General features: G+C 49.8%; 3 protein-coding genes, 1 long non-coding RNA gene and 1 pseudogene across 8 annotated transcripts; 3 read left to right on the forward strand and 2 right to left on the reverse strand.

Annotated features, from left to right (window-relative positions):
- Positions 1-24,632: 24,632 nt before the first annotated feature.
- Positions 24,633-30,864, reverse strand: LOC308605311. Its single transcript, XR_014013679.1, has 4 exons — positions 30,720-30,864; positions 29,099-29,209; positions 26,086-26,162; positions 24,633-25,013 (listed from the first exon to the last, which is right to left on the reverse strand). It is a non-coding gene; the product is annotated as an uncharacterized lncRNA (long non-coding RNA).
- Positions 30,865-33,756: 2,892 nt separating this feature from the next.
- Positions 33,757-34,123, forward strand: LOC308605679 (ribosomal protein eL39-like 2; annotated as a pseudogene). The gene is made up of 2 exons: positions 33,757-33,861; positions 34,075-34,123. The product of its transcript is annotated as a ribosomal protein eL39-like 2 (transcript).
- Positions 34,124-38,251: 4,128 nt separating this feature from the next.
- On the forward strand, positions 38,252-45,368 carry LOC308605733 (histone-lysine N-methyltransferase PRDM7-like; the record flags this gene model as incomplete). Its single annotated transcript, XM_081216015.1, has 6 exons — positions 38,252-38,324; positions 38,534-38,805; positions 39,217-39,284; positions 40,422-40,703; positions 44,203-44,396; positions 45,205-45,368. 6 exons carry the CDS (start codon positions 38,252-38,254, stop codon positions 45,366-45,368), a joined length of 1,053 nt encoding a protein of 350 aa, XP_081072141.1.
- Positions 40,567-111,271, reverse strand: LOC308606359 (dynein regulatory complex subunit 4-like). Its single transcript, XM_081217129.1, has 19 exons — positions 110,632-111,271; positions 86,864-87,065; positions 71,746-71,832; positions 69,552-69,749; positions 68,699-68,905; positions 67,103-67,157; positions 66,284-66,489; positions 65,627-65,794; positions 65,265-65,351; positions 63,252-63,461; positions 61,614-61,679; positions 59,101-59,293; positions 48,765-48,938; positions 47,973-48,141; positions 47,286-47,441; positions 45,985-46,687; positions 42,275-42,508; positions 40,889-41,029; positions 40,567-40,705 (listed from the first exon to the last, which is right to left on the reverse strand). Exons 2-12 carry the CDS (start codon positions 86,963-86,965, stop codon positions 59,144-59,146), a joined length of 1,536 nt encoding a protein of 511 aa, XP_081073255.1. The 5' UTR covers positions 86,966-87,065; positions 110,632-111,271; the 3' UTR covers positions 40,567-40,705; positions 40,889-41,029; positions 42,275-42,508; positions 45,985-46,687; positions 47,286-47,441; positions 47,973-48,141; positions 48,765-48,938; positions 59,101-59,143.
- On the forward strand, positions 55,979-58,712 carry LOC308606360 (5-hydroxyisourate hydrolase-like; the record flags this gene model as incomplete). Of its 4 annotated transcripts, none has more annotated exons than XR_014013806.1 (5): positions 55,979-56,257; positions 56,627-56,766; positions 57,010-57,135; positions 57,507-57,618; positions 58,033-58,095. XR_014013806.1 is itself a non-coding variant. In XM_081217130.1 (5 exons), exons 1-5 carry the CDS (start codon positions 56,006-56,008, stop codon positions 58,710-58,712), a joined length of 744 nt encoding a protein of 247 aa, XP_081073256.1. In that variant the 5' UTR covers positions 55,979-56,005. The 4 variants fall into 4 exon arrangements, 3 of the variants coding, with proteins under 3 accessions (XP_081073256.1, XP_081073257.1, XP_081073258.1); XM_081217130.1 differs by lacking the exon at positions 57,507-57,618 and adding an exon at positions 58,623-58,712 and having other exon boundaries at positions 58,033-58,168; XM_081217131.1 differs by lacking the exons at positions 57,010-57,135; positions 57,507-57,618 and adding an exon at positions 58,623-58,712 and having other exon boundaries at positions 58,033-58,168.
- Positions 111,272-142,982: the final 31,711 nt, after the last annotated feature.

Below are 142,982 nucleotides of genomic sequence, written 5' to 3' on the forward strand. Positions count from 1 at the left end.
GCAAACAAACAAATAAGGCCTATGAAGAACAGTGAAGCGGGGGGTGGCGGGGGGGCTCCTTTATATATACTTGTCAGGAAAGGCCTCTCCAATAAGATAATATTTGAGAAAAGACCTGAAATAATGAGGAAGGGAGTGTTCCATGGCAGAGAGAGCTGCCAAGTAATTGTACAAAAAGAGTATAACTAAGAGCTTGATGCTGGGGAAGGAGGGGGTACTTTGGAAACAACAGATCAAGGTCACTCATTTAAAGTATGCAGATCATATTTCACACACTCCTGCTGTTTTAATCTACGATAGTTTCTGGCCTTAAATCATTAAATGTCCCCTTATGTTGGTTTATCTTTATATTCAGCAGTATTTTGGCAAAGGGCACATAGATTTTCATTTTAAAGTCTGAGAAAATAGGGATAAAAAAACTTTTAAAATACTACTGTAATAGACCCTGAGTGCCAAAGACCATTTAAATCTTGCTAGAGTTGTCTTATTTTCAGCTTATCCTAAAACCTACTCTATTTTTAAAGGAGAACAGCAGAATATCACCTCTTATTTAACTGGAATTTGTATTTCTCTCATCATATCACCTGTTTTTGCACAGTTATTATTTGAAATTCTTATTTATATTGTGTTTGTTTTCTGTGGCCTTCAATGGAATGCCAGCAAACTAGTATGCTTTTTCACCTTGGTGTTTCAAGAGCTTAGAATAGATTTTGGACAATTTTAGCATACTCACTGATGTTGAATGTGTGTGTGTGTGTGTGTGTGTGTCTATGAAGGGTGTGCACCAAAAAAGTTTATGGTAGTCTTCTCTGTGCCATAAGATTATGGGTTATTTACTTATCTACATTTTTCTAATTGTGCTACAATAAACATGCATTATATATTACTTATGTAAAGGCAAAAAATATCAACCAAAAAAAAAAAAAACTACCATTCAAAGAGAGGAACTATACAGTCTGCTGAGCCTACTAGAGCAAGAAGGGAGGGTTCTTACAAACCATGCAAATTGTCCTCAATAGAGACCCAAAGAGGGAGCCACACAGCTGATTAAAAGCAGAGCTGAGATGCAAGCCAGGGCATCCTGAGTCAGTGCTCCCCATTCCATCACAGAGCCCTGGCAGGCTTTTTCATTCCTTTCATGAAGCTCTGGATCCAAAGAATGATGGTGAGTCCTCCACTTACTTGGGGCAGCCAAGAAAGAGGCAAAAAATCCTGAGAACTCTGAACCCAGAGTTGGAATCCAGGGTTCCCAGTCAATGTCTGGACCCCATATCTCTCTTGACTCTATATTTAAAGAGCAATTACAGCAGATGTCATCAGTGCTCACCATTTCTGTGTACTCTGCTCAGACTCTCAACAGCTAAGACTTGCGTTCTTCTGCCTGAAGACTTTGTCTGGCTGCCAGAACCATACCAGGTTCAAAGTGTTAGGCAATCAATTAGGAGCGGTCCAAAAATGATTAACAGGGGTTGTTGGATGAATATCTCAGCTCCCTCACCCCTGGGGTGGGATAACTCTGAGTGTGTTCAACACTGTCCCCCAGTGTCCCCCAGTGGGATTCAGCTCCGTTGCCCGTGGTGGTCCCTGACTTGATAACACACCTCTTACTGCTGCCTTCCCTTCCCTGTCTTACTTATTTCATCAAAATAAACTACTTGTATTCAAATCCTTGTCTCAAGCTGTACTTTGGGGAAAATTTAAACCAAGACCACCTTTGATCCACAAGGAAGATGGAGGCCCCTAAATGTGTTTCTTTCTGCTGTCTTCTCATGGTGGTTGTTTGAATCATGAAGAAAATTTGAGTTAACTTAATAAACAGACATTTATTTAGCTTCTGGCACTTATTGGTCACTTTATCAAATGCAGAATGAGACAAAAAGGAAAAAAATAATGACACATGGTTGCTGCCTTAAGGAAAATACAGTCAACCTGGGAACATGTGGCTTCTGCACTTGGAGAAACTACTGCCCAACACAAGAGATATTGCAAAGCATTACTCATGTTAATATTCACTTATTTATTAATTATATTGTATATTTATTGAGAGTTCAACTGGGCACCAGAGGTTCAAAAATGAATGACAAGGCCCCAGATCTTTCAGGGATCCCAGAGGATGTGAGAATCATGCACACAAAGCTAGTGTCAGAGTTGGAGGGTTTAGGAAAAGGCAAGTTCAAGCCAAGTTTGTGGGAGCCCAGAGAGGACAAGATGGATTTCTCATATTTGGTTGGAGGGATGAGGAGTAATGGTTCTTTTTTTTCCTCTATGTTATTTTTTTGCTGCATGATTTAGGATAAATCTTTACAATGTCTCCTCATAGACCTCTACAATCCTGTGAAAGTAGCCCAGCATGGTTATGAAGCTTCACTAAAAAATCAGAAACACACAAAATCAATTTTAAATTGTTAAAAATGAGGATTAATGGGATAATATGTGTGAAATGCAAATTTATATAAGTTTTATAAATTCAAGGATTATTACTGTCATTTCTAATGCATTCCTTCATGTGTTCCTAATTGCTCAATTCTTCAGCATTCATCAGGGCTTTTAATTTTTAATTTTTAATTTTTTAAGTATCACACTCTCCCTTTCCCATCCCAGTGTGAAACTAGCAGACTCGTTTTACAATCTTGTCTTGATCAAGGGTGCCCAGGAACCTGGCCTCTTTCCTAAACACTTAAACAGGCCCCAGTTTGGGAAATTTGCCTAAAGCTCATGATTTGAGTGGCCTATGCTGAGTCCTGGGAATTGAGCAGCCCTGACCCACCCTAGCCAGAAGGCCAGCCCCAGCCTGCTGGTTTCCCTGCCCTGCGCTTTGGGGCCATAATTACCTCCAGAATGACTTGGCTGTTACCACTTTTCTGGCTGCTCTAAACAAAAAGTCCTTGCGCAAGCATGGTCCCCCAAGAAGGGCAGATACCTTACTTCACAGCAAGCGAATTTGTATACATTTCTTTTTGGGGGGCCGTGTCACAGGGCATGCTAGATCTTAGTCCTCCAAACCCATGCCCCCTGCAGTGGAAGCACGGAGTCTTAACCACTGGACCATCAGGCAAGTCCCCTGTATGTTTTTGTTAAATCCCACAATAATTTTGACACCCTGTGTTTGGAAGGGCAACTTTATTTGCCAGTTTCCAGTCTTCTGAAGGCCTTTAGAGGCACCATTCCCTTTGTTTAACACTATGTGAGGTTGATGGTGATCTACAGGGACCATGTGGCAAATGTTATGAACAGTGAATTTTCCTTTTTATTTCAGTTACTTTGTGTGTTGGGATTTCTAAATTTGGAATCCCTTTGCATTGCTGTCTACTTGCATTTTTAATCAACAGATTTTATTGGGCATCTATTATGCCCTCAGCTCTGGGTACTCATGCAAAGATGTATAAGCTGGGTGTTTGCTTTGAGGAGCTGATAATCTGACAGGGAAGCCCATGGGATGTATCTGGCCTCTCTCTCCTTATAGCAGAGTCTCTTTCCTACTGCCTTGATTTTACTTAAATGTATCCTCCTCTGTGAGTGCCCTAAGATAAGGGCTGCACCATTCTGGTCCTCAGACCCTGTTTCTAGCACAGTGCCAGGCACAGAGCCCACACTCAGGAGATACTGGTTGAATGGGTAGGGAGAGGTGCACATGGCTGCCTCTTCCCAGGACACAGCACCACACACTGGGTGTGCTGGTTCAGGTGGAGTCTGGTCTGGCAGATGGGAATTGGTGGCAATGATCACAGACACACCACTGCCCCCTCCCCTGTATCCCATGTTGCCCCAAACTGTTAGGTAAGCAGCAGGGTCATGGCCCTCCCCAGAATGCTATGAGGGAGGAAACATGTCTTTGCATAATCCTCTCATTTCAAAATTAGCTATATTCAAGTCAGCATTCTGTGTCAACTGCTAGAAATTGGGCAGAAGTGCTTATTTTTCAGACTGAAGGACACATACAAATAGCACTGTCAGAGCTGGCAGTGCACTGTTATAGGAACCACTCTGTCAGGTGCTTCCTGACACTTACCATGGCTGACCAAGGTCAGCCCCTGTCTCTGAGGCAGTAAACTTGGAGTCGCCCAAAGGCCTGGGAATGCCCTTTGTGTGTTCTCATCTGTGTGCCGGGCACCATGTCAAGTGGCCTATCTCAAGTATTCCATGCAGTACTCACAAGCCTGAGAAAGTTGTCATAAACCCTCATTCTCACTTGCAGATAACAGATTCCCCAAAGATCTTCTCACCAATATATAACACCTAACAATCATGAAGTGTTTCCTCTGAGCTTAGCCCTCTACTTCACTACTTCCTTCAGAGCTAGATGAAGGTGAGGCAAGAGTGCCACCTACGGGGAAAAATTTGAGACATTCATTCTCAGAGTCCTGAAAGTGCCTAGTTGACCTCCTTCCATTCTGCACTTCAGGCATCTTTTCTGTCTCACCTTAGCTTCTTCCCTTTCATGTAAAACAATCCTGCAATGTAAAGATTATTTTACTCCTTTATTGAGGAGGAGTTTCAGAGAGGTGACTTAGCTTATTCGAGGGGCACAAAGAAAGCAGAAACTAGAGTTAGACCCTTAGTTCTGTGTTCCTACCACCATACAGCTCAAGGTCATACTGCTGGTGCATGATGGAGCTAATGACAACTGCAGCGCTCCCCCACTGCGTGCCTTACTGTAACACCACCGATGCCAGGTACATGGGCACTGTTCCACCTCAGCCCCTAAGGAGGCCTGAATGTCCAGAGTGAATCTGCCCTCTTTCCATGAGATTCTCCTGGCTCAGCCCCAGTTAGCCATGTTTGGTCTTCAAGCTAACTTCCCAGGCAAGGTGATAGGGGCCTAGAGAGGTATCAGAGCTCCATTACAGGGCAAAACAGGCATGAGGCACTCTAGGCAGTAGAGTCCATGCTTGACCTACAGACAGCATTTGGCTTTTGAGCACACAGCTTGGCTTCAGATCCCAGTGCCTCAGTTACTTACTAGCTGGTTTTAGACAAGTTACATAATCTCTCTGCACTTCAGTTTTCTTATCAAGAAAATGGGAGTAAAATGGTGCTTAATGGGGTTGTTAAAAATTACCTAAGTTAGTATATATGGAAGTGCTTGCAAGAGCACCTGGTACTTTGTAATTGCTTTGTGAGTGTTTGCTATTATTATATAACTAATAGACATATTTGACCCTCACAGTGTTAAAATGTGAATCAGTTATAAATATTTACAAATTAAAGGATGTAATAATATGGATTTCTAGCTTTTTGCAAAAAATCAGGTATTTTTGCCAGTGCTGGAATTGTTATGTCCAAATGGCCAGCAGCTGACTCCTACTGCCAGGATCTCCCCTCCCAGACTTTGTAGGTCCTGCCTGGGACTCTTTACCCACCTGTACCACTCACCTGGCCTTGCACAGGCCTTTGAGTCTGCACCTTTTTATTCAGGGTATGCTCACTGTGCACCTGTCATAGGAGCTGACAAGATACTGTCCCCACTTTTGAGGCAAAACAATAGGAGAAAAAACAGGTTAGGGTTTGAATCTGGAGAGTGTGACCCAGGATGAGGGGCCATAGCGGGAGAGTGGGGAGAGGCTGGGACAGAGGCCCTCTGTATGGTATGTCTCCTGATAGTGGAAGCCATAGGTCTCAGTGTAAAGCTCCAGCCAAGAGAATGTTGCCAGCTTGAAAATAGTGGTCCAGTCTCTGACATGCCCTCACCTGCTAATTTACAGAACTTGAAACTATTCAGAATACATGGACACACATTCCAGTCATCTCCTAAGGGAACACAATAAGGAGGCCCCAGCAAAGGCATCTGGCACAGGTCCTCATTGTCCAGCTGAATGAAATGCAAGCTGCCCCTCATGGCCACAAGGTCCCACCAGTCTGGCCCCTGCCCACCTTCCTGACCCTATTTCCTATCAGCTTCCACCTGGCCCAACATGTGCCAGCTCTACTGGCCTTCTCCCTATTTCAGGCACTTTCTCAGCTCAGTTGCTTCCCCTACCTCCCATGGTTGGCTCCTTCTCAGTCAAAATGTCCCACCCTCAAACTGCCCTGAACTCTCCATCCCCACTTCTTATCACATCACTTTGATTCATTTCCTTTGTGGCTCTTATCACTATCAGGAATTATTTACTGACTTTTTTCCCTCAATAGACTGCAGCTCCCCAGACAGGGTCTTGTTCACCTCTGATCACCCTGTGCTTAGAAGAGTATGGATACATAGTAGGTGCTCAATAAACAGGGTAGCATGCATAGATGAACAGTATGCATATTGAAGGTGCTTAGTAACTATGTAGTGAATGTATGATCGAATTGAAAAGAGTTTCATTTGAGAGACACGTGTCCATCCTGTTAATGTAAGGAAAGAAATGCCACAAGAAAAGTACAGATAAGGATGGGAGGGGACATGGCATGGGAATCATTTGTTTTACCCGAGGAGAAAATGGCATGCAGTCTGGGTCAAGGAAAAACAACAGAGAGAAGGCAGCAAACCAAACCTCTTTGGATTAATGTCACTAAAGTAGCCTTAAGTCTGCCCAAAGATACCTGTCAAAAATCTTTGAAAGAAGGCCCTCCAAATTCCATGAGTCTAAAAGAGTGTTCCTTCTGCCTTATGACAATGAAAACAAAGTAGAAGTTAAGACATTAAGCAACTTTGCACATTTCTCTGCCATTTTGAAACACAAGCAATACAATTTTATGCCATTAGTCTGCTCAATTAATTTATATTCCACTTTAGGAGGTTCTGCATTCTATTTCCTATGTAGTTGAGCCCTTTCTATTTAGTTAATGGCTGACTACATGTGGCATTTGTGGCCAGTTGTGGAAATTCAGGCAAGTCATTCATGCACAGAAGAACAGAATCCTTATGGCAATACTGCTTCCATGAGACAATCGGATATTATCTTGGTTCTTTTTTCAGGGGTATCACAGCCTGCTAAAATGGAAAAGAGTCTTTAATATTCTGTACACACACATATACATATGAACATGTATGCACATGACAATTGATAAACAAATCTTGGTGTAAAATGTCTCTGCCCTTCAAACTGAAGCTAGATAAAAATTTTTCTTGGCCTGTGACATGATCAATTTGCCTCCTCAGCTCTTTTTCCCTATCTTAGGTGTGCTTTTCCTCATTTACTGAGTCACAGATATGTATGCAAGGGATTTACTAAGAAAGTACACTCTGGAGAGCCCCATAGGAATTAGGGGAAGAAGGAACTGGAAGGAGAAGATGCAGAAAAGGTCTTTAGAATATAGGTAACACCTGAGAGTTTGTGTTCCTTCCTTCCTTCCTTGTCTTCCTTGTCTTCCTTCCTTCTCTTGAAGGTCAAGTGGCTTTAGCCTGAGACAGCATTCAGGCTGTTGGAAGCTAAAGAAATTGGAACCTGGAGGAGGGATCCAAGGGGATGCAGGCAAAGCACCATCAGTATCCCTTACACTCCTCATTCTGTTCTCCTCTTCTCCCCTTTTCTTTTTCTTTCTTTCTTTCTTTTTCTCTCTTTCTTTCTTTCTTTCTCTTTCTTTCTTTCTTTCTTTCTTTCTCTCTTTCTTTCTTTCTTTCTCTCTTTCTCTCTTTCTCTTTCTTTCTTTCTTTCTTTCTTTCTCTCTTTCTTTCTTTCTTTCTTTCTCTCTTTCTTTCTTTCTTTCTCTCTTTCTTTCTTTCTTTCTCTTTCTTTCTTTCTTTCTTTCTTTCTTTTTCTCTCTTTCTTTCTTTCTTTCTCTCTTTCTTTCTTTCTTTCTCTCTTTCTTTCTTTCTTTCTCTTTCTTTCTTTCTTTCTTTCTTTCTTTCTTTCTTTTTCTCTCTTTCTTTCTTTCTTTCTCTCTTTCTTTCTTTCTTTCTTTCTTTCTTTCTTTCTTTCTTTCTTTCTTTCTTTCTTTCTTTTTTTCTTTCTTTCTCTAATTTCCAGGGGCAGGGAGGTTAATGCCAATAATCCTGGCTGAGTTTGTACTGCTTTTTATTTCTCTCCAAGAAGACTATAAGTGACATGATCCCCGTTTCACTGATGCAGAATCTACAGTCCAGGAAGCAAAATAACAGATTTAACTAAGGCCATGGGACAAGTTGGTGGCAATGCTGGGTCTACAGTCAGCTCACAGTCCACAGTCCCATGTGGTCTCTGAGGGGCACTGAGCACAGTGGCTCCACTAACTCAGGTGCTGCCAGTGGTAAAACCATTCCAGTCACCCAATCATATGTGACATTTATGTACACAATATGCACATTGTAATGTACATCCAATTATGACCATCTTAATGAAGTCATACACCTGCATGCAGCCTCTGGGACCTTCCTTGCCCTGACCCAAGTGGTAGATCCTGTGATCTGACAGCTTCACTTTAACACATCTAATAAAATTAAATGGCATCATATAAAAATTAAAGCCATAATTAAAAAATGATTAGCATGTACTGTCTGCTGACCTCAGTATCTACTGTAGTATCTAAAACACTAGCTATATAGCTTTATTGATTGGAAAAAGATAAAGTGAAAAATAAAACTAGCCAGTTAGCTGTCCACAGATGAAAGTAACCAGACTGTCAAATCACAAACGCTACACAAAGTGTCAGATCTGATGTTTTAGAAGCGTGTTCTGGCAAGGGGAAGTCAGGGAAGGACATACTGACCTGGACAGCAAAATGCCTCTGGGAGTCCTTCACAGAAGGGCAAATGCTTGCTTTTAGACAGGCGACGTTGGTGGAATTTTAGTCACTTGGGGAGTTAGCAATTGCATTAAAAGTCCAACTGTAAGTATCAAACACAAAAACATTTTTTCCTTTCAATGAAATGTGGGGAAATCAATATTCAGAACTCACTTGGTCATCTCTTTCCATGTATTTTTTCAGTCATGGGGAACTGCAGAAGGGCAACACTTTTTTTTTTTTTTTTTGGTATGCGGGTCTCTCACTGTTGTGGCCTCTCCCGTTGCGGAGTACAGGCTCCGGATGCACAGGCTCAGCGGCCATGGTTCACGGGCCCAGCTGCTCCACGGCATGTGGGATCTTCCCGGACCGGGGCACGAACCCGTGTCCCCTGCCTCGGCAGGCGGACTCTCAACCACTATGCCACCAGGGAAGCCCAGGGCAACACATTTTAACTTCAGACAAATGAAAATAACATCATACTCTGTTTCCAGAGAGCTTATTTCTTTTCTATGTTTGTAAATTTCCTGTAGTGTTGTTTTTAATGTTTTGATTATTTTTTCTGGGTTAATATATAAATAAAGCTGTTTTTTAACTTGCTATGATCAATTCTACCAAAGTAGAAATAAAAGGAACCATTTTGTGTCTGCTTTTCCTCCGCCAAAAAAAATCCTTAAATTCAGTTTGTGCAAATAGGGAGCTAGGGAATGCTGGCCATCTAGAGGATGTGGGACCTTGGATTTCCTTAGGGAAGCTGAGCTCAGACAGGATGGAAAGACTAGCAAACAGAAATGTGGAAACAAAGCTAGACCTTGATCAATTGAGTCGAAGTCACTGGATTCCTTAGCTACCTGATAACTGCCATTTGCTGACTGCTGTCTGTACTAGCCATGGTGAAAGCACTGCATATAAATGGTCTGGTGAAATTGGCACTGATACTGTCCCATGAAATATATGATGAGATCAAGACTCAGAACACGGTGATTTTTCCCATCACCACGATGTTAGTAAAGCCAGAGTAGGCGTGCAAACCTTTTTGGCCCAATTCTGGCTCTCATATGTTGCTTATTCCTCAATTTCTACTTTTTCTTCAATTCAGGGCCTGAAAACTGATATTCTTAGCAGCTCTAAGGTCCTGGTGTTAGAGAAAGGATCAGCAATATTCTGTAGGCTACACCAACTCAGGCAGGGAAGGTGGCAACCTTTAAATCAATCAACATTAGATGTTGCCTTACTGAAGACAAAATACTAGAGGTTTTTACTTGGTATTTTGTATTATTTTAGAGCTTTCAAAGTAATTTTATATCATGCAACTCTGTGTTTGACAGTAGAGGAAACTAAGGCTCAGAGAAGCACAACCACAGGACCACATGTCTACTCACAGAGAAGTCCAAGGTTTGATCTGTGGACTTCTGATGTCAAATATGAAGGTTCACATCTGGCGTTTCCCAAAGAAGATTGCAAAGACACGGAAAAACTGTGACTGTATGCTCTAAACCTAAATTATGTCTCATGTCTGATTGCCATATGGAAAACCTGGGTATAGATGACAGGAATTTGAAAATTATCTCTACTCTTAGGGAGCTTTTGATCACCTATACAACCATCCATTCATACACATGTTGTCTTATTGTGTGCAAGGCATGGTGCAAAACTCCCCTAGGATGCGGTAAAGAAAGTCATATAGTTCCTGCTTCACAGAGCTAATGATCTGGTAAAGAAGTGAGAGATACAAGTCAGTAGAAGTGTGATGAGCATCACAAACAAATCACCTGGTGTTGATAAATGACTATGTTTTTAAAACGGTTAAAGAAAAAATTAAAAAAATAGTTTTCTATCTGGAGAGAGTTCAAATGCCAATACTACTATTTCTTAATATCCATAAAAGAAGGATTCCAGGATGAAAAAGCCCACCTATTTTCCTTTATAGTTAATGTAACCCCTCAAACCAAAGGTAGATTTGAAGTTATGCAGTTAAAAACTAAATACTGACTTTTCTGGAAGGATATTAAATGCCCTGAGCTTCATTCATACATTAGTAATTTTTTCACATGTGAATGAAGTAATCAGATGTATGAGAACAGGAAAATGTATGGATCACACCCTGACCTATGGTAACCATCTAATAGCTGCTACCAGATCCCAAACCTTCTTTCAATTTTACCCCAAGAAGAGAGAGGTTACCAATGTTCATGTAAAAATAATTACAAATTGTGGCTTTGTCCTCTCTGGCCCCCATTCTTATTCTTGTTTTTGTTTTGTTTTGTTTGTTTGTTTTTTTAACTTGGTGGAAAGAGTAGTTTTTGAACCCTGGCAAAATGGAATCAATTCCATGCTTTGCCATTTACTATCTGTTTGTCCTTGGACCAGTTTCCTAAACTCTGTCTCAATTTCCTCAACTGTAAAATGGAAATTAAACACTACTTCATAGTCACTATGGTGATTAAGGGAGGTGTCTCATGTAAAACCCTCCTTCTCAAAGCATGATCCATGGACTGGCATCTTCAGCACTGCTGGGGTGTTTGTTAGAACTGCAGAATCCTAGGAGATTGGCCAAGATGGCAGAGTAAAAAGACCCTGAGCTCACCTCCTCTCATGAGTACACCAAAATCACAACTATCTGCAGAATAACCATTGATGAAAAAGACCAGAACCTACCAAAAAGATCTACAACTAAAGACATAAGAAGGAACTGCAAAAATATGGGTAGGGGTGGTGGACTCAGGATATAATAAAGTCCCATCCCCCTGGATGGGTGACCAAAAAACTGGGAGAATAATTATAATGCAGAGGTTCTCCCACAAGAGTGAGAGTTCTGAGTCGCACATTGGGCTCCCTTGCACCAGGAAGATAAGCCTCCAGAGCGTCTGGCCTTGAAGACCAGTGGGACTTCATTTCAGGAGCCCCATAAGACTGGGAGAAATAGAGACTTCACTCTTAAAGGGTGCACACAAAATTTCATGTGCATCCAGGGCAAAAGCAGTAATTTGATAAGAGCCAGGGCTAGACCTACCTGCTGGTCTTAGAGAGTTTCCTGGTGAGGCAGAGGGGGTGGCTGTGGCTTACCTGTAGGACACAGACATTGGTGGCAGCCACATTTGGGAATATTCTACCACAAGAACACTCCTGCTGGTGATTGCCATCTTGAGATCTTAGCTCATTAGCACCAAGACCTAACCCCACCTAATAGTCTGTAGGTGCCAGAGCTGGGACATCTCAGGCCAAACTAACTGGGTGAGGCACAGGCTCACCTATCAGCAGGCAGGCTGCCTAAAGACTTCCTGAGCCCACAGTTACCTCTAGACACACCCCTAGACATGGGACTGCCCTCCAGGAAGCTGCACTAACCTCTAGACCAGCCTACCCACTAGTGGGCAGACATCAGATGCAAGAAAACCACCATCCTAGAGCCTGAAGACACAGCCTGCCCACAACAGACCAGACTCTACCCTGGGACCGGCCGAGCCTTAGCACTGTACACTAGCAGGCCAACACAAGATTTTGGACATCCCAGACCCCATACACAACTGTGTAGGAACTGATCCTCCCTCCACCAATAATCTTAAATGACCTCTGGGATCCCTGGGCCTTGCAACAAGACTCCAGGAACCATCTCTGCCTTCCAGTACTCCAGCACTAACGCCAGGATCTGGCTTCACACACTGGTGGGCAGGCAACAGTCCCAGAGTATTTGAGACCCTGACTCTGCCCATGGTCAGCCAGCACTAGCCCCAGGACCCCCTAAGATTCTACAGCCAGCTGTCTCATGACCAGACCCTGCCAAACAGCAGCCAGCAGCATCCACAGAAGGAAGGGTCTGACAACTAACCCAGGCTAGGGGCCAACAGAGCCTACTAGACCAGTCACACAGTCAGCCCACCACAAAAGAAGGACACTTGCAGCCCTCTTAGGGGAAATCCCTAGAGCGCGTAGCTTGGGTAAAAAGATGGGTGTGCACTGCTGGATGCATAGGACATCTCCTACAGAAGACTACTTCTCCATGGTTGAGGCAGTTTAACAAACCTCTGGGACAGCATCAAACACACTAATATTTGCATTTTAGGGGTTCTGCATGGAGAAGAGAGAGAGAAAGGGCCTGAGAAAATATTTGAAGACATAATAGCTGAAAACTTTCTTATCCTGGGAAAGTAAACATGACCCAAGTCCAAGAAGGAGAGTCCCATACAGGATTAACTCAGAAAAGAACACACTAAGACACATCATAATTAAAATGACAAAAATTGATAAAGAGAGAATGTTAAAAGCAGCAAGGGAAAAGAGACAAAAAAAAAAAATACAACGGAAATCCCATAAAGCTATGAGCTGATTTTTCAGCAAAAACTCTGCTGGCCAGGAGTGACACAATATATTTAAAATGATGAAAGGGAAAACCCTACAACCAAGAATACCCTACCCAACAATGTTCTTGCTCAGATTTTATGGAGAAAGCAAAAAATTTACAGACAAGCAAAAACTAAAAGTTCAGCAACTGCCAAACAAGCTTTACAACAAATGTTGTAAAGGAACTCCTCTAGGAGAAAAAATAAAGGCCATGACTAGAAACAAGAAATTTACAAAATGAAAAAGCTCACCAGTAAAAGCAAATGTATAGTAAAGATAGAAAATCGTCCACACACAGAGCTATTAGGGAGGTTAAAAGATAAAATTTAAAAGATAAAAGTAGAAAAATCAACTATAGCCACAATAAGAAATTAAGGGATACATAAAACAATTAGATATAAAATATGATTTCAAAAACAGTAATTATGACAGGAAAAGAGTACAAATGCAGGGTTCTTTTAAATGAATTTGAAATTAAGAGATCAGCAACTTAAGTTATATATATATATATATATATATACTGCTGTACAAAAACCTCATGGCCATGGTAAACACAAAACAAAAATATATAATAGACATATACACAAAAAAGAAAAAGGAACCGAAACATAACACTAAAGTTACTCATCAAACACAGAGACGAGAACAAAAGAGGAAGAGAAGAAAAAAGACCTACGGAAAAACATCCAAAACAATTAAAGAAAATGGCAATAAGAACATGCATACCTATAATTATCTTAAATGTGAAAGGACTAAATGCTACAACCAAAGATATTAGACTGGCTGAATGGATACAAAAAAAAAAAAACCCCATATATATGCTGCCTACAAGAGACTCACTTCAGACATAGGGACACATAGAGACTGAAAGTGAGGGGATGGAAAAAGTTATTCCATGCAAATGGAAATCAAAAGAAATCTAGAATAGCAATATTTATGTCAGACAAATTTAACTTTAAAATAAAGACTGTTACAAGAGACAAAGCATGGGACACATGATGATCAAGGGATGAAACTAAGAAGAAGATATAGCAATTGTAAATATATATGCACCCAACGTAGAGGTACCTCAACATATCGGGATAATCTTAAACAGATATAAAAGGAGAAATTGACAATAATAGCAAGCGACCAATGCAACAGAAACCGCTGGTTTCTCGGTGGAAGGAGCCAAAAAGTCTGCCGTCTTAAGGTCTCCTTTAGAGCTGCCAGACACTCTGCTGTCATAGGCCTATGAAGTGGGCATGGTGACGGCAAGGAAACACTTGGAATCCTAAGACACAGTGGAAGTGCGACTCGCAAGCTGGGTGGAAGGAACCTTCAAAGCACAGTGTTGTTTCATGTACGAAAGAGAACCCAAGTGTCTGAGGCTGGTAGCCTTTTGCTTGAGAGAATTGGTATCCTCATGGCCCGGTCGGCTACTTCCCTTTATCCGACACTCTCAGGAAACTCTTCAGAAGAAACTTTGCAACCCGCTTAGAGAGACCAGCTGCGAGGTGGATGCACAGCAAATTAAACTAGATACCAGCCCAGTGTCCCAAGCCATGATCCTTCCCTAGAGGTTACATAACCCACCCAGGGATTCAAGCAGGGAGTTTGCCTTGTACAACTTACACAGTACAATGGGAAGAGATGTAGGGCTAATCTACTTGCGCTCATACTATGTGGCCCGGAGAAGTTCTCATGGAGCAGAATTCAACCCCCTTCCTCAACCACGGGTGTACACCAAAGGTGCACTGGGTAGTGGGTGTTCTCAGGCCAAGAGAGAAGTCCTTGTTCTGTGCTGTACCTGCTCTGTGGTTGAGAGGTTCTCTAACTCTCCTCCTTTGGAAGCTTTTCAGAGCAGAGGCTACCACTGGTCCACGAAAGCACAGAGACATCGAGGCCTTTCACATTGAAGTCGTGGGCTTGTTTCCATGGAGAAAGTGTACATCGCACCCCAGCTGGATGTGTTCCGCTTGACACCATTTCTTCTCCCCATGGAAAATACAAAGAGTCATACTCGATTTGGGCTGCCTGGTGAAATAATTTTGAATCTGCAGCACCCTGAGAACATTTCCTGAAGTTTGCTTCCTAGCTGGATAAACTCGGGGTTTACAGGCTACATGAGAACAAACATGCTCAGCGTGTGGGGAAGAGCCTTGGTGCCCTGCCCTCAGTGTCTGTTTCTAGCGAGCGTCACGCAAGTACTCAGACACATAGGGTTCTTACCTTTACTGTGAACTCTCCCTGTTGGCTGAAGCAGTCGGCGTGTCTGTATCGCAGCCTGGGAGGCAGGGCGTGAGGGGAGTCTGCCAAATGACCGGACTCCATTATAGCTAACTGAGAAAGTGTGGCAAGGCTCTCGGAACACACTTATAGGGAAAGGTTTCAATTCGGAATAGGAGATTTTGCTACCCAACGTCAGCAGCTCCTCTCCCACAGAGTGCTCTCGGTGGGTCCACTACTAACTGCCACAAAGGTCTGCAGCTTGTGAACGGGTCCATGGAGAGCCGGTATCATCCGTGAAAGATCCACGTGGGGCTGATCTCCAGCAATCGGGCTCCACAGCTTGAGCCTTTGGGGTAGGGCAATTCTGAGCCGATATGCCCCCCAAGGGATGCAACCAAAGTTTTCTTACCCCAGGAAAGTTCATCAAGGCCTCGTGTTCTCTCCATGAAATGAACGTGAGCTTGAAGCGTGATGCGTAATAGTATATTGTGGAACAGCTCACTGGTACACCTGTCTTTCTGCCTCTCACGGTCTCATGCACACGGGGTCAGTTCCGTGCAGGAACGCTGAGTGGGAGCGACAGCCTCTGTTCTGGAGACTGAAACCTTCCTCCACAAATGACATGTCTGTGTGGCTCTTACGTGGGGGAGGAATGAGGTTGCCCACAGAGGTTCTGAAATGAAAGAACTAACGACACATGGTGCTGAGGAGCTGGTGCCTCATGGAGGGAGCCAAAATGCCAGAATGCTGGAGGCCTCTTTGAAAGCGGCCGGACGCTGTGCCGTCCTAAGCTTGAGATACGGATCTTGTGACGGCATGGAAACCCTGCGAGGTTTAGGAGACATTGCAAGTGCAACTGGCAAGCTGGAAGGAAGAACCTTCAAAGCTGAGTGTGCTTTCCCGTACAAAATTGAGCCCACGTGGCTGAGGCAGGTAGCGTTTTACTTCACAGAACTGGTATCCTCGTATTCCTGTCAGTTACTCTAACGAGACGACACTGTCAGCTACCTCTTCCAGAAAGCCTTCGGAAACAGCTTCGAGAGAAGAGCAGCGCAGTGGAGGCACAGACCATTATCCTAGATACCAGCACAGTGTCTCTAGCAGCGATCGCTCCCTGGAGGATACTTAGGCCACACCGAGATTCCAGCAGGGATTTTTGCCTTGTAGTAGTACAACTTACTCAGGAAACAGGGATGAGGTGGAGGGCTAATCTACGTGTGCTCACTCTGAGTGTCCCGGAAAAGGTTTCACGGAGCAGAATTCATCACCGACCACTACCACGTGTGTTCACCGAAGAAGCCCTGGGCGGTGGGTGTCGTCAGGCCGACAGCGAAAAACCAGTTGTGTGCTGTGCCTGCTTAGTGCTCCACACGTTCTGTGACACTGTGCCTTTGGAAGATTTTCAGAACTGGTGACACCTCTGTGCTGCCAGCGCCAAGAGGCCCAGAGGCCTTTCACACTGAAAGAAGGGCTTGTATCTCATGGAGAAAATATGTACTTCGCCCACCAGATGGAGGCGCACGGTTGACACCCTTTGTTCTGCGAGTTTAAAATCCAAGTAGGTGTACTCGATTGGGGCTGCCTGGTGAAATAATGTGCAGTCCGCATCAACCTGAGTAGACTTCCTGAAGTTTGACTTGTAGCTGGGTAAACTCGGGCTTCAGAGGCTAGATGAGACCAAACGTGTTAGCTTTTGACCAAAGGCTCTGACCAAAGGCCAATATGCTTGTGCTGGTTGTGGCGAGGGTTAGGCAAGAACTTTTACACACTGGGTTTTTACTTTAGGGGAAGCTGTCCCATTTGGCTGAAGCAGGCGGCGTGTCGGTATCACAGCCAGTGAAGCAGGCCGTTGGGGGAGTGGCCCACCTGACAGGCCCCCACTATCGCTAACAGAGAAAATGCATCAAGGTCTTTGAAACCCACTTAAAATTAAAGATTTCTCCTCGGATTAGAAGACTTTGTTACCGGACTTCATCCGCTCCTCTCCTTCAGAGTGCTCCAGCTGTGAAGACTAGTGAAAACCACCACTGTCCCCAGCTTTTGAACGGCTCTTTTCCGAGTCGGTTTCATCCGTGGTAGTGCCAAGAGGGCTGATCTCAACCAATCAGGATGCACACAGTGAGTCTTTGAAGTAGGGCAATCCTGAGCCGGTGTGCCACCTAAGGAATGAAAGCAAAGTTTCCTTACCACAAGAAAGCACACCGAGGCCTGGTGTTTTCTCTGGGAAATTTACGTGGGCTTCAAGGGTGATGCCTATACTACCTTGTGGAAAAGCTCAGAGTTACGGTTGTCTTTCTCCCTCTCTCGGTCTCATACCCTGGGCTTAGCTGTGTGGGAATGCTGAGTGGGAGAGACTGCCTCTGTGCTGGACTCACAAGGCTTCTTCCCTTTATGGCAATTCTGTTTGTCTCATACATCGAGGAGGAATGAGTGTGCCCACAGGTATTCTGAAATGAAATAAACAACGACAGAGGATCCGGGGGAGCTGGTTTCTCGGCGAAAGGAGACAAATAGCCTGCCTTTTTTTTTTTTCTTTTCCTTTCTTTTTTTTTTTTTTTTGTGGTACTTGGGCCTCTCACTGTTGTGGCCTCTCCCGTTGCGGAGCATAGTCTCCGGATGCGCAGGCTCAGCGGCCATGGCTCATGGGCCCAGCCGCTCCACGGCATGTGGGATCTTCCCGGACCGGGACACGAACCCGTGTCCCCTGCATCGGCAGGCAGACTCTCAACCACTGCGCCACCAGGGAAGCCCAAGCCCGCCTTCTTAAGGTCTCCTTTAGAGCTGCCAGACACGCTGCCATCCTAGGCCTAAGAAGTGGGCATGGTGAAGGCACGGAAACACTTGGAATCCTAAGACACTGTGGAAGTGCGACTCACAAGCTGGGTGGAAGGAACCTTCAAAGCACCGTGTTGTTTCATGTACAAAAGAGAACCCAAGTGTCTGAGGCTTGTAACCTTTTGCTTGAGAGAACTGGTATCCTCGTGGTCCTGCCAGCTACTTCCCTGTTTCCGACACTCTCAGGAAACTCTTCAGAAGGACCTTCGGAACCCGCTTACAGAGACCAGCTGCGAGGTGCATGCACAGAACATTAACCTAGATACCAGCCCTGTGTCCCAAGCAACGATTCTTCCCTGGAGGTTACTTAACCCACCCAGGGATTCAAGCAGGGAGTTTGTCTTGTACAACTTACACAGGAAGCTGGGATGAGATGTAGGGCTAATTTACTTGTGCTCACACTATGGGGCCCAGAGAAGTTCTCACGGAACAGAATTCAACCCCCTTCCTCTACCACGTGAGTACACCAAAGGAGCTCTGGGTAGTGGGTGTTGTCAGGCCAATAGAGAAGTCCTTGTTCAGTGCTGCACCTGCTCTGTGGTTCAAAGGTTCTCTGACTCTCCTCCTTTGGAAGCTTTTCAGAGCTGAGGCTACCCATGGGCTGCGAAACAAAGAGACGTAGAGGCCTTTCACACCGAAGTCATGGGCTTCTTTTCCATGGAGAAAGTGTACGTCGCCCCCCAGCTGGAGGCTTGCCGCTTGACACCATTTGTTCTGCCTGTGGAACATACAAAGTGGTATACTGTATTTGGGCTGCCTGGAGAAATAAGTTTGTATCGGCAGCACCCTGAGTACCTTTCCTGAAGTTTGCTTCCTAGGTGGATTAACTCGGGGTTCAGAGGCTACATGAGAACAAATTTGCTCAGTGAGAGGGGAAGAGCCTTGGTGCCCTGCCCTCAGTGTTTGTGCTTCTGGCGAGCGTCATGCAAGTACTTTGACACATAGGGTTCTTATCTTTACTGTGAGCTGTCCCTGTTGGCTGAAGCAGTCGGCCTGTCTGTTTTGCTGTCGGGTGGCACGGCGTTAGGGGAGTCTGCCAACTGACTGGCCTCCATTATAGCTAACTGAGAAACTGTGTCAAGGCTTTCGGAACACACTTCCAGGGAAAGGATTCAATTCGGAAGAGGGGAATTTGCTACGAAACATCAGCAGCTCCTCTCCCTCAGAGTGCTCTCGGTGGGTCGACTACTAACAGGCAGCTTGTGAACGGTTCCATGGCGAGCCGGTTTCACCCCCACAAACGTTTCCCCACTTCTGCTGGGCTGTCTGGTGGGAGAGGCGTCCATCATGGCTCTGAGATTACCCGTCATCCCCACTAGGCTGCCGGCTCCTTGGTTCCCTGACAATGAGCACCTCAGCAGGCCAGGCGACACGGCAGGAAACCCTGGAACTGCTCACCTCAGTACGGGGCTAGCAACACACTGCCACTGCCTGATCACAGAGAGCAGAGAAGGGCTCCCCAGCTGGGACACAAACTCTTCACAAACACTTCCTGAGCCATCGCATGATCCCTGTGGGACTTGAGGGAAGGAGGGACCGAGGCACATATTGTTTCCTAAGCAGGATGGTGTGGGCTCAGCCATGTCCCCCACAAATTCACATGCTGAATCTCTACTACCCAGGACCCCAGGATGTGGCTGTATGGGAGACAGGGTTTTTAAAGAGGAGATCAAGGTAAAAACGAGGTCACTAGTGTGGATCCTAATCCAATAGAACTGATGTCCTACAAGAAGGGATTAAGACACAGATAGGCAGAGGGCTAGACCATGTGAGGACATGGGGAGAAGATGGCTGTCTACATGCCAAGGAGAGAGGCCTCAAAGAAACACCTTGATCTCAGACAGTGTCCAGGACTGGGAGATGTCTGTTTTTCAAGCTGCCGTGTCTGTGGTATTTGTTACAGCGGCCCTGAACAGACTCACACACAGGGTAACTCAGGGCTCAGACTGAACAGAGCCCACGCTCCATTCCCCTGTACATGAGTTACAGGAGCCTCAGGAAGTGAGGAGGGGGTCCCTGAGGGGAGGCACAAGATAGAAGATGCTAGGCATTAACATGACTGCACTCACGTTAAACGTGCCTGAAGGCCATTCACACGAGATGGTTTTGTCCTGTAGGTACATTGGCACCTTCAGTCTGAACTGCAGATCTTTGGCTTCACCACCTCCACTGAGGGCATTAGCTTCACCTGCTGTGGATCGTCTCCTATAGCATCTCCAGAACCACAAAGCATCGAAGCTTCACAGGCCCCAGAGTCTGTGCGCTACCATCCAGGTGACCCTCACAGCAGAGCCGCACAGCTGCCCATCAGAACCCATTTCCCTTTTTCCTGTTCACGGCTACCCTGCACCTCCCAGCCTTCCCATTCCTTGCAGCTGGGACCCAGTGTCTCGTGTTACCAAGGGGAAGGGGTGGAGGTGGTGAGGGGCTTGGCCAGCCTGCATCCTAGGATGGAGGGCATCATGCCCCTGTGGTCACCCCACCCTGCTGGCTAGAGCCCTCACCTGGAAGCAGAGAGGAGAAACAATGGTGACAGAGACTGGGCCCCAACACCCAACTGCCCTGGACTCTTACAAGAAGGGGACAGAGACATCTTCAGCTTCAGCCCATTTTTGGGAGACACTTTGCTCCAGCAACAAACCTTTGCTCTAAAAGCCAAGGTGCTTTACAAACCCCTCCCCGGCTGTCACAGAAAGTCAGGCTTAATCTGTTCACACTCTGCAAACCCCAGCTCACACTGAGACCACCACTCAGGTGACGGTGCTTCAGAGCAGCCCCTTTAAAAGATCCCTGGAGTTCAGCTCTCCCAGCCCTGCCTTCAGTTTAAGAGAGAAGTTTCTCGGACAACCTTGAAAAACCTGCTGTTTCCTTGACAACCAAGCTTCGCAATCTCCCAAACTCTTCTCCTTCAAACATCCCTATTCTAGGCTTGCTGTGTCTAAAGTGCCAGTGCTGTCATCACGTACCAGAAAGCGATTCCTCCAAGCCCGTAGTTATTGGTTACATGATGCTATTGATGATGAAATCCCAGAGGAGCCAGCTTTGCAAGGTAGCCACTTCTGGACTTGGCACAGGGTCCCTTTCCATGGACAGAGTGGAGTGGCTGTTTCCACGGGCCCTATGGTGGAAGAGCTCACTTTCTGATGAAGCCAGGCCTTGATCCTTTCCTGGTGATTCTAGGGTCCTCATCGTCACCAGACCCCCACCCACATGGCTGTTGTCTGTGCCAGTCTATATGAGACCTTGATAATCTCCTAAAATTAGGGTTATTTTATACACAGATAATGGGTTGAATGGTGGCTCCAAAAGATGTGTCCCCCCAGAACACGTAAACAGGACCATATCTGGGAAAAGAGTCTTCGTACATGTAGTTAAGGATCTCGAGGTGAGGTCATCTTGGGTTAGGGTGGCCCCCAATCTAATGACAGCATCCTTGTAAGAGACAAGAGGAGAGATCCAGACACAGGAGAAGCCACGTGAAGACAGAGACAGGAGGGATACAGCCGCAAGCCTGGGGAAGCCTGGGGAAGCCTGGAGCCCCCAGAATCTGGAAAAGGCAGGGAGAACCATATCCTGGAGCCTCTGGAGGGACTTCAGTCATACAACACCCTGATCTCAGATGTCTGATCTCCAGGACTGGGGGAGGATGAATTCCTGTGGTTTTAAACCATGCAGCTTGTAGTCATTTGTTAGAGAAGCCACAGAACGGTCACACAGACCCTGCTCTGTAGGATACTGGAGATGTGGATCTCACTAAAGGCAGACAGAGGCTGGATTATGGAACACTTAGAGCCAGCATTGGCCCCCAGAAATCCTAAAGCAGTGGCTGGACACCAGACTGTTGAGGGGTCAAGTCAGAAGCCCTAAGGGTGCTGTCTGCACATGGCTTCTCCAGGTTCTTAAACCTGTCCATGTGGGGAGTAAGTATTTCAATCCCGATTCAGGACCTTTAACATTACCATTCACGGGGCTTCCCTGGTGGCGCAGTGGTTGAGGGTCCGCCTGCCGATGCAGGGGACACGGGTTCGTGCCCCGGTCCGGGAGGATCCCACGTGCCGCAGAGCGGCTGGGTCCGTGAGCCATGGCCGCTGAGCCTGTGCGTCCGGAGCCTGTGCTCCACGATGGGAGAGGCCACAACAGTGAGAGGCCCGCGTACCGCAAAAAAAAAAAAAAGAAAACATTACCATTCACATTGCTAATTAAGAGCCCACCAGTGGAGATTGGTTCAAGATGACAGTGTAGAAGGACGTTCGCTCACTCCCTCTTGCGAGAACACCAGAATCACAACTAACTGCTGAACAATCATTGACAGGAAGACACTGGAACCCACCAGAAAAGATACCCCACATCCAAAGACAAAGGAGAAGCTGCAATGAGACGGTAGGAGGGGCACAATCACAATCAAATCAAATCCCATAACTGCTGGGTGGGTGACTCACAAACTGGAGAACACTTATACCACAGAAGTCCACCCACTGGAGTGAAGGTTCTGAGCCCCACGTCAGGTTTCCCAACCTGGGGGTCCAGCAATGGGAGGAGGAATTCCTAGAGAATCAGACTTTGAAGCCTAGTGGGATTTGACTGCAGGACTTCGACAGGACTGGGGTAGATAGAGACTCCACTCTTAGAGGGCACATACAAAGTAGAGTGAGCACTGGTACCCAGGGGAAGGAGCAGTGACCACAGGGGAGACTGAACCAGACCTACCTGCTAGTGTTGGAGGGTCTCCTGCAGAGGCGGGGGTGGCTGTGGCTCACCACGGGGACAAGGACACTGGCAGCAGAAGTTCTGGGAAGTACTCCTTGGCGTGAGCCCTCCCAGAGTCCGCCATTAGCCCCACCAAAGAGCCAGGTAGGCTCCAGTGCTGGGTTGCCTCAGGTCAAACTAACAACAGGGAGGGAACCCAGCCCCACACAGCAGCAGACAAGTGGATTAAAGTTTTACTAAGCTCTGCCCACCTGAGCAACACCCAGCTCTACCCACCACCAGTCCCTCTCATCAGGAAGCTTGCACAAGCCTCTTAGATAGCCTCATCCACCAGAGGGCAGACAGCAGAAGCAAGAAGAACTACAATTCTGCAGCCTGTGGAATGAAAACCACATTCACAGAAAGATACACAAAATGAAAAGGCACCGGATTTTGTACCAGATGAAGGGACAAGATAAAACGCCAGAAAAACAACTATATGAGGTGCAGATAAGCAACCTTCCAGAAAAAGAATACAGAATTATGATAGTGAAGATGATCCAGGACCTTGGAAAAAGAATGAGGGCAAAGAAATGCAAGAAATGTTTAACAAAGACCTAGAAGAATTAAAGAACAAGCACCTAGAAGAATTAAAGAACAAACAAACAGAGATGAACAATACAATAACTGAAATGAAAACTACACTAGAAGGAATCAATAGCAGAATAACTGAGGCAGGAGAACAGATAAGTGACCTGGAAAACAGAATGGTGGAATTCACTGCCACAGAACAGAATAAAGAAAAAAGAATGAAAAGAAATGAAGACAGCCTAAGAGACCTCTGGGACTACATTAAACACAACAACATTCGCATTATAGGGGTCCCAGAAGGAGAAGAGAGGGAGAAAGGACCAGAGAAAATACGTGAAGAGATTACAGTCGAAAACTTCCCTAACATGGGAAAGGAAATAGCCACCCAAGTCCAGGAAGCACAGACAGTCCCATACAGGATAAACCCAAGGAGAAACACGCCGAGACATATAGTAATCAAATTGGCAAAAATTAAAGACAAAGAAAAATTATTGAAAGCAGCAAGGGAAAAACGACAAATAACATACAAGGGAACTCCCATAAGGTTAACAGCTGATTTCTCAGCAGAAACTCTACAAGCCAGAGGGAGTGCCACGATGTATTTAAAGTGATGAAAGGGAAGAACCTACAACTAAGAGTGCTGTACCCGGCAAGGATCTCATTCAGATTCAATAGAGAAATCAAAAGCTTTATAGACAAGGAAAAGCTAAGAGAATTCAGCACCACCAAACCAGCTCTACAACAAATGCTAAAGGAACTTCTCTAAGTGGGAAACACAAGAGAAGAAAAGGACCTACAAAAACAAACCCATAACAATTAAGAAAATGGTAATAGGAATATGCATATTGATAATTACCTTAAACATGAATGGATTAAATGCTCCAACCAAAAGACGCAGGCTCACTGAATGGATACAAAAACAAGACCCATATATATGCTGTCTACAAGAGACCCACTTCACACCTAGGGACACATACAGACTGAAAATGAGGAGATGGAAAAGGATATTCCATGCAAATGAAAATCAAAAGAAAGCTGGAGTAGCAATACTCATATCAGATAAAAGAGACTTTAGAGTAAAGAATGTTACAAGAGACAAGGAAGGACACTACATAATGATCAAGGGATCAATCCAAGAAGAAGACATAACAATTATAAATATATATGCACCCAACATAGGAGCACCTCAATACATAAGGCAACTGCTAACAGCTATAAAAGGGGAAATCGACAGTAACACAATAATAGCGGGGGACTTTAACGCCTCATTTACACCAATAGAGACCATCCAGACAGAAAATTAGTAAGGAAACACAAGCTTTAAATGACACAATAGACCAGAGAGATTTAATTGATATTTATAGGACATTCCATCCAAAACCAGCAGATTAGACTTTCTTCTCAAGTGCTCATGGAACATTCTCCAGGATAGATCACATCTTGGGTCACAAATCAAGCCTCAGTAAATTTAAGAAAATTGAAATCATATCAAGCATCTTTTCTGACCACAACGCTATGAGATTAGAAATCAATTGCAGGGGGCTTCCCTGGTGGCAGAGTGGTTGAGAGTCCACCTGCCGATGCAGGGGACGCGGGTCCGTGTCCTGGTCCAGGAGGATCCCACATGCCGCAAAGCGGCTAGGCCCGTGAGCCATGGCTGCTGAGCCTGCGCGTCCAGAGCCTGTGCTCTGCAATGGGAGAGGCCACAACAGTGAGAGGCCCGCGTACTGCAAAAAAAAAAAAAAAAAAAAGACACATTCACCACAATGTTCACTGCAGCACTATTTACAATAGCCAGGTCATGGAAGCAACCTAAATGCCCACAGGCGAATGGATAAAGATGTGGTACATATATGCAATGGAATATTACTCAGCCATAAAAAGAAACCAAATTGGGTCATTTGTAGAGACATGGATGGATCCAGAGACTGTCATACAGAATTAAGTAAGTCAAAGAGAAAACCAAATATGGTATATTAACGCATATATGTGGAACCTAGAAATGTGGTACAAATGAACCGGTGTGCAGGGCAGAAGTTGAGACACAGATGTAGAGAACAAACGTATAGACACCAAGGGGGGAAAGTGGTGGGGGAGGAGGGTTGGGATGAATTGGGAGATTGGGATTGACATGTATACACTAATATGTATAAAATAGATAACTAATAAGAACCTGCTGTATAAAAAAATTGAATTTAATTAAAAATTTTTTTAAATAAATAACATTTTTAAAAAAACATAGAAAAAAAAGTTCTTCCCTTCCCATAGGCATATTTATATGAATGAATTATTTCCATGCTTATATCTATAAATACAAAAAAGAGGAATAAAACCTACCTTGAACCAAAAAAGAAAAAAAAACACCCCAGAACTTACCAGTTATACAGAGGAAAACCCTATCAGGGCACTTGCTCCAGTGGTAAACAATTCTGAAGTTGGTCAGAGGTGGTGAACCGTCTCCCATGCAGCCAGCAGCGCCCCCCACCCTGCAAGGAGCGTCCTCATTGCAAAGCTGGGGGACCGTGCCGAGGCGTCTGTGAGTAAACGTGAGCTGAGCCCCAGGCCAGCTGCTGCTGAACTGTTCCCACCCTTCCCAGGTAAAACACCTGAATATGTACAAGGACTTGAAAGCCTAGAGGAAGGGCTGTGGAGCCACACCAGTGACAGCACGCAGGCCGACTTGGTGCCTGCAGGCCAGCCAGGATGGTCCTGGCCCCAGACGCTCTTCTGGAAGCTTTCCATTTCCCTGCCTGAGATACCCCTCCTGTCCCGGCCCCCACTGCTTTTTTCCTTCCTCACCTCTGCCCGGGGAGAAATTCCAGCGGCAGGTATGGGTGACACATCCTCTTCTTTAGCAGGTGGCAGCCTGGCAACTCCTGCAGAAAGTCCAGCAGAGCCCCACTCACACCGGGCCACCCACAAAGCCATGGCCCCTCACTCCCTCCCACCAGCCCAGCCCTGACACTGCTGACGGGGCAGAGAATATGGCGTCAGGCACAGCTGCAGGGGCTCTTGCTGCCTGGAGTGGTGTTTAGATTGACCTCAACCCAGGCACACCTGGGGAGAGCTGGCAGGCAGGGTCAGGCTGCCCAGGTCAGCCAATCCTCGTCCTTCAGGGGCTCATAGTTGCAGAAAACGGGCCTTGCTGCACCAGCCAGGTCCAAGGAACAGGTGTGGGCTCCTGAGAGTCAGCACAGACAAGGGGCTGCAGCCCTGGCTTGTTTTCTAAACATTTTATCTGGTCCATGAGTGGGAGACAACTTCAAGAAGACCCTCTCCTAATGAGAAGAACCCAGGAGTCAGGGAGAGGAGGGGTGGTGGGTGGAGACAGAGGCCTGGTGCCCCGGCTGCAGTGGAAGCCTCTGGAAGACCAGGTGGAGGGAGGCCGCGCAGAGTGAAGCCCAGGGTCACAGACCTGTTGGAGCTGCTGTTTGTTAGTTCAAGTCCTTCTCTGAGGTGCTCTGGGTCAGCTCTGAGCGACAGGTGAGCTGGGGGTGCTCTGCAATGAGGGCTATGTGCACGGTTCCTGTGTGCCCAGCCCTGCCGGGGGTGCCTGCCCAGGTGAGCTCCAAATCCTGGGAGGGGCCTGACCACGAGAGCCCCGTGGGCTGCTGGGTACCTGCCCAGGTGAGCTCCATATCCTGGGAGGGGCCTGACCACGAAAGCCCCGTGGGCTGCTGGGTACCTGGTAAAGGACCTCAGGACAGTCAGTGAAGCCACTGAGGATATACATCCAGTAGTCCCTAATTCCTACACCCTGCTGGTCATTCTACCATCCACCAGGACATGGTATTCTGTATTAGACTTCAATGATGCCTTCTTCTGTATTCCATTAGTCCCAGAGTCACAAGAAATTTTGGCTTGTGAGTGGCAGGACACAACATACAACAAAATCAATACTGCTGGGCCGTCCTGCCCCAAGGGTTCAAAAATTCCCACACCATCTTTGGGGAGACGTTAGCTAAAGACCTAAAAGTTCTACCTCTGGAAAAGGGAACCCTCCTTCAATATGCAGACGACATTCTGATCGCCAGCCCTACTAAGGAGGCCTCTGAACTACCTAGTCAAGAAAGGATAGAAGGTGTCCAAGAAAAAGGCTCAAATATCACAGACTAAGGTGACCTGCCTGGGCTTCATTCTCACAGAAGGTCAGAGAAGCCCATCCCAGGAAAGGGAAGAAGCCATTTGCAGCCTTACCCCTTCTAAAACTAGAAGACAGCTTAGGGGTTCCTGGGGAGGCCGGGGTTTGCTGCATCTGGATCCCTAACTACAGTCTAATAGCTGGGCCTCTATATGACATGCTGAAAGGAAAAGATGATGATCCTTTTGAATAGAATCCAGAAGTGGCCTTTCAAGATCTAAAAGAGCAGTTAATTCAGGCCCTTGCCCTGGAACTCCCTAATTTAGCTAAACCCTTTGACCTTTACATTCCCGGCAGAAGGTGAATCGCCCTTGGAGTATTAGTGCAAAAACTGGGACCACTTGAAATGGAACAACTCAAGTATGCCCTCCAGGTAGAAGAAACCACAGTAACCAAGGGCTGGACCCGCCACCCCATCTGGCCAGGATATTGGGAGTATCTAAAAACCTGGAAATCAGCAGCCTGCAAGGCCAGCTCCCTCCTAAGGGAAAAGGACCCCACGTGGTGATCCTAACCACCCACCATGCCCTGAAGTTGCAGGGGTCGCTCCGTGGACACACTGACCTCGAGTGAGGAGGCCCTCCAACTCCAACCTCCAGAGAGACAACCGGGGGCAACGGGCCCCCATGACGACTCGTGTGACCATCACTTGAACTGGAGTTTCTCTCAGAAAACAACAAGAGTGTGCCCCGAAAGAGCAGACTACTGCTTGCAGGACTTACTGCACCCAGAGGGGAGCTAATAAGCTTGGCGGGGGAACCTTATATCACGCTGTCACCATAGAAAAGCCTACAGACACCACGGTGACGGCGGCCAATGAGACCGGCTGGACTCCTGGCTACTTCAAAAGGCCGTTGAATCAGTGGCCGTCATGGTCCTGGATCACCACCGGCCTTGGACTGTCTGGGAGTTGACCAGGCAGGGCTCTGACACCTGGTGCTGTTTGTACGTTAATTCAGGGGCCTAATTAAAGAAAGCGCAGACTACTGGTCAGAGCATCTAGGCTGGCAGAAACCGTCAGCCTAAGGTCGCCGAGCAAATGTGGGACGGGGTAAAACCTGCCCCCCCAGCGTCTCTGCGCATCTCTTTCCTGGACCCTTAAAGGTCATTAGAATCTATAACACTTCCAATGCTGGTGCTCAGGCGGACGAGCAGTGAGGCAGGAGGCCTGGGGACAATCAACCTCACCTGGAGGCTGCTGGGGAGAAGTTCTGCCCCTCCCCCCGGGTATGAGGACTCCCAACTCAGCACGAAGCAGTTACAGAAGAGGGGTCTGCACCCTCAGCACCCCAAGAATGAGGAACGGGACAAAAGGCAGAGGAGGGGTTTGTCACCGGCAAAGCCCATGAAAAATTCCTGGCAGATAAAAATAGAATCTGGGCAACAAAATAAAGTCTAACCTTTTTTTCCTTTGTGCTTTGTCTAATTTCACGTGCTCCTAGGGTTCCGCTTGCAGAGGTCCCACACCCGGCACTTCAGACCAGATTTCCTAGTGCAGAGTGGCTGGGTCGACACCTCAGCTCACCGGGCCCCGTGCAGACTCCGCGACATAGAGCCTGAGCTGCAGCCAACCCGGCCCTCGAGAGCTCCGCCCCCTCCCTCCCGCTGAGGCTGCCAGGATCCCTACACAGCAGCCCCGCCCACAGCCCGCGGGGGAGTGCACGCTCTCACCTGTCCATTCTCTGATCAAAACATAAAGTTTTCCTTTGCTTCTGAACCAAACTCAGTCTCGTTCTGTTGGCTCCAATGACACTGGGCAGTGGACCCTCGTTGGGGCCCATTCTGGAGGATCAGTAACAGAATTTGAGAACATTGTAACTTCAGTGAACAGATGTGTGAACCAAACTGTAATGAACGTAGAGCAGTGTATAACGCTTGTGTAAAATAAGATGTTTCTAACACTTCCATTTGATATTTCCATCACTTGATTATAAGCAAGTTCAGTGGAGGGTTTTTGTCTTATTTGTCAGGTCAAGTTTAGAGAAATTAAGTGATTTTTTTCCAAGGATGTACAACTAATAATCTTGGCTGAAGCTTCAATCTTCTTTTGAATGCTTTTCCATTGAAAATGATACCTCTCTTTCAGCTCCCCCATTTCTGAGGAATATAAAATCTTATAACTTATTGTTACCAAAGGGGAAAGGCAGGGGGAGGGATAAATTAAGAGTTTGGGATTAACACATACACACTGCTATGTATAAAATAGATCATCAACGAGGACCTACTGTATAGCACAGGGAACTACACTCAATATTTTGTAATAACCTACGAGGCAAAAGAATCTGAAAAAGAATAGATATCTATATCTACATCATCTATCAACGCCAGATAAAATGTAACCTAAGGGAGGCCGATGGTGACCGCTTCTGACCCTCAAGACTTCAATCATCTAAAGCTTGGACTCTGCCTACTGCCCAAGGCCCTCCATGAACATGCGTATACCCATAGCTTAAAACTTCCCCAGTTTGGGAGTTTGGGGAGACACTGTTTTGACAAGATCCCTGGTGTTCTCCTTACTTGCTGCAAGTAATAAATCCCTCCTTCTCCCAATCTCTGGCTGGGTTGTGTCTTTTGGCTCGACACCCACCAAGAGGCAAACCCAGTTTTCTGGTAACATCTCTCCATCCAGACCCCCAACCAGCACTCGTGGTCCCACCTTGACAATAATTCTACAGTCAGTTGTCTTGCTTCCAGTACATGGAAATCATGTTATGTTTCTGTGACCAAAGCTAGGTAAGGGGCAGAAACACTCTCCCCATTTTATCTTGTGAAGCCCCCTCTGCAGATCCATTGTCCTCGAATTTGATGCCTCTTTTTTTTTTTTTTTTTTTGCGGTACGCGGGCCTCTCACTGTTGTGGCCTCTCCCGTTGTGGAGCACAGGCTCCGGATGCGCAGGCTCAGCGGCCATGGCTCACGGGCCCAGCCGCTCCGCGGCATATGGGATCCTCCCAGACTGGGGCACGAACCCGTACCCCCTGCATCGGCAGGCGGACTCTCAACCACTGCGCCACCAGGGAGGCCCGATGCCTCATTTTAATGGAAAACACTTGCAGGGCTTTTTGGTTTTATTTATATCTCATTTCTGAAGCCTTTTTAGACCTACACTGCTTAAACATACAGATTACTCCTAAATGCCCCTTCTACTTTGAGATTTAAAATTCTCCCAGTGTTTTTTCTAATATACTTATTATTCCATTTGTTGCGTTTAAATCTTTGACCGTATGTTGTTTATTTTGTCTCATCAGATTTTAGTTAATTACCTAGTTTTCCCCTGAATAAAGTAATACTCACCCCAAACAGTTCTTGCCCAAACTGCATTTTACAAGGAAGGGAACAGGTGGGCCTAGGAGAAAGTTCGGGAGCACGACTACAATCCGGTGGAGCAAAGATTCTTGTTCAGGGCACTGGATGGCCACATCCACCCTAAAGACCCACCGCCCACTTGAGGCTCCAGGATTAAGACGGGCTGCCTGACGGCGGGCGGAAAAGACAATCATTGAAAACCGCCAAGCTGCGCCTGCGCGCTGGAGGCTTCCTTTCAGGCATGCGCGGGACCCAGAGCAGCCAATCCCCGAGCGGTGGGGCGGGACCTTCTGCGCGCTCCGCACCCTCCCGGCCGCCTATTGGCGGGACCGCTTCAGTCGCAGCACCGATTGGTGGCTTGTGCCTGACGGGGCTTTACCAACCGCCTCCGCACCCTTCGCTTCGCCTCACCTCAGGAGGACGCGAAGCTGTTGGAGGTGGAACGCGCGCCGGGACGGGGTGGGCTACGCGAGGGGACAGCGGGGAGACTGACAGGAACACGCCCTGCGAAACCCTTATAAACCCTCAGCCCGAGGCCTTCAAATTCCAGGCTAGGAGGCCCCAGATTCCCTCACCCTGAGGGGCTCCAAATCCCATCAGCTCGGAGGGACCCCGGGTCCTAACCTGAGGGACCTCACATCTCCTCAGCTTCAGGGACCCAAAGTCCCTTCACCCACAGAAATACAAAATCCCCTAATGCTTTGACCCCCCCAAATACCTGGAGTAACCCCTAGAGGTTAGGCGCCCTAAAAATAGCACCCGCGGGGCTTCCCTGGTGGCGTAGTGGTTGAGAGTCCGCCTGCCGATGCAGGGGACACGGGTTCGTGCCCCGGTCTGGGAGGATCCCACATGCCGCGGAGCGGCTGGGCCCGTGAGCCATGGCTGCTGAGCCTGCGCGTCCGGAGCCTGTGCTCTGCAGGGGGAGAGGCCACAACAGTGAGAGGCCCGCCTACCGCAAAAAAAAAAAAAAAAAAAAAAAAAAAATAGCACCCGCAGAGAGACCACATTTCCCTAACCTCAGAGGCACCGACTACCCTCAGCGCGGGAACTCTTAACCGCTTCAGCCTCAAAGACCCCAGCTGCCCTCAGTGTGGGAGAACCTAAAGCCCCTTAACGAGAGACCCCCGATTTCCTCAGGCTCAAAGGTGCCAAGTTCTCTCAGCCTGCGCCTCCTACATCCCTTTAGCCAAAAGACGCCAAATACCATCAGCCTAAGGGACCCCGAATCCCCTCGGGTCTGAGGAGCCCCAATTCCCTCAGCCGGAGTGACCCAAATCTCCTCAGGCTGAGCGATCTGTCCCTTAGACATAGAAGGCATGTTATGCCCAGATTTTTCTGGAGTCCCCAGGTGGAGATCCCCAAAACCCTTCTTGGAGAAATAGTCCCTGTCCCTCGCTGGAACAGAGCCCTTCTTGTCAAGCTGACCCCAGTCCAGCAGTCCGGGGCTCCCAGGTCTCCTTGGGACTCCCTCAGACACCCACAGACTCAGCCCTCCCAGCGCCTTTCCTCCGAGGGGCCGAGTTGCAGGGGGACCAAAGAAACCGAATCTAGTTCACATTAGGCTGGGCTGTCGTGGCTGCTGAGGATCCGTCCACCCCTTCAATACCCTCCACATCCTCTACTCCTTGCTGGGGTCCTCACACCTTCCTGCTCGGGATGCCCCAGCCGAGGAACACAGACCTGGCTCTGGGCAGGGGCCTGGGCTACCTCAGCACCTTCTCCTTCCACAGGCACCTTGGCCTTGAGGTGGTCCCAGGACCATGAGCACCGACAGGTGGCCGGAGGAGAGCACTGAGGGAGATGCTGGGAGAACAGAGTGGAAGCCCACGGTGAGCGGTGGAGGAGGCAAAGCCGGGCTCTAAGCCGGCTCTACAGGAGGGACAGGGAGCTGGTCCCTGGAGGACCACAGACTCCTGGCCTGCACCGCTGGGTGACCTTCTCTGTGAAGGTACACAGGATGGGGGTGCCTGGTCCTGTCTAAGATGGTGGGGCGGGGCGGGGGGTGGGGACAGGACACTGTAGCATCGTCAACTGCTCTGTGTCCAGGGAGAGTTAGGAAAATGTTCAGTGTTTGCTCAGTTAAGCAGGACACAGTCAGGAAGGAAAGTCTTCGTCCTTGTCTCTCACAGAGACCACCCAGCGGCATCAGGCTACACCCTGCACAAGGTGAAGGAGAGGGCCCAGCTCTAAGTTCTGACTTAGATTAGTAAGTCACTGATGAAATCTATTATTTTCTCTAGGCCAAAGATGCTTTCAAAGACATTTCCACATACTTCTCCAAGGAAGAATGGACAGAGATGGGAGAATGGGAAAAAATCCGATATAGGAATGTGAAAAAGAACTATGAAGCACTGATTACTATAGGTAACAGGAAATGCTGGGTGCCTGTGAGCCTGGGAAATGGGAACCAGGTCTTCGGTCTCAGTGTTAGCTTGGCTCTCTCTTAGGTGGCTTCATCTGCTCACAGTTCCCTTCTGTGTGGAGACTAACCTGCAGGAAATTTGTGTTCTTTTGTATTCAGTGTGGGCCTGGCCCTGGCAATGCAGAGCTCACCTCTTGCCTTGTTCTAGACTCTCCCAGCCCATCCTACCGAGTCACACTGACTTGGTGGCACTTTCCATTGCCTCTGGGCTTTGTTCCTCCTTCCAGCTCTTCCCTTTTGGAACAAAGATTTTGCTTCTTTCCAGGTCTCAGAGCCCCTTGGCCAGCTTTCATGTGTCACTGCAGGCAGGCCATCAAACCCCAGGTGGATGACCCTGAGGATTCTGATGAAGAATGGATTCCAAGGCAGCAAGGTGAGGGGCCAGGAAGATTTAGAGGTGTCTTCCTGAAACCAACCTGGGTTTAGGTCTCAGCTGCATCTCAGGCATTAGCAAAAAAAACCCCATAATTTTTCACCAAACAAGCAAGATGCAAAACAGAATATTATACAGTAAAAGACTATCCATATAAAGTTTTTAAATATGTAAAATAATTAGCCTCCCCTTCTCTGCCATCCGATGTGCGGTTGACTCTGCCCCTCACCATGTCTTCTCACAAGACTCACGATCAAGCGATTCCTGGGCAAGAAACAAAAGGAGAATCGTCCCATTCCCCAGTGGACTCAAATGAAAACTGGTGGGCTTCCCTGGTAGCGCAGTGGTTGAGAGTCCGCCTGCCGATGCAGGGGACGCGGGTTCATGCCCCGGTCCGGGAAGTTCCCACGTGCCGCGGAGCAGCTGGGCCCGTGAGCCATGGCCGCTGAGCCTGCGCGTCCGGAGCCTGTGCTCCACAACGGGAGAGCCCACAACAGTGAGAGGCCCGCGTACCGCAAAAAAAAAAAAGAAACTGGTAATAAAACCAGGTACAACTCCAAGAGAAGACACTGGAGAAGAAGCAAGCTGGGTCTATAAGGAGCCACACATGAGGTGGCACATGTATTTATGCTGTGGAACGTCACTTGCATCTTACCATATCACTCTGAAAACATCACTACTATCTGGAGAAATGCATCCATTTGTTTCATTGGGAAAAAAATGATTTTTCTCCTTGTGTCAGTGTTTCTGCATTAGTGCTTTGGTTCAGTAATAAATATGAGAACTTTTGTTGGAAAAATATATATATATATATTGTTTATAGGTACATTGAAAGGCCGTAAATGTATAAAAATTTGAATGTGAATAAGAAGTACCAAGTTCATCACCAAAGGAGTAAGTGCTGGCAGGTGGCTTCACTGTGTCTTGGTTAGTTTTTTGTTTGTTTTTATTTTGTTTTTGAATTTTGAAATAGAAATTAAAAGACCCGCAGTGGTTGTGGCAGAATGGTGACATAATACTGAATGGAGGTGGATGTGTAGGTTTTCCAGTATAATTCTCAATCGTTTTCTTTTTTTTTTTTTTTGGCTGTGTTGGGTCTTCGTTGTTGCATGTGGGGTTTCTCTAATTGCGGCGAGCAGGGGCTACTCTTCTTTGCAGTGCATGGGCTCCTCGTTGCAGTGGCTTCTCTCTTGTTGTGGAACACGGGCTCTAGGTGCGCAGGCTTTGGTAGTTTCAGCACGCGGGCTCAGTAGTTGCAGCATGCGGGCTCAGTAGTTGTGGCGCACGGGCTTAGTTGCTGCACGGTATGTGGGATCTTCCCGGACCAGGGCTCGAACCCATGTCCCCTGAATTGGCAGGTGGATTCTTAACCACTGCGCCACCAGGGAAGTCCCGAGTGCATAGGAAGATTTTTGAGTGTTGACTTTGTATCCTGCAACTTTGCTAAATTCTTTTATTAGTTCTAACAGTGTTTTCTGTGTAATTTTAAAGATTTTCTACGCATAAAATCATGTCATCTGTGAACAAACCTAATTTTACTTCTTTCTTTCCAAATTGGAAGCCTTTTGATTCCTTTTCTTATCTAATACCCTGGCTAGAACTTCTAGTACTATGTTGAATAGAAGTGGTGAGAGTGGGCATCCTTGCCTTTTTTCTTGATCTTAGAAGAGATCACTTTTTCCACCAATGAGTATGATGTTAGAGGTGGACTCTTCATATATGACCTTTATTATATTGAGGTAATTTCCTTCTATTCCTACTTTGTTGAGTATTTTTGTCATGAAGTAAATTTATTAGATACTTTATGAACATAGGATGAAGCACAGATGAGGTTTTGTCTATTTTTTTTTTAATTTTAAGAAAACTATGTGATGCTCCCAGTGGAAGCATAGGCGTTGATGATACAGAAATCATTTTCCATCCCCCCTTTGGTAATCCTTGTACTTGTCACTCTCTGGTTCAGAATTCTGTGTCCTTAATTCAGATGCCCAGAGTTTGGAAACATTTACCAACCAAAACACTGATTTCTCATCATCTTTTAGTTAAACCTTCTTGGGTGGCCTTCAGAGTGGAGCACAGTAAACACCAGAAGGTAAGTATTTCCCAAATCCTGTTGACAAGAAAACCTTCCTCATGGATCCAATCAAAGGTAAGAATAGGAGAATACACAGAGTATCCTAGAAACTGCTGCTTCCTTTCATGGTTCTTTAGCACAATGTCTGATATCATCATCATTTTTATAGTTAATAAGAATAGCAACAATAGTAGGTTGTTCTATTTTCACATTATTTTCATAATATTTCAGACTCTATTTTAAGCATTTTACATGAATAAACTCACTTTAAACCTTAAAACAATCCTGTAGTACCTATAGGTAGTGTAACTATCACCATTTATATTGAATAGATCAAGAAACTGAGGTAAAGAAATGTTTGATTATATGCCTGAGATCACAGTATCACTGGTAGTGCCATCTCATCCAAAGCTCCTTCTCTAAAACACTTACAAGCTGAGTAGAACTTCCATAGTTTTATAAAGTTTACAGTGTCTTATTCATACATCTTTATATCATTCATCTGATGGATGATTTCAACCTCAGTTCTTTTCTGCTACGCCAAAGTGAGTGACATGCTAAGACCATCTGACTAAGGGAACCTTACAGATCTGTAGGCAATTTGTAGAGTGGATTGTCCGAGACGAAGAAGGAGATGGATCCCCAACCTCAGAGCCTCCTCCTACTCTAATAAGAGGAAGCATCTCCCAGCCCTGACTAGCTTCAAGTTTGATAATTGAAAAATGACAAATAAGAAAATAACTTAAGGACTTCATATAGGTTACCCACGTTTCAACAGAAACTCATCCCTCTGGAACTGATTTCAAATGCTCATTCTTGCAGGAGGAAGTAACAGCTCCTTCCTCTGAGCTCTAATTAGGCAACTCTCATGTTTGGAATCATTTGTTTAGCCTGCCCCTGCGTTGCAAGCTTTGAGAGCCTGGTCCATACCCGTTTCTTCACAGAAGTCCCAGGCCCAGCTCAAGGCCCCTGAGGGCCCCCTGGATGTTTTCTGAATGAGTGACTCCACATTTAAACATTCACCTAGAAGTAAGAGGGTCAGGGAGTGCTGAAGATAGTATCTGTGAGCTAGATTTCAAATAGGCAGACAGTTGAGGGGGTGAATTGATAGCAGGGCTGGACTCTCACATTCACACTGTATTAAATATCAATAGCTCACAAAACAACTTGGTGAACGTTATTAAATTTCATGTCATGAATTAGCATGTATACAAATTTATGGATCAGGAAACTGAGGAGAACTAGCTAGTCGTACAGCCTCATTCAAGCAGAATCGATGGGAACCAGCTACTCTCATTCCAAACATTCTCTCTAGGATATGGCCACCTGCAGCTTTCAGCATCATTTTCTTTGGTGTCTAGATATGTTTCTGCCATACCATTTCTTTCTTCTCTTCCCAGTCTCACTGCTCTGTCACCTCATTTTCCAGAAGTGTTTTGTCCCCTCTGTACTTTTCCACATTTCCTCGTCCATCAGAGGTCCACTAATTAATAGAAGACCCCCCTTTTTTTTTCTATAAGCCCTTACCCCTCGGCTTCTTTCCCAGACTTTGTTGATTCTTCCCAATTATTCTCCCTGCCTCGCTCTCACTTTTACCGAGAAATTTGAAAGTTGAAGGGAAGGAACCTTAAGATATGGGTTCTAGTCTTGATTCACTACCCACTTAGGCCCTTTATTTACGCTCTAGTGTTCAGACTCCACCCGCCCCGGGTATTTCCAAGGGTTGTTGAAGTATTAACTAAAGTCATGCATGTGAAAACACGTCATAAGCCCTAAAGAACTAAAGAAATGCATGTTGTCTTTTACTGTGTGACTCTCCCGTTGAAGGCAGTGCCCCCGGTGCCATTAAGTAATGAATCTAGTTTGAAGAAATTGCCCGGAGCAGCGCAACTGCAGAAGGCAAGTGGCCCTGCGCAGGCCCAGGGACCAGCGCCCCCTCCCGGAGCAGCAAGCACCTCTGCACGGCACACTAGACAAAAGCTGGGTAAGAGAAAATAACTTGGGGTTTTAGTCCCTCTAATTTTTCTAGAAAGGCTGATTAGTATGGCCTAGGTGTGTGGGGTGGACTTGGGGTAGGCGTGAGTTTAGGCTGGACTGATCTGAGACCTGAAGTTAGCACTGGGGCCTTGGGAAAATCTTACATGTTTTCTGAGGTCCTGATTGCTAATCTCTAAAGTGAACATAAGGATACATAACTCGTATAGTGTTTGAAAGCATTAAATTGAATATAAAAGTACTGACACATACACGTTGTTCAAAAATCCATCTGTGATAATAGGGGCCATGCTTTCTTAGTTAAGGCCTCTGCTCAATGCCTAACATGTAATGTGCCTTAACAAATATTTTCTGAATGAGTAAATGTGTCAATGAACCATTTTCTAAGTAGAAAGGTTGGGAAGTTAAACCTAATAACGGGAAGAACAGGAAGCTAACATTGAACTGGGCGTCTGTAGTCAGTGTGGAGCCTCGGTCCCTCTGAACCAGTAGTTAAAGGGGGAAAAACCAAAGTGTACAGAAGGACAGGCAATCATCTGATGGGAGGGTATTTCACATTTTCTGATAAAACAGGGACCAACACTCCAGACCCCACCAACCTTGCTTACCTACTCTTCTCCAACTTAGAACGCAGAACAAAGCAGATTGAAGTGAAGATGTATAGCCTACGAGAAAGAAAGGTCCACGTGAACCAAGAGGTCAGCGAGCCCCAGGACGAGGACTACCTCTGTGAGTGACCCCACTGGCCCAGTACAGAGAAGGCTGTTATGTCTTGCTACAATAATCTCACCTTAGCATTTGGTCCCCAAATCATCCCCTTTGTCTAGTGACTTGGGGTACAGGATTGAGGCCAAATGACATGAGCGCCCTGGTTCTCTCTGAAGGTCTTTACGACCAGGAACACGCACTTCCCTAATCCCTGCTGCTCTCGCCTCCAGATTGTGAGAAGTGTCAGAACTTCTTCATTGACAGCTGTGCTGCTCACGGGGCCCCTACATTTGTAAAGGACAGTGCAGTGGAGAAGGGGCATCCCAACCGCTCAGCCCTCGCTCTGCCCCCTGGATTAAGTATCAGACCATCAGGCATCCCTGAGGCTGGGCTTGGAGTATGGAACGAGGCATCCGATCTGCCGTTGGGTCTGCACTTTGGCCCCTATGAGGGCCGGATCACAGAAGATGAAGAGGCCGCCAACAGTGGATACTCCTGGCTGGTGAGAAACACCCACCTCTTCCCCTGTCCTCTGGCCTCCACATCCCTTCTGTGGGTGGGGGGGCCTCACCTTCAACACGCTAGGATGTGGATGGGGACCACACGGTTAGCTCTGTGTACTGACTGCGCTTTGCATGAACACGGAACTTCAACTTAAAGATCAGAGGCCAGGTGGGAGCACGGTGGTACAGGCACAAAGAAGCAGCTCCTCCCGTGCGGGGCCCTCGACCTGAGCAGACAAATAGACTCAGACGTGAGGATGGTGATTAAGGAGCTTATTGTGTGCTCACGATTGGCAGTTGCATCCATGCGGCTGAAGAGCACTGATGACAGCAGAGTGAAATAATTCTTCTATTACCTCCCACCAAAAAAAAAAAAAAAAAAGCCTTTAATTTCTTTGTCTGACACTCAGATCACCAAAGGGAGAAATTGCTACGAGTATGTGGATGGAAAGGACAAGTCCTGGGCCAACTGGATGAGGTAGGTCCAGTAGGTTTCCAGGTTCCAGAGAGGACACTCATCTCTCTCAAGCCCATGTCCCTTTCCTTCTCAGACTGCCCCCCTCAATGGTTTTTACATCTTCTGTCCCTCTTTTTTCTCCATACAATGCTCTTTCATTTCAAGAGATGTCAGAAAATAGGAAATAAAAATATAGTATGTGTCCTCAAAATACGTCTCTGTGCTCAAGAAAATTGGGGTACTTGAAAACAACTTGAGGAGTCTAGATTCACCAGGAACACTTCTTTACCTAATTAATACTTATCAAACACTCACTATTATGCTCCAGTTTAGAAAACGGAGTCCATTACTTAAACAGATCACATAACCCATGTCCTTACGGAGGACACACTGCAGACAGACATTAAGCAATTGACTTTAGGAATATTTAATCATAATTTTCCTATTTTTCAAGAAGTGCACAGCACCAGCATAACCTGACGTGAGGGACCTTTAGTCTGTGAGGGCGGCCACCTTCCCAGCCTTGGTTCCAATGAGAACTGGGTTCTGAAGCCAGGGAACAAATGGACTGCAGGATGGTTGTGAGCAGCCCCTTTCTCTAAGGTCTCCTCCTTTCATCAGGGGAGGCAGAAAATGAATAAACTACTATTGTTCTGTGTTTCGAGCTAAGTCAGAGAGCTCTCTCCAAGTTTCTACAGGGGGAGGCAAGTGAATGGGGGGCCCTGGATACACGTGGGGAGACTGGAGACAGGCCTCTCGAGAGAACGTAGGCTGGGGCTGAGTGCTGAGGGATGTGTGCTAAACTAGAAGCACCAAGTCCTGCGGAATAAAAACAGAACTTCATTGAGAGTTTAGAGAAGCCAGAGGTCACCAGTTTTATGGCCAGTCCAGGTGGAGACAGGTCTGGAATTGGGCTTTGGAAAACAGATAATTACATAAGGAGAGAAAAGCAATCCGGCCTGGATGAGCACGGGCAACAGCATCTGGAGATAGGGATTCACAGGACAAGGTCGAAGGTGTGAACAGCAGGTTCCCGAGCAGGAGCAGCGGCCGCTGGGGACAGCACCAGGCCGCGAAGGCAAGGAGCTGGCTCGGGTCTGACAGGTGGAGGGAACTCATCGGCTGCGCTTTCTTTCCCTTTCTTGGCCCCAACCCCAGGTATGTGAACTGTGCCCGGGATGAGGAGGAGCAGAACCTGGTGGCCTTCCAGTATCACAGGCAGATCTTCTACCGAACCTGCCGGGTGGTCAGGCCGGGCTGTGAACTGCTGGTCTTGTACAGGGACGAGTACAGCCAGGAGCTCGGCATCCAGTGGGGCAGCGGGTGGAAGAGCCAGCTCGCGACGGCGGGCAGAGGTGGGCGCCACCACTCTTCCAACGCAAAGCAAGAAGCACTCCTGGGGAGCTTTCATGGTCTGGCTGTTGATCAGAGTAAACTCCAGTCTGGAGTCAGTAAAATTTCAATTAAGATGCTTCAGAAATTGATCCATAAGCCTTTGACTCTTACGGAAATTTTTTATATTAAAATTTTTTCTTCTAATTTTTTTAATCCCTCATGCAAAAAATATATAACATCATATAGGGCTGAAAGGCTTAGAGGAAAAAAACAAGTTTTCGAGCACCTACCAGCTCTGTCACCTTTAGCCGTTTCTTCTTAATCTCCTCCATGTTTCTAGATGATATGTGTACACGTTGATTTGCATTCAGTCACCATTTCGGTTCGTTGTCACACGAGTTCATACACTGTGTCAGACAGGGCTCCACGAACTGGAAATAGAGATTGAACAGGACGGTCAGAATCACTGCCCTAGAGCAGCACGTGCCTCATACCTGACAGCAATTAGTGCTTTGAGGAAAAGTAGCCCAGAAAAAGTGCCTTGGATCAATGTGAGCGGAGGGGTGGGGTGTGGCACTCTCCAGAGACAGCATTTGTGGGCAAAGTGTTCCAGGCAGGGGAACGGCCAGTGCCGCAGCACCAGGGCAGGAAAGAGAGGCCATGCAGGTGGTCAGAGAAGGAAGCACAGAGGGAGAGGAAGCAGGCTGGACAGAACACGGAGGCCTTAGGGCCTGTGCTCCACGCACAGACAGGGGGGTCCCCCTGGGTGACGTGAAACAACCGTGCGGTTTTCAGCTGCAGGCGGCATGTTCTCTGCTCTAAGGTGATGCTTTGGCCCATTTTTTGGAAAGAGACAGCAGTGGGGAATCCGCTCAGAGGTCAGTTCATCTCCAGGTGAGAGGGGAGAGTGGACTGGCTGAAGAAGGGCAGGAGCTGGGGTGTATTTTTAAACAGGACTTCCTACTGCATTTTAAACGGACTAAGCCTGACTGAAATCGATGAGGTGTGAATATTCGTGAGGCTTTCTGAGGAAGGGCGTACTTTCATTTTCCACTTTATGGAAAACTGAGAGAGAAGCAATTCATGACCTAATTGGGGCATCAGGAGCCAGAGTCCTTTAGTCAGTGGGACCTGGACCACTCGGTCTTGTCCAATCTGAATCCCACGTACTCACAGAGATTCAGACACAATGGCTGCTCAACTAATATGTCTCTGTGAATGAGGAGCTCTAACCACTACCCCACCCTGCCTTCCACATCTGGAGATCTCCAGGATGAGTGCCCCTAACTTAATAAATTCCTTCCCCTTGTAGGAAGTCACTTGGGGTGATTCTACCTGTCATCAAGAGTGTTCTCTCCCAACAGGATAAAATACCTGTGGCCCCTCTGTCACAAAGTGATATAGGACTTTTCAGATACTCGTATGTGGGCAAAGGTCACTGCAGTTCCACCTCCTATAAGGAGTGACGCTGCCTCTGATGCTACTTGAAGGTCCCTAGTCAGGGCCACAGGTAGAAATGGCCCTTGATACGGGCTTTCTGGATTTCTGAAGAAGACAGTGAGTAAAAATGGAATGGAAAAGTAGACTGTAAAGGCACACTTGCTGGGAGACAGAGCTTGCGCTGTCAACACTGAGATGATTAGTGGTTCAGGCCTTACCGGAGACAAACCATCTACCTGACCACAAGCTTCCTCTTTCAGCAGACCCAAAGCCCAAGATCCATCCGTGTGGCTCCTGCTCTCTGGCCTTCTCCAGTCAGAAAATCCTCAGCCAACACGTGGAACACAGTCACCCGTCTCAGGTCCTCCCAAGAACATCTGCAAGAGACCGCGTCCAACCACAGGATCCCTGCCCAGACTATCAAAATCGGCAGCAGCAATATTCTGATCCACACAGCTGGAGTGACAAACCTGAAGGTCAAGAGGTCAAGGAAAGGTCCAAACCTTTGCTGAAAAGGATAAGGCTGAGGAGGATTTCAAGGGCCTTTTCCTACTCTCCCAAAGGACAAATGGGGAGCTCTAGGGCACATGAGAGAATGATGGAGGCAGGGCCCAGCACAGGCCAGAAAGTGAATCCAGAGAACACAGGCAAATTACTTATGGGGGCAGGAGTATCAAGAGTTGTAAAAGTCAAGTACAGAGGCTGTGGGCAAGGCTCCAAGGATAGGTCTAGTCTCACCCAGCACCAGAGGACACACACAGGGGAGAAGCCCTATGTTTGCGGGGAGTGTGGGCGACACTTCAGTCAAAAGTCAAATCTCATCAGACACCAGAGGACACACACAGGGGAGAAGCCCTATGTTTGCGGGGAGTGTGGGCGACACTTCAGTCAAAAGTCAAATCTCATCGGACACCATAGGACACACACGGGGGAGAAGCCCTATGTTTGTGGGGAGTGTGGGCAAGACTTCAGTCGTAAGTCACATCTCATCGGACACCAGAGGACACACACAGGGGAGAAGCCCTATGTTTGCGGGGAGTGTGGGCGAGACTTCAGTCGTAAGTCACATCTCATCAGACACCAGAGGACACACACAGGGGAGAAGCCCTATGTTTGCGGGGAGTGTGGGCGACACTTCAGTCAAAAGTCACATCTCATCGGACACCAGAGGACACACACAGGGGAGAAGCCCTATGTTTGCAGGGAGTGTGGGCGAGACTTCAGTCGTAAGTCACATCTCATCAGACACCAGAGGACACACACAGGGGAGAAGCCCTATGTTTGTGGGGAGGGTGAGGGAGTCATTACCAATAAACCACATCTTAACCACGGGAGGATAAATGTAGCCACCGCATACCTCAGTTCTGAGGGAGCTTCAAAGGAAGTCTATGACCCCTTACATTCCCTAAGAGTGTGATGAGCACAGAAATAACTGGTTAAATAGATCCTCTGCTTTCATTATAAGAGAGAAGGTAGATAAACAGCAGAGAGTTTCTTAATTGCCCTGGAGATGTTCATACCAATCCCCTTCATGGTTTTTTGGACTCCTGTTTTAATAAATTTTGTCTCCATACAAATCTGAAGCCCAGACTGTGTACCTCATTCCCCCCTTATCACTGAAAGCAGTGGGGTCCAAGAGGGCCACAGAGAGCTCATACTCGCAGCCCCAGTCTCCATAGGAACTGAACCCCTGGAAGGGCATTCTACCTTGGCCTCTCCTCGTTCCTCTCTGGTTTCCTCTGACTTCTGTAGCCTCAAAGGTGAAGGCCTCGTACATGAATGTGTGCATGCCTGTGTGCCTGGCTCAATCTGGGGTATCTGGTCTCCCTCGCTCTCTCTTTGCTGTCCCCTCAGGGTCAGCACAGCATGTGGACTCCAGATCCAACCATAGTGGGTCAATTCTCAGCTCTGCCCTCACCAGCTGTGTGACCTAGGGCAAAGTGCTCAACCTCTCTGTGCCTCTTTTCTAATCTATAAAATGGGATGGGAGCGCCAGTCTTTTGGTGTGATAGATAAGCACAGGTAGAATCTGGCACAGAGGCTGGCTGAGAGTGCAAGCCCCGCCCTTTGTTATTCTCTCCCTGCCCACGTCTTCCAGGTCTTTAGGGCTGGACAAAGAAGGGGCCACTCAGGCACTGGTCAGACACAGCTGCTTCACCTGCAGACTCGGCTGCCCTGATGAGGAGGTGAGAGGTCAGGATGCTCAGTGCGGGCAACCTCCCTTCCCACTGCTGCCCTTCCTGCTGAGCCTGGGCAGCCCCAGAGGCCCTGCACACACAGTCACCTGGGAAAGGCGGCCTTCGCCCACACCTTCTGAGAACGGAGTATGGAGCTGCGCCTGCAGGAACCGGGCCACCCGTGAGTCTCGGAACCTCTCCTGCCCCCCTGCACACAGTGTACTCGAAGCCCACACCGCAGCTTCTCTAACGCACGTGCCGTGTACCTGGGCCTGTGTGCTTCAGTGCAACGGTGTCGCCACCTTGAAATTCTTAACTGTTGAATATTTTATCCTTCAACTCACTTTTTCTAAGAGAAGTCTGGTGGAGAATGGGGCACGCTGTGAGCAGAGCCGAAGGGGGGAGCCCAGACCCCATGACTGCGAACAACGGCCCTTAGTCCCCCTCCCCATGCAGGCTTGTGAAGCATCTCTACGTGAACCATGTGCATGTCAATAACAAACATCCACTATTATTGTCTCCTTTCTTTCATGCTTTTTTAAGGGAACATGTGTGTCTGTGGCTTTGTTTCCCTATGGGAAGAGAAGCACCATAAACTTTCCATCTTCTGCGGCTCTCAGCAGGGGCCACGGCAGGGACGGAGTTGGGGGTGATGCCGGCAGAGGGGCTTCGACTGAAATACTGTGGGGGAGGGGCCCCAGAAACTTCCAGGGGCTTCTCACCTGCACCTCCCACCAGAGGTGGCCCTAGAATCCCCTGCAAGGCTGAGCAGTTCAAGGCCTGCCCCCTCCCCTCCCCTCCCCTCTGGCAACAAACCTCACTCCTGGTGAGGCCGCCAGCCCTCAAGACGCCCCGAGTCCCTGGCCCCCATCATCCGCGGCCTGCACAGAAGATGGATGACCTGTGTGGTGGCGGCGATGGTGTGCGACCTCACAGTTCAGGCACAAAAAGGCACTCCGGCCTCTCACCCAGTCTCGGCTCACCTCTAGCAAGGGGGCTGGCGGTTTATACACCCTGCCGCCACCGGCAGCTGCTGGCAGCCACGATCCGCGTGCTGAAGGGGGGCTCGGAGGAATGTGCGTCGCCTGACACGCGCTGGACTCAGCTGAGGCGCCTGTCCTGTCCCCGGGATGCCTGCAGGGGCTCCACCTGACACTGCGGGTGCCCTGGACGGGCACACAGGACACCAGCAGCCTCCACCACACGTGCCGCTCTGACTGCAGTGGCCCCATGGCTGTGCCAGCCCCACCTGCCTGCTGCTCTACCGGGACCGTAGCTGAGCAGGTGAGAGCGGAGCACAGAGGGTAAACTGGTCTTCGGCTGCCAGACTCAGCCTGGTCGGCCACTGGCCCAGCCAGTACCTGAGGCAGAGCTGCCTGTGGGGAGGGTGTCACCCGCAGACGCTGTCCTCAAAGCTCAGACCCCTGAAAACTTACCAAAGAGGTTTTTTTAAGTTCGTTTTTAAAAGTAGGAGGCCGTTCATCTATCACCCAGAGAAAACTCCTGTAACATTCTGAAATATGTACTTTAAGATCTTATTTTGCAAGCTCTCGTGCTCGATGTCAACAGCTTTTTTTTTTTTCTCATAATATGCAGGTGTTTAGAAAAAAAAGAAATTTAGAAAATACAGAAAATAAAAGCCACTCATAATTGTATAGGGAACACCAATTAATACAGCATCTGGTCACCACACACAGACACATGTGCACACACACAGGAACACACGTGCATGTTTTTCTTCTAAGAAATCTTTTGAGCCCCCATCTTACCTTGTCACCGGCCTCTGTTTTTGCTCACCAAGACGAGCCCGCTTTGGCCTCGTGACCGGTAGGTTTCCATGCAACTCAGAAGCAGGCGGGCAGCAGGGGCTGTGAGGGGTGGGCACCGCCTGGCCCTAAGTGAGGAGACAAGAGCGAGCGCTTCTCCTCCGGGTGCAGTACCTTCAGGGGCCACTGGGGGAGACACCGAGGAAGAAGCTGCTCAAACGCCTTCCCTTCAGTTTCCATGGTTACAACGTGCCCCACGTCCCGGGGTCGGAGCGGGGCTTAACAGACCTTCTCTTGTTGGACATGAAGTGTTTCCAGAGGGGAATCTGTCCAGATCTTGGCCTGGCTTGCTGCAGGTTTACCCATGTGGTGCATTCGGGGCTCAAGGAAGTTCTGCAGCTTTACGGGTTTAGGGCTAAAGCACACCCCGCCCTCACCCCTCCCGCGGTCACTGCGTCTTCCCCTCCAGAGGAAGGTGTCTGGGACTACTGACTTCAAAGACACTACCGAAGAGGACAAAGGCCATGGCTGGCCCAGGGCTGGGGTGCTCCCTGGGGAGCAGAGGGGACATAGGACACTCAGTGCTGGTCTCACCTGTCCTGCGTGCTTATCCTCCTTCTCGGTGGTTGTGCGGCTTTCTGCCCCCGGGGGGCCTGCCAGCGAGGGGCTCCCAAGACGCTGAAGGCTGGGGTTGGCGGAGGGAGTGCTGGATGACAGGAAACCCAAGACCCTCCAGCAGGTCAGTGCGGTGAGGACGAGACCTGGCCTCACTGGACGGCTCGGCCCTGTCCTTTCGGGACACCCTCTCTGGACCCCCGTCGGAGGTGTGGCTGTTTCCCCGATGCCCACCTTGGTCTCAGGAGGCAGAAGAGAGACTGGGTTATCCCTCCCACCTGCTGCCCGGGGAGTCACAAGGGCCCCTTCCCAAACAGTCGGAGCAGGCTTAGCAGAGGGAGTGCTTGGGTCTCACAGGGTCACTATGGAGAGGGACTGACTCCTGACCAGGACCCTTCTTTGCTGGTTCTGTTTCTGTGTTGTCTTCACACCAAATCTCACGAGTGCAAGGCCGGGTTTTCACAGCATCACTGGCCCAGGGGCCAGCGAGCCTCCTTACGGTGAGTTTGTTACAGGCAGGGAGACAGGGCGGCTGGTGTGACGCTCCCCCGGGTGAGAGAAGGGACCACACTAGGTTGTGTCTCCTGCGGGGTTTCAGGGGTGCCAGCAATAGGGGCGGCCACTCCTTTTCTAAATATGTCAGACAACCACTGAGTCCTGAAGTTATTCATGAAACATTTTTTGAGCACCTGTTATATTGCAGGTACCACACGTGAGGGTTGCAGAGGTGGAGGTGGGCAGAGCTGGGTGTCAGGAACCAGCCCTACGGTCGTGGAAGAGGCTGAGGATTCCATGAGATGCCGGCTTCTGATGGCGGAGTAGACATTTTCTACCGCAAATATTAGCTGCAAAGATACAAAATAAAGAGAGAGGCATGACTCTTGCAGCAAAAATAAGGGTGTGGGGTGGAGGAGAAGGTGGCAAGAAGAGCTGAGCAGAGCGAACAAGCAGGTCCTGTCACTCCAGTGTTAAGCGTGCAGGATCCAAGCCACCAGCTCAGCTCGGTCAAGTCCCTGCTCTGCACTTAGTTACCGTGAAGCCCTGGAGCCTCCACTTACCCTGCTGTTGGGTTGGTACAGGAAGTTCTTAGCACAGTCACTGCTGTCATCAATATGAGGCTGAGGGCCCTCTACATGTGGTGTCCTGTCCAGCAGACCCTCGGCCATACCCTCCGAGCCCAACCGAGGCCCAGACGAAGCCTCACTTCGCTGGGTAGCCTCACTGGGGACCCAGGTCCCCCTCCCTGCTCGCACTCCAGGACGCCCTCACCCACAGTCAAAGCGAGTTCGTGGCCAGGCCCACACTCTACCCCCGAGTGGGGAGAAGGAAGGGGCTGGAGGGCAAAGTGCCTTCAGGCAAGTGGTGCAGGAGCTCACCCATCAGCCCTCATGGTCCGTCCCTGGGAGCACGGTCACGGGTCACGTGCAGCTGCAGGGACGCGTGTGCCCAGCTGAAGTGCCTCCTGTGAGGACGCGAGCTCTCTGCCGTGAGCACTGAAGCAGGACACCCTGAGGGCTCTTTCCGAGGCTGGAAGACTCCCCGGTCCTTGGGACGAGAGATAAAGCCAGAAAGTGGGTTCTCGCTGGGACAGGGCTTCTCTAGACCCAGCTTGGGGACAGCAAGAGTGGGACAAGGGGCCCCGTGGAGACTGTGCAGCCGAGTGACAAGCCCACGTTCACCCGGCGGGAGGCCTTTGAGGGGTCTGTGACGGAGAAAGCCCACCCCGTGAGACAACAGAGGGTTTCAGGGACACACGGCAGCAAAATCAGGGAAAATGTGAAGACTCTGGGAAACTAAAGTACGAATATCAAAGAAACTCTTACTGCCCTGAAGGTTCCCCCTGACATGAGCAGGGGCAGCTCTAGGACTGCAAAGGTTTTTGTGATTTCAAGCAGCAGAGACCCTGCTCCACAGCAATAGGGCTGGGGGGCTCGGGGGGCCACAGGCAGAATCTCACAGAGATGGGTCGACAGGGGCCACAAAGCACGGGGGCCCTTCGGGGATCGTGGGGCTGCTGTTGTCCAGGGTCGCCCACTGTCCGGGGTCGCCCGCTGGCGGCCGCACCCCTGCCGTGTCCCTCCTGCTCACAGACCCTCCCCCGTGGCTGCTCTGGCCTCATTCCCTTCATGCCCCCAATTCGTGCCCCTGAAAGCAGCAACGTGACTGACTGCTCCTGATTCCGGGGCCAGCAGGACTCCCTCCGGCTCTCCCTCCCCAGGCGCCAGCCTGCTCGCAGCCTCGGCGGCGCCCCAGCAGCTGCTTGTCCGGAAGCTTCTGTTGGTCTCGCGAGGCACCATGGGCAGCGCTGCCGTGTCCATATACCCATCGTTTCCGACCGACACCTGGGGATGGACACTGAGGTTCACGGGAGGTACCGAGCATTTCGTAGCAAAGGGAGCTGTGAGAGGATGTGCTCTGTCTCTTCCTCGCCTGCGACCTCGCCTGCCACTAACGCTTCCTCCTGGGCCTCCACGCCACTCACCAGGCAGCACAGGCTGTGTTTGGATCACCCTCCCGAGGCGCAAAGCCATTTCGGGTCCTCTCTGTGGACCAGACACCAGAGGCTTGGTTCTAGCAACCGGGACACACTGCCCCCAACCCCTCGGCCCAGCCTCACCACTTCTCTCCCTCTGGTTTGTGTGCTCGGCCCCAGCTCCCGCAGCGTGGCCAGGGTCCAGACAGAACTCCCCTGACAACGGCAGGGGAAAAGGGAGGACAGAAGGGACCCGAGAGCAGTGGGACAGATGGAAAGATGGGGTATGGAAGACCGCCCTCCCCTCAGCCGCCTAACAGTTTCTCAGCCCCTGAAGTTAATGGTGCACAGCGTTCCTATAGTGACAGTCACATCAAAGGATGACGTGAAGATTTCTGAGAAAGTAAACAAATCATTTGGAAATAATTATACGACTTCGGTGAAGTATTTGAGCTGGCACTTACATCACTTGATGCAGTTTTGTTATCTGCATAGTGAGGAGACTAAAAAGCGAAGACATTTAATTTTAGAGTTTTTTAAAATACATTTATTTACTATTTATTTATTTATTTTTGGCTGCCCTGGGTCTTTGTTGCTGTGCGCGGCCTTTCCCTAGCTGCAGCGAGCGGGGGCCGCTCTTTGTTGCGGTGCTTGGGCTCTAGGCGCGCAAGCTTCAGTAGTTGTGGCCCGCGGGCTCAGTAGTTGTGGCTTGCGGGCTGTAGAGCACAGGCTCAGTAGTTGTGGCGCACGGGCTTAGTTGCTCCGCGGCGTGTGGGATCTTCCTGGACCAGGGCTCGAACCCGTGTCCCCTGCGCTGGCAGGCGGATTCTTAAGTACTGCACCACCAGGGAAGTCCTTAATTTTAGATTTTATATTAATTTGTTTGGTCGTGCTGCTTGTTAGCTGTTGACACCATCAACTTTTCTCCCCTTTGTCCCCACAGGAACCTCTGCAGATGGCGATAAGGATACGAACAGCGTGGCCACTGCCTACACCCTCAGGCAAAGCCCTTCAGGGCTGCATCACAACACGTTCACCATCAACCAGCACAGGGGAACCATCGGTGTGCCCACTGCTGGGCTGGAGTGACAGGTCAGGGGTCAGGAGGGGGGGCCACCCAGTGATGCAATCAAATCTACATTTGTCCCAGCTGGTGAGGCACAGACACCACCCAATCAGAATAGGCACCAGCGGTAAAGACGTAAACATAAGACACGACACCATAAAACTCCTAGAAGAGAACGTAGGCAAAACATTCTCTGACACAAATCGTACCAATGTTTTCTTAGGTTAGTCTCCCAAGGCAAAAGAAACACACATACAAAAAACCCAAATAGGACCTAATCAAACTCACAAGCTTTTGCACAGCAAAGGAAACCATAAAACAAAAAGACAACCTACACAATGGGAGAAAATATTTGCAAACGATGCTACCTACAAGGGCTCAACTTCCAAAATATACCAACAGCTCATACAACTCAGCAACAAAAAAACAAAACAAATAACCCAATCAAAAAATGGGCAGACCTAAACAGACATTCCTCCAAAGAAGACATACAGGGCACTTCCCTGGTGGTCCAATGGTTAAGACTCTGAGCTCCCAATGCGTGGGGTCGGGGTTTGATCCCTGGTCAGGGAACTAGATCTTGCATACCATAACCTAAGATCCTGCACGCTGCAACAAAGATCCCACACGTGGCAACAAGGATCCCGCGTGTGGCCAAATAAATAAATAAATAAATATTTTTAAAAAAGAAAAGGAAGAAGAAGAATACATGAAAAGATGCTCAACATTGCTAGTTATTAGAGAAATGCATATCAAAATTGCAATGAGGTACCACCTCACACCAGTCAGAATGGCCATCCTTAAAAACTCTACAAATAATAAATGCTGGAGAGGGTGTGGAGAGAAGGGAACCCTCCTACACTGTTGGTGGGAATGTAAATTGGTGCAGCCCCTATGGAGAACAGTATGGAGGTTCCTCAGAAAACTAAAATAGAACTACCACATGATCCAGCAATCCCACTCCTGGGCATATGTCCAGACAAAACTATAATTCAAAAAGATACATGCACCCCTATGTTCATAGCAGCACTACACACAATAGCCAACACATGGAAGCAACCTAAATGTTCACCAACAGATGAAGGGATAAAGAAGATGTGGTACATATATACAATGGAATATTACTCAGCCATAAAAAAGAATGAAATAAGGTCATCTGTGGCAACATGGATGGACCTGGAGATGATCATACTAAGTGAAGTAAGTCATACAGAGAAACACAAATACTGCATGGGATCATTTATATGTGGAATCTATACATGACACAAATGAACCTATCTATGAAACAGAAACAGACTCACAGACATAGAGAACAGACTGGTGTTTGCCAAGGGGATGGGGGCTGGGGGAGGGATGGAGTGGGAGGTTGGGGTGAGCAGATGTAAGCTTTTATATACAGAATGGATAAACAACGTGGTCCTACTGTACAGCACAGAGAACTACATTCAATATCCTATGGTAAAGCATAATGGAAAAGATTATTTTTAAAAAAGAATGTATACATATGTATAATTGAATCACTTTGCTGTGCAGCAGAAGTTAACACAACATTGTAAATCAACTATATGTCAATAAAAAAATATATCGATTAAATAAAGAAGAAGACACCAGCCACTCAGAGCAGACACTCAACCCATAAGAACAGGGCTTCCCTGGTGGCGCAGTGGTTGAGAGTCCGCCTGCCGATGCAGGGGACACGGGTTCGTGCCCCGGTCCGGGAAGATCCCACATGCCGCGGAGCGGCTAGGCCCGTGAGCCATGGCCGCTGAGCCTGCGCGTCCGGAGCCTGTGCTCCGCAACAGGAGAGGCCACAACAGCGAGAGGCCCGCATACCGCAAAAAAAAAAAAAAACAAAAACAAAACAAAACCCATAAGAACAGACCCCAGACCAACTGGCACACAGACCAACCAGTCAGAAGAGGTGGCTGCTGCAGGCGGGGTCCCGCTGGCGCACACAGGCTGACGGTGAGCCCCGGGCACAGTGAGCCCTGAGGGATCACTGGAGGAAATCAGAACTGTACCCACAAGACCCCTCCTCTAACTGGCAAAACGAAGTGGCTCTGCCTGACACAAAATTAGACCACATCCCCTGGTGAAACCGGAAAACGTTCCTGGCATCCTGACCCCGTAAGTGTTGACCACATAACTGAAGGGGTCCCAGGACCCCCCAGTTTAGTGCTGGGACTAGGAATATGTTGATCAGGTCTCAATCCAGGAGAAGTCTCCTCCTGGGTCAGTTTTGGAAGGGGGTGGTCTGAATTTATCCAAGTCTGCTTCTCTGCTGAGTGGTGGGCCAAGCTGAGCCCTGAGGTGTGCCTGCCAAGACAGCGCCCCGGAAGCCAGTCACTTAGTGGAGGGAAGGCCCCCCACGTTTGGTGCATCTGCTCTCTGGCGGCACCTCTGGTCCCCGCGCTGACCACCACGTACCTGTGTGCCGGCAACCCCCAAGGTGAAGGCTTGTGACCGCAGCCGCATCACAGGCACCAGCAGCACCACCCCTCCCATCCTCGGCCCGACCTCGAAGTCCAGCTGAGGCCAGCGGATGTCTCGTGAACTATGTTCTACGGTGGCCCATGTGTCACTGCTGAGCAGCAGTGTCATGATGCAGGCCAGGGGTCCTCAGCCTGGTGGAACATTAGAACCCCCTGGGATGCACTGACCCACAAATGCTCCCTGTCCCAGGGCAAGGGCAGCCAATCCTGGACCAGGCAGTGACCCGAATGGGCACACAGGTGCAGAAAGCAGAGTCCCCGACACAGACAAGATGCTGTTATCCCAGGGCAGGGAAGGGGCCTCACCTCCGGCCAGAGCTCTCTGATGCCCCAGCTTAAGACTAAGGAGGCTTCGGGCACAGGTGGTGTGGTGGGAACAGACTCGGAGCTGCTCCGGAGACGTGCAGCGCAGGACACACGGGTGAGTGAAGGCCAGAGGGAGCTTCCCGTAAAGAAACAGAGTGCAGACAGGCTTGGGGTGCAGGAGAGCCCGATGTGGGCTGGGAAGCAGTGCCTGGAAACCGTGCCTCTCTCTCTCCCACGCTCTCTTCTTTCATCTCTGCCTTCTTCATCTACTTAACTCCCGCTCTGCAGCCTGACGTCTCTGCCCTTGCGTATCTGCACACTCACTGTCCCTCTGTGCACATATGCACACTCCTTCTCTCCATTCATTCAAGGGATATTGATGTAGCACCTACCTCTGGCCAGGTCCTATCCAGGCATGGGAACAGCCTTGACGAAACAGACAATAACCCAGGTCCTTGGGGAGCTGAAATGCTACCGGGGGCCAAATGCGCCCCTCCTGTGACCCTCACCCCTGGCTTCGCCTTCCTCAGCCTGCCGGCAGGCCCCCTGACCTCCAGCACCTGTCACCCTCTGGCACTGCCCATCGTGTGGCCTTCTCAGCTCATAGCACCATGTGAAATGGCCTTCCCCTTGTCACCTGTCACCTCAGTGTACCTGGCGATGTTCAATATTTCCTCAGTGCAGGAAGGTCCCAGCTGCCCTCATGTCCCTTCCGTTGAGTTCTGACCACAAATTCCCACCACAGCGGCCTGGAAGGACTCCCGGGGTGGGGCGTGGAGTAGGGGCAGGGGCTCGGGCACCCTTGGTGTCATAGCGCAGCTGCAGTGCCTCAGGGGAGCCCCAGAGGCTGGTCCCACGTGGGCCTCTCCAGGGGCTCAGGGTAAGGCGGGGACCTCCCAGTGCCAGCACGGACCCAGACGGCAGCCCGACCAGCTGACTTCTCACTGGGACAGGAGGACGGGCAACCCTCGTCGCTGCTCAGCGTCTCAGCCACCTGGGAAGAACGGTCAGTTCCAAGGTACTGAGCACCCTGTGTGTAGTTATACGTTTTACCTGCGTGATCTCAACTCCCTGAAGCAGAAACGCTTTGGGCTACCCACCTGGAAAAATCAACACGAGTGGTTTAAAATCACTGCACGTAACACAATCCAGACACGAAAGGTCCCACCCACCTGCCAGGCAGCCCAGCGGCAACACCAAGGATGCAGCTTCTTTCCTCCTCAGCGTGTGTCTTCCTTAGGGCCTGTGTCTGTCCTCCTGGTGCCGGGGAGGGGGCGGGGCGGGGGGTGTGGAACGCTGCAACTCCAGCATCACACTCACCTTGTCAGAAAGGAGTGGGGAGGAGGGAGGATTCAAGGCCTGTGTCTGGTCTCTTTTTACAAGAGGCCCAGCAGGTAGACGCGCACTTTGCTCCCCTGAGTGCGGCCGCTCCTGGCTGGAATGTGTAAGGCAGCAGGGTCACAGCTCGGGGGTCACGCGGCGAGCACGGCATGGCTGGCACTGGGCCTATTAGGCTGGACCCCCATGCCTACTCTTCATCAACCCACTGCCCTCCCAGAGGCACAGGGAAGGTTCCAGGTGAAGCCTGCAGGCTGGGGAGGGGGCCCTAGCGAGGCCCCAGAAGGAGCTGTGACAACGCCCTGCCCTGCCCCGCACTCTCCCAGAACTAGGTTTTCTCTCGGGGCAGAGAAGGACGAAGGGGGTGAAAGGGCACCCTCCAAAAAAAGGTTTGATTGTTGTTTTTGTCAGCTTGCTTACGACATTTGAGACTTTTACTGTACAAAGAAAGCTTACAGAAAGAAAATAATTAACGCTTGTCCACACTGCTTGTCCCAGAGGTGGACCTGGTATCATCAGTCTTTTGTGTACCACACTAGAAAATACTCCCGTACATGGCCCCTCTGTGCCTCAGTTTCCTCCTCTGTAAAAAGGGGATTCTAATAGCTGCACCCTGAGCTTGTGATGGTGATAAGTGAGCTTGCCCTTGTAACGGGCTGAAAGCTACTGTGGATTTAAAACCACAAAGCTATACACGCCTCCCGCCCCGAGACCATCCACCTTACACACAAATGGGCCTCACTCTTTTCACTGGGCTGCACAGTTGCTGTGTGTGGCAGAGTTCATGTATTTAACTGTCCCCTGTGAGGACAGTCTGGTTGTTTCTGGTCCCGTCCCCATGGGCGTTTACCAAAACAGCTGTGTGCCTCTTTGGGGCCACCTCCTAAAAACGTGAGCCCTGCCAAATGTCACATGCATTTAACTCTCAGACAGACATTTCCTGATTGCCTGCAAAGCACTGTAACCAACACCCAAGTGTCGCTAGAAAGGTCCCCTTCCCCACCTCAGAGGGGTCTGATCCTTAACGTACAAATTGGCCACACTCACTATCCAAATAATTAGAAAAGCCTCTTTAGCGACAAGAAAAATGACTCCACATCCAGAGCAATCCAACCCGCCAGGCAACGTCACCCAGATTTTAAACACAGAATGCCCTTATCTTTATTTATACATTAGATACAGTCTGTTCCGTGTGTACATCACAGACTACTGCGAAACAATCATGGACTCGTGCCCGTCGGCTCAGCCTTGTCTCTTGTTTCCTCATTTCTGAATAGCCCAGACACTACCCTGTCAGTGTGCAGGGCCCCTGCTCCTTGGGGGTCGAGGGCCAGAGTGGGTAGGAGGAGGGGCGGGCAGTGCGACCACACGAGCCATGGGTCCCGCCTGAGGCACCACCACGTGGCCTGTCGGGGCTTCCATCAAATCCCGACCTTCCCAGGGAAGAAAACAAGCTACACCGGTTCAGGGACTCCCGGGGGTCGTCAGGCTCGCCCTGCGCCGCCCAGCTGCCGAAGTGGACCTTGGCTGGACATACTCGCCCCGCCAGAGCCCCACCCCCTCCCCGTGCCCCTTCCCGTCCGGTCCCGCCCAGCACTCCACCCCAACGTCCCGGAGCCCTGCCCCTCGGGCCCCCTCCCGCCCCCCAGGGCCACTCCACTTCCGGGCCGGGAGGAGCCTCCACGGCCCCGCAGGTCTGTGCACCGTGATCGCCCACCCCTCCCGACCGCCCCCATGAAGCCCCCTGGGCCCCTCCAGGTGGGCACCAAGGTGAAGCCCCTGCGAACCAGACCAGCCTCACCCCTCCCTGTGGCTCCGCCCCGAGTTTGGTCAAACACGTGGCCCCGGGGCCTGGGAGGGGCCCGGGGAGGTTATGGGGGTGGCAGCGTGGTGTCGCCACCTCGCCAGCCCCCAGGCCGGCCTGGCATGAGCTCCGGGGTCGCCCTGCGGCTGCGGACACTCCAGCGACACCTGGGCTCCCCGGAGGTAGGGGGACAGGCCCGGACTCGGAACCCCTGAACTCTCCTTCACCTGGGGCTAAGGGGACAGAGCTGGGTGCCGGGAGAAGAACCCCGTGTGGCCACCCACAGCCGGCACTGACTGAGGGAGAGGCCCCTGGGTGTGGAGACCCCTTCAGTGCTGGGGGGAGGGGGCTGCTGGGGGAGGAGGGGGACAGGTCAGCGACCTGCATGGCAGTGTGTCACCGCAGCCTGCTCGGGCTGCTCGGCAACTCCACCACCCAGGGCCCAGGGGCAGTTTGGGACTTTGTCCCCGGGGGCTGTTTACACCAACTCCGCTGCCTCATACCGGCGGGTGTGGACACAAGGCAGCTTCCCTGCCCCTCTCGTGGCCCAGGGCAGAGGCATGGAGCCGGGCAGCAGCCCGCTGACCACACACGTACTGGACACTGCCTCAGGGCTTCCGGCCGAGGTCCTCTGCCTCCATCTGTCCAGGCTCGAGGACCATGGCCAGCAGTGGACCGAGCTGAGGAAAAGGTAAGAGGGCAGTCTGGGGCAGGATTCGAGTCCAGACCACCTCCCTGCCCCACACCAGGGCAAGGGGTGCATGCCTGGAGGGCAGGGACCAGGGCTCACCACAGCCGGACGGTCCCCTGCAGACTCTCAGGGCCGCTCTTTCAACAGGCTGTGTAGGCCTGGTCAGGGCCACAGAACGTGCTGGGACAGCTCCCAGCCCAAGTGCCCACTGCAGGGGGAAGAGGGGTCTGTCTCTTCCTGCAGGCTGGGCCGGCCGAGGCCTGAGGTGGGACCTGAAAGCCCTCGTTGTCACTGCCGGACGGGTGGCCTGTGCAGGGCAGCAGGTGAGCACTGGATGTTCTCTACATTCTCACTACACCCTGTGTGCAGGTACCACAGGCACCCCTTTCCTAGACTGGGGGGCGAGGGGGGACGGCTGGGACAGCAGGAGGTGTCCGCTGCCTGGCAGTACTACCCCTGCCCCAGGCCCAGGCTCTGCTGGGGGACACCCAGCCCAGACTGGCAGGTGTCATGGGTCAGCCTGTGAGCAGTTTCCCCCGACCCTCCCGCTGGTGTGGGCTGGTAGGCTGGACCCCAAAGGTTCCAGGCCTGAGGGTATGGAGCCCTTCAGAAAAGCCGGGGGTCCAGGTCCCGTCTGAGCTTGGAGGAACACACAGAGTCCAGGGCGGGGGGCCGTACAGACCCACTCCCAACCACACCCCCTAAACTGTGCTGGTAAATGCCACCCTTTCTGATCACAGCACAGACACTTGCGAGCACGGCTGCAGGTGACGGGGGTGCCTAGTGAGCAGAGGCCCTCAGAGCCTCCACTGGTGAAGCTGCAAACAGGCCACCACACGGACAGCGATTTGGGTACAGTTACTGAACCAGAAAGCCACACGCAGTATATTAAACAAAAAGTACACGTTATAAAACAGTGTGACTAGTACAACCCGTTTTTAAAGTTTGTAAATGAGCATATTTATGCATAGAGAAAACCTGAAAAGTATACATGCCAGATATAAAGCGATGATTGCTCATGGGGTAGATTGTGGGAATTTTCTGCCTTCTGCTTCTCTGTGATTTCTTAAACAGTGCGCAGTGTCCCTGGGGTGCCCCAGAGCCCCAGGTCCTGGAGGCTGTCCTGCTCCACAGCCGCCCAGGCCCGCTCACCCGAGTCCCAGTCAGGCTGCGGGGACATCGGAGGCCGGTGGGCATGCAGCCCCAGGGGCCCCAGGCCGGGGGCCCCTCAGCCCCCTCTGCAGTGCCCCCGCTTCCTCTCCCCAGCTACACGGACCATGACGGCCACTGCCCTGGGCTCCTGCTGCCAGGCCAGATGAAGGCGGGCACCTACAAGCTGGCCTTTGACACTGAGGGCTACTGGCAGAAGCGGGGCCAGGAGAGCTTCTACCCGTACGTGGAGGTGAGGGCCAGACGGGTGGAGGCCCACGACTCACTGTGACCGGCAGGCTGGCCCTGCGCCTCCACCACCTCGCACCTGCTTTGGGCTCCCAGAAGAAAGGGGTGCCGGACTTGACCACATCACACCTGTCCCTGCCCTGCTCCGGGGTCAGGCTGACTCAGCCCCTGCAGACAGAGGCTCACCCGAGCCCCATCCAGCTCACTGTCCCCCTTCAGTTGACCTGTTCGGGCGGGACACCTTGGGAACCTGCAGACCCAGGGCCCCTCAGATCGAGTGCTTTCTCTGGGGAGGACACAGCCACACCCACCGCCCCCCCAGCTGGCCCTGGGGCTCCTGACCCCAACTGCAGCCCCAGGCCAGCCGTCTGGGCTGCTGAGTCCATGGCAGCACTGGGGCCAGGCTGAGTGCACTCCGTGCTGGCCCCTGGCTCTCCCGGTGTCCCCTCTGCCATCAGGTCGTTTTCACCATCACAAACGAGACCCACAAGTTGCACGTGCCGCTGCTGCTGAGCCCGTGGTCTTATACCACGTACCGAGGGAGCTAGCGGCTGACCGGCAGCTGGCCTACGAGCCCGGACCCATCACCACGGCAGGCTGAGCCGCCCCCAGCCCCCAACCAGCAGGGCAGGCTTGTTGCTCGCGGGCACCAGGGTCACACTTTCCGGGGACGTTCTGGCCCCGATTTCCCAGTGGCAGAGCTTCAATAAAGCTGTTGGCATCTGCGAGGCGGCTGTGGTCACTAGGCACACTTGGCTGGAGCTGTCCAGCCCCAGGTGGGATGGGGGCGGGTGTGCGCACAGAGCTGGTGGGCTTGGGGAAGGGGCCGGACGGCACCGTGGGCCCTGGGAGCCTCTCCACACAGCCACGCAACAGGACAGGCAGCACTTGTGAAAACCTTCACTTGCTGACAACGCATGTCTTCAGAACAAATACCTGCTGTCCTCGGTGCGTGAGGTGGGTGTCGTCCGGGCAGGGGCTATGTTGGGGTGCTCACGAGTCCTGCGGGGCCCTGGCCCAGCGTCTGCCCGATCACGGCCGTCTCCAGGGGCTTGAAGCCCACGTTGTCCAGGGGGACCCCAAAGGCCAGGAGCTTCGCCTCATAGGTATGCAGCAAGTCATTGTGGGCCTGTGGGGACACAGAGGCCTCAGGGGAGGGGCAGCCGGGGCTGACCCTCGCTCAGGCACACCCAGCCCCGTGGAGAGCTAGCCTTTACCAGGTGCTCACTACACCAGACCCAGACCCTCACACACTTATTTAAATTTGAGAATCTAATTGGCTTTACTCATGGCAGCATCCCATCTAGTAAGCGGAAGGGTGCTCCAAGGAGCTGTATAAAATGGAGGCTTTTATGGGCACAGGAGGGTGGGACAAGGAGGTTAAAAGGGTGGGCACCTTCCCTTAGGGGAGGCAGGGGGTCTTAGGCAGATCACCTCCCACTGCTGATGGGTTTAAATTTCCACTATAGGGAGAGGCTAAAACTTCAATTAGATTAGGTATTAAGTCTTGGTAGGGTTCACATAAGTGACTCCGTTTAGGGCCTGTTGTTTCTTTTTAACAGTCCCCCCTTTTGATCAAACTCTTAGCCTGAGAGATATGATCAAAATTTTAAGGCATTAGTGCCGCTCACAGCTACCACCTGTATTATCTCAGCTTTTGCTGATTCTGTTTGGATTTTTGTTTTTGTTTTCCTGAATCTCTGGGATTCACAGGTCAAGATTTCGGGTTCACATTTTTAAAGTCCATCATTCCCCACATCTTTTTCAATATTACAGTCTTAAGGAGACCATTTGCTTGGTGGTTAGTGGCTGCGAACATGCATTTAAAGCTTTTGGGAAAACATAATGCACCAGGGGTATGATTATGATTATTATAAGCAGGACAAACCCCAGTGTTTGGAGTCCTCAAGACCAAACCAATCAAAGGCCCCATGGAAGGGGCCACCCTTTTAAGCCAAGTGACTTGCCCAGGGATCTTATGTAGCTGAGTTTCCACCTCCCCAGAAGAGTGGTCCAGATGAGCAGGTGGTGATGGCCACCTCCTGGCTCAGGTAGAAGACAACCAGAGGCTTTCCTTCTGTTGAGAACAACTCTGGCCCGAGTCTGAGGAATTTTATTGGGCACTACCCAACCACTTCATGTGTGGGACCTCGGGTAACCCACAATGGAAGATGCCCCCACCGTCCCCGTTTCATGGCTGGGGAGACTGAAGAGGGCGTGCACTCAGAGCAGGACTGTGGTTTGAGTTCCTGGTTCCCTGCAAGCATTTCTCACTCAGGCTCAGCATCCCTGCCTTCTCAGGGATGACCCTCCCTGCCTTGTCTACTGGCATCTATTCCCTTCCCCCATCCCAGAAATGCCGAGATCTGGGCAACAGCGCTGGCAGGGCCAACGCAGACAGGGTTTCCGTTCCCCCATCCTTTAAAAGCAGATGTTTTTAAAAGGGCACATTTCACCAGACGGTTGTAAGCGTTTGAAGAGCTGATGCGTGTTAAATGCTTAGAGCCTGGCCTGACGCAGAGCAAAAGCTCAAAGGGGCTCCTTGCCCTCAGCATCGCCAAGACAAGGTGCTGGGAGCTGAGAGTAAAGGGTGAGCCAGGGCCGGGCTCCAGGACAACTCAGGGGCTGGGCCCTGGCCCTCACCCATCTCTGGGGTTCAGCCCTCCCCACAATCAGATGTGGGTTATGGAAATTCCCCCAAGAATGCATATAAGTGTCAGGGGTTCCCAGAGCACCTGGGGAGGGCCCTATGGGCAGGGAAGGCCCAGGGCATTTGGTCACCACGGAGCCCAGTGCCCGTGATGGGCACTGCCTTCATCCTGGGGCTCCACAGCCCAGGGCTCACATCTGAGTCATGCTCGCGGGGTGCTCGCTCTCGGGAAGCACGTCTGCAGGCAGCACTGTGTCTGTGTCCCCACAGGCCAAGCACTAACAGAGCCGCGGGCTCAGCCACGGAGCTGGGGACGCTGGGTGCAGGGCACAGACGGCACCAGGGTCAGGGCACTGCAGTCCCCAGCTGCAGGAGGCCTCTGTGTGTGGCTTCTGCCAGACTCATAAAGGCCTTGGAAGACGTGCTTGGAAGACGTGGAGGTTACTCTGAGGGTGCAGAGACCTCCCGCCCGCCCCAAACCGCCCCAGAGGCCAGGCTAGCGCCGTGGCACCAGAGCAAGGGCTGGACAGGGACACAGGGACAGCCTGCTGGACAGAACGCCACACATTCACTGGCCAGGCCCCATCAGGGACACCAGGACAGCGTCAGAGCCATGCGGATGTACTCCAGGCCACCTGCAGGTCAAGTGACCCTGGGCAGGCGCAGAAGGCCTCAGACTGTGTCAGCACTCAAAGGTAAAGATCAGGTGGGGTCCTGGGTGAGGAAGGGGCCTGAGGGAGGGGTGTGGAGCCCCGGGCACCTGGAAGAACATGGGGGAGGGGTGGGGGTCTCCTCGCACCTTGCAGACCCGGGCCAGCTCGTATTGCAGGTCCTTGATGGTGCTGTTCTTCGATTCCAGAAAGTCCTGAGGAAAGGAAGGTGTCAGGACGTCCACACGGGGAGCGGCTGGTGTGGAAAGGTCTCCAAGGGAGACAGATCTGCATCTCCATAAGGAAACTGCCCAGATGGTGAGAAGGGCCACCCCGTCTGCCAACGCCATCCCAGGGAAAACCCCCTCGATCCCCCACCTGCCCTGCCCTGGCCCCTAGGCGCAGCCATGGTGACTGCCATGGACGGGCTGAGTTTTTATCCCCTCACCCTGGTCGCTGGCAGCACTGGGTTGCTGGCCCAGCTGCAAGACCGGCTGTCCTTCCCAAGAGGAGAGCAGGAAAGCCCTCCTCCCCTCTGTGATTCACACACAAAAGGGACAAGAACAGAGACGAGCCCCCAGACTCAGGACCATGGTGATGCCGGCCCAGACAAGGCCCCACCATGAGGCTGCACTACCCCAGTCCTGAGAGCCGAGCCTGGGTAACTTGGGTCCTCCAGGCAGTGCCACCCACTGAGCCAGGGCCATCGCTTCCCTCTGAGCAAACACCTGGTCTCAGCCAGAACCGTGGGCACGACATCACCTCGGACCCCAGCCCCCTCCTCCACTGGTGACGAGTCATCCTCTGTCAGCCCTGCCCACCCTCTCCTGCCCTCCTGTTGCCATCTGAGGCCTGGAACCCAGAAGATCTGCTTCTGTGTGAATGAAGAGCAGGGACAGACAGGGCCCTCCAGCATGGAAGGACCTTCCGTGGAGTCATGGAGGCCAGCTGTGGTCTGTGTCCATCTCCTAGACCCCCAAGGAAACCATACCTGGGGCCACCTCAGGCCTGGCGGCTACAGGTCACCCAACTGCCCAGGACCCCAGAGCCAGGCCACGCTTCCCTAGCAGCACCAAAGTCCCCTTGTCTGTCCTCACCCGTTTTCTTCTGTGGCACGTCCCACCCAGGTCAGGGAGCAGAGGGACAAGGCCAGTTCCAGGTAAGGTCACCGCCAGGGGCATCAGGGCTTCTGCCTGCTGAGCCAGTGGCAGTGGCAACTGCTGTCCTGAGTCCTCAGCTCTCCCTGCTGGCTTGTGGGCACCGAGGCCTCGTCTGTCTTTTTACTGCTGTGCCCCATGCCTGGGACAGTCCCAGCCCAGAGGAAAGCCACACACAACTGCAGACCCACGATTGAACAGATGCTCCAGCCTCTGCTCAGATGTGACTCCCTCTGGGAAGCCTTCCCAGCAGCCATCACAAAGGCCACCCACGGCCCTGCATTCCCCCTGCCACGGCCTCAACCAGCACATCTCAGTGTCCCAGGCGGACGGCGGCCGTGGCCTTGGCTGAGAGGCTAAGCTGGAGTGGGCAGTGGACTCGGGCTCGAAGGTGCCAGGAGGCTAAGGAGGGGCTGGGGAAGACCTCAGAGACACCAGGGCAGAGCCCGGGAACCTGGGGAGCCCGACGGCACACACAGGCCTGGGCGCTCGGGCCAGGAAACCACAACAGCCCCTCCCCGAGGTGAACTGAGACTCTCCACTGAGGGACGGAGGCTGGAGCACAAGACAGGAGCCCCAACCCGAGCCCAGGCCGCCAGAAGCCCCTCCCCAGGAACCCCCAGGACCAACCTCCACCTTGCGGGACACGAGGGTCAGGGCCGCAGGGTCCAGGTTGGAGGCCGCCAGCACCTCGTTGCACTGCACCTCCTTCTTCTCTACCGCGGTGGCCAGTGCCTGTACCTTGCGCTCCAAGACGAGGTTCTTGAGGCCCACCTTCTGCTGCACCTCCAGGATGGCTGCGGTGAACTTCTGGTACAGCCCGTCCCGCTCCTGCTGCACCTGCGGGATGGGCCCAGTCTTCTCACTGGCAAGAAGCCCCTCCCGGCTCTGCCCCGGGGCCACGGCACAGAGCCTTCACCAGCGCCCGGCCACGGGCAGGTGGGTCTGCATCATCTACACTGCCTGAGCCCCACTCTGTGACCGAACTAGAGGTGTGCGGCTGTCCACACCATGGGCGGCAGGAGGAAACATCTCTGGGAAGGTGTCTCAGGAAGCCACAGGGACCCTAGTACGAGCTGCACAGACCCCCAGAGGGGCTGGGGCCAGCCCTGCCCTGGGTCTGGGCAGCAGGCTCAGGACATGATCATCCCCATGAGGTCCAGGGCCTCAGACTCAGCAGTGTTGGGGTGGGGGCCCCTTGGAGGTCCACCCCCTCTGCCAGCCCCAGACCCTGGAACACAGGTCTAGAGCGAGCACTGGAGCCACCCGCCTGTCCACCAAGGACAGTGTCCTTTTCATCTCCTTTAACTTTTAACTGTTCACCATTAAACAATCAAGACTGAGTCGGGGTGTAAAAAGGAAAAAGTAAACACTCCTCAACCCCACTTCCCAGAGGCCACCATCTGAGTATTTGCTGGGACTCCTTCCAGAATGTTCTGCACTGCCGTAGAAACACACATCACTGCTAGGAAGAGGAGAGGGCTGTGCTGAAACCCTGTAGCACCGTGTCTTTCTAACTACAGGATCGTATTCTCAAGATGTGCTTCAATCCAGTCCCCATCCCTCTGCTTTTTAAAACGTGACGAGTCTGGTTTCTTAGGGGCGCTGCCTGCCTCCCCTGCCGCAGACGACATGCAGACGGAAGAGAAGGTGGTAGAGTCCCCTCCCCACTCACGCCACCTTGCAGCGGGGAGCCGCGTCTCCCTGGTTGCCTACGGACCCTCCCCTCAGCTGCCCTCAGCCTCCGGGACCCTCGGAGGCTTCTTGACGGTGACTAGCTCTGACCGCTTACGGGATGTCCTTTCCACTGTCACTGTCTGCGGCGGTAGCTGTGCTAACGGCTCACACAGAGGGGGCGGCTCTGCCCTCGGCCAGGCCCGGGGCCAGACCCCGGGACCTGCAGGCAGGGAGGGCCAACTCTGCAGAAAAGCACGTTCAGTGAGACACCTGCCACCCAATCACATCAGTGAAGACCTGGTGCCGGCGGAAGCAGCCCCTTGGGCACTGTGGGTGGGGTCACAACTCTGAACATCCCTCCCGGCAGACTATCTGCAACCTGAACGTGAACCTTCTCACCCAGCATTTCCCCTGCTAGGAATCGACTTCCCTGAAAGGGATACACAGTTGCACAAAGACAACTTAAAAGGATGCTTGTAACAGCAAAGGACTGAAACAGAGATTTCAAGTGTGACCCGATCGGAGAGACGGCACACAGGCTGAGATGAGAACACGGGCACTCCAGACACCCTCACTTCTGGGAAGCAGTGTCCCTATGCCGGGACACACAAAAGTCTGGGAGGAGAGTCAGGAAGCTCTGACCACTTGTGAGGACCAGCGCACGGCCCCAAGGCCCTCATGTTTACACCCACAGGCTTCCTTACAACGCACACATGAAGGTTTGGGACTTAGAAACACACACAGAGATGAAAAAAAGCCCTTCCTTCAAGGGGCCAGGCCACCTCCACGCTTCAGAGGAGAGCCCCAGGGGACAGCCGTGGGTACCACCCACTCCCCACCAGGGACCACCCTCTGAGACTCGGGCCAGCCGCCCACCGAGGGCCGCGCGGCACGAGGAGGGCCATGGGACCTCCAGCGGCCGGAGCTGGGCGCGCAGCCCAGAACCCAGGCGTCCCGGGAGCTCGCCTGCGTGAAGCGCTGCTCCAGAACCTCGTGCTCCCACTGCAGGCTCTTCAGCTCCTCCTCGGCGACTTTCAGACGGGCTTTCGTGCGCTGGAGAGAAAATGGGGGTGGGGGAGAAAGCCCTCCCGACTCAGGCACCCACACGATGCAGCTCCCAGACCTGAGGGGCTGAGCCACCCATCTCCCAGAACAGGTGCCAGCCTCACGTGCCCCAGGGCCACCAGGCCCAGGAAGGAGGGGCTCAGTGCCCCTGCCCTTCCTGCCCCGAGGGCCAGGCTCCTCTCTGGTCCTCAGGAGATGCCTCCCTGCCCTTCCACGCCCAGGAGGAGGTGCCAGGGAGGGCCAGGAATCGGGCAGAAACCCACCAGCAGGATCTGCTTGTCCCTCTCGTAGCCCCCGAGCTGCTTCTGCATCTTGCTTATCTCGTCCCGAGCCTTCTGCAGGGGGTCTGCCAGCCACCTGTTCTGCGCGCACACCTCCATCATCTCCTTCTCCAGGTGCTTCTCCTTCTTCCGCGCGTCCTCCACCTGCTCCTGTGGGCACGAGGGGCGGGGGATCGGCAGGCAGGATCAGGGGCTGCGGCCTGCAGGACGAGGGCCGCGATCCCCCCTGCCCGCAGACAATGGTCCTGCCGGCATGGTGAGGACCTACATCTGTTTTATGTGTAAACACACAGTATTTTTTCACAGTTTTAACTTATTCTGAATTTTCTAGTACTTCAGCCTCTGTGCAAATTGAGAGATTACACTTTGCTCATGACCCCCAGAGGACATCCTCCACGGCTGCCAGCACTTGGGTGACGATGACGCCCCTGTGGTTCCACCTGACCTTCGACATATCCCAGTGCACACAGGTGTATCACTTCCCTGCCACGTGAGGGTCAGGGCAACAGCCGGACCACAGCCACGGCTGTAGCGGGCAACACAACTTGTGAGCTTCGATCAAGGGCAGGTGAAGGGCAGGGTCAAATGTTTCTACAAGCAGGGGGGTCGGCCCAAGGGGGCTGGGCACCCCGGCCGCACCTTGAGGGAGTTGATGAGAGCCAGGTTGTTGCGGGTGATTCCGTTGTAATAGTTCCTGATGTCCGTGAAGGCCTCCTCGTGGCGCTGCACAAGCACGCTGATCTGGCTGTTCTTCCTCTCCTCCACCTCATGGATCTCTGTCTTCCTGCGCAGGTCAAGCTCTTCCCTGAGCATCCTGACCTTCTTATCGTACTTGGCCTCGATTTCTGAAAGGCAGCAGCACACAGAGCAGCTGAGCAGAATGCTGGTCCTGTGGCTACGAGAAGGGATGGCAGCCCAGGGCCGAGAACACCCACCAGGACGAAGGCCTCACCAACAAGCTCTGCAGACGGCAGGACGGGGTGGGGACTTTCCCCTGCTCTGCGGCACCAGCACACACACCAGCCTGCCCTCCTTGCCCGTCGCAGGCATTGCTAATCGATCCCTGCCTCAGGGATCCCAACAGCCAAACGTCACCCAGTCCCAGTGGGCTCTAACCACGGCCAGCCAGACAGACTACGGGCTCTAGTAGTAAACCAAACAGACTTCTGAGGTTGGAGCCTCCGCAGGCCGGGAGACCTGGGCGCTGCCCACGAGGCTGGATGACTACTGCCTGCTTCTAGGTGCCGCTTCGTGCCTGAGGGTGTGGGCCGTCCTCACAGCCTCCCACCTCTCATGGAATAGGGTGTTCTGGGATCCTGAATAGTCCACCAGCCTCGCTTTGCACGTCTGAGCTGTTTTAACTGGTTTATGTGCCCGGTTAGCAAGAGCTGTTGGACAGTCCCTTCCTGACGGGAGGGGCTCTGGGGCCGTCTTACACGGAGCGTGGGAGATGCTGACCTCGCACCTGCCGCTCAAAGTCCTTGCGTATCTTGGTGATCTCCTCGGCGTGTTTCTGCAGAGGGGGAAGTGGTCAGTCACTGGAGGTCAGAGGGGACGGAACAGATGCCGGCCCCTCAGCCCGGCCCCTCGCCTCACTGGCAAGGAAAGCCCGGCTCAGTAAACCTGTGCTGCTTCTGCTGGGCCCCTCACCTCCGAGCTCATGGACCCAACCCGGAATAACAAGGTTTGGTAAATTCCACATTTGATAATGGACGTCCCTCAGCGCAGGTCACCTCGGAGCTGCAGAGAATGCTGACAGACATCCCGGCCCCTGGCCGTGCCCAGCCCTTCCCGCCCTACCCAGAGGCTGGACAGCAGGGGCCAGACCCACACAGAGCTGCCGGCTCCCTGCTGTCGGCTAACCTGCTTTGGCTTAGAATACTGTTACAAATTATTGTAATAGACAGTTATAAATTCTGAATAAAAAGTTTAAATTAGAGCAGTGTTTTCACTCAGAGCAGCACTCTGACCGTGTACCTACTCCACGCCCAAGGCCTCGCGTAAGCAGAGAGCCCGCACCGCTGTACTTGTTGGAAGGCAGCCCACTCTGTGCTTCTGTCAGAAAGGCCAGACCGCCCTCAAGCGTCCAAGACTTCAGCACCCTCAAGCTTCACGGCAGAGTCTGCAGTGTTACTGATTTATTTCTAGATTCAGTTGAGGCTGGGCTGCCTCCAGACATACACAGAGGCAAGTGCACTGACAAAGTCTTTCAACCCACAGCCAGGAACAACCTTTGAAAACCAAAGTTGGACACATCCTCCCTTTGCCCACACCCTCCAGAGGTCCCCGACTCAGTCCTGTCCCCCAGACCCCTCATTTCTCACTCCTGGGGGCCATGGCACTGGTCCATCCCCAGCCCTTCTCAAGGCCTGGTCTCCCCCAGCCCTGCCTTCCCCCGGCCCTTGCCCAGGTATCACCTTCTCAATGAATTCCCAGAATGCGTAGAAAAATGCAACCACCCTCGTTCCCAGGAACTTCCTGTAGCACTAATGCCCGCAGACCTGTGACACAGGTTTGACAGTTTATTTTGTCTTCTGTCTCAGGGGCAGCCTCTCCATTCTAGACCATCAGCCGTGCATGGGCAGGCATTTTGTCAGCCCCATCCTCTGTGTCCCCAGAGATCAGAACCGGGCCCGGCGCTTAAGAAGGAATTCCAACCTCCAACTGGAACCCCGCTGCCTCCCTCAGAAAGGACCAAAGAGTCTCAAAGGTCAGCGAGGCACTTGAGAGCACAGCTCACAGGACAAACTGCTGTGGCTGCCAAAGGGCTGGAGGGCTGGTCACTTCAGGGGCTGCACGCACGTCTCTGGGGTCAGGGGTCAGCAGTATGCGGAGAGGGACCCTGAGCTGGCTTTCCCTCTTGGGAAGTCAACCTGTTGCTCAAGCCTGAGACAGAATTCTGTGCCTGGACCCCAAACAGGGCTTGTTTGGCTGCATAATGCTGCTGCTGCTGTTGTTTAATATTTAATTGCCAAAATGCAGGAGTTAATATACAGAAATATGAATTCCCAGTTGGAGTGCATCCCGAGGTGCTCATGGCACGCTGGCACCTACCAGCCTCAGCTTCTTCTCCACCAGCTCACCGGCCAGCTCCTGTTCCTTCAGCTCCACCTGCAGCGCCCGCGTCTTCCTGCACAGGGCGCTCTCCTGCGCGCGGCGCTCCTCCTGCGCCAGCTTCATGACCACGGTGCCCTCCGCCTTCATCTCCATCAAGCTGTTCTGATGCTCGTACAGCAAGTGCCTCACCTTCTGCTTATAGACCTGTGGGCGGGGGGAGTACCGCCGCTCACCTGCTCTGCCCGCTCACCTGCATGCACATGCCCACCTGCACACACCTCACCTGCACAGGCTCACCTGCACGCACATGCTCACCTGCACACACATGCCCACCTGCACATACCTCACCTGCACAGGCTCACCTGCACGCACATGCTCACCTGCACACACATGCCCACCTGCACATACCTCACCTGCACAGGCTCACCTGTACACACCTGCCCACCTGCACACACATGCCCACCTGCACAGGCTCACCTTCACACACCTGCCCACCTACATACACGTGCCCACCTGCACACAGAGGCTCACCTGCACACACATGCCCACCTGCACACACCTTACCTGCACAGGCTCACCTGCACGCACATGCTCACCTGCACACACATGCCCACCTGCACACACATGCCCACGTGCACACACCTTACCTGCACAGGCTCACCTGCACGCACATGCTCACCTACACACACATGCCCACGTGCACACACATAAAAAATACCCTCAGGTTCCCCACGTCAAGGACACAAAGGGCTGTGACTCCCAGAAGCAAGGCGAGACAACGCCCCTGGCCCCCGGTCCGGCTCCTCTGCCCACATGGCAGCTCCTGTGGGGACAGGTCAGCCCCACTCACCTTGATCTCCACCTGGTGCCTCTCCGCAGCCTCCTCCATCTCCCGGTCTTTGTTCCTCAGCTCAGCCTTCTTCTCCTCCAGCTGCCTCCGCGTGATCTCCCAGAAAGTGTGGATCTTGTCCCGCTCCAGCTGGAAGAAGTTGCGCTCGGCCCGCTCGCGGTCCAGCTCCTCCCGGATGCGGCCAATGTGTTCCTCCACCTGGTGGGCAGAACAGGGCCCGTGAGGCGGCCCAGCTGAGCGTGGGGCGGGGCGGGCCACCTGCCGCCAGGGGAGGGTGGACGGAGAAAGGCCAGGAAGGAAGAGGGAGGGGCTGCTCTCACCTCAGAGTAAGTCAGAGCTAAAAGTGAGAAGTTAAAGCAGGGAGCTGGGAAGGCTCGGGGACAGGGAACGTGCAGCAAACAGCAGAAATCTCTTGTATTTGGCCAAGAGCCATAAAATGATTATATGCTTTTATTCCTTCCTGGGGATTTACACTAAAGAAATTTCTCAAAAGAACACAGGAGCTTTCCGCTTAAAGATATTAGCTACACCATTATTACAACAGCAAAAGAATTAAAAAGGAAATGATCTAAGATGCTTTTCAGTAGGAGGATGGTTGGGAACTCCCTGGCGGTCCCGTGATGAGGACTCCGTGCTCTCACTGCTGGGGCCCGGGTTCAATCCCCGGTCGGGGAACTAAGATCCCGCTAGCCACACAGCGCGGCCAATAAATAAATTAAATAAATAGGAGAATGGTTGAGAAATTAGAGTATATCAGCTAGAGGGTTATATGGCCCAACAACACAAAGATATGAGAATGATGTAAATATGTTCACAAAACAATGCAGAATGTAAAAAAAACTTTCACCTTTAAAGATATAGGTTAAACAAAAAATATACAAAACCAGTAGACCCGAAACAGTCAAGATGGTTTGGTCCAGAGCCAAATGCAAATCTGCAAATAGGTTAAAGGAAGAAAAACCAAAAAACAAACAGGGCCACCAGGCCGGGGCGGGGCTGGGCTCCCCAGGAGGGAGGTCTACAGTGGGGTCTACTGTGTCAATCAGACAAAGGATCTAAGCCAGACTTCTCCCAACTCTGACTGGCTCACGCTGGACGTTCCACCACTCGATATCTAGATTTCTTATAAATATCTAGATTTCAAGCTTCTCTTCAAACCTCAGCAAACAGACAGCTCTGGAGCCCAGGGCCCACAGGTTAATATGCAGCGAACTGGCCGCAGCTGCCCTGAGTCTCTCACTCCTGCCTGGGCCCTGGAAGCTTCCCAGGTGTCCACGCCTGGAACACCGGACAGCAAGGCTCTGCTCTGCAAGACTGGCCACTGCCATATCACAGTTCTGTCCCCACCGGACAGGAGGAAATGGGGAGCCAAGAAACAGCCTGACGGCTGGGGCAGCGCGGTGGGTAAGCCGTTCACGCGGCAGCCTGGGGACCTTTCCAAAGTGCAACCTGACCCACCACCCTCTGCGAACACTGCCGACAGGCTCCCTGCCTGTGACACAAAGCCTCTCCACTGCTGTTCAAGGGCCTCGGCCCAGCTCTCCAGCTTCAGGTCTTATGCCTGTTTCAGTCACCTTTCATTTCCTTATCTTAAAACCACCAAAAGTAAGTAAGGGTCATTAAGGCTCACAGGAGTGCGTGTCAGACGCTCCCAGACCACACTTGCTCCCACAGTTTGCACACGTTACAGGTCTCAGGAGCCTTGTAATTGAAATTGTAATTATATAACCATGTTCTCTAGCCCTTAAGTTCATCAAAATGAACAAGTGGCCAAAAATAATTCACAGTGTTTAATGGTAAATGAAACAAATGAGAATGCTCTAGGTGTATGTACTATGATAACAGCTCTGTAAACATCTGGTGCCTACAAAAGACAAGAATGAAAGAAAACCCAGAAAACTTAAAACAGCTTTTATATCAGAAAGACATTTCCTTCCAAACTCCTACTACCCTATAAAAAAGTTCACCCATGTGCCTGTACCGCGTTGTTTTACAACACGTGCTGTGCTTGGGCGTGCAGGCGTGGGAGGGGCGTATCCTCATGTGGGCAGGGCAGCAGGAGCCAGGCTGAGGAGAGGTGCACGCGGAAGCGGGGGCAGCGGTCTGAAAGAGGCTCCTATGAGAAGCCCGGAGTAGCAAACCCATCCCACACCCCGACCCAGCGCTGGTCCGAGGCTCAGGCCAGCCCGCTCACCTGTTCCTTGCTCATGTCCTCCGGAGGAAGACCATCAACAATCGGGGTACCTTTGGCTTTCCCTTTCTTCCCTTTCTTTTTGGGCACCTTTGGTTGAAGAATAGATGGTTGGGTTAGAGTTCACCTTCTGGCTGGCTGATTCCCTCCTGGGGCCGCTTAGGAGAGGAATTCCTGTTCTGGAACGTCCAACTGACTGCCCGCTGTCTCCTGCTTCCACCCAGACCACATCACTCTGCCCTAAGTTTCCCCACCGTTAACCACAGACACATTCTGTTGATACCTTTGGAGCAGCAAGGAGAAATCTGCCTTCTCAGCAGAGAATATTGTTTTCCCTCAGAAAGGAAAGGAGGGAAACTTGTTCCTTAGTATATAGCAGAGACCTTCTTGGTGTGGATGCAAAATCTACTCGGCCTCAAAAAGGAAGATTCCCCAGTACCACACTGTCAAATGTTATCCCACTGGCTATAATGCTTGGCAAGCACCATAAAGAAACCTGCAATCAGCTGTTCAGTGAGTGTAGGAAGAAGTGCCTCACAGCAACAATCAAAGCTGGCAAGATGAGGGTTCCTTCCTTCAAAACACAAAACCTCAGAGAACCCTGGTGGAGGGAGCCGGAGCAGATTGTGGTGCTCACTGCGGGCTCTTTCAATGGGGCAAGGCCGCTTTTAACAACTTCAACAAGGTGCCAGACGAGACCTTCCACCCTCACTCCAGGGCTTACTTACAAGCAGCAACGTCCGTCTAACCCTGTCTGTGCTCACCGTCTGGAGGGCTGCAGGGGAGTGGCTAACCAGCCTCCAGCTTCCTCTCGGGTCCCTTCTAAACTCAGCTCCCCACTCGGGCCAAAGAGGTCCATTTGATTTGAGGTCACGTGGTTTCCCCTTCCCAGGACTCTCCACTGCCCCACTCAACAAAACAGTGCTGGGGAGACAGCGGCAAGGACAACAGACATCCCTACTCTTCCTGGTGACGTTCTAGGGCAGGAGTCAGATGACAAACAGAGAACAGAGACATGGTGCCGAGAGGAGGAAAGCAAGAAGGCGGGAGAAAGGTGCTGTGGGGAGGGGGCAGGGAGGGCTGCGGGTGCATTTTTAGTGAAAGTGGTTGGGGCGGCCTCATAGAGAAAGGGGAGTCTGAGTTGATGTGCAGGAGGTAAGGGAAGGAGTGATTCAGACACCCAGGGAAGGGTGGTCCAGGAAGAAGGAACAGCAGATGCAAAGGTCCTGTGGCAGAAACATGCTGGGGTTGCTTGAGCAACAGCAAGGAGGTGAAGCGGGGTTGAGGAGACGATCAGGGTCAGCCACAGAGGGCCTGGTGGGCCGTGGTGAGGACTCGGGCTTTTATTCTGGGTGAGTCCAGGGACGTGACCTGACTTGGGTTTTCACAGGATCCCTCCGGCTGCTGAGTGGAGAAAGAATTGCACGAGGCAAGGATGGGAGCAGGGAGCCCAGAGAGGTGGCAATGGTGGCAGGGGAAGAGGCGAAAAGTGGTTGGAGTCTGGATTTGATGGCAAAGCAATAGGGTCTGCAGACGGATTGACCAGGAAGTGTAGGGGAAAGAGCAGAGTCAAGGGCCCGCTGGAATTTGAGCCGGACAGCAGGGCAGAGCAGCTAAAAGTGGGCAGCCAGGCAGGATGTGAAGTGCACACGCACCCTTACACCAGCTCTCCTGGTTGATCAAGCAGCTGCTCCAGCTAAGGCCATTTCTCGCTAAGGTATTCTGATGGTCCCAAAGCTACTAATTATGTTATTAGGAGAGGGGTTGGCCTCCCACCCAGGACAAAGCAGGGAGGGCTGCTGCTCAGAGCCTTAGAGACAGAGAAAAATAGCTGAGATATGCAAGGCCTTCAAATCTTCCTCACCCAGCAGCTCTTTGTGTGTCTTGTTTCAGAATCTGGCCTTTCCCCAAAGTCTAAACTGAGATTGGCAGTTTACATCTGACTTTGAATCCTTAAACCATCTGGGGCTATATGGTGTAAGGTAGGGATCCCATTTCATCTCTTTCCAAATGAATGACTGGTTTTTGGTCCCCAGCTTGGTTTATTAAGTCTCTCCCTTCCCCATCAATGTGACCACTGGCCACTTTGGCCTCAGACCACATGTCCATATCTTGCCTGGCTCTCATCCTGGGCTCTCTGTTCTGTTCCATTGGTAAAATGTAAAATTCTATTTATTCCCTAATCTCGGAGATAAAACATATTCAGCTGGACGGGTAATCAATACATGTATTGATGCTGGGCAGAAGGTGATGGATAGTCCAGGCAGCAAGGTGCCTCAGAAGGGTACAAGGTCCCCAAAGCAGAGACCGTGATGTCCCTTTGCTTGACAATACATTCTCGAGTAACTTGACTTATATATCACGTTATCAACTTTTAATGAAACTATCTTCACAAGAGACAGAAGGCATAAGAAAGTACTAACAAAGAAACCAAAAGGTTACAAATCATAATCTACAGACACAAAAGGTCACATATCGTCTGATGCCATTTCTAAGAAATGTCCAGAAAAGGTAAATCCATAGAGACAGAAAGCAAATTAGTGGTTGCCAGGGGCTGGGGGGAGGAGAAACAAAGAGAAACTGCTTAATGGGTATAGGGTTTCCTTTTGGGCAAACGAAATTATCCCAGATAGGTGGGTTGGCAGGAAACTAGATAGAGGTGATGGTTGCATAACATTATTAGTGTACTAAAAGCCACTGAACTGTGCACTTTAAAATGGTTAACTTTTTAAAATTGAAGTATAGTTGATTTACAATGTTGTGTTAGTTTCAGGTGTACAGCAAAGTGATTCCGATATATATATATATACATATAATTTTTCAGTTGCTTTTTCCCTTATAGGTTATTACAAAATATTGAGTATAGTTCCCTGTGCTACAAAGTAGGTCCTTGTTGTTTATCTCTTTTATATATAGTAGTGTGTATCTATTAATCCCAAACTCCTAATTTATCCCTTCCCCCTCAAAATGGTTAATTTTTATGCTATGTGAATGTTATCTCAAAAAAAGAAAACACAGTTAACGCAAGCAGAAAATAAAGACGATGGTCCTGTTCCTATTGTAAGCTGTTCCTATTGTAAGCTCTTTTTAAGCCACATTAAAAAGTAAAGTCAGGGACTTCCCTGGTGGTGCAGTGGTTAAGTATCTGCCTGCCAATGCAGGGGGCTCGGGTTTGAGACCTGGTCTGGGAAGATCCCACATGCCACGAAGCAACTAAGACTGTGTGCCACAACTACTGAGCCTGCGCTCTACAGCCTGCGAGCCACAACTACTGAGCCCACGTGCCACAACCACTGAAGCCCGTGTTCGTAGAGCCCATGCTCCGCAGCAACAGAAGCCACTGCAATGAGAAGCCCGCGCACCGCAAGGAAGAGTAGCCCCCGCTCGCCGCAACTAGAGAAAGCCTGCGCAGCAACGAAGACCCAAAGCAGCCAAAAATAAAGAAAAAAGAAAAAAAAAAAAGTAAAATCAGTGATGTTTTCAGCAGAACTAGCAAAAAGCTGAATGAAACTTTAATTATCAAGAACATCATTCAAAATAGAGCCTTTAGGTTTTATCATTAGTAATGACTATTGATAAATATAATGCTATGTAAAATGTTTGATTTTTTAAAATCTTCCTCACCTGTTTTTAATCTACTTTTTATGTATTTTTTTATAATGTACCAAAGTGGAGTCATGTACGTATACAGTTTATAAAAAACAGGTGACGGTTAAGGCCTGGACTTTGGAACCAGACCTTCTGGGTTCAAATGCCACTTAATTGATGTGTGACCTCAGGCGAGTCACTTCAGTCTCCCTTTCCCTATAGTTTCTTTCTCTATAAAATGGGATTAAAAGTAGTGCCCACCTCAGAGGGTTGTGAGGATTAAAATGAATGGATGCATGTAAATAGATATGCATTAGGCACATGCTTACCATTTTTACTGCCACGAGTGTAGAATCACAAGTATTGTGGCCTCCGCCAGGCGATCAAGGTCAACATCAGCCATGATAAGTCGAGTGCATACTATGTACCTTTGATGTGATAAGATGGGAAGGGCACTTTATCTCTGTGGTCTTCCTCCCAAACCCCTAACCCCTTATCTAATCACGAGAAAGACATCAGACTAATCCCGAGAGAGGCACATTCTCCAAAATCCCTGGCCAGTAGTGCCCCAAAATGTCGAGGTCATCAGCAGTAAGGAAAGTCTGAGAAACTGTCACAGCCAAGAGAGGTCTAAGGAGACATGACGACGCAGTGTAATGTGCTGTGCTGGGTGGAGTCCTGGAACAGAAAAAGGACATTAGGGGGAAACTAAGGAAATCTGAATCAGTTCTGGAGTTGGGTTCATAGTGATGTTGGTTTTTCGCTGTGACAAACATCAACCAGGTTCTATCCCCTCTGTCCCCCTGATTCTGCCCTGGTTCTCCTACAGTCTCATCCCCACATGGTGACCAAAGGGATCATGTTAGAATGCAAGTCCGCTCACACGTCCCTCCTCTGCTCGGAGCTCTCCCATGGCTCCTGCCTCACTCTGAATCAAAGTCCAAGTTCTTACTGTGACCATCTGCCCCCATCCCACCTCTGCCCTCACCTCTCACCCCCTCTCCCTCCTTCACTCCCCTCCACCCACACCAGCCTGCTCCATATTCCTCCAATGCACCAGGCACACACCTGCCTCAGGACCTTTGCACCAGATCGGTGAGGCTCAACCTGATTCTGTTGGCAGTCGTGATCCCCAGCCCCTCACCCAGCACGTCCACCTCCCTCTCCTGCTTTGCTTTACTTCAGAGCTCCGATTACTAGCTCACGTGTGACTCTGATTTGTCTTATCTATTGCCTGGCTCTGCGAGGAGGGTGTGAGCCCAATTTTCAGTCTGTTTTGTTCCCTCTGTGTAAACATGGACTGAATGACAGAGGGGGACCGTTCTCCGTGGTCACAGCTGATTCTGAACAGAGTAGGTGTGTGACCAGGTTTGGGGGTGGGCGTGGTGGGCAGGGGGGGCACATCACAGGCTGACCAGGGAACCATCGGGCAGGGCTCACAATGGGGGATCGGCCACTGGGATGAGAGCAAGGCCCAGGGGCCCAGAGGGAACCTGTCAGGGGCAGATGGGAGAGGAGGTGAAAGGTCACAGGTGGGGGAGGGGTGAAATTGGGCCCCACCACAGAAAGCTGCTCAGAGAAGGGAGAACTGAGCAGAGGTGCTGATGGGGCCGATGCCATAGAGAACGTCTCAGAGACAGACACGGAGAGAGAGAGGAGGTGGGCGCATCTTCCCAGGACGGTGGGGGGATGCTCCACAGGACTTACCCACCCGCCCCACCCTGCACACCAACCCAGGAGGCAAATTAAGCCAATCAGTCTACACCAGTGGCTCCTGCCCCAAATGCCAGGAGCCACCCCAATATGGAAGACAATAAAAACTCCAGGCAAGTGTGCAGAATGTGTACAGACACCACCCGGATGAACCCTGTCAAGCTGGTTAGGAACCCTCCACAGGGACAGGACGCCCAGACAACGCCTGCATCCCCACCGACATCTTGGACGGCTCGTTCACAGGTGCTGTGGAAGAGAACATCTCTCAAGTCCACAGATTAAGAGTTAAAGAACCAACAACAGCAGCAGGGACTGCCATGATGGCTTTCAACCCTCACTCAGAAAGGAGGGTTCTAGAACATGCGATGGTGGGGCACACCTCCATCAAGAAGGGAGGGGAGTCTACAGATAATTTCTACCTGGAATCACACAGAGCTTGGGGCTACTCTAATTCCACCCTTAGGAATAATGGGGCAGATGTAGAACATTCAAGAATGTTCACAGCACCCTTGAACCAACCCAGATGTCCATCAACGGAAGAATGCATGAATACGCTGCGGTCCATCACATAATGGAATACTACACAGCAACGAAAAAGGAACAAACTACTGGTATATACAACATGGAATCATCTCACCAACATCGTGTTGAGTGAAAGAAAACACCACTGTACAGTTTCATGTGTAAAGTACACACCCACTTTTAACTATGGAGTTAGAATCAGGATGGTGGTTCCCTGGGGGTCGGAGAGGTGGGGGGCAGATGGAGGGGCCAGAAAGGGTTGGGGCATCTTTTGGGAGGAGGTCATGTTCTGGGGGTTTTTTGTGTGTTTTGTTTTTAAATCTGGGAGCCAGTTACATGGGTGTGTCCAATGTGCAAAAAATTCATCCAACTGGACATTTATGATGGGTGCTCTTTTCTCCATGTTGTAATTCAAAAAAAAGTTCCCCCAAAGGGGGAGAAGACAGAAGAATACAAAATAACTGCCTTCCTCATCTACTACTGGTAGAATGTAACATGGTGTGATTGCGTGGGAAACAGTCTGGCAGCTCCTCGAAGGGTTAAACAGAGTTACCCTATGACCCAGCAATTCCACTCCTGGGTACATTACCCAGGAAACATGAAAATATGTATGCACTGAAAAACATGTACACAAATGTTCACAGCAGCATTATTCATAATGGTCAAAAGGTAAAAGCAATCCAAATGCCCACTAACTGATGGATGGAGAAACAAAATGTGGTCCATCCACACAACGGAATATTACTCAGCCACGAAAAGGAATGAAGCACTGACACATGCTACAGCATGGATGAACAGAGAAACCATCATGCCAAGTGAAAGAAGCCAGGCACAAAAGACCACATATTATATGATTCTCTTTATATGAAATGTCCAGAATAGACAAATCCATAGAGACAGAAAGTACATCAGTGGTTGCCAGGCCTGGGATGGATGGGAGTGGCGGGGGAGGCTGATGGCTCAAGGGCACAGTGTTTATTTTGGGGGTGATGAAAATGTTTTAAATTGAAATGGTGATGGTTACACATCTCTGCGAATGTACCATAAACCAGAGTCGTACATTTTAAATGGGTGAATTGTATGATACGTGAACTGAAGCTCAATAAAGCTGTTTAAAAAAAAAGTAACTGTGAGAGTGTTAGTTGATCGTTGCTAGGCGGAAGACACGTTTTCTACTCTTCTGTATGAACACTCTATTTCAAAATTAAAAAAAAAAGAAAACTAGCAAACATGTACTGACCACACCCAGGCACTTGATTATTCCCATTTTACAGAATGAAAATTGAGGCAACACCCCCCTGAGCATGCCCCAGGTCACAGAGTAGGTCTGCCTGGAAGCCGGGCTTTTGGTTGTTAAGTGGCTGGGTCCTCCCGATACCCTGCTGGTTCTAGGGGGCAGAAGCATGAGAGACTGGTTTTGGAGTGTGGCTGGGACAGACCTTCCAGCCCTCTCCTCTGCACATTTGCTTCAGCAAATGCCTCCTACTGCTTTGCTGAAATCATTCCTTCCTTCAATTCAAAAATCAATAAATATTTCCCAAACCCACATTATGCCTGAATTTCTTCAGAAGCCTCCTCAACAGTCTCCCCACCCCCACTCCCAGTCTAGGGATCTGGTTTGATCCTGAGTCACCTCCTGTCTCTCCTCTGCCCTGAATCCGAGCAGAGTTCTTGTTTCACTCGGAGTCAAAGCAAACTCCTCACTGAGGCCCACCAGGCCACATAGGAACTGGCCCTGCTCCCACTGCCCCCATTCCCTGCCCTCCCTCCTTTTTCCACTCAGCTCCAGCGACATGGGCCTCCTTAACTTTCTTCTCCCTTGCCTGTCTGTCCAGGGCCACCTGGCAAGGGGACTGTTCCCAGTTTCTTTTGGGGGGGAATGAAAATGTTCAAAAATTGATTGTGGTGATGGTTGTACAACTCTGTGAATATACGAAGAGCCACTGGTGAATTGGAGGGTATGCGAATTACATCCCATAAAGTCATTTAAAGAGAAGCACCAGAGGAGGCATAAGGTGGGAACAGGGATGCCAGGGTGCTTGCAGAAGAGACAGGGTGGTCTTGAGAGGTATCTGGATTGGGATGGAGGCTGGTGGGGGGAATCACCACAGTGGCACATCAGCTGGGGGGCTTCAGTTAGCTGCCCGCCACTTGGAAAGCCAGCAGGATCTCTGAAAAGACCCCAATGTGGTGACTTTGTCAACTTTACAGAACACACCAACTGCAAATAACAAGAATGGACTCACATGTTGTGAGAAAATGTTCACAACACATATATCAGACCAGGACATATATTCAGAATATATAAAGAAATACTACAACACAATAAGAAGACCAACAACCCAATTTAAAAACGAGCGAAAGGAGACCTACAAATGGCGCATAAGCCAATGAGATATTCGACATCTTTAGTCATGAGGGAAATTTCAATTAAGGCCATAATGACACCACTACATACCCATTTGAAAATTTATAAGATTGATAACAGCAAGTGGTGGTGAGGATGTGGAGCAACTGGAACTCTTATGCATGGCTGGGGGTGATGTTAAATGTTCCGGCCACTCTGGAAAATGGCTTGACAGTTTCTAATAAAGTTAAACATATCCTCATCCAACCCAGCCATTCCACGCCTAGGTATTTACCCAAGAGAAAGGATGGCATATGTCACACAATGATTAGTACCCGAATGTTCAAAGCAGCTTCATGTGTAATGGCCAAACACTGGCAACAGCCCAAAGGTGCACCCACAACCAAAGGGATAAACAGATTGCAATGTATTATACCTGCACAATGGAATTACTGCACAGCAACAAAAAGGAACGAACCACTAAGATGCGCAACATAGATGAACCTCAAAATCACTGTGCTGGGTGGCAGGAGCCAGACACCAAAGAATACAGGCTGTGTGATTCTACTTACATCAAACGCTAGAAAATGTTCTGTGCCTTGACTGGGAAGGCGGTTACACAATAGTACTGATTTGTCAAAATGCATCCAATAAGTACCCTTAAAATGGATGTATCACTTGGGGGGAGGGATAAATTAGGAATTTGGGATTAACAGATATACACTACTCTATATAAAATAGATACACAAGAAGGACCTACTGTATAGCCCAGGGAACTACACTCAATACCTTGTAATAATCTATAATGGAAAAGAATCTGAAAAAGAATATATATATGGGGCTTCCCTGGTGGCGCAGTGGTTAAGAATCCGCCTTCCAACGCAGGGGACACAGGTCGAGCCCTGGTCTAGGAAGATCCCACATGCCACGAAGCAACTAAGCCTGTGTGGCACAACTTCTGAACCTGTGGTCTAGAGCCCGTGAGGCACAACCACTGAAGCCAGTAGGCCACAACTATTGAAGCCCACGCGCCTGGAGCCTGTGCTCCGCAACAAGAGAAGTCACCACAATGAGAAGCCTGCGCGTAGCAATGAAGACCCAATGCAGCCAAAAATAAATAAATGAATGAATGAATGAATGAATGAATAAATAAAAGAATATATATATGTATAACTGAATCACTTTGCTGTACACCTGAAACATGGTAAATCAACTACACTTCAATTTGAAAAATTAAATTAAAAACATTTTTAAATGGATGTATCACATTAAATATAAATTATATCTTAATGAAGTTCATTACAAAACAAAAACAAAAACAGACTCCAACTCCAGACTGCCTGGTTCAAACTGTGGCTCCACAAGTTACCAGCTGTGAATTGGGGCAAGTACCTTCACTTCCCTGCCTCAGGACCTTTGCACTTGCTGTTCTCTGTCAGGAACACCCTTCCTGCAGATAGCTACGGGGCTTCCAGCTCACCTTCTTCAGGTCTTTGCTCAAATGTCACATTTTCAGCGAGGGCAGGTTAAAATGACCACTCGCACCACCAGCCCTCTCCACCCACTTTCCCTTTTGCTCCACTGCATTCAGTACCTTCTGATGAGTCCTATCATGGGTCTCCCCCACCAGCCAGCCGGTCCCCAGACAGTGGGGATTTTTGTCTTGTTCATGCTATATCCCCCCTCCTAGAATAGTGCCTGGCACACAATACGCACTTAGTAAATAACTGTTGAATAAGTGAGCTAAGGGATACATGTTACTCCCATTTGGGGATGTGAATTGCAAAATGCTCAACAAGTATCTAGTCAAGGAAAGAAGGAGAAAGCACAAGGGAAGATGGAAAGAAATGGGCTTCACCACTAACCTCAAGGATCTGAAGCTCAGAGGGGCGAAGGCACTGGCCCCAAGTTACACAGCAAGGAAGGGGTGGAGCTTGGGTCCCCACTGGGCAGGCTGACACCACCAACTACCTACACTGCACACTGCATGCTGCCCCAGAGAAGGGCATGAGCCCAGACCACCATGAAGCCCAGATTCCCTCCCCTGAATGACAGGCAGCAAGAAGGATTGGCGGTCTCTGTACACAAAGACTACTCAGTCAAGACAGAGAAAGCAGGGGCAGAGAAAACAGGCAGGGAAGAGGGAAGGAGAGTGTTTCGGGGAAAATTAAAGACAAGCCAGTGAAAACCAGTGGTCCCATCCGCCAAGTGGAAACAGAGATGAGAATTTAGATGCACACCCCCACCCCATTTAAAGATGTTCAACATCATTAGCCATTAGAGAAATGCAAGTCAAAACCATAATGGGGGGTTTCCCTGGTGGTGCAGTGGTTAAGAATCCACCTGCCAATGCAGGGGACACGGGCTCGAGCCCTGGTCCAGGAAGATCCCACATACCACGGAGCTACTGAGCCCGTGCGCCACAACTACTGAGTTTGCGCTCTAGAGCCCACGTGCCACAACTACTGAAGCCCATGCACCTAGAGCCCGTGCTCCGCAACAAGAGAAGCCACCGCAATGAGAAGCCTGCGCACCGCGACGAAGAGTAGCCCCCGCTCACCGCAACTAGAGAAAGCCCATGCGCAGCGACAAAGACCCAATGCAGCCAAAAATAAACAAAAAAATTTATAAAAAACAAAACATAATGGGGTACCACCTCACACCCAGTAGGATGGTTATGTTAGAAAAGAGAAATTGGAATCCTCATGCATTACTGGTGGGAAAGTAAACTGGTGCAGCCGCTGGGGGAAAAAGTCTGGCAGTACCTCAATAACTGAACACAGAGCTATCATTTAACCCAGGAATTCCACTCCTAGGTATAGACCCAAGAGAATTAACATACATCCACACAAAGACTTGTGCACAAATGCCCATACCAGCATATTCACAAGACACAAAAAAGTGGCAACAACCCAAATGTCTATCAATGGATAAATAAAACCTGGTATATTCACATAATTGAACATTAATCAGCCAGAAAAAAGAATGAAGCACCGATCCATGCTACGACATGGACGAACCTTGAAAACATTATACTCAGTGAAAGATGCCAAGGACAAAAGACCACACACATACTGGATGATTCCATTCATGTGAAATGTCCAGACAGGCAAATCTATGGAAACAGAAAGTAGATTAATGGTGATCACGGGCTTGTAGTGGGGAAGGAGGGCTGGGGGAAATGAGGAGACTTCTCATGGAAATGGGATTTCTTTTGAGGGTGATGAAAATATTCTAGAATCAGATAACGGTGACGGTTGTACAACCTTGTAAATATACTAAAAACCACTGAACTGTATACTTTCAAACAGTGAATTTTATGGTATGTGAATTACATCTCCATAAAAAAAAGTAATTAAAAAAAGCACATCCCTTGATGATACCAAATGACCGTAATTTTTACTAGGTTTGACAATGTCATTGTGGCTATGTAAGAAAATGCTTAGTTTTGCTTTTTAAATACACACTTGAGTTTGTAGAATTAGAATGACAGGAGATCTGGGATTTGCTTTAAAATATTGATACTTCAACAGCAACAAAAAAGATATCGATACAAGCAAGTGTGGCCAGATCTCGATCTATGGAACCTGGGGATAAGTAAGGAGGGTTCATTATGCAGTTGTCTCTAATTTTGTATACAGTTGGAATTTTTCATTAATAAATTTTATTTTCTTCTGCACACCCTTTGCCCCAGCAATTCCACCTCTGGGCTTTTAACTTACACGGTACTCACATTACTCGCATTCATGCAAATCAACAGTGGTACACACGGTACCTCACTGTAGTCTTGTTTGTGATAGCCTAGAACTAACCTAAGTGTCCAGCAGATGGGGACTGCTTCAGCAAGCTAGGGCCCTCCAATGGAATAAATACCATGCAGCTGAGAAAGACACAGAACTTGACAAGTTAGAACCTCCAGGATATATCATTAAAAGCTAAAGGCAAAGGGCAGAACAGTGTTAGAAGAACTTGTCATTAGTGCCTTAAAAAATGGGGGGAGGTAGGGCATGAAGAGAGAGGGAGGGAGGGAAGGAGGGGGAAGGAGAGAGAGAGAGAGGGAGAGATGCTTACACATGCACAGAATATCTGTTTGAAAAGAGGCCCCCAAACTCTAACCATTTAACTCTGGGAAGAGGATGTGGGTACAGATAGCTGGGAGGTGGGAGAGGGAGGGAGACTTTTGACTAGAAATCTCTGATATTATTCGAGTTTTCTACTTGGGTGCGTTGTTCCTATTTAAAAAAAAGAAAAAAAGAATTTTTAAGCCCCAAAGAAAAGCTGTTTCCTACATGTGGCCCTGTCCCCACACATCTCCCCTGGGGCTGGATTAGAAGGATCAGGTTGTCCCCTCTGTTCCCTCCCAGGGGTGGGAGGCCAGGCAGGGCTGAGGCTTCCCTGCTGGGAGAGCAGAACCGCCCTGTGGGACTGCCCAGGGCTCCCTGGAAAAGATTTCCAGACTCCTAAGCCCTGGGCTGAGGCTGGGGGAGGAGGAGATACAACACAGGAAGAACAGGAAGACTAGGAAGAGAAAGGAAAAGAGGAAGGTGGGGGGGAGGGAGAGAGGGAAGGGAAAGCCTGTGTACCTGTAAGCACACAAAGGAAGAACAGGCCTGGGCAGGGGGTGGCTGAAAATGCCATCTTCCACCTCAACTGAAGAAATAGCCACCAAGTAGCTTTATTCATAGTTGACAAAAAGTGGAAACAACCCAAATGTCCACCAATTGACAAGCGGATAAACCAGATGCGGTACATTTGTACAACAGAATATTATTCAGCCATAAAAAGGAATGAAGCACTGATCCATGCTACAACATGGATGAACCTTGGAAACAATACATGAAATGAAAGCAGCCAGAAACAAAAGACCACATCTTGCACGATTCCATTTGTACGAATGTTCAGAAAAGGCAAATCCCCAAAGACAAAGTATATTAATCGTTGCCAGGGATTAGGGGAAAATGCACAGGGTTTCCTTTTGAGTGAAATTGTTCTAGAACTAGATTGTGAGGATGGTTGCACAACTCTGTAAATGTACTAAAACCCACTGAGTTGTACGCTTAAAGGCGAGAAATTAATGGTATGCAAATATCTCAATGTTTAAAAAGAAAAAAAAAAAAAAGGAATGAAGCTCTGACACATGCTACAACATGGATGAACCTTGAAAACACACTGCATGAAAGCCAGACCCAAAAGGCCACACAGTGTAGGGTTCTATTTATAGAAAATGTCCACAACAGGGAAATTCATGAGACAGAAAGCAGGTTAGGGGTTGTCAGGGGCTGAATGGAAGGGGGAATGGGGAGCAACTGTTAAGGAGACGGGGTTTCCATTTTGGGGGATGAAAATGTTCTGGAACTAGATTGTGGGGATGGCTGCACAACTCTGCGAATGTACCAGAAAACCACTGAACTATATGCTTTAAATGGGGGAATTTTATGGTATGTGAATTATATCTCAATAAAGCTGCTCAAAATTTTAAGCAAGGAAAAACGGAAGGAAGGGAGGGAGGGAGAGAGGGAGGGAGGGAGAGAGGGAGGGAGGGAGGGAGGAAGGAACTGGTCACATGGCCCACCCCCACCCCCACCCCCACCCCCACCTGGACCATGACTCCCAACCTGCACTTACCAGGCTGCACATCCTCCCAGAATATGTTCCCTCAGCATGGCCCCCGCCCCTCAAACACACGGGGCAGCGCCGGGACCCCCGCCTCCAGCCCTGGCTGAATTTCCTGGGTGCCCTCCATGACCCAGGTGGGACACCCCCAGCACGTCCCTGGGTCATTTCCCTCTGTACCCACTACTGGCCCTGGGATGGGGGCGCCACGTGTGAGAGGTGAGTATGAAGCTTTAGCCTCTCATTCCATCCACCACACCCCGCCCCCCAACCCCACCAAAGCCAAAAATGGGCAAGAAAACACAGAAACCACAGAGGCATGTGAAATGTGCTGGGTTTATAGAATTTTCTAAGTGTGTAAAGTGCTGATTTCGGAAGCAGAAATACCTTTATACTTCAAAACACAAAACCAAGCAAACATAGAAACCTTTAGACTTCAACAAAAAGTGAAAACACACACACACATAGCAAATCAGGCCAGAGGGACCTGAGGGAACCCCCCCTCTGCCCCACCATGCTCTGCGGTGCCTTGGGAGATTAAGTTGGTTAGGAGGTGAGATTTAGGACTGTTATTTCAGCAGGGGGGACAGAAAAACCCACACAGTTCCTAAGCAATTCTTTTATGAAATAATAATCTATATTCTATAGATTATTATTGTTCTCACGTCAAGCAACCAAGCTATTGATTCCACAGAATTCCTGGGAACAGCTTTCCCAGCTCGGTTCTCTCCCTCCCACCCGACCCCCACCCAGACCCTCTCTTACAACACCCGGTGGACAATTCACCTCCCCAAAATGCTGATGAGAGGAAGCTGCTTTCCCACTGGGCAAGGAGAAAAAACCACAAAACCAAAACATGTGCATTCATTCACTCAACAAATATTCAGTGAACACCCACTATGCCCCAGGCCCTGGGAGACCCCTCATAGAGCTAAATTCTCCTGGAAGAAGCAAACCATAAATTGGTAAACAAAGTCATCTACGACGTGATATTGGCTAGTGGCAAGTGGCCAGGAGGAGCTCAAAAAGCAGGATAAGGGAATGATGGGGAAGGGGAGGCTTTACTTTTAAAACAGGGTGGTCAATACATGTGACACTGAAGCAGAGACTGAAATGAAGGGAGCCGTGCAAATAGATGCGGGAAAAGCATCCCAGGCTGAGGGAACAGTGAGTGCAAAGGCCCTAAGGCAGGAATGTGCCTGACAGGCACCAAGAACAACTAGATCACTGTGAGGTGGGGGGAGGGCGCTGGGAAGGACATCAGAGAAGTAGCTGGGGCGGGGGGAGGGGGGGCAGTAAGCATGGGAAGCCAGTAGATTTTGTCCTAAGTGTTCTAACCTTCCAGAGTTGCCCCAATGCCTCCAACGCGTTTCTGGAACTGGGCTTGGGACACATGGGGAACTGAGGTGGTACTCTCTCAGGAGTGTAGAAGTTGCCCATACGGTTCCTCACATTTCTACTTTCATTTTCAGTGCTTTTCAAATTGTGAGTTGGAAAATTTGAGCAGTGATGAAATCAGTATAGTGAGTCTCAACCATCACTGAAACAAATGAAGGAAAAAGAACAGAGTAAAATTGAAAAAACAGATTGAATGACTCAAAGGTGGTTTAGCTAAGTATTCCACAAAACTTTGTTTCGTGTGTGTGTGTGTGTGTGTGTGTGTATCCCTCCTGGATCATGGTGTGAAATATATATGTCTTATCAGAGACTGCAGGTCCAAAGGTCAGGAAAACAGCTAATCCAGATGCCTCCTCCCATAGATCTGAGACCTTCCCACTCATTCCACTGGCCACCCGGGCATCTACAAATACACACCCACTATGGTGAAGACTGCTGATGTTTCTCCCAACCATTTTCTTTCCCTGGACTATATTTCCCAGCATCCCTTGTAGCTGGGTGTGGTCACATGACTGAATTCTGGCCAACAGAATGTACTTGGAAGTGACATTCACATTCCTACTTTCCAGGCCTGGCACAAAAGACATCCCTCCACACTTTTTCATCTAAAGTGGACTCCACAGCCTTAGGGAGGGCAAAGACACTCTAGGGAAGGAGTCTGGTTCTCTCAATGAGTTCACATGAGGCTGCCCCACCAGAAACACCCTCACTGGTCTATAACATGTGTGAGAAAAATGCTTTGAAGCCATTTAGTACACTGAAGCCACTGAGAATAAAGGGCTTATTTGTTACAGCAGCTAGCATGACCTGTGCTAACTTACACCCCCCCCCCCCAAATGAAGGTTGGTTAACTCAGCAGCCCGCTGAATGAAGAATCTTTTGCTGAAGTTCCAGAGAGGAGAGGAGAGGAAACTGAGTCTCTGGACGCCTCACAGAACAGCACATGTGCCCAACTCAGAAAAGCCTAGTGAAGCATCAGGGTCACGTCCAAGGCCAGAGATTTAGCATCCACAAAATGCGTTCTAAGCCACGCCAAGTTCATATTTAGAAAAGAAACATAACCTCCATGGGAATTCCCTGGCGGTCCAGTGGTTAGGACTCAGCGCTTTCACTGCCTGGGGGGGCCCAGGTTCAACCCTTGGTCGGGGAACTAAAATCCCGCAAGCTGTGTGGCGTGGTCCAGAAAAAAAAAGAAAAGAAAAGAAACATAAGCTCAATGATGAAGGTTCCAAGTTGCATCTCAAGCCCAAGACCACACCAATAACAAAGCCCTCATTTAGAAATCACCATTACCATACACGGGGTACCGGGCTTCCATGACAACCACGCACGGTGGGTACCTCTATCCCTACCTTACCGAAGAGGAAAGCTGAAGCCTACAGCTAACCTGACGACGGGAACTGCGGTTCACCACAGGCCACCACAGTGCTTAATTCTACATGACCCTGGAGGTGGGGGCCTGGAATAGATCAATGAGGGTGAGGACGCTGCCTGCCTCATCTACCACAGTGCCCGGCACATGGCAGGAATGCAGGAAATATGTATGTTCATGTCGCATTCATGAACGAACAGCTGCTCTTCTCCCTTTCTACAGATGAGGCAATGAGGCCCAGAGAGGACAAGTCACTGACTCAAGGTTACCCAGCAAATGAGGGAACCACATTTCAGGCAAAGCTCAGACCTCCACCACCCCCAAAGCACGCACTGTGTCTCTTCTGCCAGCCTGTTCCCTAGTGTCCCTCACACTCACCCAGGGCCTGATCACACCAGCTTTTAAGCCTCGGGGCCCTTTTTCTGCTCTTCCCAACTTCCTCCCCTCTCCCCGATTAACACACTTTCTTTTGGCTCCTTCACATCCTCCCGGGTTCCTCATTCACGAAATATCCAGCCATTCAGCAATTAAGGCTTGGGATATGTGCTGCATGCCAGGCTCTGTTCTAGAAGCTGGAGGGATGCCTGTGAACAAAACAAAGATCCCTGTTCACGTGGAGCTTACATTTTTGAGGAGAGTAAGGAGGGAAACAAAGAAAGAACAATATAACAGATTATACTAAGTACTTACAAATATTTAATTTACATGTATTTAGCTTTTATTTATTGAATAAATATTTAATAGATATTAGAATATATGTCATGTATAGAATTATTTATCATATTTAAAATACAAATGTTATAAAAGATTAGGACATGTAAGATCAATATAAATGTAAAATAAATATTATGTCAGAAGTTGCTAAGTGCTGTGGAGGAAAAGCAATGAAAAAGAAGGACAAGGTATTTGTAATTTTAACTAGAGTAATAAAGGCAGGCTTGATTGAGGAGGGGAGGGAGGGAATCATGGAGCAGAGGAACAGCAAGTGCAAAGGCCCTGAGGTGGATACGTGTCTGAGTCAAGGAAGGAGGCCAGTAAGGCTGAAGCGGAGTGAGTAAGGGGGAGAGTAGTTAGTGGGAGATGAGGTTAGATAGATAGATAGAAAGCCAGGGGTCAGATCATGAACTAAAAATAATATCAGTTAAAAGGCAGAAACGACCCACGTGCCCATCACCTGAGGGGTGTAGAAACAAAATGCGGTACAGCCACACACTGGATGTATTATTCAGTCTTGGAAAGGAATGAAATTCTGATACGTGCTACATTATCGATGAACCTTGGCAACATTATGCTAAGTGAAATAACTCAGACTCAAAAGGACAAATATGGTATGATTCCATTTAAATGAGACCATACGGGACCTCCCTGGCGGTCCAGTGGATAAGACTCTGTGCTTCCACTGCAGGGGGCACGGGTTCCATCCCTGGCCAGGGACCTAAGATCCCACATGCCGCAGGGTGAAGCCAAAAGATTAAAAAAATTAAATTAAATTTAAAAAATTTTAAATGAGGTGCATAAAATAGGCAAATTCATGGAAACAGAAAGTAGATGAGAGGTTACGAGGGGCTGGTGGGAGGGGAGAACAGGGAGTTATTGTTTCATGGGTACTGAGTTTCTGTTTGGAATGACGAAAAAGTTCTGGAAATGGATACAGATGATGGCTGCACAACACCATAAACGTACGTAGTGCCACTGAACTGGACACTTAAAAATGGTGAAAATGGTCAATGTTATGGTATGCACATTTTCCCACAGTTAAAAAGCAGTAACAGGACTTCCCTGGTGGCGCAGTGGTTAAGAATCCGCCTACCAATGCAGGGGACACGGGTTTGAGCCCTGGTCCAGCAAGATCCCACATGCCGCGGAGCAACTAAGCCCGTGTGCCACAACTACTGAGCCTGTGCTCTAGAGCCCGTAAGCCACAACTACTGAGCCCGCGTGCCGCAACTACTGAAGCCCGTGCGCCTAGAGCCCGTGCTGCACAACAAGAGAAGCCACCGCCATGAGAAGCCTGTGCACCGCAACAAAGAGTAGTCCCCGCTCACCGCAACTAGAGAAAGCCCACACGCAGCAATAAAGACCCAACACAGCCAAAAATAAATGAATAAAATTAAAAATAATTTAAAAAAATATCCTAGCATTTAACTATCTAAAAAATAAAAGCAATAACAGCTAACATGTTGCATTAGATGTATCAGGCACTGTCCTCAAAGCTTTACATATGTTCATTCATTCACCCCTCCGACAACCCAATAGGGGAGGTGCCTTCTAAACCAGTGCTGCCCCCCAGAAAGGCAATGCAAGCCACATATGTCATTCGAAATTTTCTAGTGGAAAGAAGAGGTGAATTTAACGTATGTTAATTTCAAGAATACATTTTATGTAATATGATATATACAAACACGATCATTTCAACGTGTCATCAATATAAAAATAGTATTAATGGGGAACTGACTTTTTCCCCCTTCCTTCGAAGCCTTTGAAATCCAGTGTGTTGTTTTTTTTTTTTAACACTGACACTCACCCAGTGGTTAGTGCATTGGTGAGCAGAGTTCTTGGGCAGCACGGGAGGGCTCTGAGCAGAGAAGGGCCATAAGCTGACTCAGGTTACAACAGGGTCTGGTTGGCTGAGTGAGGGAAATAGCCGGTGGGGGGCAGGGGATGGAGGGAGCCCCAGGAGGAGGAGACTGAGATGGTCCAGGCAGGAGGTGATGGTGGCTGGACCGGGGTGGGCGCAGCGGGGGTGGGGAGACAGGCCAGACGGTGGAGATCTTCCACAGGCAGAGCTCACAGGCTACACTGCTGGACTGACGGGGTGCAGAAGACAGAAGGATAAGGGGCATCCACACAGCAATGTGACTAAAAAGGGCTTAAGATGGTAAGTTTTATGTCATGCGTTGTTTATCACAATAAGAAAAATTAAAATTGGGAGTTCCCTGGAGGTCCAGTGGTTAGGACTCAGCGTTTTCACTGCTGCAGCCTGGGTCTGATCCCAGGTTGGGGAACTAAGATCCCGCAAGCTGAGCAGCAGCCATAAATAAATAAATAAATAAATAAATAAATAAAATTTAAAAAGAGAGAGAAAAAAAAAGAGTCAAGGATGATGTCAAAGTACCTGACCCAGGCCACTGGGAGAATGGACCGAGATGGTGACAAACTGGAGGGGGCAGGCTTTACTTTTGCTTGTTTGCTTGGGGGGTGGGGTTGAGGGGTCCGATGTGTTAAGTTTGAGGTGCCTCTGAAACAACCCAGTGGAGGAGGGCTCGGTAGAGCGGGACAGGCTGGAGACAAAAGTGAATAAAATCTGCCCTTAATTCCTCTCCTGCCCATTTCCAGGGCCTGGCTTCTCTCTTGGTTCCCTTGACACAGTGTCCAGCTGCGCAGGAGCATCCTGTCACAGGGCAGGCCCCAGTCTGGCCCATCATCACGTGCCCCCTTCCTCCCTCATCACCAGTCACAGCGCAACACAGCCTCCAGGCTCCCAGCTTTCAGGGAACAGGCTTCCAGAAGCCTCCCTGCCCACTCCTACCACCCACCCGGCTTCCTGGCCTTTGGAGCCCATGAAGGCCCGATGCGGCGGCTCGTTCTGCATCGTCTAGCAAGGAGCGCGGAATCTGAATAGTAAACACCATCCAACGTCGCCAAACAGTACAGGCAACACGCACCCTGGGGGGTGGGCAAGCGCGAGACAGAATATATATTCTAAGGGGTCCAAGAGCCTTTATTCGAAACCTTTGAGGGGAGATGCTTTCCGAAAAGCAGATTGTTTTCCAGACTTTGCCAGGTGCTGGGATGCGCACCTGTCTATGGCGGAACACCCACAACCAGCTCTGAGACGCCACCCAGTAATCAAACACTAATATTTCTGCAGCCAAATGTATGAATATTCACATGGAGAGCAAAGACAGACTACGAATAGCTTGGCTTTGGGTCAGGTCCTGCTGCCTGTTGAGTCACAGCGGGCGAGCTGCCGATATCATCACTGATGGAGGTGGTGTCACTGTGATAGCACGCCTTGCTCGCTGGTTGATCTAAGAAGGGAAGAGTCTTTGTGCTAAGCCCAAGGCTCCCCCAAGGCCTGGAAGCGGGGAGCCCCTGAGCTCAGGTCAGACACACCTGGCTTCAAATCCCTGCTCTGCAATTTCCTGACCCTGAGCAACTGACCTCACTTCTCCAGGGGTCTCAGTCCTGGGGGGGCGGGTCTGGAAGGATCTGGCTGTTGCCTATAAGCCTTAAATCAACAACAATGACAACAGCAGCAGCAGCAATAATAATAATAGTGGCTAACCTTCATGGAACCCTACTCTGGTCCAGGAGGCCCCTGCGCTCCATGTGGTGACCGTCTCATTGCCTGACCCTCATCACTCTCCTGAGAAGCAGCTTCTAATGTTATGTATACTCTTTTAACAGAGGCCTGGCGCAGCTGGCCTGAAGAAGGAGACAGCTGGGGCTCCAAGTCCAAGTCTATCTGGCACAGGGCCTAAACATGTCCAAAGCATGGATCATGCCTGTCCCTAGGTCAGGCTGCCCCGTCCCTGATACAGATCCCCTCCAAGGGGGGATAAGTTAGCCAAACAACAACCATGTGCTATCTGCTTCCTGCTGAACCCTCCCAGAGAAGCCCCAAGGGGGAGGTGCTATTATTTTACTCCTTAGCTGTACCTCGATATGTCCCACATGGATGGGGGGCCAACACACGCAGTCTCCAGGCCAATACACTCCACTTCTTGGTCCAGCCAGAGCTCACAGCAGGGCTGTGCCAGGCCACCTTCTGCCACCTAGAATAGCCTCTGGCCTCTCCTTTTTTGGTTCCTCTGAAAGCTTCACCTTCCTTTGAGCTCAGAGGCCACTCCAGAGACTGCCCTGCGTTTCCAGGACCAAGAGTTATTTAAGTAGCAGGACTTGGGCTGATTCTCGCCAGCATCTCTAGGGCCTGGCACCAAGCAGTCACTCGGTAAATTCTGGCTGCTCTTTGCAAGGGATGAGAACAGTGAGGCCTTTCTCGAATGCCATTTGCCAGGGCCTCCTCAAACCTCAGCACACGCTTCCCTTTGCCTTAGCAAGTCCTCTTCCAGGAATCTGGCCAGTAGAAACGCTCCTGCACAAGCAACTGCAGGTGTGGATACAAAACTGCCAGGTCGGGTCACTCCCCTGCTCAAAAGCCTGCCATGGCTCCCATCTCACTCAGGATCAGAGCCCAGGTCCTGGTCAAAGATGCAGAATGGAAACTCTAGGGTAATAAAGAGGTAGCATGAATCAGCTCCTAATGGAGATAAGATGGAAGGCCAAATTACTCAATTAATCTAAAGGAGGCAGGAAACGAGAGAATAAGGAACAAAGAACACCAGAGATAAACCAAAAATGAACAGTAAGACAGAAGATTTCAATGCAGCCACATCAGTAATGAGGGCAAATACGAATGGTCTAACCCTGCACCGTCCACTCAGAGAGGCCTCGTGTGACTGCCCAGCCCTGGGAACGGAGCTAGTCCAATAAGATGTTCTGAGTGGAAAATACACACTGGATTTCAAAAACTCAGTGCGGGGTGGAAGGCGGAAAACACTGTACAACACGTGTTGGCGACGATGTGGAGAAATCGGAACCCTTGTGCATTACTCGTGGCAATGTGAAATGGTGCAGCCACCGTGGACAACAGTGATTCCTCAAAAAGTTAAAAAGAGAATTACCAGATGACGAAGCGACTCCATTCCTAGGTGTATATCCAAAAGCACTGAAGGCAGACTCAGATTCTTGTATGCCAATGTTTATAGCAGCGCTATTCACAATATCCAAAAGGTGGAAATAACCCAAGTGTCTGTCTATTATTGGATGGATAAACACAGTGTGGTCTATTCAGACAATGGAATAGTATTCGGCCTTAAAAAGGAAGGAAATTCTGATAGATGCTACGAATGTGATGACTATCCTTGAAGACATTACGGTAAGTGAAATAAGCCAGACACAGAAGGATAAATACTGTATGATTCCACTTATATGAGGAAGAAGTGGTCAAATTAATAGAGAAAGAAAGTAGAATGGAGGTTACCAGTAGGTGGTGGGAGAGGGGGATGGGGAATTATTGTTTAAGGGGCACAGAGTTTCTGTCTGGAAGGATGAACAAGTTCTGGAAATGGAGAGCGGTGACGGTACACAACATTGCAAATATACATAATGCCACTGAATTGTGCACCTAAGAATGGTGAAAATGGGAAATTTTATGTCACGTGCATTTTACCACAATAAAAAAGACTGTAAAATATCTCATTAGTGACTTCTAGACTGATTACGTGTTGAAATAATAGTATTCTGTATATAACAGGTTGCATAAAATATATTCACATTAATTTTCCCTATTTCTTTCTCCTGTGGCTACTAGAAAATTTTAAGTAACGTATAAGTGGCTAGGATTTTCTTACTGGACAGCACTGGTCTCGACATTCCAATCATCAAAAGGATATAGACTATTTGCTGTCTGCAAGAGACACACTTTAAATGTAAGCACACTTTAAATATAAAGACATATATAGGCTCACAGTAAAAGTTGGAACCAAAAAAAAAAAAAATCCATAGAGCAGAGGTTAAATAAATTATGGACTACTACTCCTCCTTTAGTTTGCTAAAAGAACGGGTTCTGGGGGGAGGGGTGGGGGACGGACGAATTGGGAGTTTGGGATTAGCAGATGCAAACTATTATATACAGAATGGATAAACAACAAGGTCCTGGGACTTCCCCGGCAGTCCAGTGGTTAAGACTCTGTGCTTCCAATGCAGGGGATGTGGGTTTGATCCCGGGTTGGGGAACTAAGATCCCACGTGCGGCACAGTGCAGCCAAAAAAAAAAAAAACCTTAAAAAACAAAAGAACAAACAAACAAAAACAACAACAACAACAAAAAAAGCTCTTGGGGACTTCCCTAGTGGTCCAGTGGTTAAGAATCTGCTGTCCAGTGCAGAGGACGTGGGTTCAATCCCTGGTCAGGGAGCTAGGATCCCACATGCCTTGGGGCAACTAAGCCCGCACACCACACCTAAGCCCGCGTGCGCCGCAACTACTGAGCCCACGTGCTCTGGAGCCCGCGTGCCACAACTGGAGAGAGAAGCCCATGCACCACAGTGAAGATCTCATGTGCCACAACTAAGACCCGAGAAAGACAAAAATAAATAAATTAATTAATTAAATAAATATTTTAAAAAAAACAAGGTCCTACTGTATAGCACAGGGAACTGTATTCAATATTCTGTAATAAACCGCAATGGAAAAGACTATGAAAAAGAATGTAAATATATATGTATAACTGAATCACTTTGCTGTACAGCAGAAATTAACACAACATTGTAAATCAACTATACTTCAATTAAAAAAAAAAGAGTGGAGCTCTAGATTGCTGCCATGGAAATAATTCTAAGACATTTGTTCAAGTTAAAAAGCAAGGTGTAGAATAATTCATATGGTACGTGTGAGCAAGAGGAAAAAAATGTATGCACAGAATAGAGGGGTAGAAAGAATGCACCCAAACTCCTCACATAGGGCTCCTCTGGAGAGGGCAGGACAAGGGGACAGTGAAAAGACTTTCATAGTGTTATATATGACTTTTTTCCGTGTTGAATTAATTCATACAGATCTGCCCTCAAACTGGCAAACCCCAAAGAGTTAAGGAATCTGATCTTAGCCTCCGCATCCAGTGCAGGGCCCTTGAAGCAACTCGGAAATCGTCCGGAAACCACTCTACCCCTTGCTACTCAAAGGAGCGGCCTCAGTGTCCCCTGGGAGCCTGCTAGAAATGCAGAGTCTCAGGCCTGCCACAGACCCGCTGAATCAGACCCCGCATTTGAACAGGCTCCCCAAGGGATTCGTGTGCACGTTCAAGTTTGAGAAACTGTTGCTCTGCAACACAGCCCAATCTGTCTGCACAGACTCAGTAGGTACAGACTAAAGGCTGGTCAGTGATAATAACAGCAGCCAGCACTTACAACGGGCTTATTAAGTGACAGGTGGTACCTTATCTCAATGAAACGCCACAGACATCCCACCATGTCCCAGATCATCTCGATCTACAACCCCATATCTGCAATTCCAACCTCCAAAAATCTCTAAAAACCATCCCTTTGTTTTCCCCTTTACTCATTGTGGGGCATAAGCTAACCTGCAATGACTATCCTTATGTATCCTTCTTAGTGTAGAACAGCCACAGATATATTAGCAGCAGGAATAGTATTTGCTGCAGAAATCTTTAGCCTATTTGGGGAAGGGGAGCTGCCCTGCCTGGCTGAGGGCTGTTCCACCTCACTGCAGCCTGCGCTGTGGTCTGAAATATTCTGAATGTTGACACACCTCGGAAGCTGCTTACTGCCATAAATTTGCAGCACATCTGTTGACATGTGACGTCATCTATGAAACCTCCGAGAGGAAGGCATCAGGCCCCCCCCCTCGTTGATGGGGAAACTGAGGCTGCGAGAGGTGGTGGGCCCCTGCTCCAAGTCCCACAGCTGCCTCCAGGCCAGATCTGCCTCCGGGGTCCTGACCCCTTCCTTGCAGATCTCCCTGTCAGTCACCCACCGGGGTTCCCTCACAAACTCACAAACACATCCGAGGAAGCTGGGGGCGCCACAGTTATGTTAATGAAGACACCACGGAGGGTAAAAAGGGAAAGAGGAGGGTGGGACAGCACCCTGCTGAGCCGGGGCCTCCACTGGCTAAGCTGAGACCCAAGCTGGATCCCAGGGCAAAAAGCAGAGTGGAGGGGGCGGGGCAAAGGCAACTTCCTGACTGTGGGCTTTCAGTCCTGGTCCCTGTAACAAGCAAACAGTGAGGCTTTATGGCTAAAAGCCTGGGCTTTGGGGCCAGACTGCGACCCCCAGGGTGGGGTGGGGGATCCCCAGTATACCCTTTAGCAGATGTGTGACTCTGGGCAAGTCACTTAACCGCCCAGTGCCTCAGTTTCCTCATCTGTAAAATGGGGATGCTCACTGCACCTACCTCCTAAGGTCCTAACGTGAGTAACGGAGTCAGGACTTGTGAGGGCCCTAGACTGGTGCCCATGGCCGTGTGGGCTGTTATTATTATTGTTGCTACGGTCATGAGCTGTGGAAAGCTCCTAACTGGATCCACAACACCCCTGAAATCCTCCGCCAAAGGTTGCGATGTAGAGTCAAGCATGCGTTTTTCTGGGGGAAAGGTCGGAGGCCTCCGAGCAGGTTCCCCAAAGGACCTCAGCCCTCCTTCCCCCACACTAAGGACCACCTCGTGCTCTTAAGACCTTGTCCTGGAAAAGATAAAAGGCGGCTGCCTCTCCCAGCTGGGGCAGGACAGCCAAAGCTCTCGCCCTCCCAACAGCTGGCAATACCACCGGCCTCCCCCTCTCCCGCCCCCCACCTCCTGCCACCCCCTCCTGTCTCCAAGCAGCTTTGCACTGGCCTCCTGAACTCCTTCCCAACTGCACAAACATCTTTCTTCTAGCTTCACACCCCTCTCTTCCTCACCTCCTGACCTGTAAGGAAGCTTCACTCTTGAGACCAACCCAGCACCCCCCCTCCTCCCTCTTCTTCTAGAATCTTCCTTCGCTCCTTTCCTTTTCTCTAAGCCTGCTCAGATCCTAAAACTCTCTAAGCCTGGTCCCTCACTCATGCAGTGAATACTGAGTCTGGACGCATTCCCAGTCAGGTCCGGGGGATGAATCCTCACACAGAAGCAAACTGCGTGACATGGAGAAAGTTGGACAGGGTCGTCAAGGAAGGCTTCCCAGAGGAGGCTGTATTTAAGCAGAGGCCTGCAGGACAGGACGAGGAGCCCAGAGACAGGAAGGAATGGGAGAAGATCACGGCAAGTAGAGGCAAGGGCAAAGGTGGGGAGGCAGGAACAAGCTGGGTGTGGGAAGAAAGCAAGGTGAAAGGGCAGGAGATGAGGTCAGGGAGATAAGCCCAGGCCAGACTAATGGGGCTCTGTGGGGGGAGGTGAGATTAGACTTTCACCTGAGGGCACTAGGGAGCCATAAAGGGTAGCAAGATTTTTTTTTCAATCTCTGGCTGCAAAGAACTCCATCTGCCTGCCTTCCGTCCGTCCATCTGTCCATCCATCCATCCATCCATCCATCCACAAAGCCATCCTTCTCTCATGACTCCTCACCATATTCCAGTCTGGCTTCCACCCCTACATACCCATCAAACCCAGGAAACCTTTGCTTCCACAACAGCCTCATCCAACCCAGGAAGCCTGTCCTCAGGTCCATGGAAGTTAAACCTTTCTAAAAACTCTCCCCCTTTGTTCCTGAGACGCTGATCCTGCCTTATCCTGCTCCTCCTCCCTTTCTCTGTTTTGGCCAAAGAAGCTCCCACCCCTCCCTACACGTGGGTGGCCCGCCTAAGTTGACTCTCCACCCTCTCCTGTCCTCTCCCTGGGGAATCATCCCCATCCCTGGGACTTCAGTGATCACTCCATGTCACCGTCTCTCACTCATGATGCCCCCAGTTCATTCATTCATTCCGTCTGCACCTCACCACCAGCCGAGAGGGTGCTGGAGCTTTACTCTCTGGGGTTTGTGTTCCCCAAACTATAGACACCACTACAGCATCTCAAGAAAGGGCACCTGCATTCACTCAGTTGCTCAGGCCAGTGACTTTGGATCATCCTGGACTCCCTCCTTCCCTTACCTCCCATCAACAAAACCAAAGCACCCCAGATCTCAGCCCCAGTGTCCTGGGTCCTCTTTCCCCGTGAAGCTTCAACTGGCCTTTGTGCAAAGCATCCCAGGTTTCTCTCTGCTAGAAATGGCATGGAGCCCAAAGCCTGCCCCCAGAAGCCCTCTCCTCCAGGAAGCCTGCCCTGATGCACCAACATACCCCAGAAGCAATGCCTCCTCCTGGCCTCCACCAGCCCAGCTGACACTCCTGAGACACTGATCTCACCTTGCAGGGAGGATGGTGTGTTTTGGGTTTACCCCCCTCCCCTGTCCCGAGTGCAGAGCTCTGAGGCCCGGCACAAGGGAGGCCTGCTATGTGGGTCTGAATTAACCAGTACGATGCGCCTGGATTCAAATCCCTGCTCTGCCAGCAGCTAGCTGTGTAACCTTGGACAAGGCACTTCACCTCTCACTGTAACTGGGAAAGGAAGGCAACCCGGGGGTCTGGCCCTGGGGAAAATTCTAAGCAAACCGTGAAAACTGCACCGCACAGAGTCCCACGGCAAGGAGAAGCAACAGACAAGATGCACAAGTAGCAACACAGGAGGCCTGAGAGCGGGTGTTCGGCGAAAAAGACTCAGAAAGAGAAATACAGCAGGATCCTCTGTAGAAAGCAAAAATCCACCACACAAAGCAAACAATTTGCCAGGGCACAGAACAATTTGCCAGGGCACTGGGCCAGGGAAGGGAATGGGAATACAAGGGAATCTTATACAGATATATATATATATATATATATATATGCATTTGCATATATGTGTATATAATATATACATTTACTATATGCCTATTATACTGCTAAGTTTAAATTTACTACTAAATTATTACATAAAGTATAATAATATGTAACATATATTAATGTATGTGTGTGGGTATATATATTTTACTGTTCATTTGCTTAAAGCAGACTTCTGTTAGGAACTCCCTTAAATAAATCTCCCTATTCTGCTACAGAGTCTGGCCGGGGGCTCTTCAGGTCCAGAAGTTGGCTCAGTGTCCCCGTGACCAATGCAGACACGGCTCCCTGCCCCTTAAAGGTCGCAAAGAAAAAATAGGACTGTGGAAGGGGGATGGGCTCGGGGACGGGCAAGGGCTGGGCAGATGTCAGGGAATTCTGCTGGTCCAGCTAAGGAGACAGAAATCTGACAAAGGAAAACAGCTCCTCACGGAACAGCTTTGAGACTTTAGGTGGCAAAGCACAGGCAGCCCGGAAGGGCCACGGAAACCAGAGGCAAAGACGGAGCAGAAGTTTCCCGGACATTTTTATCAACTTCGAGACCTGAGTCTTTGCCCATTTTAGCATCTCTGTAAGAGGAGGCGTAACTTACAGCAAATGGCTTGTGTGAACACAGCATGTGTGGCTTCCAGTCCTGGCTGAACTGAGGAGGGCAGCACCTGAGCGCCCCCCTCCAGCCTCAGTCTCCCTGATGAGCAGTGGGCAGTCCTGACCTGTCCCATGGGCCCTGATTCACTCCGTCTCTGAAGACACTTAGGGAGCGAGTACTGGGCAGTGGGGAGGTGGCTAGGGCAGGATGGGCAATGTCCATGGACCAAGTGTCAAGTGCAGTTGGGAGACCCATGGCTGCCTGTCCTGGGTGAGGGGCCTGCCGGTGGAGCTTTGCCACTGCAGGCAGAGCCCTGCAGCTTTGAGGGCTGGGCTTCCTGAGCCAAGGAACCACTCAGGGGTCGGGCTTGATAAAAGTGGTGGGGGGATGGGCCCGGGGGGGCGGGCAATGAAGGCAGCTGAGCCTGGCTGGGGGCCTCTCGGGCCCTACCTACCAGGACTCCCAGGAGATGCATGGCACCCCTAAATTGGCATTTTTGGTGCTTTGGAAGCAGGTGGGTCACACTTTTTTTTTTTTTTTTTTTTTTTTTTTTTTGCGGTACGCGGGCCTCTCACTGTTGTGGCCTTTCCCATTGCGGAGCACAGGCTCCAGACGCGCAGGCTCAGCAGCCAAGGCTCACGGGCCTAGCCGCTCTGCGGCATGTGGGATCTTCCCAGACCGGGGCACGAACCCGTGTCCCCTGCATCGGCAGGCGGACTCTCAACCACTGCGCCACCAGGGAAGCCCAGGGTCACACTTTTTAAGAAACAGAATAGCGACCGCAATCACAGGCTCTCTGCTCCCTTTCTCCATGCCTGTGACATGTCCATCCTTCAGTCAGTCAGTGAGTCAGGCAACAAACATTACAGGATTCCTACTGCACACCAGGAGCTGAGAACACGGGGCACATCATTTCCCTCCTTCTGTAGTTTATAGAATCTAGTGAGAAAGCCAGGCCTAAAGAAAAGCTCATGGGATACCTACATCCCAATGGGGCTACGAGGGGTGGAGCAGTGAAATGGGAGAGCTTCCCTAGGCTGGAGGCTGAGGCTGGGAAGGGCACCCAGGGGAGGGGCAAATGGGATGATGAGACTTCAAGGGGGGGCGGGGGGGCAGATTTCTCTCTCCCGAGAGAAAGGAGGTAAAGCCTTCCCAAGGACTCCTGCTTAGTGATAGAAAGGCTAAATCTCAAAACAGTGATGCTGAGCTGAGGTGCTCAACCCAAAGGACCACACAGGTCTGCGAGATTCAAGAAGAGGCAAGGCAGGTCCACAACAGGATAAACGAGCAGCGGGCCAGTGACCCGCTGCTCTGGGAGGGGGTGTTGACGGTGAAGGGGCACAAAGGAACTTTTTGGCTGCGATGCGAATGCTCTGGATCTCGATGGGGTGTGGATTACACACGCTGCTATGGTTTGGCAAGACTCATGGAGAAGCACCCTTAATCTGTGTAGTTCATTGTATGCCAATTATACTCAATGAGAGGATGGGGGAGAAATACATACACACATACACACACACACACACAAAACTTTCTGTGAAAGGGTATGCATGGGGGCTTCCCTGGTGGCGCAGTGGTTGAGAGTCTGCCTGCCGATGCAGGGGATGCGGGTTCATGCCCAGGTCCGGGAGGATCCCATGTGCCACGGAGCGGCTGGGCCTGTGAGCCATGGCTGCTGGGCCTGCACGTCCGGAGCATGTGCTCCGCAACGGGAGAGGCCACAGCAGTGAGAGGCCCATGTACCGCCAAAAAAAAAAAAAAGGGGGGGGGCGATTCATGTCCACAAAAGCGGGAGGGCACTGGGCATGTTCTGGGGAGAGAAGTGAGGCCACTGTGGCCAGAACCTGCTAGGCCGAGGGGAGCCTGGCCTGAGAGGGTAAAGAGCTGAGAACTCTTCCGGGGGCCCCCCGTCACCTAGCCTGGAGGGCTTGGTGTTCGAAGATGGGTGAGGTGCCTTGAAGGACAGGAGGGACCCTGAAGGACAGGAGGGAGGTTACAATCTAGCCAACTGCCACAATCATCCCATGAGCATCTGTGAGCAACAGCCTGCCCAGTACCACATAGTGGACGAGAGGCAGGGCGGCATCCATCCTCTGGAAAGGGGGCTCCAGGCACCTTTGATCTGCAGGTGTCCTGGAGAAATGGACCGCCCTTCACCTCCAAGCTGCGGAGGCCACCGGGGCTCCCTCCAGGGCCCCAGGGGTCATTAACGAGGGTCCCACAGCCATAGAGATGGTCCTCCCTCACTCTGCACCCAAGGCTGCCAGGATGGGACATAGGGGACACAGGAGGCTGGGGGAGGGGGTGGTTTCCTAGAAGCCAACAGCCCCCTCCAGCCCCTCGAAGGACAAGAAACACTTTGAAGGAGAATTATAGAGGATGGAGTGAGCAAAAGCGGGGGATTAAGGCAGCCAGGCCTGGTCAGGGGCTCCAGGGATATAACCCTTCCTCTGACCCTCTTACCCCTGGAAGGAGCGTTTGGTTACAGCCTCCACGGAAGTGATAACTAACTACAGTGACAATGGTGACTGCTACCTTCTGCAGAGCGCTTACTCTGAGCCAGGCACTTGCAAAACACTTTTCCACTCAGGACCTGATTTAACTGATGCAAAAGCTCTTGAAAGAAGCATCGATTTATTATTCCTGTACTTCTGGTTCTCTAATCTGGAATTAGAGAAAGGAAGTAACTTGCCCCCAAGTCACAAGGTTAGAAGGGGCAGAAAGAGGACTCGAACCTGGGCGGCTGACCCAGTAACCCCTCACTGCCGGGGTCATCTGTCCATCCCCCTGCCACTGGCCCACCTTCTCTGACTGTGATTTCTGCACAGAATATCAGAACCCACATCCAGGCATAAATTCTCAAGCCCGTGTGATCAGAAACAGCCACCAAGGTGCAAAGCCTGGGCTGGCCAAGACAGGATGGGAACACAGATCAAGGACAACCTGACCAAAGTTTACTGCCTGCAGCCTCGATTTCCCCAATCTATGAAATGGGCCTAATGTCTCTTCCAGCACAGAACAGGATAGAACCCGGAGGTGATGAAACAGATTCTGGATACCAAAAATAATAACACCATTAGTAACGATAATGATACAATTGAACTGATATGCTATCTGGAATTTGCTTAGATGTACTCCAGCAGAAAAGGGAAAAGAAAGTGCAGGGTGGCGCGGGGGGTGGGGGGGGGTGGGAGGAGGGATCAGCAGAAAATTGGTGAAGCTGGCGATGGGTACGCAGGGGTTGATTATTTTATTCGCTCAACTCTTGGTAGGTACTTTAAAATTTCCATGATAAAAAATTAAAATAATAACAAGCAAAGTGAATTTTCACCGCACTCCTGCAAGCCGGGGCCTGTCTTAAAAGCTTTCTACATCTTCACTCATTTAAGCTTCACAAAGACCCCATGAGTTCTGTTACAGATGAGGAAACTGAGGCCCAAAGGGTATTTGATTGCCTTGGAACCTTCCCTCTGATTAAAATGCCAACATTGACTGCCCGGGGTTTTAGGGGAAGGAGGCAAGGACGCAGGTATCTAATTCCACAGGAGATTTCTCTCCATCATCATCATCATCATCATCACCACCATCATGACCATCATCACCACCAACACCATCACCATTACCACCACCACCATCACAGCCACTGACATTTTCTGAGCACTTGTGATATGTCAGGCACTGTGTTAAGCACTGAACATCCGTGAGCACACAGGTAGGTCTCCCATCACAGCCATTCTTCCAGATGAGGAAAGCGAGACCCAGAGCAGGACAGCCCTGTCTGTCCCCAGGGCCATGCCGCCGCAGCAGCCTGCCCTGTGCCCTCCGCTGCTGTGCGGTTTAGAATGCCAACAGTGTTCCCTATGTGCCTTTCAGGAAGACAATGGAGAGCTTTCAGAGTGGCGAAGTCAGCGTGGGGCCCACAGGAGAACAGTAACCATAGTGAACATAACAGCAACATCAGATGCTCCTTCCCGAACAGCTACTGCACGCCCGGCTGGGGAGGGCAGTGCCTCCTTCGGCCCTCACAGCCCACCTGCCAGGGAGCCATCATGGGCCCATTTTACAGACAAGGAAATCGAGACCCAGAAAAGGATCGCTTGCCCAAGGTCACGCTGCAGGTAAGTGCAAAAGCCAGCATTCCCTCCCCTGCCTGCCAGTAAGGGGGTTCACAGCCCAGAACTAAGGGGCTCCTCACCCCAGGAGACAGAACTGCCATAGAATGACAGATGACACCTCCACCGAATGACTCAGCTAGGCTACCCATGCACCTTGATGGGTATTATTTAATCCTCACGACAACCTTTCCAAAAGTAGGTACTGAGGTGAACCCATTTAACAGAGGGGACAAGTGAGGCCCAGAGCCAGCAAGCCCCCTGCCTGCATCCATTCAGCCAGCAAGCGGCAGAGCCGGGATTCGAATCAACAGCACCCCCACCCTTGACCTCTACACCAAGTGGCAAGCACAGGGTGCAGGCCACAGGCAGGAAGGAAGGGGCAAGGAGGTCACAAGAGGCAAAGACAATGGATGGATGGGTGGGATGACTTGAACAGGAGGGGAAACGATTTCCTTCAAGATACAGCTCCACAGGTGCCTCCCAAGAGTGACCGAATGACAAACCGCAGGCTCTTGACCCAGCAATCCCGCCTCCAGGAGTTCACCCCGCTGGCATACCCACTTCCCAGTAAGACAAATGGATGCATGCCCTCTGGCTCTGCACGCTGAAACTTTAGGAAACACCTCCATATCCGTGTTGAGTCAAGGAGGATTTGCCCACACTGAGGAATACAATGCAGCTGAGAAGAAGCCAAAGAAACGCCTCCATGTATTGTGCACATCTCCCAGGGAGATGAAGTGAAAAAAGCAACGTGCACAACGACGGGGATGAGGGGGCTACCATCTGTGCAAAATAAATATTTTTTAAGACATACACCGGTATATAAATGTGTGCGCACAGAACATCAGGATTGAGGTGGTGCTCTGGGGAGGCGAGTTGGGGGACCAGGGATGCCCCGGAGGGTAAAGGGGGAGACTTACTATGTTTGAGGTTTTGAATTTGTCCCATGTGGATGTATCACTTAGAAAAAAAGAGAGAGAAAGAAGCTGCTTCCCCCTTGGAGCCTTTGCAAACCACCCAGACAGAAGGCATCAAAGTCCCCCAGCAGCCTTGAAGACAACACTTCTCTCGAGCCTTCTCCCGGATCGGGTCCCAGTATCATAACTGGGCCCCAGGTCCGTGGCACACAGTAGGTCCTCAGGAAGTTTAATCGGGAACAATTACAGACAGACAGGCCCTCTCTCCAGCTTCTCCTGCCAACAGATCCCCCGCCACCATGAATACCTGCAAACTCAGGACACAAAACTGTCACCAAACGAGAAATGTCTTAGAAAACCTTCTCTTTTCCCGTTGGGGGATCTTGCATGCCACTGAGACACAAAGGCTTCAGTCAATGGGGATAAAACTCTATTGGTGGTACCCCACGCAGGGGAGAAGTCTAGGGAAGGAAGGAGGAGGGAATCCTTGGGGACCAGTCAACCAAACATTTCCCATGTGTCTCTAGTGTGACACATCCTACGCTGGGGAGCCAACTGAGACAGGCCCTCCGCCCTCAGAGAGCGGGGACAAACTTGGATATGACCTGGTGAAAAAGGGGGGCAAGTCATTCTGATTGGTGGGAGAGCATTTTACATCATGGACGTAAAACAGGCAACTTGCTGTTTCCACTAAGAGTCAGGGAGCCTGGTGGAGGAAAGACCCCGAAGAGACAGAGGTGAGAGAACCATGCTCCCCCCCCACCTCTCCCCTGCAGGGCGGGAGAGGGAGAAAGGCAGCCCCTCACTGCTTTCCAGGCCCAGGCCAGCTAGAAAGGAATGCCATGTTTTCCTGTTTCCAATTAACTTCCCCCCACCAGCAGCCCTCCGCATTCTTGAGACAAGGAATCAAGACAGCCACGGGGGAGAGCTGGGAGAGCGGGCAGGAACTCTGATGGTGGCTGGGCCTGGGGCTCAAAGGTGACCCCCCAGGACCCCGGGGTACCCACACCACACCCAAGGACCCTCCTGCCAGGCCCCCTGGGCTTGGTGCTGACCCCTGGACCCTTTCACAGCCTCTCAGAGGGGAGAGGGGGAAGACCCCACATCCCCAGGGAAGGTTGGGGAAGGCCCCTGAGGCCTCTGGGAAGGAAGCGGGCAAAAAAGGGGGGCGGGGCATAGGCCTGTCACTCTTGGGCCTCACACTTCCCCCCTTTTCCACTGCCACCCTGCCCCCCCAAAATCAGTTCCAACTTTCAGGAAGCACTCACCCTAGAGAGACCTACAGCCCCTCCCCTCCTGCCCCCACCCCACAGGAATTATGATTACTTATGATGCCTGTCACCTCAGGAAGGTATTTGCAGGGTGTCCCTCAAAGTGTTAGCTTCTCTCCAATCACACCCCCGTCCCTGAAGTCTGGGCTGGAGTCCCCTCTCAGCCATGGAACAGGTTTCCGCTGGACTCAGTTTCCTCATCTGTAAAATGGCAAGATCGCCCGTATTGCCCGCCTCACTGGGTAAGCTGGGCCCTCCCCAGCCCTTCCTCCTCCTCTCCCGCCCCACCCCCCGCCACCAAATGTGTATTCGGCACCAGTAAGTGCTGAAGGGGCGGGGTCCCAGAGAGCTGGAGGCTGCTGAAGGGGTGGGGTCCCAGAGAGCTGGAGATGGAGGGTCACCAAAGTGGAACTCCTTACTTACTGCCTGCCCTCACCCACCACCACAGGGAATTCCTCCAAGGTAGATGCCTTTTGCCATTCACCCTAAAATACCCAGCACCCAACTTTCCTCCCCACCCTACAGGCCTGCCATATCCCCGTATGCTGAAGGAGAAATAAAAATAACACGCTTGGATAAAACTTTCAGTCACCGCAAGGTCAGTTAAGGAAGCTCTACTGATGCCCACCTGCAGATGAGGAAACTGAGGACTGGTGAGTTGAATCTAGTGCCTGAGGTTACAGAGTGGGACAGGGAGTCTGCCACCCAGGCCGAGGGGAGAACGGACAGGGGAGTTCTCTGCCAGCTACATCACGGCGCCACGGAGGGTCACAGGGCAGAGCGACGACGAAGGTCCCTGGCAGCTCAGATTCCCGCCCAGCGGGGCTGAGTCCCAGCTCAGATGGAAGAGGAAGAGGATGACAGAGGGGCCACCGACCAAGTGCCCCCCAAACCCCAGCCAGCGAGGCCTGGGGCCCCCCTTCTCCTGACTCCACACCTCCAATCCTCAGCTCCTGCAGGCAAACGCTCTGCTCCAGCCACAGGTGAAAGCATCCTGCCCTCAGCCCAGCTTCCAGATGCTCCTTACTCCTTCCCCAAACGATCACTCGGGGGGCTGGGGGGTGGGGGGGATTCGGCGGCTCCTTCCTGGTATTATCTACATTTGAGACTCAACTGAAGTCAAAGGGACAAATTGCCAAAGAGGGGTACAGGAGAACCTAAGAGTTTTGAGCTGAGTTGGAAAAACTTGAGACGGTTACAGATTGGGGCTGTGTGGCCCCGGGCAAGTCACTTAGCTTCTCTGAGCCTCCATTAGCTTGTCTGCAAAATGGGAATCACATAACTGACCCAACTTCCTCCTCGGGTGGTGGCCAGTGGGTAGCGCACCTAACAGTAGCCAATCCCTAATGCTCTCTGGGTAGGAGATGTTATTTCCACCTTCCAGGAGTGGGGGAGCTCTGGGGGAGGGGGGGTGTAGCTAAGCACACCCCTTAAGTCTCACTGGACGCTGGCACATGGGAAGGGGGTGACTCCTCAGCTGTCCTCCTCCCCTCTTCTCCCACCACCCTAGCAGGTCGGCGTTGACTGAGGCTCCCATCCCCACCCCAGGCGAGGGGAGAGGTGTGAAAGCACAGAGCACTTCTCAGAAATCTCAGGCCGTGAAGTCTGGGGGTGTTTCTAAAAACTGTTTCCCTGACAAGCGCCCTGGGAAAGGAGGTGTGAGGGAAAAGCAAACCCTCAATACATCCCCAGATCTAGACTATCGGAGGGCTGTGTGACAAAAGGGGCTGCCTGTCCGGGCAGAAGGCCGAGCACGGGCAGGAGCCCCGGTCCGGGTACACCAGAGGGCTGGGACCTGTCACCCCGGCCTCCGGGGACAGCTGACACAGCGGCCTCTGACTCCACCTCCCGGGAATTCAGCTGCTCAGAACCACAAAGCAAAACAAAGGCGTGCGGAGAGGAAGGAGCCGCCATGCCTTCCAATCACCGCTGCCTCCCGAGACCGCCCGCGGCTGCTCGCCCCGCTCGCCGCTGGCCGCGGACCAAGGCCTGGGCAGACCGCGGTCCCTGGTCTCCCCGCGGCCGCCCGTGACAGGAGCCGGAGAAGCAGCCGAGGGGCAGCGAGGGATGGGAAAACCAGATGGCTCCATCCCTCCGCCCTCCTGCTCCATCCCTCCCTCCGGGTGCCCGCGGCCCGGCCGCCCTCCGCAGGGGCCCGGGGAGGCCTCAGGCCCGGCTCGTCCGGGCTCACCACAGGGAAACGGCTGCCTTTGGCTAAAGCTCACCACCCGAGCGCGGTGCCCGGGCTGGGCCTGGTGCCTCCCATTGCTAGGCCGAGGGGGTGGAGATGCGGGGCCGCCCCAAATCTCGCAGGTGACAGGGGTAAGGCTCACCTCCCTCTCCCCCCACCCCCCGTAGCGGCCCCCTCCGGGAACAACCAGCTAGCGGGGGCGGGGGTCAACTCCTTTCATTGCTGGGGGGTGGGGGACCAAGTCAACTCCTTTCATTGTTTCGGGGCGGTGGGGAGGTGGAGACCCAGTGGCTTCCTTCCGCATCCATCCCTCCCCAGCATGCCGGAGGCCCTGTTTCTCTCCGGCACCCCCGGAGGGATCTGAGAAGGGAGCGCAGGGGACGGGCGAGAGGGGGAGAGGAAGGCTCGCCAGCTCCGGCCGGGAAACCACCATCCGCTGCCCCATTGCCCTCTTCTTCCCCAAAAGGCAGGGAGCAGGGCGAGGCGAGGGGAGGGGAGGAGAGGGGGCCCCCCGCCCCCGTGGGACGTTAGGTCTCGTTTTTCCGCCGCTCCATTGTATCCCCGGCAGCTGGCGGGAGGGCCGGGGAGGCACCGGGCGCCGGGTTTGGGCAGGGGAGCCCGGGGTGGGTGGGTGGGGGGGTCCCCGCAGAATCGGGGCGGCGGTGATGGAGAGACGCGGGGGGTGAGGGGGGGCTGCCGGGGGTGGTGGGCGCCGAACAGAAAAAGAGGCAGCGGGCGATGCGCCCCGGTTGGTGGGCTAAGTGCGTGAGTGTCGGGGGAGTGGGTTCGGCCCCGGCTCCGGCTCCACCCACACACACCCTCGCCGCCAACCCCCACTGCCCCTCGGTTTTGCGCCCTGTCACAGCCCCGACTCGCAGGTAGAGAGAGTTAAGAGATTTAAAGAGAAATTGCTACATTGTGAGAAACTCATCCTGATGTTTGAGCAGCCTTCGGCGCGGGGTCTCCGAGACGGCCCCGCACGGGCTGCAAAGGGAGGACCCAGAAGGGGCCGACGGGCCGGGCCGGTCAGCGCACTGCCTGATCGAATGGCGGCCGCCCGGCAGCCTCCGCCAGGCCCCTGCCGCCGCCCCGCGCCGCGGCCCGGGAGCCCCGGACAGGTGCCCGCTCCGGGCGGGACCCCTCGGGTTTGCAAAAAAAAAAAAAAAAAAAAAAAATTTTTAATTACGTACAAAAGAAAAAGAAAACCTTGCAGGTTTTGTGTCCCTCCCCTCTCCCTTTCCCTCCCCCTCCCCCTCCCCCTCCCCTCCCCTCCCCCCCTCCTCCTCCTCCTCCTCCCACCCCCCTCCGCCCTCGCCGAGGGACGGGCTTGGGGGAGGCCCCGCCCCGCGACTCAGCAAACCAGCTTCGGCTCTGGGCTTCGAGCTGCGGGCCCGCGAACGAACGGGAGTCTGCGAACGCCCCGGGAGGGTGACCTCCGCACCGGCGCCGCCCCCTCCCCAGCCCTAGTCCCGGGGGTTCAGGGGTGTGCCTTCCCACGCTACTGTGGAGTCTGCCGACTGCATCGAGCGATGCTCCGGATTAGCGGGAAAGGCTACAGGGATTCGCCCTCCCGTATCCCGGCGCCCAGCCCGTCTGGGGAGCGGGCGCGGTGCGCCCTGGGCGCGCCCCGACGCGGGGGATGGTCGCCGGGCGGGAGGACGCGACCAGGGGGAGCGCCGAAGGTTCGAAAAGGTAGCGAGAGTCGCGGCTGGAGGAGAGGGGAGGCCCCGCAGGTGGAATCGCGAAGGGGCCGGGAGTCGGAGCCAAAAGGGTGGAAGGCGCGGGGGCGGGGGGTGCTTTGGGGCTACTGGCCGGGACTCCGAACGCGGCTCGCTCACTCACCTCAATCGGTCTTTTGAGCTGCTACGCCCCGGGGAGGGCGCCGGGGACGTGGGTCCGACCTGTCTTAGAGCCTCCTCGAGGCCTCTCGGGCCGCGCAGCTGGGACTCCCAGAAGCCCCGGGACGCCTCGGTGGTGTTGGGTCTGTTTCCGCCCCGCGGGGCCGTGTACGCCTTGCGGGCGTGACACTTCGATTAGCGCGTTCGTTCAGGGAACGCTTGCTGAGCGCCTGCTGTGTGCCCTGCGCCTTGCTCGGGGCCCATCGAGCACCCAGACAGCTCGGAGCTACCCTGCCGGGGCGCACAGGCCAAGGGGACTTATATTCTGGTCTCTTCTTACCTTCTGTTTCCCCGGTGCCCTGGAAAAGCCATGTGTATACCGAAGCAGCTCAATAAATGTGTGTTGAATAAATGAGTGATTGAGATCTATGTGTTTTAAGCTTTAGAATTGATCCTGGCATCTTGGTGGCACTACGCATGTTATTTAAGAGACCACGGAGGTTAAGCGTGCTGACTCAAACCAGTGAGCCTGTGCTTCACATCCTGCCACTTTCTTTGCTGTGTGACCTTGGACAAATTACTTCACCTCTCCGTGCCTCCATTTCCAAGAGGAAATAATTAATAGGCCTCATTTCATAAGGTCATTAGGAGAAAATGTTCTCATGGAGAGCAGCATCTGACAGGAAGTGCCAGATGAGTGCTGTTATTATTGACTATTATAGAAAAAGGAAACTTGATCAATTCCAGAAGTGAACACGTGTTGCCCCAAACATAAGACAGTGGTCAGTCTATAACTCATATAGTTATAGTAGTCATCCATGGCCCACTGAGGTATGTGACCCTTCCAGGAACAGCAACATACAAGGACATTATTTTTGTGCAGCTTGCCCTTCCATTTGCTAAGATTGAGCCACTGGGCTACACCTTGGGTATTCATTTACCTGGATGCCATTTTTCCAGTCTTCACCAAGAAGAGACCTCCAGGAACTCCCATCTAGAGACCTTCAGTTATTCCCACCTTGCAGTGTAGAAAACTAAATTGGCTCAGAGAGGGGATGCGTTTTGCCCAAGGTCACACAACCGGGAAGTGGGACCTGATCTGAGCTGGGTGGCACTGATGTCTCTTTGTTATAGCTGCCAACCCTGGGGGACTCGGAACTAGGGAACTGACTGGGGTTCAAAGGTAGCAGACCTGAGGCATTGCGGGGGGGTGACTGTCCAAGTTTATTCATTCATACAGGAAGTATTGTTTATGGGTATCTAGTGTGTGCCAGGAATATAGCAGTGACCAAGAACACCCTGGTTCCTGCCCCATCGCTACCCCCCACCCCCATTCCGCAGCTCACAGTCGATTAGGGGACACAGACAATGAGCAAGTAAGCAAATCAGTTTCCCCTGCCCTCCGTAGCAGGTTCCAGGCTTCTTAGGTGCATTATGGTATCTACACCCACCAACACACACCCCAGAACAGTGCTTGGCACTTAATAAGGGCTCAAGATCTGCTGAGCAATGAGATAACACCCACCTTTCCACAGGCATACCTGACCTCTTAGGAGATGGTCTTGAGGCCAGGCGGCCTGGAATGGGCATGGGTGTGAAAGAAGCCCCCAATCTAGCCATGGCTGGCAAAGGCCTGGGAGGTCAAATGTCCAAGGCCAGAGGAGGGGTCTATATGGGCCCAAATGGGAAGAGACCTGCTATTCTTTAGGGGGTGACACACCCCTGCCCTTTGAAAATCAGATGTAAGTTGTAAGTTCCAGGTTCAGAATCGGGTTGGCAGTGAGACCCAGATAGGTTCAGCAACTTGCCCCAGGGATACCCAGCCAGGGGAGGGACTAATCCCAAATGTTCTGTTACGAGTCACCACATGAACCTGGGGCAAGTCACTTCTCCAGCTCCTCCGTTTTCTCATCTGTAAAATGGGACCGTATAGTCAGACACCAAAACCCATCGCCCCCCAACATTTTATTCTGCACATTTTCAAATACGGAAAAGTGGAAGAAATAGGATAAATACCCACCACCTAGATTCAACCATCAGCATCCTACTCTACTAGCTTAATCACACATCTGTGCATCTATCCATCCATCAAATCCATCTCAGTTTTTGATGCATTGCAGCCATCTGTTTATCTCCCCCGAACACATCATTAAGCTGGTAATCCTAACTAACTCTTCGCTTTGATAAACACTCTGACAACTGTTAATACCAACCCCTGGGCCAGCTGCTGACTCTCATTTAAACCTCAATTCTAACTTTTTTGTGTGGAGAAACCAGTACGGGGAGGGTAAGAAACCGGATCAATGTCACACAGCCGAGGAGTCAAACCCAGCTCTGTTTGTCCCGAGTCCAGACGTTATGAAGGCCATGGAAAGGATGAAATGGGACGAGGCACATAGAAGCTCTTATGGGACAGGGACAGGGCAGCATCCAGATGTGAGAAATTAGGACGGGAGAAGATGCTCCCACCTTTTCTCATCTACCAAATACGCTACACCTCTGTGCTCAGCTGGGCTCTGGACACAGGGTCCTTGCCTGCCAATATGGAACTTAATCCCATATAGGTCATGATATTTTCTCTCTCCTAACATAGGTCTGGGCAGGAGACAGACACCTCACAAATATTTGCTGGATGAGCTTGGATTTCTGGACCCCTCATCTCAACGTTTAATGGACTGTTTTAATTATAACCGTGCAGCTGAAAAGGAACAGCAGGAAACCCATTTGCTGTGGAAAGTCCAGGACACTGGAGAATTAACCTGCCCTCTCCCAGGGGCTGTGATGCCTTGTTCCACTTTTAGCCCACCGGCTCCAAGTCCCCCTGGTCCTCCCAACCCTCCAGCCCAGAAACCTCCCCTCTCCCACCCCCAGCACCAGCGCATTTTCTAACCCCTCCAATTTCTAGTCCTCTCCAATTTCTAGTCCTTCCCCACCCCACCCTCAGCTCTCCCAACCAGATCCTAATACCCTTTATCTCTGACTCCTACACCTCCTACCCGTCCAACAGCCCAGTTCCTACCCTGAGGGAGCCTGACCAGAGCCTGGCCTGATTCCCGGTTCTCTACAGAGGCGTGGTTTTCCTTTTGCTCCCTCCCTCCCTCCCTCCCTCCCTTTCTTTCTTAACAAGTCGTTTGTGCCTCTGAAAGTCAAAAGAACGGCCTTCGCGGCTCCTCCCTCGCACCCGCAACTGCAAAGTCTAAAACTTGGCCAACTCAAGTTCTGTTTCTTGATCTGGCAAGATGTTTCCACGGGTGTTTTTCGTTTTCAGTTGAGCAGCACGCTTAGGATCCGTGCACTTTTCTGGAGGCATGTAACACTTCAATAACAAGAAGGAACAAAGCAAGAAAAAGCCTGGCCCAAAACACCCCTGCTGGTCCCTCCACTTCTCGTTCAATCCGACTTCAGGGGAAAGTTTTCATCAAAGACCTCTCCAGGATCCGAATTCTAGCCGCCAGGAGGGGAAAAATAGGAGGACTAGGAGAGCACTGCCTCCGGAGCGACCTGCGCCCTCTGACCGCGCCCTTTGAATATGTCTCATACAGCGGGACAGTGCTACTCCAACACGCAGCTACGCTGGCTCGCCTGGAGCGCCAAGACCGCGAGCGGCGGCAAATCAGGCAGCTACAAGCCCACCCCGACCTTGGGTCCTCAGAGCGGCAAGTGCGGGGGGCGGGGCCTAGTCGCCCGTTGGCCCACGCCGGGGGGCGGGGCCACATCTCCGTCCCGCCCCCATCCCCCGCCTAGTTAAATAGGCTTCGCGCCGGCCCGGGGAATTATTCATCGTGGGGCGGGCCTGGGTTTGTTTACACGCTGCCATTGGCTGGATTTGAATCGGCCCGACTGCGGGCCGGCCGCGGGGCGGGGCGCCAGAGGGCCCCGGCCTGCGCCCGACAGCTTCAGCTAGGCAACCCACATAAGACGCGCCGCCCAAGCACTGAACCCTGGAGATGGGCATACTCTAAGTGGAGGCTGGCAGTGGGGGCGGGCAGGTTGAGGCTTCCGCAGGTTTCTTGATAAATGCTAACCAAGGGGGTAGGGAACATTGTTTCTGTTTGCATAAAAAAGTGGTAAGGATAAACAAACCCGAAAACAACCTAGCTGTCCATGGATAGGGGACTCATTAAATAAGCTGTGGTCTGGCCCACAGGGGGACATGAACTAACCGTAAAATGAGGAAGTAATACATGAACCGACGCGGAATAAGCTATGAATTCAGTTAAGGGGGAAAGGCAATGAAGGAAGAAGAGTGTATAATAATTTAAGGGGGAGGTGAGAAAATCTAAGCTGCTGCTTGTTAAATGCACAGAATATCTTCGAAAGCAGAAACAAACTGGTAACTGCAGCGTCTGTGGGGAGGGAGACCGGGGTGCGTGGAGGGTGGATCTATTTGGACCTTTGTAAAGTTAGAAACTTGTAAACAAATACTAAGTTCTGAGAACTCTCCCTTTTCATCCACGTACCTCGAAGCAACGGCCCCTAGGAAAATTCTTGACTTGCCTATAGAGGCCATGGAACCCCGACCTGCGCCCCCTACAACCCACAATGGTATTTGGGGAATTGAGCTGCTTCACGTACTCAGGACCAACAGAAATCCAGATTCAATGAAGAGTGGCTTTATTTATTAGTAATCACTGCAGGATTTAACATCCCAACGGAGAGGGAGGGGCCGCTTCCTGAGAGATGCTAAGTGGGGGATGAGGAGGAGAAACCAGCCAGGCCCTCTTAGGAGAGAAGAGAAAGTCAAAACTAGGAGAGGCCCCTTTAAGAAGGGAAGCCTGCCTCCTCCGGACAACGACGCTGGCGGAATTGACCTGCAGAAGGGAGAGTTGTCCGGGTTTTGACTTTTATTATTCCTCTCTGTTCCGGGAGATCTGGAGCAGAGAATGAGAACGACTTCCTGCAGCTGAGATTTGACCTGTTACGGATCTTACTTGTTAAGACTTCCTGTGTGTAAGTTCGCTACAGGGTTTGTGAAACATTGTTTTTAGATGGCTGGGAAAGTCACCCAGGCCTGGAGTGAAAACTTGACCGGCTACGAGATGTTCTAAGTTAACGCCTACCAGAGCGGGAGCTGCCGACCCAGGTACATAGATAAACTCGGTGAATGCCCAGAAAGATCCTAGCAGCTTCTAACAGCCCCCCGTTTTACGCCTGTGGAAACCGAGGCACAGAGAGTTATAGAATTGCCCACATCAGGCATCACAGGGATTCGGACCCAGGCAGCCCTTCTCCAAAGTTCATACTTTTTTTTTTTTTTTTTTTTGCGGTACGCGGGCCTCTCACTGTTGTGGCCTCTCCCGCCGCGGAGCACAGGCTCCGGACGCGCAGGCTCAGCTGCCATGGCTCACGGGCCTAACCGCTCCGAGGCATGTGGGATCTTCCGAGACCGGGGCACGAACCCGTGTCCCCTGCATCGGGCAGGCAGACTCTCAACCACTGCGCCACCAGGGAAGCCCCAAAGTTCATACTTTTAACCACCAGATGACACTTGCCCCTAAAAACTTTTTTGTCTTTTGATGCATTGTTTTAAAAGCTATAAGAAGCTTAATGCAGATTTTTTTTGAATCTTTGAATTTTATTTATTTTTTTATACAGCAGGTTCTTATTAGTTATCTATTTTATATATAGTAGTGTGTATATGTTAATCCCAGACTACTGATTTATCCCTACCCCCCTCCCCTTTCTCCTTTGGTAACCATAAGTTTGTTTTCTATGTCCGTGAATCTCTTTCTGTTTTGTAAATAAGTTCATTTGTATTTCTTTTTTTCTTTTTAGATTCCACATATAAGCGATATCATATGATATTTGTCTTTGTCTGACTTACTTCACTTAGTATGATAATCTCCTGGTCCATCCATGTTGCTGCAAATGGCATTATTTCATTCTTTTTTATGGCTGAGTAATATTCTTGTGGGTTTTTTTTTTTTAATAAAAGAATTTCTGATGGTGTTTCCTAAAATTCTGTATCAGGGCAAGCTTTTAAATTTTATTTTATTTTTTCACCCTCCAGCTTTTTAATTTTTTTAAGTACCTTTCACGAGGAAATGTTCTGCCCTCAGCCCTCCTACTCCTCTCACCATTAAATAATTCCCTGATCGTTACTAGATAATCATCAGGCACACTTCTAAGCTCATTGAATTGTTACAACAACCAAGAAGTCGAAATAGTTAGCGGTCTCATTTCACAGATGAAAAAACCGAGGCACAGAGAAGTTAAATAACTGGCCCAAGGTCCCACATCTCTCTCCAGAAAAAGAAGAGGAAGGGGGCTTCCCTGGTGGCGCAGTGGTTGAGAGTCCGCCTGCCGATGCAGGTGATGCGGGTTCGTGCCCCGGTTTGGGAGTATCCCACATGCCGCGGGGCGGCTGGGCCCGTGAGCCATGGCCGCTGAGCCTGCGCGTCCGGAGCCTGTGCTCCGCAGCGGGAGAAGCCACAACAGTGAGAGGCCCACATACCGCAAAAAAAAATAAATAAATAAAATAAAATAAAGAAGAGGAAGACCAAGAATGGGTAGGTCATGGTGGGAGAGAGAGGAAGGCCTCCAGAGTTGCTGAGAGACAGGAAAAAATGGGAATTAAGATAAGCCAGTGGATAAACAACAAGGTCCTACTGTATAGCCAAAGGAACTATATCCAATATTGTGTAATAAGCCATAACGGAAACAAGTATGAAAAAGAGTTTATATATATATATATATATATATATATATGTCACTTTATCACTTTGCTGTACAGCAGAAATTAATACAACATTGTAAATCAACTATTCTTCAATAAAATAAATTAAAAAAAATTTTTTTAAAAAAGGTAGGCAGTGGACTGGTGAATATGGGGAAAATGGCTTTAGCAAGGTGGTAGGAGCTGAGGTCAGTTTGCAAAAGGTAGTGAGAAAATGACCAAGAAGCACATAAAAAGATGTTCAAGGTTATTAGTTATTCGGGAAATGCAAGTCAAAACCATGAGAGGCCACTTCGCCCTTGCTAGAATGGCCATAATCCAAAAAAGGGACAATACCAAGTGTTAGGAAGGATGTGGGGAAATCAGAATCCTCACACACTGCTGGTGGGTAAAGGGGCCACCAATATGGACAACAGTTTGCTGTTTCCTCCATAAGTTGCACCTGGAATTACTACATGGCCACACCTATGTGTATACCCAGAATAGTTGAAAACAGGTGTTCAAACAATAACTTGTACATGAATGTTCCCAGCAGCATTATTCACAATAGCCAGAAGGTGGAAACAACCCAGATGTCCACCAGCAGATGAATGAATCAACAAAATGTGGTCTATCCACACAATGGAATATTATTCAGCCACAAAAAGGAACGGATCCATGCTATGACATGGAACCTCGAAAACATGATGCTAAGTGTAAGAAACTAGATCCAAAAGGCCACATATTGGGTGAGTCCATTATATGAACTGTCCAGAAGAGGCAAATCCATAGAGACAGAAAGCAGAGGTGGCCAGGGCCTGGGGGGAGGGGGGAGTGGCTAGTAACTGCTAGATGGGCATAGGGTTTCCTTTGGGGGTGATGGGAAATTTCGAGAATTAGATAGTGGTGATGGTGGTACAACACTGTGAATGTGCTTAATGCCACTGAATTGTACATTTTAAATGGTGACAACAGTCAATTTCAGGACACAAAAATTGTTTTTAAATTTTAAATGGTGAGAAAGCAGTGGTGTTAAGCACACGATTTTAAAAATAATACACATGGCAGTGTATACGAGGAGAGGATCCAAATACAGCTAGGGAGGGGCTGGTGGAGGAAAATAATGGAGGGAGATCTGGGGACATGGCAGTGGAGAGGGATCCAGTCAATGCACCTGCTCTGGAGTGGTTCCTGAGAGCCTAGGGCAGAACTTGTGGAGATCTCACAAGTCTCTGGAGGATACAGACCCACCCCCAGGGTAGACAGGGCTGTGATGGGGGAAGGTGGGGGATTGTGGAAGCCCAGAGCAGGCACCTGACCCAGCCTGCAGTTCAGGAAGGCTTCCTGGAGGAGGAGAAGGGTAAAGAGGAGTCTGATAGGAAAGGTCAGACGGGGAGGAATGTGGATTTTCCGGGTGCAAAGTAGAAAGGGGGCCTGGAAATTGTAAAGCACAGATCAACCTTGACACTCCCCTGATTGAAACCCTCCTAAGGCTCCCTAGTGCCCTTGGGGGTAGTCCACAGTCCGGAACAGCTTGGCCTCAGTTTATTCAGCACACCCTGTCTGAGCAACCTGCTCCATGCCCCGCCCTGCGCGGGCAGTGCTAGGGAAACAGCGGGGAAGAGCCAGGCCCAGCCCTGCCTTCATGGGACTCACACCCCAGTGCGGGAGACAGACATAAAACAAATCATTTCGCGGTGTGACAGATATTAGCCTGACGGCTGCTATGGGAGGTCAGGTGGAGTTAACTCAGCCCCCCGGGGTTTCCCCACTTCTATTATTCCTACAGGTCTATTTCACAACTTTTGCCGAGTACTGCCTCTATTGTCTGTACCTTGAAAATGTGTTCTCTCATAAACAACATGGTCCTCCTGTATAGCACAGGGAACTATATTCAGTATCCTGTGATAAACCATAATGGAAAAGAATATGAAAAAATATATATGTATCACCAAATCACTTTGCTGTACAGTAGAAATCAACACAACATTGTAAATCAACTATACTTCAATAAAATAAAATAAAATTTGTTCATTCAACCAACTTTTTTCTTCCTTTGATGGGTTCCCCTGGGGCTACCTTAGGCTGATCCCAGGGAACAATAGTCATGAAGTCACAGGTGTGAAGGGCCAGTTCCTTTTTTCCCCAACGTGCTTTAAAATAAATGCATAACAATTAAAATGTCACCTGGAGGGCTTCCCTGGTGGCACAGTGGTTGAGAGTCCGCCTGCCGATGCAGGGGACATGGGTTCGTGCCCCGGTCTGGGAAGATCCCACATGCCACGGAGCGGCTGGGCCCATGAGCCATGGCCGCTGAGCCTGCACGTCCGGAGCCTGTGCTCCGCAAAGGGAGAGGCCACAACAGTGAGAGGCCCGTGTACAGGAAAAAAAAAAAAAGTCACCTGGAAATCATCCCAAATGCTACTTTGGGAACCCGGTGACTTAGACTCTGGGGATTAAGGGACAACATCGTGAAGGAAGTCAGCTGTAAGCTAAGACTTGCAAGATAAATAGAGTTAGTCAGACAAGGTTGGAGGGGAAGGGCAGGTGCAAAGCCCCAGAGGTGGCAGCGGCAGGGAAAGAAGGCAGGTTGGGCTGCTGGAGTCTTGAGAGCTTGGCTGAGAGAGGCTTAGGGACTGGGTGACCTTACACCGGGGATTTGGGGTTTGATCCCAAAAGCCATACACAGTCATTGAAGGGTTTGTTGTCACTGTCGTTATTACTTTTAACTGCTATGCAATTCACATACCATAAAACATATTCATGTAAAGTGGACCATTCCATGGTTTACTGTTATTCACAAGGCTGTGCAACCATCACCACTATCTAGTTCCAGAACATCTTCATCACCCCAAGAAGAAATCCTGTACCATTAGCAGTCCTTCCTATGTCCCCCTCCCCACCAACCCTAGGCAACCACGAATCTGCTTTCTATCTCTATGGATTTGTCTATTCCAGACGTTTCATATAAATGGAATCCTACAATATATGGCCTCTGTGTCTGGCTTCTTTCACTTAGCATGATGTTTTCTTTTTGGCCACCCCTCATGGCTTGTGGGATCTTAGTTCCCCAACCAGGGATTGATCCCAGGCCCTTGGCAGTGAAAGCGCAGAGTCCTAACTATTGGACTGCCAGGGAATTCCCAGCACAATGTTTTCAAAGTTCACCCATGCTGTAGCATGAATCAGAACTTCATTCCTTTTTATGGCTGAATAATATTCCCCTGTTGGGTCTCCCAAGGCAATAGAGATAAAAGCAAAAATAAACAAATGGACCCTAATCAAACTTATGAGCTTTTGCACAGCAAAGGAAACCATAAGCAAAACAAAAAGACAACCTATGGATTGGGAGAAAATATTTGTAAATGATGCAACTGACAAGGGCTTAATTTCCAAAATATACAAATAGCTCATACAACTTGATAACAAAAAAACAAACAACCCAATCAAAAAATGGACAGAAGGCCTAAATAGACATTTCTCCAAAGAAGACATACATATGGCCAATAGGCACATGAAATGATGCTCAACATTGCTCATTATTAGTGAAATACAAATCAAAACTACAGTGAGGTAGGGGACTTTCCTGGCAGTCCAGTGGTTAAGACTCCACACTTCCAATGCAGGGGGCATAGGTTTGACCCCTGGTTGGGGAACTAAGATCCCACATGCCACATGGTGCAGCCAAAAAAAAAAAAAAAAAAAAAAACAACTACGATGAGGTATCACTTCACACTGGTCAGAATGGCTGACATTAAAAATTCCACAAATAATAAGTGCTGGAGAGGGTGTGGAGAAAAGGGAATCCTTCTACACTCTTGGTGGAAATGTAAATTGGTACAAGCACTATGGAGAACAGTATGGCAGTTCCATACAAAACTAAAAATAGAGCTACCATATGATCCAGCAATCCCACTCCTGGGCATATATCCAGAGAAAACTGTTCATTGCAGTGCTGTTTACAATAGCCAGGACATGGAAGCAACCTAAATGTCCATTGACAGAGGAATGAATAAAGAAGATGTGGTACATATATACAATGGAATATTACTCAGCCATAAAAAAGAATGAAATAATGCCATTTGCAGCAACGTGGATGGACCTAGAGATTGTCATACGGAGTGAAGTAAGTCAGACAGAGAAGGACAAATATCGTATGATATTGCTTATACGCGGAATCTAAAAAAATGGTACAAATGAACTTATTCACAAAACACAAATAGGGTCGCAGATGTAGAAAACAATCTTATGGTTACAAGGGGGGAGGTATAAAACGGGAGATTGGGATTGATATATACACACTACTATATATAAAATAGATAACTAATAAAGGCCTACTGTATAGCACAGGGAACTCTACTCAATACTCTGTAATGACCTATATGGGAAAAGAATCTTAAAAAGAGTGGCATATGTATATGTATAACTGGTTCACTTTGCTGCACAGCAGAAAGTAACATAACATTGTAAATCAACTATACGGCAATAAAAAATTTTTAAACATAAAATAGATAAACAACAAGGTCCTACTGTATAGCACAGGGAACTATATTCAATATCTTGTAATAACCTATGATGGAAAAGGATATATATATATATATATATATATATATATATATATATATATATATATAAACTGAATCACTTTGCTGTGCACCTGGAACTGACACAACATTGTAAATCAACTATACTTCAATAAAACAATATTTCTACTGTTGGGATACACCACATTTGGTTTATCCAGTCATCAGTTGATAGACATTTGGGTTGTTTCTGCTTTTTGGTTGCTGTGAATAATGCTGCTTTGAACCTTCGGGTACAAGTGTCTGTGTGGACATAGATTTTCCTTTCTCATGGGTACCTACTGAGGAGCAGAATGAAGAGTGTGTTTTTGCTGATTTGTTTTTCACCTGAAATAAGATCAAACTACAGAACTCTTTGACAGTTTACTCTTCTCAAACAAGAAGAGTAAAAAGAACCCCATCCTCCTAGGTTCATCAGTCAATAATACGTAACCACATGTGTTTTATCTCACTCTTTTCGGAACATTTGAGAGGCAGCGGCAGACATCCTGTCCCTTGATCCCTATAAATACTTCAGCATGGAGCTACAGAACAAAGACATTCTCTTCAAAAACCCCAGGACAGTTATCAAAATCAGGAACTGTAACACTGATACAGTAATACTGTTGTTTAATCCACAAATTCAAATCTCTCGCTTCCCTTCAGTAATGTCCTTTATAGCCATGTTTTCGCCAGTATAGGATCCAATCTTGGATCATGCACTGGACTGAGTCATGTTGCTGCAAAATCTTAGGAAGGGGGAGACTTGATTAGCTTGACCCCTTCTTTGCCTCCCTTTGGCGGACTGGGGAGCAGAGACTGGGGGGTCAGAGGGGAAGCGGGGAGACAAGGGAGAAGCCGGTGCTCACAGTCAGAAAGAGAAACTTAGGAATCAGATGGATCTCAGTTCAACTCGTGGCCCAGTTATTCAGTAACCGTGACCTTGGGCAACCGTGACCTTGAGGCTCTCTGCGCCTCAGTTGTCTCATCGGGAAAATGGAACTGACCCCTAGGCTCACTGGGAGGACCAGTGACATACTGAGCACAGACCTAGTACATCGGATGGAATTAATCCCCCCACCCCCATCCTATCATCGCCATTTAGCCCTGTCAATTTCCAGGACCAGAAGAGTCCCAAGTGCTTCAGATCTTCAGATGAGGTTGCTTTTCGGATCCTTACACCAAACAACCTTATAAGCAGATACTATTATCATCACTAATCTGTAAAAGTGAGGTGTCTTATAGAAGAGGTATTTTAGTCTGTTCAGGCTGCCGGAACACAATACCATAGACTGGGTGGCTTGTAAACAACAGAAATTTATTTCTTACTGTTCTAGAGGCTGGGAAGTCCAAGATCAAGGTGCTTCCTGGTTCACAGACAGCCATCTTCTTGCACGTCCTCGCGTGGCAGAAAGGGTGAGGGAGCTCTCTGGGGTCTCTTTTCTAAGGGAACTAATCTCATACATGAGAATGCCACCCTCATGACCTAATCACCTCCTAAAGGCCCCATCTACAAATACCATCACATTGGGGATTAGGTTTCAACATATAGAGTTTGAGGGCTGGGGGGGAAATAAACATTCAGTCTCCAGCAGGAGGAAACTGAAGCACAGAGAGGCAAAGTCAGGTCCCTGAGGTCACCCAGCAGATCAACAGCAGAACCAGGATTAAAAACCAGACACCGGGCTTCCCAGGTGGCGCAGTGGTTGCGAGTCCGCCTGCCGATGCAGGGGACACGGGTTCGTGCCCGGGTCTGGGAAGATCCCACGTGCCGCAGAGCGGCTGGGCCCTTGAGCCATGGCCGCTGAGCCTGCGCATCCGGAGCCTGTGCTCCGCAACGGAAGAGGCCGCAACAGTGATGTTAGTCTAGGGCAAGAGATAATGGTGGGGCCTGGACCGGGATGGAAACGTGGGGATGGAAACAAGAGGACTGACCCACAGGGAGGTAGAAGGGTGACTAACTTGGGGTTGTGGGGGGGGGGAATCTGAGAAAGTGGGAGGAGTCCAGTTTGAACCCCTCCCTCATGAGCATTCAAGAACAAACACCTCCCACAGGAGATGGAAGAAATAAACAAAAGGCAGGGAAGTTGGAATCGGCCTTATCCTGAAGTAGGAGGGGGATTCATCAGCCTCCAGTGATGGGTGGAGGTGGGGTTGGGGGCTTGGAGAGTAAGGAATGGGATAGAGCTGCCCCAAAAGAGACCTAAGGGACTCACAGAAAGAAGTGAAGGTTAAAGTCAGATAACGGGACTGTGGGGCAGATGAGGCAACTGTGGACAATGGGAATCAGACTTTCATTGGCTCATGGGAGAAGCAGAAATAAGAAGGACCACTCTTCCCTGCCTTGAGGCTGCCCTTCTCCACCCCTCCCTTTATCCGGGCGCTTTGCGGTGTGCTTTCGCAGCTCCTCCCATCAAGACATGGAGTCTCTAGGGACTCCCCTTGTGGTCCAGTGGGCAGGACTTCGCGCCCCCAATGCAGGGAGCCCAGGTCCGATCCCTGATGGGGGAACTAGATCCCAAATGCATGCCGCAACTAAAGATCCCGCATGCTGCAGCGAAGATCCTGCATGCCGCAATTAAGACCCAGCAGGGCCAAAATAAATAAATAAATATTTTTTAAAAATTAAAAAAAAGAGAGATGGAGTCTCTTTTCCCATCCCCTGAACTGAAATTTACAACTTGCTTTAGCCGGTAGAATACAGCAGGAGTGCACAAATTCCAAGGCTAAGCCTTAAGAGGCTCAGAGTATTTCTCTTCTCTCTCTTCTTCTCCACCTTTGCCATGAGAACATGCCTGGGCTAGCTTGCTGGAGGGATGTGGGGGAGAGGTAAAGAAGAATTGAGTCATCCCAGCTGAAGTAATTCGAAACCAGCCAGCCTCTAGTTAACCTGCCAGAGGATGATGGCAGGTTCACGAGTGAAACCAGCCAAGGTCAGCCAAGCCTGGCCCAGATTAGCAGAACTGTCTAGACGACCCAAATACACGTGAGAGAAAAAGAAAAAGTTGTTGTGTTAAGCTACTAAATTTCAAGATGGTTTCTTACACAGCTGTAGCTAACTGATACAAAGGAGAGGCTAAGCACTAAGATGAACGTGTGGGCATCCCCAATACCCAGTATTTTAGTATTTATTGAATGACAAAAGAAATCCAAAATTATCTCTCACCTTTCCCTCAACAACTTCCTCTTGAAACTCTTATTCTGATATTCAGCTTGTAGCTTGCTGCTAATAATACAAAATATGTCCCTTCCAGGGATGCTGAATTAACATTTCAAGAGAGAATGGCAGGGACAAAGAACAACAGCTTTGAAACTTGGACCATGTTTTGGTGAGAGCTATTATTATCATTGCAATCAAGGAACAATGGTCTTGATTTCAGAGCAGTTGATGATCTTGCTGAATCTTAGGAAATAAGGTGAGAGGTACTAGTGGAAGGGAGAGAAGCACACTTCCTCCTCAGCCACCCGCGTCACCTGCTCAAAGATGGCTTTGGCCAAATTGCCTTTGTTACACCCTTTCCTCTTTTCTGGACCCCACACAGGGAAACTTCAACGACTTTGGTAAGGAAGGGACAGTATCTGTGAATCTGGAGTTTTCTGTTAGGAAAATGAATATCCTGGGTGGCCTCAGACATAGGACACACTTGAATTTTTTTCTTCATGGAAGGAGCTGCACTTTGGAATCTTGGAGCCTTGTGCTCTAAAGGACCTGGCATGGCAGAGCAGGGACCCATCTGCCAGGCTGGCCCAGTGCTACTCGTGCTCAGAAAACGCATTCTGTGAAGGCTGGACGTTTCCCATCATTGAAAAAAAACCCAGCAAATGAGACAAATGTCCCACTTTAAAGGATTTGAAGTAGAGGGAGCTGAAATGACCTGGATCACATTTCCCAAACTCCCCACCCCCCATCCTCTCCACACCCTGCAGCGTTAACTCATTCAATAAATTTTTACTGCAGTTTCTTCTGTTATTTGCTTTGTTTTGTTTAAGGAGAATATCTTTATTATTATAGTCTCAAAGGATTTCTTTTTTTTATTGAAGTATAGTTGATTTACAATGTTGTGTTAATTTCTGCTGTACAGCAAAGTGATTCAGTCATATATACATTCTTTTGCACATTCTTTTGTGATAAACTCTCATGGTTTATCACAGGGTATTGACTATAGCTCCCTGTGCTCTACAGTAGGGCCTTGTTGTTTATCCATCCCCTATATAATAGTTTGCATCTGCTAATTCCAAACTCCCAATCCTTCCGTCCCCCACTCCCCCTCCCCTTTGGTGACCACAAGTCTGTTCTCTATGTCTGTGCATCTGTTTCTGTTTTGTTGATAGGTTCATTTGTGTCATATTTTAGATTCCACATATAAGTGATATCTTATGGTATTTGCCTTTCTCTGTCTGACTTCATTTGGTATGATCACTTTTAGGTCCATCCATGTTGCTGCAAATGGCATTATTTCATTCTTTTTATGGCTGAGTAGTATTCCATCGTGTATATGTATTGATACCACCTCTTCTTTATCCATTCACCTGTCGATGGACATTTAGGTTGCTTCCATGTCTTGGCTATTATAAATAGTGCTGCTATGAACATTGGGGTGCATGTATCTTCTCGATTATGGTTTTCTCCAAATATATGCCCAGGAAAGAGATTGCAGGAACATATGGCAATTCTATTTTTAGTTTTCTGAGGAACCTCCATACTGTTTTCCATAGTGGCACTGCAGCTTCTTTCTTTCTTTCTTTCTTTTTGAATTTATTTATTTTATTTATATTTTTTTGGTTGCATTGGGTCTTTGTTGCTGTGCGCGGGCTTTGTCTAGTTGCAGCGAGCAGGGGCTACTCCTCGTTGTGGTGAACAGGCTTCTCCCTGAGGTGGCTTCTCTTGTTGCAGAGCACGGGCTCTAAGCACGAGGTCTTCAGTAGTTGTGGCTCGTGGGCTCTAGAGCGCAGGCCCCGCAGTTGTGGCGCACGGGCTTAGTTGCCCTGTGGTATGTGGGATCTTCCCAGACCAGGGCCCGAACCCGTGTCCTGTGCATTGGCAGGCAGATTCTTAACCACTGCGCCACCAGGGAAGCCCTGCAGCTTCATTCTGAAGCCAGAGAGTATGATATCGAAGAGTGCAGGCTCTGGAATGAGGCTTCCAGGTTCATATCCCAGCTCTGCCACCTACTGGCTCTGTGCCTTGAGCAAGTCAGTCTCCTCTCTGTGCCTCAGTTTCCTCATCTGCACAATGGGCATAGCAGCAACCCTCCTTGCTCAAAGAGGGAGTGGATGTGAAGTGCTAGAACACTACCTGGTGCTTTTATATTATTGTTACTGGAAGGTCCTCTTAGGTACTGGAGACACAGTGACCAAGACCTGCATGGCCCCCATCCTCATGGAATGAGCAAAAGAGATGCGTACTTAGTCATTAGTTACACAGTGAGGGATTGATTTCATTGCAATTAAACCGAGAGTCATCATCTTTGTCCATCTCCATTCTGACTACTTGACTTCAGGCTGCTATCATCTCGGACGTGGTCAACTGCTGGGAAACGTTGTTCCAGGCGAAAGGCAGAATGACATGCCAACATCCCTGGGGAAAGGTTGGTGGGGTGCAGGATGCTCACACGGTCTCAAAGCATCACGTCTCAGATTGCTGTTCGCCAAGGAGAAGAGATTCCTTTACTACGGAGGGAGCTAACGGTCACCACCTAAACACATTTAGACAAGACAGTAGCAGCTAAGTCTGTCCGCAGTACTGTGACCCTTCTTCCCGCCAAGAGGTGGAGGGTCCCCATCTGCCTTTTAGAAAGGATTGCAGCAGCTGGCATGGGGCCAGATTGTACAGGAAGCGGGGAGGAGGAGGAGAGTTAGAAGGAGAAGTAGAAGCAGCAGCAGAAGAGGAAATGGGGAAGGAAGGAAAGAAGGGAAAGAAGAAAGGAAATAACCTCAGTCCTTGAGAAACAGGATGGAACCCAAGGGTTGCGGGACTGGTAACCAATGGGAAAATGAGGGGGCTTGGGCTCTCGGGCTAGGCAATGAGGGGGTTCCCTACTGTCGGGTTCAGTTTGCACAGAGAAGCACGGGACATGGCCATCAGCTGGATGGCAGGGGTGGGTGGGTGGGAGACCTGGAAGGAAACAGTCCTATTGTGATGGAGCGAAAGCAAGCTCCCCAGAGACACAGAGAGAGTGCCCTGTGCCCCCTTGAGGTCTGTGATTTCTGTGATTCAGGTAAAACATGCCAGGCTGGCTGGGTGGTTTCCTTTCGCTGTGTTCAGCTGGTTTGGGGGGCAGATGGCAGAGTTTGGCAACGTGCCTACTGCAGATTGTGAGGGGCATGGGCTTTGAGGATGCTTGAAGGAAGTGACTCAAGGGATGAATGTGAGGAAAGGAAAGCAGGGTGGAGAGCAGAAACCGGTGGCCAGGGCGGGCCCCTCATTCCTTCTGGAGAGCATCTTTTTCCTTCGCTTCACCAGGGCTTAATTTTTCATGGTTTTCCTTCCACTTCTCTGGTTCTTCTTTTTCAGTGTCCTCACTGATTGACTTCTCCTCAAATGCCTGCACTTTTCCAAGTGCAAATCCGGGCACCCCACCCTCATCCCCGCCCCGACCCCTTGACTCTCCTTTTCTGCCTAGGCTTCCTAAGCATTCTCACGCCTTCCAAAGTTTCGGTGACCAGATAACCTTCCTGATCCCAGTATCAGAAGCACTGTCATGACCTGTTGAAAAAAGCAGGTGGTCTGCATGCAGGTCAGGCAGTGGTGGGAGGCGGAGAGGACCCCAGGGGCAGCTTTATCCACCAACATGCCAGGGAGAGCATGGTGAGGATTTGACTTCTGAGACAGGCAGGTTTTCCTGCAGCCACAGCAGTGATTCCCAAACCAGGATGCACGCTGGGACCACCTGGGGAAGCTTTCAAACCAAACAATGCCCTTGTCATGGGCTTGTCAATTCATTCACAATCTCCAGGCATGAGATGTGCATTTCCCATCACACCATTCCGTTTAGGGCTGGTTGTGTAAAATCTGGTCACTCCAAGGGGAGAAACCATTGGAAGATGCTGTTTGCCACCCCTAACAAATTTTTTTTTTTGCAATTATGTATGATCAACCTTAGGACAGCTCTAATTGTCACGTGGAATATTATTCATCTTAATATTATTAAGGTGAGATATTTGGACGATGATTGGGAAATCTGAACATGGATTAACATTAGATAAAAGTCACTGAATGAGGGGCTTCCCTGGTGGGGCAGTAGTTGAGAGTCCACCTGCTGATGCAGGGGACACGGGTTCGTGCCCCGGTCCGGGAAGATCCCACATGCCGCGGAGCAGCTGGGCCCGTGAGCCATGGCTGTTGAGCCTGCACATCCGGAGCCTGTGCTCCGCAACGGGAGAGGCCACAACAGTGAGAGGCCCGCGTACCGAAAACAAATAAAAATAAAAAATCACTGAATGAATCTTAATGTTGTGTGGATTTCTCCTCTGGCCAAGCCTAACCCAGACCATATATGGAAGGGAATTCTGAGAAATGTGGTTCCAGCTTAGCTAAGTTGTCACAGTATGAAGTCCCTCAGGCCCAGAGGGACATTTTTGTAAATGCCCATCAGACTGTGTCTCTCTTCGCATATAGCTCTTCAGTGCATTCTGTTGATTTCACATGCTATCCAAACCCTTCCCAGGGCCCACCAGGCTCTGGTTGGCCCTCAGCCACTTCTTTAACCACATCAGTATCCTCAACTTGCTTGTCATAGCCACACGGGTCCTCTTTGAGCTCCTCAGACCTCTACATGGTATAATGACATTTGTACTTGAAGTTCCCTTTGCCTGGAATTCTTGCTCCAGACCTCTGCTTGACAGCCTGATTCTTAACCTTCAGGTCTCCATTCAAATGCCACCTCCTCTGAAAAGTCTTCGTGGATCATGCGTCTAAGGCAGTTCTTTTCAAAATTCAAGGTACACATGAATCCCATGGGAATGTTGCTAAAATGCAACAATTCCTGCCTTAGGAGGTCTGGGATAGGGCCTGAGCTTCTGCATTTCTAACAAGCTGTTGATGCTGCTGGTCTGTGTACTGTGCTTTGAACAGCCAGGTTCTAAAGCACCCAGACCCTCTCTATCACACTGTCGTGTTCATTTCTTTCATAGCTCTCATCTCATTTTGGAGTTAACTTGTTATCTCTTTCCTTGTTTATTGCTTGTCTTCTGCACAAGAACATAAATTCCATGAGACCAGGGAGATTGTCTGATTGTTTACTGCGGTATTCTGGCACAGAGCAGGTGTTCAATATTTGTTAAATGTTTGACTGCAGGAGACTCAAAGATAAAAAGAGATGGTGTCCATCTAGAAGATACTGAAGGGCAAATGCACTTATAAGATGATGGAGGTGTGGCAGAGTACAGCAAAGACTTGCCTAGTGTTATTTTTAATGATGGCCAATCCTAACCTTGATAATTGTTCTTTATTATTTTATGTGTCTCTTTTTACTTCTCCAACCTTATCTGACAACAATTGTGAAGTTGGAAAGGGTGTGTCTTAGTCCATTCAGGCTGCTATAGCAAATATACTACAAACTGGTGGCTTATAAACAATAAACATGTATTTCTCATAGTTCTAGAGGCTGGAAAGTCCAAGATCATGGTGCCGGCAGATTCAATGTCTGGTGATATTGCTTCCTCAAGGACAGCTGGGTTTTTTTTTTTTTTGCTATAACATCGCATGGCGGAAGGGGTGAGGGAGCTCTCTAGGGTCTCTTTTAAAAGGGTACTAATCCCATTCATGAGGGCTCCACCCCCATGATCTAATCGCGTCCAAACATGGATGAGCCTAGAGATTATCATACTAAGTGAAGTAAGCCAGACAGAGAAAGACAAATATACGATACTGCTTATATGTGGAGTCAATAAAAAGATACAAATGAACTTACATACAAAACAGAAAGAGACCCACAGACATAGAAAACAAACTTATGGTTACCAAAGGGGAAAGGAGAGGGATAAATCAGGAGTTTGGGATTAACATGTACACACTACTATATATAAAATAGATAATGAACAAGGACCTACTGTATAGCACAGGGAGCTATACTCAATATTTTGTAATAACCTACGAGGGAAAAGAATCTGAAGAAGAACATTATATATATATATATATATATATATCTCTGAATCATTTTGTTGTACACCTGAAACTAACACAACATTGTAAATCAACTATACTTCAATAAAAAAATTTTAATAAAAAATAAATTAAAAGGGCACTAATCCCATTCATGAGGGCTCTACCCCCATGATCTAATCATATCTCAAAGGCCCACCTCCTAATACCATCACATTGGGAGTTAGGTTTCAGCATATGAATTTAGGGGGGGACAAAAACATTAAGACCTAACAAGGTGGGACAATTTCTTGGGTCTTTGTCTATAATCTCCTTTGGTGCTTAGCTTACTGGAGATAGAGTAGAGACTTAGGAAATACTTGGTTGAATCATTTATTCAGTAAAATGGCTGAATGTCAAACTTAAAAATAATTTAATAGCATGGCGGTTGTTGTTTACTGTCAAGGCAAGCACCACCCAATTCTCCTTTAGTGCAATATGGCTGGCAGCTCCCCTCCCCTGCTCCCATCTGTTCAATTCATGTGAATACCCAGATACTCCCATACACAAACCTGGGGGAGAGGAAAAAGCACAGGTCCAGGAGTCAAGATAGCTGCATCGGGCCCTGTTTCTGCCACTGACTTGCTGTGTAACTTTAGGCAAGTCCCTTGCCCTCTCTGGGCCTCAGTCTCCTGATCTGCGTATATTGAAAGGGTTGAACCAGATGACATCTCTGGTCCTTTCCAGTTCTACAACCTATTTCGCTTTCCTAAATTGAGGTGAGTTTTCTCTGGGGGTTTGGGGGGAATTCTGAGGCTCCACCGAAGATAATGGGACATGTCTTCAGGGTGGGAGGCCCTGACTCAAGGAGCTGACCCCCCTCAGAGTCACACTGCCCCCACCCTTGGGAACCAGCATTACCAGAAGAGTGCCCTGCCCTGTGGCCACCAAGTGGCACACTCACTAAGCACCAGAAGGAAGAAGGCTGCTCCAGGAGGCATCCAGGATTCAGGCACAAACACACCTCACTCCCCATCTCCTGTAGCAACTTCCACACAGCCATACTGGCCCAGCCTTCAAGGTGAGGCCTCAGTACCTTTGCTCCTGCCTTCTTCCCTGCCAGGACTGCCACCCTCCCTCCTGGCTCTTTAATCATTCACATATGTTCAGCATATGTTAGGATTCAGTGAGGGCTTTCTTCCAAGTATTCCCATTTTCTCTTTGTGACCTCCAACACAGTGGGTCGCTGTCCTCAATCTGTGGGGCAGAAACTGAGGTTCGACTGAGGCCATATAGCTTGTGGGTTAGGCTGGGTTCAAATCCAGGTCTTTGGATCCTGACTCCTCCATTGATTCGATGAGTGTCTCTGTGCCTCAGTTTACTCATCTGGAAAACGGGGATAAGAATACTATCTGCCTCATAGGGTGCTTATAAGGATTCAAGTGAGTTAATATACGTAAAGGGCTGCAAACAGTGCCTGGCACATGGCAGGGATGCTGCTGCTTCTGATAAATATTTGATTCAGAGCTCATGCTCCTTCCACCAGGGCGTGTGGTCTCTGGCAAGAGGTTAGCATCCCCAGCTTCTAAGCCTGAGCTCACGTCCTACCTCGAAACTCACCCATCAGAGCATCTCCCATGCACCAGGCCCTGCGTTTGGTACCTTCACACACATGTTGCATGAATTCCTTTCATTGTAGAATTAAAATTGTAAAAAATGTAAGAAAATGTAAGAAAATGAAGAAATGCAGAAAATGTAATTTTATAATTTAAAATTTAATTTTAATTCACTGTTTACTTTTATTTACTACATTTTAATCAAAATTTAGTAAAAAAGTATAATCTAATCACTAACATTTAAGTTTAATGTGACTACCGAATTTTAGTTTAACTTTCATCAATAATTTAATTTTTTTTTTCTTTTTTGCCTGCGTTGAGTCTTCGTCGCTGCACGCGGACTTTTCTCTAGCTGTAGCGAGCGGGGGCTACTCTTGGTTGCGGCGCGCAGGCTTCTCATTGCGGTGGCTTCTCTTGTTGCAGAGCACAGTCTCTAGGTGCGCGGGCTTCAGTAGTTGTGGCACGTGGGCTCAGTAGTTGTGGCTCGCGGGCTCTAGAGCGCAGGCTCAGTAGTTGTGGCACACGGGCTTAGTTGCTCCGCGGCATGTGGGATCCTCCCAGACCAGGGCTCAAACCCATGTCCCCTGCATTGAATTTCAGTCTTTAAGATTTCACTAGTTTTTCCACTAATGTCCTTTTTCTGTTCCAGAATCATCCAATCCAAGTTGGTTTTATTGTTTGTTTTTATTACAAACCTTGCTGCTTATGACTATTCTTGTGCACATCTCCTAGTGCATATGAGCAAGTTTCTCTACCGTCAATCCCTGGATTGCTGGGGCCTGGGACACACCACATCTTTTATTTTATTCAATATCTTCAATTTGTACTCCACTGTGATTGTACCAAGTTTACCCATGACCAGTACTGTGAGTTCCCCTTGCTCTGCGTGATAGAAAAAATGTAAAAATTTGCCAAACTGGTGGGTGTGACCTAATATCTGTGGTTTTAATTTGCATTAAAATCTTGCTACAATTAGGCCCCTTTTCCTTTGTTTCCGCTTGTATGAAGTGCCTCTTCATATCTTTTATTTGTTCATGGGGCTGTCGCATTAACTTGTAGTCTTCTAAAATAATTTCTGAATGCTACTTTGTGTTATGTGTTGCAAGGATCTTGTCTCTGTCCATAAAGTGATCAATGTTTGTCAAAGGACAGGAAAATGTCAGTTTCCTTCAGGAGCTTAAGTCCTGTTCTTTAAACTCTCATCTACCCATTGGCCAGGGTCCTCATTTCTTCCACCAAGAGATCACACTGCTGAAACTCAGTATTTTTTAGTGTTTGCTATATAAATGAAGAATCCCTCCTAAAACGAAGGCAGGTTTTTAATCCCTGTCTTTGCATAACCTACAAGGCCCTACATAATATGCCCCTAGTTTACGCTTTCCTTTGCTCACATCGTTCTAACCACACTGGTCACTGCTGTTCAAATGGATCCCACCTCTTCCTGCCTCAGGGCCTTTGCACTTGCTCCTTCCCCAGATATTTTTATAGCTCCCTTCCTCATGGCTTTCCAGTCTCTGCTCAGTGTAACTTTGCCAGAGAGGCTTTTATTGACCTATATAAAATAGAATCCTCGGACAGTCTCTACCTTCTTTCCTTACATTTTTCAAAAAGGATAAGCACATTGCATTCTAAATGTATTTGCCTGTCCCCCACTAAAGGTATGCTTGCTCTTCAGTACCAAAGCCGTTAGCCGCATTGGGCTATGGAGCCTTTGAAATGTGGCTGGTCTGAACTGACATGTCCTGTAAATGTAAAATATACACCAGATTGTAAAGTCTCCCCCAAAGTAAATTATCTCATCAAAAATTTTTGTATTGATTACCTGTTGAAATAACATTTAGGGTTAAATTGTATTATTAAAGTTAATTTCACTTTTTTTTAACCTTTAAAAAATATGCCTACCAGGAAATGTAAAACTTTGTGACTGGCACTTGGGGCTTGTATTCTATTTCTACCAGACAGCGTTGCTCTAGAACATAAACCAGAGCAGGGATGTTTGACTCGTATACTGCGGTATTTCAGAACAAAACGGAAACTCCATAAACAATATTTGTTGAATGAAGGAATCCAAAAGTGGAATGCCAGTCCTTTTCCTCTCCTCTCTGCTCTACCTACCCCAGGGATCAATTTTTTAAAACATCAAAACTTTATTGGGATAGAAGTTCCATGGAAGTCACCCATTTGAAGTGTAAAATACAAGGATTTTTAGTAAAGTCACCACGTTGTGCGGCCATTGCTACAACCCACTTTCAGAATATGTCCATCACCCCAATCAGATCCCCTCGAGTTTGTTTACTAGTCGATACCCATTCCCGCCCCCAGGCAACCACAAATCTGCTGTCTCCATAGGTTTTCAGTGCGCAATTTCTAAGGAATGAATTCCCCTTCTAAGTCGTTCCACGGTTCAGACTTCTTGGCCGATCAGCACGCCCCCACCTTCCACCCCGGGCCATTGCTCTTCCCGGTTTCCTTCTGTCCGGCAGCACAGCTCAGGACATAGCCGGACCCACAGGTGGTTCAGGGAGGGTTTGCTTAAAGAAAGGCGGAGCAGATGGCGTCCCGCTTTGTGCTTCTGCAGCCCCACATCTTCCCAACCCACTGCCAGGAAGGCCTCGGTGGCCCCTCGGGAGCACGGGGGACTGCCTCGCTAGGCCCCACGACAATGCGAGGGCGGCCCCTACTCTCAACCCCCTCCCCTGCATCGCGGGAGGCTGCAGCTCAGAGCGGCCCGCGGGGAGCCGCAGCTCCCCATGCTGCGTCCGAACGACGCTCTCAAGGAACAATGGCCCGAGCTGCCCGACTCTCTGCCTCGGTGTGTGGGTCGTGGGGGGCCGGCCCCTCCCCCCGCAGCTCCTTTCCCGCTGCCCCTTCACACTCTCCCGCCTTCAACCGCCCTCCTTCCAAAATGGCGACCAACCGCCTCCTTTCCCGCCCGCCACTGGTCACCTGACCACGCCAAGACCCGCCCCCCGCGGGGCCCCGCCCCTCGGCGGCGGCCTAATAGCCTCAGAGCATGCGCGGCCGGGCGCCACGCGCCGGAAGCTCGGGCGCTGCGAGGCGGCCAGAGGCCACGCACGCGCGCCTGCGCTGCGGGTGAGCGGGCAGCCCCAGGAGCGGGCCCGGCTGCGCGTGCGCGCCCGGCCGGCCGCCCGGCGGGCGGCGAAAGGGAGGCGGCGGCTGCCGGCAGGCCCGCAAGGCACGAGGCCCGGCGCGCGAGACCCCAGGGTCAGGTAAAACCCGGTTGCTGCTGCCCCTGCCCCCCTCCCCTTCCTCCCTACCCCGTCCTTTCCCGCCCCTTCCTCATTCTTCAACCCCTCCCCCCTTTTAAAATCGAATTCGTTTCTATTTCTTCTTCAGGGGGGCCCAATCTCCCTTTCGAGGGGCGCAGCAGGCGCGGCGGGGGCCCCTCGCACCGCGTCACGCACCTTCTGCATCCCCGCAGCCCCTTCCCCCTTGGAGAAGACTCTCCTTAGAGGCCCGGGCCGACTTTTCTTTCCTATCCCGCCCCGCCCCCGAGGCCCCAACTGCCCCCTCACAGCTCCCCAGCTCGCGCCGCGGGCCCTACCCGACCTCCGCACTTTCTGCATGTCGGCCTTGCATTCGCCCTCTGCTTTCTAGGCCCCTGGTGCTAAAATCTCCTTTCCTTCTGAAGAGACCCCCTCCCTTTAGGGGACCCAGATTTGTTTCCTTTTAGGATCTTGCAGCAAAACCAAAAAGCCCTCCCAGACTCCTTGATTACGCCCCTCCCGCTCCTTTTAGGAGCTTCCTCTAGCAAAGAAATTATTTTTTCTTTCCCAGATTTCTCCTGCATTGAGGATCACTTTCCAGCAAAAATTCTTTCTTCCCACCAAGAGTCCCCCTGTTTGGAAGATCGTTCCACTGATAACCAACCAGCTCAGTCCTTCCATTTTCTCTCTCGTCTAATATTTATTTTTCCAGCCGCCTTCCCCAACTCTCCATCGAAAACCCCTTTTCCTCACCAGTTCCACCCCTATTAGGCTCCTCCCAGCAAAGCTCTCCAGGTTCCTTCCCAAGGGAGGAAAAATACGGAAAGAAAGAAGATAACTCCTCTAACAACAAAATCCCTTTTCCTACCTAGGTCTCCCCAGTTCAGTACTGCTTTCTTCTTTCTTCCCAAAATTGCCAATCTCCCCCAGTTTTACACCTGTGCCCTTGCTTTGGCGACCCAAGTTCTGATTGCCCCTGCCTTTCCACCACCTGCTTTCAGGGCAAAAGAAGTTGGATGAGTGTCCCGAATTGATTACCCAGCATTCCAGGAGGAAATATCTAATGGTCTGTCACCTGAACCCCCTTCACTGTGCGACCTAAACTGGGCCCTCCTGTTCCCTCGAGGTTCTTTCATTCACTCGCACTTCTCCTGGTGAGTTTCCTCCCTTTGCATTTGTCTGAGGACATCCACTTTGTCAGATGGATTCCTTTCTTTCGCAGAAGGGTTTCTCATCAATGCAAGGGTCTCTGTACCAATGGTGAAACCATTAGAAGTTGCTGCTTTGGGAGGTCAGATGAGGGAAAGGGTTATTTATCGTACACGTTGACTGCTCTGTAGGAATGCAGACATTTATTAGATTGGTGTATGTTTTATCATTTATTGCAAAGAAACCCTTTTTTTCCCTCTAGCTCAGCAACTTAGATACCTGCAGGGGATGGGCAGGTAAAGGCCCAGACTGGCAAACCTAAGATTGTGTTCCCCATCTAAGCGATGCCAGCCAGTGGAAATGGCCAAGTGGAAATGTCGGGGCAGTGTTGCCAGAACTTTTACTTTCTTTTTTTTTTTTTTTCCAGAAGAAACCAGAACACTATCTTTATGTGAAGCTTTTTGATCTTTAAATGTTGACAACCAATTTAATAAGTATTTAAAGACCTTTATTTAAATATTTAATATATTTATTAAAATTATTAAATTTTAAATTATTAAAGTATTTAAATATAAGTATTTAAAGACCTTATTAAAGACCACACCAAGGTGTGGGAGCTTGCAAAACACGTTACTGGCCACCAGTTTGGAATTTTGGGTTTAGGTTAGACACATATACACACCTATTTGGGCCCATGCGTCCGTGCTGGACTTTTTCTCTTCTCAGACTTTTTTATGTTAGGACCCCTTTACACTTAAAAATTATTGAAGACCTCAGGGTATTTTTGTGCATGTGAACTGTATCTGCTGATATTTGCTGTATTAAAAGTTTAAACATAAATTTTTAAAAATTAATTCATTTAAAAATAGCAATAGTAAACCCATTATATATTAACATAATTGACATTTTAATTAAAAAACTATATTTCAGAAGATAAAAAATTTAGCAAGAATAGTGACATGGTTTTGGGGGGTGCTGCGTTCGGTCTTTGTTGCTGTGCGCAGGCTTTTCTCTAGTTATGGTGAGCGGGGGCTGCTCTTCATTGCAGTGAACAGGCTTCTCATTGCAGTGGCTTCTCTTGTTGCAGAGCACGGGCTCTAGGCACATGGGCTTCAGTAGTTGTGGTTCACGGGTTTAGTTGCTCTGCGGCATGTGAGATCTTCCCGTACCAGGGCTCGAACCTGTGTCCCCTGCATTGTTAGGCAGATTCTTAACCACTGTGCCACCAGGGAAGTCCCGTTTTACATTTTTAGAGTGATCTGGAGTCTTATATCTGCTTCTGCATTCAGCCTTTTGAGATAAGTCCTGTAGCCCCTGGAAAGTTTCACTGAATGGGAAGGGCAGATAACATCTAAATATTGTTATGAAAATAATTTTGACCTCAGAGACTCTGTGAAAGACTCTCGAGGACCCCGGGGGTCCTCTCATTGTCCTCACTACGAAAGTGTCTATTCTAGATTTTAACGATTGTCTGCATTTTCTGGTAGGAAGAGCTTGTGGAGTGAGAAACTTTGATGTCTCTTTTCCTCGTTTAGTTAATTCTATGTAAGAAGTCTCTCTGGCAAGTGCAGTCATAGCCTTCTGATTCCTCTATGTCGTTCTGTTTTCCAGCATAAGCTTTATATCTGCTTTTTAAATGAGCGATCAAAGGAAATGAGTGAAACTTACGGTTAAAATTATATATTGGTTCCATGGCTAGAGGAGGAGTTTTCCTTGGTTGTTCAACTGAAGAATGTAAGTGCAGAGTATAGGGCAGGAATCCCAGCGTCAAGCGTGGAATCACAGCACAGTGAGTGGTTAAGGGTGAGGGCTTTGAAGTCAGACTTCCCAGGGTTGAATGCTAAGCTTGATTTGGGACAAGTTACTTAACTTGTGTGGACTTTATTCACCTCATCCATAAAATAGGGTCAATAATACAGTTTATGCCTCAAAGGGATGTTGTTGGAATTAAATGAAGTGATATATAAGTGATTGCAGTGATGCTTGAAACATGATAACGCTTTGGTAAATGTGTGCTGCTATTCTTAGTATTATGATGGTGGTTATTATGGGGGCCAGGCCGGAAGGTAAGTGGGGACTGTGGGACCTGGAGGCCATTGCCCCATCCAGAGATGGCCGTTGTCCCTCACTCTATCCTATTATTTATTACCTATCCGGGAATATCAAATCTAATCATTTTCAAGAGAAGCCAGAAAGTCATATCTCTAGGTGTAATCTCCCCATTAAAAAAAAATGTTGGTGGCTGATCCAATTTTTATTTATTTTTTATTTTTGGGGTATTCAGGCAATCTGATCCAATTTTTTTTTCTTTTCTTTTTTTTTTGATCCAATTTTTAAAAACACTGTGTAGGTTAAACAAAAGAAGCCTGTAGTTTACAACAATGTTTGGAGTGGGAAAATAAGGAAAGAATTGGCATCGGCGGGGTGAAAGCTGCAAGTCTCTCCTACCTCCCAGCTCCCAACAACCTGATGTTACTGAGACATGATCACTGTCTCCCTGGTAACACTGATGCACAGAGAGGAAGAGAAGGTGGCTCTTGGTGGGGAGGGGGAGGTGGCAAAGCTGACACACCAACAGGTTAGGGCTGCTCAAAGAGGAAGAGAGGTGGCCCAATGGAATCCTGTCACTCATAAGGAAAGGGATGCTGAGAGCCTTCTTTGATCAGAGTTCTGTGACCAGCAAGATGCTATAAGAAGTATAGACACATAAGGTAGAGTCAAAGTCATCCTAGAGCTTATAGTCCGGGGGAAAATAGAAGAACCTGAAAGATAATTAAATTTTGAAGCCATTCAGGATGAGTGTTACATGGATTTTCAGACAAGTGCTTATCAGAGTTCAGAGGAGGGGGAAATAATCTCAGACTTAGTTATGTTGGGAGTATTCTCTGCAGTAGAGGGGGCGTTTCGGTCTTATTTGGAAGCGTTTCATTTGGTAAAGCCGAGTGAAGAGAAGGTGGTCAAGGGCAACGGCACAAATCAGTGTCATAAATTCAGATGTCTCGAGGGGCTGGGCAGGGCATATAGATGAGCGGTATGGCCAGGTGTGAGAGGTTAGGGAGTGGTGAGGACTGTGGCAAACTGGAGAGTGCATGCTGTGTCTAAAGGCAGCTGTGGCTTCTCAGCTCCAGCCAGTTGTTGCTTTGTGGACTCAGTGTTGACAGAGCATCAGATATTTTTCCCCAGGTTTTTAACTAGAATTTGGATAACCTTATTTTCAATGCAGTGTCCCAGGTGGTAGCCACAAGCCATTTGTAGCTAACTTAATTAAAATTAAATAAAATAAAGAACTTAGTTTGTCAGTTGCACTAGCTGCATTTCTAGCTGCTCATTAACTGCATGTGCTGAGTGGCTGTCATTGGACAATGCAGATTTAGAACATTTCCAGCAGCTCAGAAAGTTCTTTTGGACAGTGATACTCTGTCCAAAGAAACTCTGACAGATTTTTCAACTTGGTAACTAATTGAAAAATATTGAAATTTACTGCAGGCTGAGTAAAACATTTTTATAGAACAGGTAGATATTGAAATTGTTCTCTCCCTTCCGTCCAAACAAGGCCTCAGTAAATATTATTTACCTAATTGTGGATTTATGGCTGCGGTCTAGAATCTATGGTGGGTTACTTTCCCACGAGGTTGTAGCATTTCACAGGAGAATCTCTTTCTCCTCCTACCCCACCAGTCGTGGAATGATAGGCCTTTTTATTATTTTTATTTTTATTTATTTTATTTTATTATTTTGCAGTACGCAGGCCTCTCACCGCTGTGGCCTCTTCCGTTGCGGAGCACAGGCTCGGGACGCACAGGCTCAGCGGCCATGGCTCATGTGCCCAGCCGCTCCGTGGCATGTGGGATCCTCCCGGACTGGGGCACGAACCCGTGTCCCCTGCCTCGGCAGGCGGACTGTCAACCACTGTGCCACCAGGGAAGCCTCGATAGGCCTTCTTCAAAAGAAAAAAAAAATAAAATTGCTTTGGATCCTCAGTGTTGACTTAAACTGTTTTAAAAACTATTAAACAAGGCCTAAATGATGCTAAAATGAGGCACAAGTTCCTAAAGCTTACAGCTCTCGTGCCACCATAAAGCCAAAGTCAATTTGCCAATCAAATAGAAACAAAGCAACCAAACTAATGTAACTCAAATTACAAACATTAATTTAATGAGAGGGCTGCTATTTTGCTGGAATTTAACGGCTTCCTTGAAACAAATACTTTGCAGACTGCCACACCGGGCCCTTTTGGGTTTAACAGGCCCTGTGGTATCTCAGATCTCCCATCCCTTTTTCAGTTTGAACTGCAGCAAAACCTCCACTTGTACCATGATGTCCACTGGCTTTAGTTGAGCCCAAAAGCATTATCATGAGCTCAATCCACCTCTATCCTCTTCTCATTAGCCTGCAGCAATTAAAGTAGTCCTAGTCAGCGTTAGTGGCATTAGTGCAATCACAAACAAACCCCGGGCATTGAAACCAAATGGTAGTATTACTGGGTTACAAAGTGGTAATCCAATAATCCAGATATACAGATTTTCTTGTTCAGATTGTTCTCAAAACAAAAGCACAAAATTACAAAATTCTTGTAAAGAGTAGTTGGACGCTTGGGAATGTCTCCTACAGGGACTACAGGGACTAGCGGGGAGCTCTGTGCATAGAAGGTGCTAAAACTTGTTGAATTGAATTTATCTGTTGACAGAACAAGAGCAAGTTCAGTACTGGTTGAGCGGGGGGTGGGGGGGTTGCTTTACTATCTGGAAAAGGATGTAAATGTCAAAGCCCAGCCTTTGGACTTCTGGCGTGCCTGCCTGAGGTTGTAAGCGGACCAGTTTGTTCTATGGACTGTAGGAGTATGTTGGAAGGAAGGCGATTTCGGCATTGGGGAAATCCCGAGACATAATCCTGTGTTCCACCCCGCCCCCACTGGCACCTTTTGTGTTTTCTAGTATAATTGGTGCAGTGCAGTCTACAGATTAATTTATAGGGAATCAGTATTGTGCAGTGGGTAAGAACACAAGCTCTAAAGTCAAGATATCTGGGTTTGGGCTTCCCTGGTGGCGCAGTGGTTGAGCGTCCGCCTGCCGATGCAGGGGACACGGGTTCGTGCCCCTGTCCGGGAAGATCCCACATGCCGTGGAGTGTCTGGGCCCGTGAGCCATGGCCGCTGAGCCTGTGCGTCCAGAGCCTGTGCTCCGCAACGGGAGAGGCCACAACAGTGAGAGGCCCGCGTACCGCCAAAAAATATATATACAAAAAAAAATAATAATCTGGGTTTAAGATCTGGTTCAACTACCTGTTAGTTGTGTGACTGTGGACAAATGATTTACCCTCTCAGAGTCCCTTTTCTTCTCTGCAAAGTGGGAGTAATGATAGAACCGACCTCGGGGTCGTTGTGAGGGGTGAGTGAATTAAGGCCCGAAGAGCACTTGGTGTGCTACCTGACAAGGAGAAAACGCTTACAGTTTTACTTTATAAGATGTTGCTTTATGTTCCTTTTAAGTAATGCTTTATGTTTTTTATTATGTGCTTGTTTTTATAGTCGGGAGGTGAAGGAGATGGGTTCTTTTCCCCTTGGAGTGCTGGGAACACTTTAGAGCAGCACTGTAGAAGAAACTTTGGAATTGGCAGAGAGAAATTCACTTTGCCTTAAAATATAAACTTCTGTCATCCACATTCCCTTGTCTGCAATTTAGAATTCCCAGAAGCTCTGAAAATGCTGAGGTGGCTCAGACCTCTTTGTGGCCACACCTGAGCTCACATATTGCTCGTTCCTGTCTTTATTTATTCTGTTTACTCTGAGCTGTCAGGGTTTCAATGCAGAAAGAATGATTTGGTCACCAGGTGCTGCCCTGGACCCACTGGCGGTTACTTACAGTGTGGCGTATGCATTGATTTACCTTTCTGAATCCCTCAGATTGTGAATTCTGAAACTCACTTGGGTCCCGGAGTTCTGGTACAGGATTTCAGACCTGCACTGAACTTTAATTTGAGCCCCCTCAGTAGGCTACTTAACACAGACACACAGGTGGACACATAATGTGACACTCAGACGTTACACTTGCAGCTAGTCTATTCC

The sequence above is a fragment of the Mesoplodon bidens genome, assembly GCF_964165515.1.
Source record: "Mesoplodon bidens genome assembly, chromosome: 18".
NCBI classification, from domain to species: domain Eukaryota; kingdom Metazoa; phylum Chordata; class Mammalia; order Artiodactyla; family Ziphiidae; genus Mesoplodon; species Mesoplodon bidens.

What these genes read in the sequence shown, in the direction of transcription:
- LOC308606359 (XM_081217129.1), bottom strand. Translation starts at nt 86,965, where the DNA reads ATGGGCAACTTCTACACTCCTGAGAGAGTACCACCTCAGTTCCCCATG. An exon ending in CTTTGAGCGGCAGGTGCGAG is followed by an intron (nt 66,490 to 67,102) that starts GTCAGCATCTCC and finishes GCTGCCTTTCAG; the next exon opens with AAATCGAGGCCAAGTACGAT. An exon ending in TGGAGCAGCGCTTCACGCAG is followed by an intron (nt 63,462 to 65,264) that starts GCGAGCTCCCGG and finishes CCCATCCCGCAG; the next exon opens with GTGCAGCAGGAGCGGGACGG.